Source organism: Triticum aestivum, chromosome 3D, assembly GCF_018294505.1.
Source record: "Triticum aestivum cultivar Chinese Spring chromosome 3D, IWGSC CS RefSeq v2.1, whole genome shotgun sequence".
Lineage (NCBI taxonomy): Eukaryota > Viridiplantae > Streptophyta > Magnoliopsida > Poales > Poaceae > Triticum > Triticum aestivum.
This window is the reverse complement of record NC_057802.1, coordinates 116,244,823-116,389,001: the sequence shown is the minus strand read 5'-3', so window position 1 is coordinate 116,389,001 and position 144,179 is coordinate 116,244,823. Positions and strand designations below refer to the sequence as shown.

The 144,179-nt window shown below is 46.2% G+C and overlaps 1 protein-coding gene and 1 long non-coding RNA gene across 2 annotated transcripts; one reads left to right on the top strand and one right to left on the bottom strand.

The window, feature by feature from the left end:
* The first annotated feature begins 39,707 nt into the window (after nucleotides 1-39,707).
* On the top strand, nucleotides 39,708-41,300 carry LOC123074311 (uncharacterized). Its single transcript, XR_006435924.1, has 4 exons — nucleotides 39,708-39,970; nucleotides 40,061-40,169; nucleotides 40,400-40,491; nucleotides 40,870-41,300. It is a non-coding gene; the product is annotated as an uncharacterized lncRNA (long non-coding RNA).
* Nucleotides 41,301-48,806: 7,506 nt separating this feature from the next.
* On the bottom strand, nucleotides 48,807-99,594 carry LOC123076185 (uncharacterized). Its single transcript, XM_044498570.1, has 5 exons — nucleotides 99,519-99,594; nucleotides 52,161-52,405; nucleotides 50,821-51,346; nucleotides 50,644-50,732; nucleotides 48,807-49,121 (listed from the first exon to the last, which is right to left on the bottom strand). Exons 1-5 carry the CDS (start codon nucleotides 99,592-99,594, stop codon nucleotides 49,083-49,085), a joined length of 975 nt encoding a protein of 324 aa, XP_044354505.1. The 3' UTR covers nucleotides 48,807-49,082.
* Nucleotides 99,595-144,179: the final 44,585 nt, after the last annotated feature.

Here is a 144,179-nt window from a genome sequence, read left to right as displayed (position 1 = left end):
GACTGGATCTTTTCTACCATGAATTACAATGTTTAGTCTCTACTTGAACTTTAGAGGTGCTCTGCATTTATGTTTTGCGGTCTCAAAAAGGGCTAGCGAGATACCACTATTGTCATATTATATCAAGGTTGTTTTGACAACGTGTTGCCGTTTGAGATATCTTATTATTGCTCGCTAGCTGATTATGTCATTGATATGAGTCGTTATAATCTTTAGGAGTTATTGTCGGCATGGTTAGTTATAATGTTGGCTGACCTGGGTGTTGTTTAAGCTTATTTATGCAAACAAGAGCAAAAGAGTTCGTAAATTTGTTCCTTTTTCACTTTCAGTTTATCAACTGAATTGCTTGAGGACAAGCAAAGGTTTATGCTTGGGGGAGTTGATACGTCTCCAACGTATCTACTTTTCCTAACGCTTTTCATCTTGTTTTGGACTCTAATTTGCATGATTTGAATGAAACTAACCTCGGACTGACACAGTTTTCAGCAGAACTACCATGGTGTTGTTTTTGTGCAGAAATAAAAGTTCTCGGAATGGAACGAAACTTTGTGAGGAATTTTTATATAATAAATAAGAATTTCTGGAGCCAAGACCTACTGGAGAGGGGCACCTGGGTGGGCAAAACCCACCAGGGCGCGCCCCCTCTCCTGGCGCACCCAGGTGGGTTGTCCCCACCTGGTGGCCCCGCAGACCCTAAAACCAACACTATAAAATCCTATTTTTCCAGAAAAAAAATCAGGGAGAAAGAATTATCGTGATCCACGAGAGGAGCCGCCATCACCTCCTGTTCTTCATCGGGAGGCCAGATCTGGAGTCTGTTTGGGCTCTGGAGAGGGGGATCTTCGTTCTTCGTCATCACCAACCCTTCTCCATCACCAATTCCATGATGCTCCCCATCGGGAGTGAGTAATTCCTTCGTAGGCTCGCTGTCGGTGAGAAGTTGGATGAGATTCATCATGTAATCGAGTTAGTTTTGTTAGGGCTTGATCCCTAGTATCCACTATGTTCTAAGATTAATGTTGCTATGACTTTGCCATGCTTAATGCTTGTCACTTTGGGCCCAGGTGCCATGATTTCAGATCTGAACCGTTTATGTTATCACCGTTATATCCATGTTCTAGATCCGATCTGGCAAGTTATAGTCACCTACTACGTGTTATGAACCGGTAACCCCGGAGTGACAGAAACCGGGACTTCTTCCGGTGATGACCGTAGTTTGAGGAGTTCATGTATTCACTATGTGTTAATGCTTTGTTCCGGTTCTATATTAAAAGGAGGCCTTAATATCCCTTAGTTTCCAATATGGACCCTGCTGCCACGGGAGGGTAGGGCAAAAGATGTCATGCAAGTTCTTTCCATAAGCACGTATGAATATTTATGGAACACATGCCTACATTATATTGACGAACTAGAGCTAGTGCCGTATCGCCCTAGGTTATAACTGTCTCATGATGAATATCATCCAACGGTCATCGATCCAATGCCTACGAATTTATCCTATATTGTTCTTCCTAAGTTACTACTACTATCATCAGTGTTACACTTGTTACAAAAATACTGCTATCACTGTTACCCGTTACCGTTGCTACTGTTACTATTATCAAAACTATCATACTACTTTGCTACTGATTACCTTGCTGCAGATAATTAATCTCCAGGTGTGGTTGAATTGACAACTCAGCTACTAATACCTTCAAATATTCTTTGGCTCCCCTTGTGTCGAATCTATAAATTTGGGTTGAATACTCTACCCTCGAAAACTGTTGTGATCCCCTATACTTGTGGGTTATCAGAGATGTGCAGAATAGGTGCCCTGAGGTAGCTTTTTTAGCTCCAAAATTCCAGCTGCCGGTATTCTCCCTCTTTGTGTGAACCTTGCATATTATGAGAGAAAAGACATTAGAATTACTCCATAAGGCATTAGTATGCATAAAAACATTATAAATAACATTAGGAAAACATGATGCAAAATGGACGTATCAACTCCCTGATACGTCTCCAACGTATCGATAATTTTTTATTGTTCCATGCTATTATATATTCTGTTTTGGATATTTAATGGGCTTTATTATACACTTTTATATTATTTTTGGGACTAACCTACTAACCCAAGGCCCAGTGCAAATTGTTGTTTTTTTGCCTATTTCAGTGTTCCGCAGAAAAGGAATATCAAACGGAATCCAAACGGAATGAAACCTTCGGGAGCGTGATTTTTGGAACAAACGTGATCCAGAGGACTTGGAGTGGACGTCAAGAAACACACGAGGAACCCACGAGGCAGGGAGGCGCGCCTGCCCCCTGGGCGCGTCCTCCCCCCTCGTGGGCCCCTCATGGCTCCCCTGACCGACTTCCTTCGCCTATATATACTCTTATACCCCAAAAACATCGAGGAGCACCGAAACCCTATTTCCACTGCTGCAACTCTCTGTACCCGTGAGATCCCATCTTGGGGCCTTTTTCGGCGCTCCACCGGAGGGGCCATCGATCATGGAGGGCTTCTACATCAACACCATAGCCTCTCCGATGATGTGTGAGTAGTTTACCTCAGACCTTCGGGTCCATAGTTATTAGCTAGATGGCTTCTTCTCTCTCTTTGGATCTCAATACAAAGTTCTCCTCGATCTTCTTGGAGATCTATTCGATGTAACTCTTTATGCGATGTGTTTGTCGAGATCCGATGAATTGTGGGTTTATGGTCAAGATTATCTATGAACAATATTTGAATCTCCTCTAAATTCTTTTATGTATGATTGGTTATCTTTGCAAGTCTCTTCGAATTATCAGTTTGGTTTGGCCTACCAGATTGATCTTTCTTGCAATGGGAGAAGTGCTTATGTCGGAGTAAATAACAACGGGTAGCCTAGCCGGCTCCCCCTGGCTCTTCAAAAATTGTTAGGCAGAACAAGCCCTCAAGCGTCCAAGACACATGACCGCCTTCCTATGGCCGGCTGGCCCACCGGCCGGCTTCCGGAAGGCGGCAAGGCTATGCTGGCCGTCGCGAAAAGGGCTGACTCCCAGTAGCCGGCTATGAGAAGGCCGACTCCTGGCAGGCAGCCAGGCGTCCCCCCCTCAAAGTCTGCACCCCCATATCGGCGATGAGACAGGGCGTGGCTACAGTAGAGCCTGCCACCCCCGAATCCCGGAGCACGCATGGCCACAGTGCGCCGTCTGGCGCAGCACTGTTGCCATGTTGACCATGACGCCACCCACGACAGGCTGTCAGTACGGCCCGTAGGTGGCGGGCCCCGCCAGCCAGAGAGACACCCGAAGGCGGCCAAGCCTCCCCCAGTAGGCCTGGGACGTACCTGCCCCCGTCAGCCGGCTACCTCCCTCCCTCGAAATATGTGCACCATTAAGGAGACAAGATGAGGTAAGGCTACAGTGAGAGCCCTCCAGGCGGCGGCACTGTAGCCATGCTTACCCCGGCAAAGCCCTCGTCATCATGGGCGACGCTACAGTGACCAGCCGCCGACAAGACCCCCAGGCGGTGGGGCCGGCCTGTCGGCCAAGAGGCCGGCAGCCGGCGGGACCCACCAGTCGGCGGGCCCCAGTGGCCGGCGGAGAAGCTGGCGGATACAGACACTGACGGCCTGGACCCGCATCCAGCCGGATTACCATTGTACCCCTGGGGGGTAGGCCTATATAAACCCCCCAGGGCACCCATGCAAAGGGTTGATCTCTTAGAGTTTTAGACACCACATAGAGAGAAAAGGAGAGCTAGCCTAGCCCTTCTTCTTGCTCTAGCCAAACAGCTCAAGGAGCCACTTGTAGCCACTTGTGTTGATCTAGTGATCATGCGGAGACCCCGCAGAGCAAGACTAGGGGTGTTATCTCCACGGAGAGCCCCGAACCTGGGTAAGATTCGCCGGCGTGCATGTCTTCGCCTTATCCCATTTCCAGGCACCGGCGATGTCTTACTGGCTCCCACAATGATAAGCCACCCATTGGCATATGTCGCACCTACCACCCGACATTTGGCGCCCACCGTGGGGCCAGGTGCACCGTTGTCCGGAGACCTGTTCTGGACGGGAACCCTTTTCCTTCCCAGCGAGCGTAGCCAGCCCGGCACGCCCGATGGCGCTTGCCCTGACGCGCTGCAAGGCATCGACGACGCCTGCGCGGCGAGCTGCCTCGCCGATCTTCTTGGCGAGGCTTGCATCTTCGACGAGCCTGCGTCCGTTGCGGGCACAGACTGCCCCGAGAGCCGCCTTGTTAGCCTCCTCGACCAGCTTCACGTCTCCAGCGAGCCTGCTGTGGATTTGGAGTCAGTCGGCTCCACCGACCCGATGCTTGTCGACTCCGACACGGCATCGCTTAACGCCTTCCCCACCAACACGGTGATCATCGACGACCCTCTTTCTCGAGCCAACAGTGGCGGCAGCACTGTCACTGAGGTGCTGGTCATCAGCCACGGCGCCGCCTCAGGCGAGAACGCCCACGACGCCCTACAAGTGGCGCTACATGACCTGTCCGCCCCCATCCTGGCCGACACCGACGCCGGGACACTGGAGGCATGCCGCCTCGCCCTCATCACGGAGGGCCAGAAGACAGCATCCATGAGACGCCTCACTGAGGCTCACCGGCGCGAAGTAGACCGCGCCGCCTTTGGTACACTGCCTCCTGGCGGGCCGAGCCGAGCCGGCATCGTTAAGAAGCGCGGCGCGGCCATCGCCAGCATGCTGGGAGCAGACCGCCCAGTCTACGCCACGCCACTCGAGAACCTGCATACCGCTTAGGCGGCCGTAGACGAGCTGAACGGGCTGGAGGCCGACGAGCTCCCCTACATGACTAGACGCGTCCAGCAGCTGATCGACGCGGCCGCAGAAAGTCCTCCCCCACGCCGAAAGCACGGCGCGACATCCCGGACGCCGACTGCAGGCGGCGCCCGCGCGAGAAAAGACAAGGAGTCGGCTGCTAGCCGCAGTCGGACTCGGCTCACCATCGAGCGTGACGCAGAAGGCCGCCCCTGAGCTGTGGAACGACGAGGCAATCCACCTCCTCCCCCGCCTCGTGGGGAGAGATATCCCACCCCGCCGCCTGTTACGCATCTGAATCTTGGCGGCCGACTAGGCCACCGCGAAGGAGTCGGCGAGAATGACGCCCGCCACCGGATCGACCGCCTAGCGCGATCCCTGGCGCTAGAAGAAGAAGATGATGTCGGCCCGCCTTGCTTTGGCCCCCGGATCCGCGATGAGCCCTTCCCAAAGGGTTCTCACCCCCAAGAGACATGCCAAAATACAACGGCTCCATGAAGCCAGAAGACTGGTTGATCGATTACTCCGCCGCAGTCCGCATAGCAAACGGCAACAGGCGCGTTGCCGTGAAGTACGTCCCGCTCATGCTTCAAGGCACGACACGTACCTGGTTGAACAGCCTCAAGCCCTACAGCGTCAACAGCTGGCTAGACTTCACGGAAGTCTTCATCTGCAATTTCACCAGCACATACAAGCGGCCTCCCAAGCCCCGCCAGCTCTCCTTGTGCATCCAAGGGCCCAGCGAATCAACTCGCGACTACCTCACGCGTTGGGCTGAGCTCCGCAACTCCTGCGAAGGGGTACACGAGGTTCAAGCCATAGAGTACTTCACCGCCGGGTCCCGAGAGGGCACCCTCCTGAAGCACCGGCTCCTCTACGACGAGCCGACTACCCTCGACGAGCTGCTGATCATAGCAGACAAGTACGCCACGGCCGACTCTTCAATGAAGACTGAGCTTCGAGTGGATGCCTCTAGAAAGGTGCTCTCTCCGGCTCCCAAGACGCCGGCTGGTGACTCCAATCGACGCCCATACCCAAACGACAACAAGCGCAAGGCCCCTATGCCGCCTTCCACCAGTCGGCAAGTAGCCACAGTCGAAGACGAACAACCTGAAGGGCGGCCCATGCCCAAGAAGCAGAAGGGTGGCAGGCCGGCTTGGCAGCCGGCTTTCTCCTACGAGCAAACCCTTGATGCCCCCTGCAAGTTCCACAGCGGCGCAAAGCCGTCCAACCACACGACTCGGAAGTGTCATTGGCTCACGCGAATCTCCAAAGGCGAAGGGCTGGTGCCGCCTCCACCTACTGGCCAGCCACCTCCAGCCCCTCAGCAGCCGGCTGCTTGACCAGCAGTAGGAGCCATTCAAGACGAGTTCCCGGACGAGCATGCCGCCTACGTCGTCTTTACAAGCCAAACTGAAGACAGGCGCAGTCGGCGCCGACAACACCAAGAAGTCAACGCGGTCGCCTCTAACAACCCAGAGTTTATGCATTGGTCTGAGAAGCCTATTAGCTGGAGTCGGGCCGATCACCCAGAGGTGATGCCGTCTCCCGGCTCTTATGCATTGGTGTTGGATGCCACCCTCGCGACAGAAAGGCGAGCTGCCCGTTTCTCCCGTGTACTGATTGACGGTGGGAGCAGCATCAACATACTGTACCGTGACACCATGGAGAAGCTGAACATCAAGACGAAGCAACTCATGCCAAGCCGGACTGTGTTCCATGGCATCGTACCCGGCCTGTCTTGCTCACCAATCGGCAAGATCAAGATAGATGTTCTCTTCGGAGACAAGGATCACTTCCGCCGAGAAGGAGTCTGGTTTGAAGTGGTGGATCTAGAGAGCCCTTACCACGCGTTGCTTGGCCGACCTGCCCTGGCCAAGTTCATGGCTGTGCCCCACTACACCTACCTCAAGATGAAGATGCCAAGTTCAAAGGGGATCATCACCATAGCCGGAGACTACAAGAAATCCTCTGAGTGTGCTGCAGCCAGCAGCCGGCTGGTCGAGTCCCTCATGATTGCCGAAGAAAAAAAGATGCTGGACCGAGTCGTGGCCATGGCCGGCAAGCAGCCGGCCCTGTCTCCTGACCCCAAGGAATATGATGCTCAAGGCTCCTTCCAGCCAGCCAAGGAAACAAAGAAGATACCTCTGGACCCAGAGAACCCGGAGAGGTTTGCCGTCATTGGAGTAAACCTGGACAGCAAATAGGAAGGCGAGCTCGTCGATTTCGTCCGTGAGAATCGGGACATCTTTGCATGGTCCCCAAAGGACATGCCGGGTGTTCCGAAGGATTTCGCCCAGAACAAGCTACACGTCCGAGCAGATGCAAAACCAGTCAAACAACCTCTCCGCCGACTGTCGGAGGAAAAGAGAAGGATTGTAGGAGAAGAGATAGCCCCGCTTCTGGCAGCCGGCTTCATTATGGAGGTGTTTTTTCCAGAATGGCTTGCCAACCCGGTCCTTGTATTGAAGAAAAACAATAAATGGCGCATGTGTATAGATTATACCAGCCTCAACAAAGCCTGCCCCAAAGATACGTTTGCCTTACCTCGAATCAATCAAGTGATAGACTCCACAGCCGGATGCGAGCTATTGAGTTTCTTGGATGCTTACTCAGGCTACCATCAGATTAAGTTGGATCCAGCCGACCACCTGAAGACCGCCTTCAGCACACCATTCGGAGCTTTCTGCTACCTGACTATGACATTCGGCTTGAGAAATGCTGGTGCCACTTTTCAGCGTTGCATGCAGAAATGCCTCCTCAAGCAACTCGGCAGAAATGCCCACGTCTATGTAGACAATATTGTGGTGAAGACGGGGAAGCGCGGCACCCTGCTGGAAGACCTCAGAGAAACATTTGACAACTTGCGCCGGTTTCAGATCAAGCTCAACCCTGAGAAATGCGTGTTCGGAGTACCAGCCGGCCAGCTTCTAGGCTTCTTGGTCTCCGAACGTGGCATCGAGTGCAACCCAGTGAAGATCAAGGCCATAGAGAGAATGGAGATTCCTACCAAGCTGCGAGACGTCCAAAAGTTTACCGGGTGCCTGGCCTCCCTGAACCGCTTCATCAGCCGGCTAGGAGAGAAGGCTCTCCCCCTGTACCGACTCATGAAAAAGTCCACCCACTTCGAGTGGAACGACCAAGCAGACCAAGCTTTTCACGAGTTGAAGAAGATGCTGACCACGGCACCTGTCTTGGCGGTGCCAACTGAGAAAGAGCCCATGCTCCTTTACATTGCCGCGACTAGCCGAGTGGTCAGCACAGTTATTGTGGTCCAACGCCCAGAAGAAGGCCGGGCTCAGTTAGTCAAGAGGCCGGTGTATTATTTGAGCGAAGTACTGTCCACCTCGAAGCAAAACTACCCGCACTACCAGAAGATGTGCTATGGAGTATACTTCGCCGCCAAGAAGCTGAAGCCCTAATTTCAAGAGCATCCCATCATGGTCGTATGTACTGCCCCGCTTGCCGAGATCATAGGCAGCCGGGATGCATCCGGCCGGGTGGCCAAGTGGGCCATTGCGCTGGCTCCTTACACGATCTTCTACCAGCCTCGCACCGCCATCAAGTCCTAAGCATTGGCCGACTTCCTTGTCGACTGGGCCGAGACCCAGTACCTACCGCCGGCTCCCGACTCCACTCATTGGCGGATGCACTTCGATGGATCCAAGATGCGCACCGGCTTGGGAGCCGGCATCGTCCTCACCTCTCCCAAGGGCGACAAACTCAGATACACATTGCAAATTCATTTTGCCACCTCCAACAACATGGCCGAGTACGAGGCGCTCATACATGGGCTCCGGCTAGCCAAAGAGCTCGGCATCCGCCGGATCCTGTGCTATAGCGACTCGGATTTGGTAGTCCAACAATCATCTGGCGACTGGGACGCCAAGGACGCAAACATGGCGAGCTACCGATTCCTCGTTCAGCAAATCAGCGGATACTTTGAAGGATGCGAGTTCCTTCACGTGCCATGGGCCGACAACGAGCAAGCAGATGCCCTGGCATGAATCGGCTCCACCCGACAAGCTATACCAACTGGCGTCTCTCTCCAACGCCTCCTCAAACCGTCTGTCAAGCCGTCTCCAGAATCAGACTCCATCTTCGTACCGCCTGACCCTGATGCAGTCGGATCCGACTTGGGGAACCCAGCAGGCGGCTCGGGGACTTTGACAGGCGGCCCGGGGACTGCCGTAGTCACACCCGGCTCGGGAACTTCAGAACCCGGCCCGGGGACTGCAGCAGTCGGCCCGGGGACTGCAACGACACAACAGGCGGTGGCCGACTCCAACTCTTCACCACCCAACCCACCCACCCTGGTCGCAGTAGCCGTATTGGCAATAGAAGAAGTCACAACTCCATCATGGGCCCAACCCATCCTCAACTTCCTGGTAAACAGAGAGCTGTCGACTGACGAGATCTCGGCAAGACAAGTTCAACGCCGAGCCGGAGCATACACAATAGTAAACAGAGAACTCGTTAGGCGCAGCGTCACTAGAGTCTTCCAGCGCTGCGTCGAGCCAGAGAAGGGCATAGCAATCCTCAAGGACATCCACCAAGGCGAATGCGGACACCACGCGGCCTCAAGATCACTTGTCGCCAAAGCTTTCCGCCATGGGTTCTTCTGGCCGACTGCTTTGGAAGACGCCAAGGAATTAGTCAAATACTGCAAAGGGTACCAAGTCTTTAGCTCCAAGCAACACCTGCCGGCTTCTGCACTCAAGACCATCCCCCTCACCTGGCACTTTGCCGTCTGGGGACTGGACATGGTGGGCCCATTCAAGACAGCGCGCGGCGGCATGACACATCTACTTGTCGCCATGGACAAATTCACCAAGTGGATTGAACCGAAGCCAATGAAGAAGCTGAACGGGCCGACTGCCGTGACATTCATCGCAGATATCACCACCCGGTATGGCATACCACACAGCATCATCACCGACAATGGCACGAATTTTGCCAAAGGAGCACTGGCATGTTTCTGTGCAACACAGAGCATCCGACTGGACTTAGCGTCTGTTGCCCACCCGCAGTCAAACGGCCAAGTCGAGCGAGCAAGGCCTCATCCTCTCCGGCATCAAGCCCTGACTGGTCGTACCACTGGAGCATTCGGCCGGCTGCTGGCTCGACGAGCTGTTGGCCGTCCTCTGGAGTCTGCATACTACCCCGAACAAGTCAACCGGCTTCACCCCTTTCTTCCTTGTATATGGTGTCGAGGCTGTCATCCCAACTGAGATTGAGTTCGACTCACCGTGGGTCACCATGTACACGGAGGCGGAGGCCAAGGAAGCGCGAGAAGATGACGTTGACCTGCTGGAAGAGGGCCGGCTGTTAGCACTCAGCCGGTCCGCCATCTACCAGCAGGGTTTGAGCCGTTACCACAACCGGAAGGTCAAGCCAAGATCCTTCCAAGAAGGCGATCTTGTGCTCCGGCTGATCCAGTGAACAGCCGGCCAACACAAGCTCTCGGCCCCTTGGGAAGGCCCCTTCGTCATCAGCAAGGCCCTAGGCAACGACTCCTACTACCTGATCGACGCACAGAAGCCGAAGGCACGCAAGAGAGATGATTCCGGCAAGGAGTCGGAACGACCATGGAACGCCAATCTCCTCCGAAGATTTTACAGTTAAATGCAGTACGTACCACACTACCTTTTGTATTAAGTACAAGACAACGGGCCCCCCGAGGAGCACTCGGGGACTACCCTCTTTTACCTATGTATGATGAGTGTCATACCTATGAATGTATTACTACATTTGTTTTCCTGTCCGGCACCGGGTTCGATCAGTTGGCCCGGGGACTTGCCGCCTTGAGTTATATTAAAGTTCTACCTGCAGTCAGACAAGTAGTGTGCCGGCACCCAAGCCCTCTCTTGTTGAAAGTCGCAGCTCGAAGAACCGACTATCTGACTGGCAAGAGTCAAAGGCAGGAAAGGATGCCCACACGAAAAACGGCTAAGGACTAACGAACTTATATAACACAAGCCGGCCTCCCATCCCGCCAACCGGCTGTCAGAACAGCCGGCTGGCCGGCTTCCCATTCACCTTGCTACAATCTAAGAAAGCTAGAGTACTTGCCCTCCCAAATGGCCAAGCCCTTCCCCAGCCACAGACTGCAGAGCAGCTGTCCGGCTGGGAAGGCGGCGACCAAGGGAGGGCAGCAAAGGAAACAGCCAAAAGGATGAAAAGCAAATACAATCGGAAGCCAAGCACATGCATGATTATATTTACACAAAAGGCCTTCGAAAGGCCGGCATTCAACATAGTTTGAATACACCCCCAGTGGGTGGAACTGCGCAAACTTAACAAAAATTGTTCAAAGAGTAATAAACAGGAAAGCAAAGGTGGCGGATCAGGCCAAAGGTGCAACAGGCGAGCCAGGCAGGTCAGTGGAGACGGCAGTGCTGGCTGGAGGAGTGGCCGGCTGGCGAGTCTCAGCTTGATCATCACCGGCTGCAGGCGGTGCGCTCGCACGCGCCTCGTTGCTGGAGGCACGATCAAGCTGAGGCTGGCCAGTTGCTCCACCGTCTGGCACGGCGTCTTCACCATCCTCTCCCTCCTCCTCTTCGCCCTTGTCACTGGAGTCGATTTCCTCCGCCGAGTTTCACCATCCGCTGGGTTCAGCCCAAACCACTCCTCCGGCTGAGCAACGCCGTCATCATTCACCTCAGGGGCAAAGGCAGTGGTGTCGGTGTAGTCGGCGGTCGCCGAGGCACGCTGCATGATAGCCGGCCGCACCGCCTCCAGCTCCTTGTTGGCCTCCTGCCACCAGGTGGTCAGCTGGGCCAAATCCAGCCCAGGATACCAAGCTCGAACGAACTCCAGCGCCCGCCTGGCGCCTGATCGAGCTGCAGAAGCCTTCCAGGCCTCGAAGCGGCCAACCGCTACCTCCAGCCAGTCGGCAATCCGACTGGGGGTACGGGGAACCACCTCGCCGCGCTAGAGGGCGGCTAGCACTTGCGCCCCAACGTGCTGAAGATGGCGGAGCATGCGGTGAGCCGGCTGGAGGCGGGCTTGGATCGCCAGAAGCTGCTCCTCAAGCGACTGGCAAGCATCCGGCGCGATCTCAGCTCCAGCCTGCCTTTGCGCGTCGTGGTGGGCCTCGATGACTTGGCTGGCGGCAATGGAGTAACCAGGGAAGTACTCTGCACAAGTAAGAAAGGAAGAGAAAAAACACAAAGTCAGAAAATGGACCAAATGGCAGGCGGCAAGCAAAGGGACGAAGAAGAAGGCGGCCTACCGTCAACCAAATCTTCGATCTGGCCGTAGCCGTCACTCAGCGCTTGCCTTGCCTCAGCCCAGCTTGCCGCCTCGGTCTCGTATTCGGCTTGGAGGGCGGACTCGCTGTCCTGCGCCGCCTTCAGGGCCGCCTTATGTCTCTCCTCCTGGTCGGCCAGCTTCTTGACCAAGCGGTCACGCTCCTGAGCCAAGGCGTTGTACTCGGCTTCCTTGGCGCGAAGGGCGGTCTGGGCCCCACCCAACTGCTCCCTCAGGTCGGCATTGGCCTCTGCAGATATGGTAAAGAAGAAAAAAGCAATAAGAAAGAAGTCACCAGGAAAGATCCGGCCCGACTGCTCAGCAGTCGGCCCGAATCTCGGGGACTACACCCAGTGGGTGCGCTGACGCGCCCCCACGTGAGATAAAAGATGAAGCACTTACTCCGGCTCTCAGTCAGATCAATGATCTTCTGGTTCAGCTCCCGGGCCTAGGAGTTGAAGGTAGCCGCGCGGAGGTTGTGATGGTCCTGCAAATAGGACAGAGGAGCGAATAAGAACAAGATAGCAATCGAAGTCTACTAAGAAGTTCCAAGCCGCCTGCTCAGCAGCCGACTCGGAACTCGGGGACTACACCCAGTGGGTGCGCTGACGCGCCCCCATGGAAGAAATCAAGAACAAGAAACAAAAAAGCGGGAAGACTCACCCGAATGGCTATCCGCGTCGCGAGGAACTCTTGAGATACTGCTTCAGCACGGTGGCCTGGGATTGAAGACGGTTCCTGACTTCTTGCGCCGCCACGTTCAGCAAGGCCGTCCCACCACCCGGCGTCCACCCCGGCAAGCTGGCGCTGGCCGTCTCCAGATCCTGGGCCGACGAGCTAGAGCCCGTGGCCTTCTACGGGTCCAGCGCCGAAGTCGCCTTCCCTGCGCGCTGGCGCGATGGCGACCGGACCACAAGGTCTGCCCTCGCAGCCGGCTCGCCTCCAGCCGGTTGGACAGGCGTCGCGCTAGGCCGGCTGCCTTGGTCCGCCCCAGTCGGCAATGGCGGTGCCGCCTCCCTCTCCAGGATGATGACGTCGCCCTCCTCCCTCTCCATCACCAGCTGGTCGCCACCGGCTTCCTCCGGCGGGGGCACCGGGATCTCGGGCGCCACAGCGCGAAGGGGGACGACAAGCTGCGGAGGCCGGTTACGCAGGGCCTCCGCCGCCCTCTCTGCGGCTGCAGCCTCCGCCTGAGCCTTGGCCGCTGCGTCGGCTTGTGCCTCCGTCGTCTCCTGCGCCGCCTTGGCAGCGGCCGCCCTCAGCTCCTCCGCCTCCCGCTCCTCCCGCGCCTCCCGCGCATTCCGCCCCGTCGCTGCTTGAAGCTCGGCACGGGGGTCCACGCGGCGGGCGCTTGCAGATCCTCCCGCCACTCCAACCACGGAGGCGGCAGCGGTCCACTCAAGAGAAAGCGGAGCCCTGTTTTTTAAGTCAAGACAAGGACTCAGAAGAATATCAACAAAAAAGAAGAAGGAATACGTGAGAGAATTAACACTTACGCCCAAACCATCTGCGGCTGCTTCAACACCTTGCAGAAGCGGGCGGCCTTGGCGGCCGCCTCGTCCCGCTTAGTCGCCGCCGCCGTACTCTTGGGCTTCTTCGGCCGACTGCCGAAAAGGATCGGCACGGCCCGGCGTTTCTGCACGCCGCCTCGAGCAGCCGGCGCAGCGGATGAACCCGCGCCCTGATGATCGGACGCCGGCTGACGGCGCGGGACGACTTCAGCCTCGTCGTCATCCGGCCAGTCCTCGAAGCTGGCTCCGAACCCGGAGCCACCTGCCTCGCCGCCTCCCCCCACGACGTCGTCGTCCAGAGCGGCCGCCCCCAAGTCGGGGTCGTCCAAGTCATCCGTTGCCCGGTCGGGGAGGTACTGGCGTTCCACCCCCGTGGCTCCGGCTGCCGGTCGAAGGAGGGGGCTCTGTCAAAAACAAGCCGACTGGTTAGAGTCGGCCAGGAAGAACTCGGCAACAGAGAAAATGAAGAGGAAAAGAGAAGAAAACTTACCGAAGGCGGGGGATTGGCGCGGGAGTACGGTTCCTTGCCAAACTGCCACTCGTCGGTGAGCTTGCAGTTAGCAAGGTAGTTCACCATATGAGCTACCTCCGCATGAGGCATCTCCTTGGTGCATAGCCGACTCGGATCGAGGTGGCCGCTCATTTGACAAATCATATGAGGGCGGCCTTGGAGCAGGAGCACCCGGCGCGCCACGAAGGCGGCCAGCAGGTTGGGCCCGGTCAGTCCCTCCGACTGGACCAGTACCCGGAGTCGGGTGACGGCGGCGGCTCCAGCAGGCGACAGTGTTTTGGCCCGATAGGACCATTGGGGCCGCCTCCTAGCCGGCGGGCCGGCTTCATAAGCTGCCAAGTTGACGTAGTCGCCTTGTGAAGCGACGCTCTTCACGTAGAAATAGGACTGCTGCCAGAGCTTCACCGACTGGATCAGCGTGATGGGAGGAAAGGGATTGTCGGCCACCGGCCTTCTCATCGCAATGAAGGCGCCGCTCTGAGCTGGCATGCCCCTCATGGCGGTGACGAGCTTGGACTGGAAGAATTCCCACTAGAGCTCGAGGGTGGGAAGGACGCCGAGGAAGCCCTCGCACAAACTGACAAAGGCAGACATTAGCACCACCGTGTTTGGGGTAAGGTGGTGCGGCTGGAGCTGGTAAAACTCGAGGAAGGAGCGAAAGAAGCCGCTCGCAAGCAGGCCGAGGCCGCGCAGGCAGTGCGAGCGGAAGATCACCCGCTCGTCGTCCTCCGGCGCCGGCGAGATCTCCTTCTCCGGTGCAAGACGGACCCGCACATAATCCCGGCCGGGCAACCGCCGCGTCTTGCAGAGGAAGTCGATGTGATCGTCGTGGACGTCGGAGCCGTCCCAGTCTCCGCCACACGACATGAGGGCGAGAGGCCGATGGAGATAGCACGGCGGCGGCGAAAGCACAGCCCCGCGGCGGAGAAGCTGCGGGGTAGTGCGATGACTGGAGGAGCGGCGCGGCGGCGAGTAGCTGCAGCGAGGGGCGAGCGTGCGAGCATCTGTTGCTCCTCCTACTCCCCCTATTTATAGCCTCGTACGGCGAAGCCGAGGAGGCGAGGCACATGGGGGACGTGGGATTAACTGCGCCCACTCCCCCATGTTTCGCGATTATTGCACCCTAACGGCATGCGGAAACTGTCGTTGGAAGACGAATGGCCCGTTCGGGCCATAGAAGATCCACCCATGGGCCGCGGCGCGGAAGTGGCGGACCCCGGCCTGCGGCGATGTCCCATCGCGCGCGTGGGCTGGCAGGCCCTTCCGGCCAAAGGATGCCACGTGGCGCGCAGGCGGAGAGCGGCCTGCCCGCAGCCTGGCATGTGTGCCAGCTGGTTCCCGCCTTCAAGCTTCAAAGCCTCACCTAGACGTCTCACCTGGTCAAAGCCGGCTCCTAGCTGCTGGCTCTTCAAGATAGGAAGCTGGTCGAGCTTCTCGTCCTCCTTTCAGCAGCTAAGCCCAACCAGCTTCGGGGACTACTGTCGGAGTAAATAACCACGGGTAGCCTAGCCGGCTCCCCCTGGCTCTTCAAAAATTGTTAGGCAGAACAAGCCCTCAAGCGTCCAAGACACATGACCGCCTTCCTATGGCCGGCTGGCCCACCGGCCGGCTTCCGGAAGGCGGCAAGGCTATGCTGGCCCTCGCGAAAAGGGCCTACTCCCAGTAGCCGGCTATGAGAAGGCCGGCTCCTGGCAGGCGGCCAGGCGCCCCCCCTCAAAGTCTGCACCCCCATAACGGCGATGAGACAGGGCGTGGCTATAGTAGAGCCTGCCACCCCCGAATCCCGGAGCACGCATGGCCACAGTGCGCCGTCCGGCGCAGCACTGTTGCCATGTTGACCATGACGCCACCCACGACAGGCTGTCAGTACGGCCCGTAGGTGGCGGGCCCCGCCAGCCAGAGAGACACCCGAAGGCGGCCAAGCCTCCCCCAGTCGGCCTGGGACGTAGCCGCCCCCCGTCAGCCGGCTACCTCCCTCCGTCAAAGTATGTGCACCATTAAGGAGACAAGACGATGTAAGGCTACAGTGAGAGCCCTCCAGGCAACGACACTGTAGCCATGCTTACCCCGGCAAAGCCCTCGTCATCAGGGGCGAGGCTACAGTGACCAGCCGCCGACAAGACCCCCAGGCGGTGGGGCCAGCCTGTCGACCAAGAGGCCGGCAGCCGGCGGAGAAGCCAGCGGATACAGACACTGACGGCCTGGACCCGCATCCAGCCGGATTACCATTGTACCCCTGGGGGGTAGGCCTATATAAACCCCCTAGGGCACCCATGCAAAGGGTTGATCTCTTAGAGTTTTAGACACCACATAGAGAGAAGAGGAGAGCTAGCCTTGCCCTTCTTCTTGCTCTAGCCAAACAGCCCAAGGAGCCACTTGTGTTGATCTAGTGATCATGCGGAGACCCCGCAGAGCAGGACTAGGGGTGTTATCTCCACGGAGAGCCCCGAACCTGGGTAAGATTCGTCGGCGTGCATGTCTTCGCCTTATCCCGTTTCCAGGCACCGGCGATGTCTTACTGGCTCCCAGAATGATAAGCCACCCATTGGCAAATGTCGCACCTACCACCCGACAGCTTAGCTTTGGGTTCAATCATTCGGTGCTCGATCCCAGTGATAGATGGGGAAACGACACGTATTGTATTGTTGACATCGAGGATAAAAAGATGGGGTTTATATCATATTGCTTGAGTTTATCCCTCTACATCATGTCATCTTGCCTAATGCGTTACTCTGTTCTTATGAACTTAATACTCTAGATGCATGCTGGATAGCGGTCGATGTGTGGAGTAATAGTAGTAGATGCAGAATCGTTTCGGTCTACTTGTCGCGGACGTGATGCCTATATACATGATCATGCCTAGATATTCTCATAAGTATGCTCAATTCTATCAATTGCTCGACAGTAATTTGTTCACCCACTGTAATACTTATGCTATCTTGAGAGAAGCCACTAGTGAAACCTATGGCCCCGGGTCTATTTTCCATCATATTAATCTCCCATCAACTAGCTATTTCTTTTGTCGTTTATTTTGCACTCTTTACTTTCAATCTTTATCATAAAAATACCAAAAATATTATCTTATCATCTCTATCAGATCTCACTTTTGCAAGTGGCCATGAAGGGATTGACAACCCCTTTATCTCGTTGGTTGCAAGGTTCTTATTTGTTTGTGTAGGTACGAGGGACTTGCATGTGGCCTCCTACTGGATTGATACCTTGGTTCTCAAAAACTGAGGGAAATACTTATGCTACTTTGCTGCATCACCCTTTCCTCTTCAAGGGAAAACCAACGCAGCGCTCAAGAGGTAGCAAGAAGGATTTCTGGCGCCGTTGCTAGGGAGTCTACGCACAAGTCAAGACATACCAAGTACCCATCACAAACTCTTATCCCTCGCATTACATTATTTGCCATTTGCCTCTCGTTTTCCTCTCCCCCACTTCACCCTTGTTGCTTTATTTGCCCTCTCTTTTCGTCCGCCGCTTTTTGCTTGCCTCTTGTTGCCTGTTGCCCTAATGGCCCTGCCTAGATTTGGTGATTTCACCTTAAAAGGTTGGAGGAAGTTGAAAGTAACGTCAGAAGTTTTATGACTTTACAATTTGAGCATAATAATTTCTTTAGAAACGAGCTTAAAGAACAAAAAGGCTTTATGGAATACATGAATAAAGAGCTTGATGATATGTCTAAGGAATTTTATGGGTTGAAATCTCAGTTTGCTCATCTTGAAAAATTAATAGCTGAAATTTTGGATAAGCAAGCCACCTTAGTTAATAAGATGGCCGCCAAACCGGAAGATTTAGATGATAATAATGATGAAGATCTAAAACTGATTGATGTATCTCCTACTAAATCTTTGTTTTCCAATATGAATCATGATAATGGTGGGACTGGAGATGAGTCAACTTTAGTTAAAAGGCGTCCCAATAATTCGAAGTTTTTAGATCTTGATGCAAAAATTGGTAAAAGTGGGATTGAAGAGGTCAAAACTTTAGATAGCCATGAACCCTCTATGTTGGATTTCAAGGAATTTAATTATGATAATTGTTCTTTAATAGATTGTATTTCCTTGTTGCAATCCGTGCTAAATTCTCCTCATGCTTATAGTCAAAATAAAGCTTTTACCAAACATATCGTTGATCCTTTGATGCAATCTTATGAAGAAAAACTTGAATTAGAAGTTTCTACCCCTAGAAAACTTTATGATGAGTGGGAACCTACTATTAAAATTAAAATTAAAAATCATGAATGCTATGCTTTGTGTGATTCGGGTGCTAGTATTTCCACGATTCCAAAAACTTTGTGTGATCTGTTAGGTTTCCGTGAATTTGATGATTGTTCCTTAAACTTGCATCTTGCGGATTCCACTATTAAGAAACCTATGGGAAGAATTAATGATGTTCTTATTGTTGCAAATAGGAATTATGTGCCCATAGATTTCACTGTTCTTGATATAGATTGCAATCCTTCATGTCCTATTATTCTTGGTAGACCTTTTCTTAGAACGATTGGTGCAATTATTGATATGAAGGAAGGGAATATTAGATTCCAATTTCCGTTAAGGAAAGGCATGGAACACTTCCCTAGAAAGAATATTAAATTACCTTATGAATCTATTATGAGAGCCACTTATGGATTGCATACCAAAGATGGCAATACCTAGATCTATCCTCGCTTTTATGCCTAGCTAGGGGCGTTAAATGATAGCGCTTGTTGGGAGGCAACCCAATTTTATTTTTGTTCCTTGATTTTTGTTCCTGTTTAGCAATAAATATTTGATATAGCCTCTGGTTAGATTTGTCTTTATGTTTTATTTAGTGTTTGTGCCAAGTAAAACCTATAGGATCTTCTTGGATGATAGTTATTTGATCTTGCTGAAAAAGTCAGAAACTTTCTGTTCACAAAAAAAATTGTTTAAAATCACCAGAACATGATAAAATACTGATTCCAATTGCAGTATATCAATAAACAAATTATTTAGGTTTTCCTATTTTGGTACAATTTTCTGAGTTACAGAAGTTTGCGTTAGATACAGATTACTACAAACTGTTCTGTTTTTGACAGATTCTTTTTTCGTGTGTTGTTTGCTCATTTTGATGAATCTATGGCTAGTAATGGAGCTTATGAACCATAGAGAAGTTGGAATACAGTAGGTCTAACACCAATATAAATAAATAAAGAGTTCATTACAGTACCTTGAAGTGGTGGTTTGTTTTATTTCGCTAACGGAGCTCATAAGATTTTCTGTTGAGTTTTGTGTTGTGAAGTTTTCAAGTTTTGGGTAAAGATTTGATGGATTATGGAACAAGGAGTGGCAAGAGCCTAATATTGGGGATGCCCAAGGCACCCCAAGGTAAAATCCAAGGACAACCAAAAGCCTAAGCTTGGAGATGCCCCGGAAGGCATCCCCTCTTTCGTCTTCGTCCATCGGTAATTTTACTTGATGCTATATTTTTATTCACCACATGATATGTGTTTTGCTTGGAGCGTCTTGTATGATTTGAGTCTTTGCTTTTTAGTTTACCCCAATCATCCTTGTTGTACACACCTTTTGGGAGAGACACACATGATTCGGAATTTATTAGAATACTCTTTGTGCTTCACTTATATCTTTTGAGCTAGATAATTTTGCTCTAGTGCTTCGCTTATATCTTTTTAGAGCACGGTGGTGGTTTTATTTTATAGAAATTATTGATCTCTCATGCTTCACTTATATTATTTTGAGAGTCCCTTAGAACATCATGGTAATTTTCTTTTGGTTATAAAATTAGTCCTAATATGATAGGCATCCAAGATTAGTATAATAAAAGCTTTCATATAAAGTGCATTGAATACTAAGAGAAGTTTGATACTTTATGATTGTTTTGAGATATGGAGGTAGTGATATTAAAGTTGTGCTAGTTGAGTAATTGTGAATTTGAGAAATACTTGTGTTGAAGTTTGCTAGTCCCATAGCATGCACGTATGGTAACCGTTGTGTAACAAATTTGAAACATGAGGTGTTCTTTGATTGTCATCCTTATGAGTGGCGGTCGGGGACGAGCGATGGTCTTTTCCTACCAATATCCCCCTAGGAGCATCACATAGTGCTTGGTTTTTGATGACTTGTAGATTTTTGCAATAAGTATGTGAGTTCTTTATGACTAATGTTGAGTCCATGGATTATACGCACTCTCACCCTCCATCATTGCTAGCCTCTTCGGTACCGTGCATTGCCCTTTCTCACCTTGAGAGTTGGTGCAAACTTCGCCGGTGCATCCAAACCCCGTGATACGATACGCTCTATCACACATAAAACTCCTTATATCTTCCTCAAAACAGCCACCATACCTACCTATTATGGTATTTCCATAGCCATTCCGAGATATATTGCCATGCAACTTTCCACCGTTCCGTTTATTATGACACGCTTCATCACTGTCATATTGCCTTTCATGATCATGTAGTTGACATCGTATTTGTGGCAAAGCCACCATGCATATTATTTCATACATGTCAATCTTGATTCATTGCCCATCCCGGTACACCGCCGGAGGCATTCATATAGAGTCATACTTTGTTCTAGTATTGAGTTGTAATCATTAAGTTGTAAATAAATAGAAGTGTGATGATCATCATTCATAGAGCATTGTCCCAAATAAAAAATAAGAAGAAATGCCATATAAAAAAATAAAGGCCCCAAAAAAGAGAAAAAAGAAGAACAGAATAAAATAAAAGGGGACATTGCTACTATCCTTTTTCCACACTTGTGCTTCAAAGTAGCACCATGATCTTTATGATAGAGAGTCTCTTGTTTTGTCACTTTCATATACTAGTGGGAATTTTTCATTATAGAACTTGGCTTGTATATTCCAACAATGGGCTTCCTCAAATGCCCTAGGTCTTCGTGACCAAGCAAGTTGGATGCACACCCACTTAGTTTCTTTTGTTGAGCTTTCATACATTTATAGCTCTAGTGCATTCGTTGCATGGCAATCCCTACTCCTTGCATTGACATCAATTGATGGGCATCTCCCTAGCCCGTTGATTAGCGGCGTCAATGTGAGACTTTCTCCTTTTTTGTCTTCTCCACATAACCCCCTTCATCATATTCTATTCCACCCCTAGTGCTATATCCATGGCTCACGCTCATGTATTGCGTGAAAGTTGAAAAAAGTTTGAGATTACTGAAGTATGAAACAATTGCTTGGCTTGTCATTGGGGTTGTGCATGATGAGAGCATTCTTGTGTGACGAAAATGGAGCATGACCAAACTATATGATTTTGTAGGGATGAACTTTCTTTGGCCATGTTATTTTGAGAAGACATAATTGCTTAGTCAGTATGCTTGAAGTATTATTATTTTTATGTCAATATTAAACTTTTATCTTGAATCTTTCGGATCTGAACATTCATGCCACACTAAAGAGAATTACATTGAAGAATATGCTAGCTAGCATTCCACATCAAAAATTCTGTTTTTATCATTTACCTACTCGAGGACGATCAGGAATTAAGCTTGGGGATGCTTGATACGTCTCCAATGTATCTATAATATTTGATTGTTCCATGCTATTATATATTCTGTTTCGGATATTTAATGGGCTTTATTATACACTTTTATATTATTTTTGGGACTAACCTACTAACCCAAGGCCCAGTGCAAATTGCTGTTTTTTTGCCTATTTCAGTGTTTCACAGAAAAGGAATATCAAACGGAGTCCAAACGGAATGAAACCTCCGGGAGCGTGATTTTTGGAACAAACGTGATCCAGAGGACTTGGAGTGGACGTCAAGAAACACACGAGGAAGCCACGAGCCTGCCCCCCTAGGCGTGCCCTCCCCCTCGTGGGCCCCTCGTGGCTCCCCTGACCGACTTCCTTCGCCTATATATACTCTTATACCCCAAAAACATCTAGGAGCATCACGAAACCCTATTTCCACCGCCGCAACTCTCTGTACCCGTGAGATCCCATCTTGGGGCCTTTTCCGGCGCTCTTCCAGAGGATCATGGAGGGCTTCTACATCAATACCATAGCCTCTCCGATGATTTGTGAGTAGTTTACCTCAGACCTTCGGGTCCATAGTTATTAACTTGATGGCTTCTTCTCTCTCTTTGGATCTCAATACAAAGTTCTCCTCGATCTTCTTGGAGATCTATTTGATGTAACTCTTTTTGCGGTGTGTTTGTCAAGATCCGATGAATTGTGGGTTTATGATCAAGATTATCTATGAACAATATTTGAATCTCCTCCGAATTCTTTTATGTATGATTGGTTATCTTTGCAAGTCTCTTTGAATTATCAGTTTGGTTTGGCCTACTATATTGATCTTTCTTGCAATGGGAGAAGTGCTTAGCTTTGGGTTCAATCATGCGGTGCTCGATCCCAGTGACAGAAGGGGAAACGACACGTATTGTATTGTTGCCATCGAGGATAAAAAGATGGGGTTTATATCATATTTCTTGAGTTTATCCCTCTACATCATGTCATCTTGCCTAATGTGTTACTCTATTCTTATGAACTTAATACTCTAGATGCATGCTGGATAGCGGTCGATGTGTGGAGTAATAGTAGTAGATGCAGAATCGTTTCGGTCTACTTGTCGCGGACGTGATGCCTATATACATGATCATGCCTAGATATTCTCATAGCTATGCTCAATTCTATCAATTGCTCGACAGTAATTTGTTCACCCACCATAATACTTATGCTATCTTGAGAGAAGCCACTAGTGAAACCTATGGCCCCCGGGTCTAATTTCCATCATATTAATCTCCCGTCAACTAGCTATTTCTTTTGTCGTTTATTTTGCACTCTTTACTTTCAATCTTTATCATAAAAATACCAAAAACATTATCTTATCATCTCTATCAGATCTCACTTTTGCAAGTGGCCGTGAAGGGATTGACAACCCCTTTATCACGTTGGTTGCAAGGTTCTTATTTGTTTGTATAGGTACGAGGGACTTGCATGAGGCCTCCTACTGGATTGATACCTTGGTTCTCAAAAACTGAGGGAAATACTTACGCTACTTTGCTCCATCACCCTTTCCTCTTCAAGGGAAAACCAACGCAGTGCTCAAGAGGTAGCACTCCCCCAAGCTTAGACCTCGCTTGTCCTCAAGCGAAAAACCGATATCGAAAAACATGCCCACATGCTTAGAGAGAGAGAGAGGTGTCGATAAAAACAAAATACGGACATAGTACCATCATGCTTATTATTATAACAACAACAAAATTTATCATAAAACTTTAACGCATAACTTTATCATATAACTTCTCATGAACAAGTAACAACTCATCACAACATCGAAGTAGAAGCATAAACTCTATTGAAAACTAACAAACAATATTCTCAGTCAACTTTGCAGTTATAATTCATCATATTTTCAGGAAGGGTATCGTATAGGAGCCTTTTGGCAAGTCCACATAGTGAACCATCATTTAATCTTCTATGGTCGCTAACACTCACCGTATACCTATGAGCAAAAAGTTCCAACCGGACACATAGAAAGATAGGGGCTGAAAGTTTCGCCTCCCACCCACATCCAACTGGATATATGTGCCTAGATCTTTCCTCACCACATGATGCTTGCAAAAAGAAAAAAAAAGAAAAAGGAAGAGGGAAGAATACTTGGACTCTTGCATGAAAGTAAATACATACAGTAAAAGATAGGCCCTTCGCAGAGGGAAGCAGAGGTTGCCATGCGCTTTTTGGTTTGTATGCTCAATCTCTTAGTGCAAAAGAACGCCACGTTATATTGCCCCTTATGATAGCAACCTTTATTATGCAGTCTGTCGCTTTTATTACTTTGCCATCACAAGTTCGTACAATGCTCAATTTTCTCTTACACTAAATGATCCAACACATTTAGAAGCAATTATTATTGCCTTTTTGCACCGATGACAACTTACTTGAAGGATCTTACTCATTCCATAGGTAGGTATGATGGAATCTCAAAACAAGATTTTGGGAGCCAAGGAAGTGCAGGAGGGGAGGCATGTGGGGCCCACAAGGCACCAGGGCGCGCCCAGGTGGCTAGTGGGGCCCACGGGTGTCATCTCCACCGCCTCTCAGCTCTATAAATACCCAAATATTCCAGAAACCCTAGGGGAGTCGACGAAAAATAATTCCAGCCACCGCAAGTTCAAGAACCACGAGATCTAATCTAGATCCCTATTCTGGCACCTTGCCGGAGGGGAACACGGTCACGGAGGGGTTCATTGATACGTCTCTGTCGTATCTATAATTTTTTATTGTTTCATGTCAATATTCTACAACTTTCATATACTTTTGGCAACTTTTTATACTATTTTTGGGTCTAACATATTGATCCAGTGCCCAGTGTCAGTTCATGTTTGTTGCATATTTTTTGTTTCGCAGAATATCCATACCAAACAAAGTCCAAATGCGATAAAAACTTACAGAGGTTTTTTTGGAATATATGTGATTTTTGGGAATTGGAATTAACGCGAGTCGATGCCCAAGGGGCCCACAAGCCCTAGAGGCGCGCCCCCTCCCCAAGGCGCAGCCAGGAGGCTTGTGGCCACCCCGTAAGGCGGTTGGTGCGCTTCTTCGGCCACAACTATTGACTATTCAGATCTGATAATGGCACTCGGGCCCTAGTGACAAGCATTAAGCATATCAAAGTCATAGCAACATCAATCTCAGAACATAGCGGATACTATGGATCAAGCCCTAACTAAACTAACTAGATTACATGATGAATCTCATCCAACCCATCACTATCCAGCAAGCCTACGAAGGAATTACTCACTCCCGGCCGTGAGCATCATGAAATTGATGATGGAGGATGGTTAATGATGATGAAGACGGAATATCCCCCTCTCCGGAGCCCCGAACGGACTCCAGATCTAGCCTCCCGATGAAGAACATGAGGTGGCGGCAGCTCCGTATCGTAAAATATGATGAAACTTCCTCTCCTATTTTTTTTCCGAAAATAGGATTTTATAGCGTTGGAATTAGGGCAGCGGAGCCTCGTGGGCCCCACTACCCACCAGGGCACGCTAGAGGGGGGAGGCGTGCCCTGGTGCCTAGTGGGCAGCTGGGGCCCCACTCCAGTGGGCCTTAGTTCCAGTAAATTTTTTTATTCCAAAATAATTCTCCAAAAAGTTTCATCCAATTCCAAGAACCTTTATTTCTGCACAAAAAAAAACATCATGGTAGTTGTGCTGAAAACAACGCCAGTTCGGGTTAGTTTCATTCAAATCATGCAAATTAGAGTCCAAAACAAGAGCAAAAGCGTTGGGAAAAGTAGATATGACGGAGACGTATCAACTCCCCCAAGCTTAACCCATTGCCTGTCCTCAAGCAATTCAGTTGACAAACTGAAAATGATAAAGAAAAACTTTTACAGACTCTTTTGTTCTTGTGTCCATATATATGCTTAAATAGTACCCAGGCTTTCAGCAAAGATCATGACTAACCATGCAAGCAATAACTTTTAGAAATTATATTCACTAATATCAATGGCATAATCAACTAGCGAGCAATAATAAAATATTTCAAATGCCAACACTTTGTCAAAACAATCATGATATAATATGACAATAATGGTATCTCGCTAGCCCTTTCTGAGACAACAAAACATAAATACAAAGCACCTCTAAAGTTCAAGCAGCGACTGGACATTGTAATTCATGGTAGAAGAGATTCAGTCATGATGCACACAACATTAACTATACACAATGCATGAGGATGAAAATAGTGCTCTCAGGACTGGTGCTTATTTGAGAAGGCGATGATTCAACCTAAAAGTAAATAGATAGGCCATTCGCAGAGAGAAGTAGGGATTTGCAGAGGTGCCAGAGCTCAAAGCTTAAATCAGATATAAATATAATTTTGGGAGGTATACCTTTCCCGTCAATGTTACGACCAAGAGTTATCAATATCTTCCATGCTAAACACATTAGCGGCGGTTCCCAAGTGGTAAAAGTAAAGTTTACTCCCCTCCACCAACAAACACAAGCCATGGCTAACCGAATCCACGGGTGCCTTCCATACCAACAATAGTCCCGGGGGAGTTTTGTTTAATTATTTGCAATTTTGATGATGGGACTGGGCATCCCGATTACCAGCCCCTCTCGTGCAAGGACGAGCGAATAAACACTCACCATGAGAATAACCCGCTTAGCATGGAAGATACTGACCACCCCCTGTCGCTCCATGAGCGGTACGAGCACACAAAATAGATGTTCATTTGAGTTTTTAGAGGTGACACATGCAAATTTACTTGAAATGGGAGGGTAATACCGCATATAGGTAGATACAGTGGACTCATCTGGAAAAACTTTAGTTTATGGGTTTGGATGCACAAGTAGTATTATCGCTTAGTACAGGTGAAGGATAGCAAATAGGTTGAGAAGCGACCAGCTAGAGAGCGAAAACGGTCATTATCATGCATTATGAATAATTAACATTGAATACTAGCATGAGTAGGATATAAACACCATGAACATAAATATTGTGGAGGCTATGTTGGTTTTGAATCAACCACATATGTGAACATGTGCCAAGTCAAGCCATAGCTACTTAGGCATGGCATGAGAAACTAGCTATAATCTCTAATTGTCATCATAAACATGTTTAATCATAATATGCTGAATCATGGATACTGAGTTAAACATATTTACAAAAACATAAACAAGTTGAGTTCATACCCGCCTTTCCTTACCACTGTCACTTCATCAAATATTGTCATTATTGCCTTTCACTTGCACAATTGAATGATATAAAAATAATAATAGTGCGAGAGTGCCATGGACTAAGCTGGAATCTGCAACATTTTATTCAAAGGAGAAGACAAAATAATATGGGCTCTTTGTCATATCAACAATAATGCATATGAGAGCCACTCAACATTTTCATCGTGGTCTTATCCTTAGTATGACTCGACGAAACAAAAGAAAATAATTTCAAAGAAACACACTGAAATATTTTTGGAGTTTTTTATTTTTCTTGAAGAAAGCAAATTAAAGAAAGAAAAACAAAAATGAGAAAAACTATTTACACGGGAAAACTCCCAACAAGCAAAGGAAGAAATGGGAATTATTTTTCGATTTTCTTTCAATACTACAACTAATTAAACTAGAAAGAAAAAGAGAAAAGAAGAGAGAAATATTTTGTATTTTCTTAAAGTTTTCCAAACACACAAGGAGGAAGCGAGAAAATAAAACTAACATGGATTATACAATGAAAAAGTATAAACACCGACAACTAGAATGAAGTGTGTGAACATGAATGTAATGTCGGTGGAAATACGTACTCCCCCAAGCTTAGGCTTTCGCCTAGCTTGGTAATCACCACCCGTAGCCTGAGTAATAATCGGAATGGTAGCTCGTGGAGGCTCTCGGTGCGGCCTCCTCAGCCAGGCGGGCAGCCTCCACTGCCACGTCGTACTCGCAGGCCTCTCTCTCACAGATGTAATATCTTCCTTTACTCTGATAATCAAAGAGAGCAAGTGCAGGCAAAATGACAGGTACAATGGGTTTTTTGTCGAACATCAAGTTATATTTATCATTAGTGGCTCCAAACTTAATGAACTTATGACGCTGCATGGCACTAAAGTCTAGGTGGGTAGGCAAAATAGGGTCATTGGGCCAAGGTGACACCCCTAGCTTTCTAGCTACACGGAAGGCATATATTCCTCCATCAAAATGACCACTATCAGCATTGCATTGCAACCTCCATGCAATGATTGCCCCAAGATTATAACATTTAATCCCCATTAGAGCAGTGTGTATGAAGCTCAACTCAGGGTCAAAGAGTGTACTGCAATCTTGTTTACCCATAATACATTTGCCATTAAAGAGCGCAAAGTAACAGATGGATGGAAATTGTATGCTTTTTATCCTAGCTTGTGCAACTCCTCTATCCTCACCACAACAGAGACTAGTTAAGAACATCTCATACTCAGATTTTGGTGGTTCGTCTAACAAACCCCAATATGGAATTTTGCACGCATCACATAATTCTTCTAGAGGAAGGAAAATTTACAAAGGAAGTTCATCCAAATATCTGGGAGTGATGGGTCTTGATAATCCTATGGTGAGGATTCTTCTCCACAAGAAGAGGAGTTGCTAATCCTATGGTGGGGATTCTACTCCACAAGAGGAGGTCTTGATAACCATTGAAGGTTCCACTCCAACAAGGAGGGGACAGACTCCACACAGGGGAGATACATGAGCAAAGCTATATTTTCTCTATAACCTTTGCCAACACGTAGAAATGAGGTGGGGGAGTGGTATTTATAGCCCAAGGGATGAAGGGGTAAGTGATGGGAGAAAGGGTAAAGTTACATGGCCTCTGGGCACACTCTGCATCTAGGCAGGCCGGGCGATCTAGGTAGTAAGACGGATTGTCCAGGCATTGGCAGGATGATCTGGGTTGCAAACCGGATGGTCCGACTCCATCGGTGGAGCTTCTGTTGGTGGTCCCGGACGTCCGACCATCTCCCGGATTGACCGAATTGGTGTGTGGATGTCCGACTTCAGGTCAACAGCCTCTCTGTCTTCTCCTTCCTTCTTCTGTTGCCGCTTCCAGGCTTTCCTCGTGGATGGTGTAGGCGTACTCTTGTGCTTGCACTCCTCCTCGTCGTCCATGAAGCTCCGCCTCAAACCTATACATGCACGATCGAGGTTCAAGTAGTATACCATCCTCGAAAGAGACAAGAGGACACGTGTAAAGAAGAAGATTCACCTTTATATGTTTGAAGTAGATGTTGCACGTGTCTCTTGACATGGTGGTGTCCATAGGGTGCTCCGCATTAGACTGGCTTGCCGGCAAGCTCTCTGGAGGGCAACATCACTGATGAGCCAACGGAAGAGGCGATCGATGATGAGCCGACGCTACCGCCCTTCCTGGTCCATGCCGACATCACCATGGGCAAGATGCGTGTGAACTTCACCGACATGATGGTGGAAGACCGGGAGGCGTCGTATCAACAAGCGCATGCCGACCAGAGGTACAACTTCCGACTCCTCAATGAGCATCGACTCACGGAGGAGCAAATTTCCCGTGACCAGGCGAACGACAATGTCGTCACGGAAATGATGGCAGATGTGGATGAGAAGAAGGTCCTGCTCATGTCCTACCGCATCACCCGCGACATCCGTCACGAGTGATGCCGGTTGCGCGTCCTGCATGCGAAGAAAGGCGTTTTGTTCGCGGACATCAACGCGGCGGCAGAGGAATTTTAGGGTGACACCGACGACGTCGCTGTTGGAAATATGCCCTAGAGGCAATAATAAATGGTTATTATTATATTTCTGTGTTCATGATAATAGTCTATTATTCATGCTATAATTGTATTGTCCGGAAATCGTAATACATGTGTGAATACATAGACCACAACCTGTCCCTAGTAAGCCTCTAGTTGACTAGCTCGTTGATCAACAGATAGTCATGGTTTCCTGACTATGGACATAGGATGTCATTGATAACGGGATCACATCATTAGGAGAATGATGTGATGGACAAGACCCAACTTAAGCATAGCATAAAAGATCGTGTAGTTTCGTTTGCTAGAGCTTTTCCAATGTCAAGTATCTTTTCCTTAGACCATGAGATCGTGCAACTCCCGGATACCGTAGGAGTGCTTTGGGTGTGCCAAACGTCACAACGTAACTGGGTGACTATAAAGGTGCATTACGGGTATCTCCGAAAGTGTCTGTTGGGTTGGCACGGATCGAGACTGGGATTTGTCACTCCGTGTAAACGGAGAGGTATCTCTGGGCCCACTCGGTAATGCATCATCATAATGAGCTCAATGTGACTAAGGCGTTAGTCACGGGATCATGCATTGCGGTACGAGTAAAGAGACTTGCCGGTAACGAGATTGAACAAGGTATTGGGATACCGACGATCGAATCTCGGGCTAGTAACATACCGATTGACAAAGGGAATTGCATACGGATTGATTGAATCCTCGACACCGTGGTTCACCCGATGATATCATCGTGGAACATGTGGGAGCCAACATGGGTATCCAGATCCCGCTGTTGGTTATTGACCGGAGAGGCGTTTCGGTCATGTCTGCATGTCTCCCGAACCCGTAGGGTCTACACACTTAAGGTCCGGTGACGCTAGGGTTGTAGAGATATATGTATGCGGAAACCCGAAAGTTGTTCGGAGTCCCGGATGAGATCCCGGACGTCACGAGAGGTTCCGGAATGGTCCGGAGGTGAAGAATTATATATAGGAAGTCCAGTTTTGGCCACCGGGAAAGTTTCGGGGGTTATCGGTATTGTACCGGGACCACCGGAAGGGTCCCGGGGGTCCACCGGGTGGGGCCACCTGTCCCGGAGGGCCCCGTGGGCTGATAGTGGAGGGGAACCAGCCCCTAATGGGCTGGGGCGCCACTTTGGGCCTCCCCCCCATGCGCCTAGGGTTGGGAACCCTAAGGGGGGGGGAGTTTCCCCTTGCCTTGGGGGGCAAGGCAACCCCTTCCCCCCTTGGCCGCCGCCCCCCCCTTGGAGATCCCATCTCCAAGGGCTGCGCACCCCCCCTTGGGGGCCTATATAAAGGGGGGGGAGGGAGGGCAGCACACCACAGCCTTTGGCGCCTCCCTCCTCCCCTGCAACACCTCTCTCTCGCGCGCAGAAGCTCGGCAAAGCCCTGCCGGAGAGCCGCTACATCCACCACCACGCCGTCGTGCTGTTGGATCTCCATCAACCTCTCCTCCCCCCTTGCTGGATCAAGAAAGGAGGAGACGTCGCTGCACCGTACGTGTGTTGAACGCGGAGGTGCCGTCCGTTCGGCACTCGGTCATCGGTGATTTGGATCACGGCGAGTACGACTCCGTCATCCACGTTCATTGGAACGCTTCCGCTCGCGATCTACAAGGGTATGTAGATCCACTCCTTTCCCCTCGTTGCTAGTAGACTCCATAGATGCATCTTGGTGAGCGTAGGAAAATTTTAAATTATGCTACGATTCCCAACAGTGGCATCATGAGCCAGGCCTATGCGTAGTTACTATGCACGAGTAGAACACAAAGAAGTTGTGGGCGTTGATGTTGCCAATTCTTCTTGCCGCTACTAGTCGTTTCTTGTTTCGGCGGCATTGTAGGATGAAGCGGCCCGGACCGACCTTACACGTACGCTTACGTGAGACAGGTTCCACCGACTGACATGCACTAGTTGCATAAGGTGGCTAGCGGGTGTCTGTCTCTCCTACTTTAGTCGGAACGGATTCGATGAAAAGGGTCCCTATGAAGGGTAAATAGAAATTGGCAAATCACGTTGTGGTCATACGTAGGTAAGAAATCGTTCTTGCTAGAAACCTACAAACCACGTAAAAACTTGCAACAACAATTAGAGGACGTCTAACTTGTTTTTGCAGCAAGTGATATATGTGATATGATATGGCCAGAAGATGTGATGAATGATATATGTGATGTATGAGATTGATCATATTCTTGTAATAGGAATCACGACTTGCATGTCGATGAGTATGACAACCGGCAGGAGCCATAGGAGTTGTCTTTATTATTTTGCATGACCTGCGTGTCATTGAATAACGCCATGTAATTTACTTTACTTTGTTGCTAAACGGTTAGCCATAGAAGTAGAAGTAATCGTTGGCGTGACAACTTCATGAAGACACAATGATGGAGATCATGATGATGGAGATCATGGTGTCATGCCGGTGACGAAGATGATCATGGTGCCCCGAAGATGGAGATCAAAGGAGCATGATGATATTGGCCATATCATGTCACTATTTGATTGCATGTGATGTTTATCATGTTTTTGCATCTTATTTGCTTAGTACGACGGTAGCAAGTAGGATGATCCCTTATAATAATTTCAAGAAAGTGTTCACCCTAACTGTGCACCGTTGCGAAGGTTCGTCGTTTCGAAGCACCACGTGATGATCGGGTGTGATAGATTCTTACGTTCGCATACAACGGGTGTTGACGAGCCTAGCATGTACAGACATGGCCTCGGAACACACGCAATACACTTAGGTTGACTTGACGAGCCTAGCATGTACAGACATGGCCTCGGAACACGGAGGACCGAAAGGTCGAGCATGATTCGTATAGAAGATACGATCAACATGGAGATGTTCACCGATCTTGACTAGTCCGTCTCACGTGATGATCGGACACGGCCTAGTTGAGTTCGGATCATGTTTCACTTAGATAACTAGAGGGATGTCTATCTGAGTGGGAGTTCATTAAATAATTAGATTATATGAACTTAATTATCATGAACTTAGTCTAAAATCTTTACACTATGTATTGTAGATCAAATGGCCCACGTTGTCCTCAATTTCAACGCGTTCCTAGAGAAAACCAAGCTGAAAGATGATGGCAGCAACTATACGGACTGGGTCCGGAACCTGAGGATCATCCTCATAGCAGCCAAGAAAGATTATGTCTTAGAAGCACCGCTAGGTGAAGCACCAATCCCTGAGAACCAAGACGTTATGAACGCTTGGCAGCAGCGTGCTGATGATTACTCCCTCGTTCAGTGCGGCATGCTTTACAGCTTAGAACCGGGTCTCCAAAAGCGTTTTGAGAAACATGGAGCATACGAGATGTTCGAGGAGCTGAAACTGGTTTTTCAAGCTCATGCCCGGGTCGAGAGATATGATGTCTCCGACAAGTTCTTTAGCTGTAAAATGGAGGAGAACAGTTCTGTTAGTGAGCACATACTCAGAATGTCTGGGTTGCACAACCGCTTGTCTCAGCTGGGAGTTAATCTCCCGGATGACGCGGTCATTGACAGAATCCTCCAGTCGCTTCCACCAAGCTACAAGAGCTTTGTGATGAACTACAATATGCAGGGGATGGAAAAGACCATTCCCGAGGTATATTCAATGCTAAAATCAGCGGAAGGGGAGATCAGAAAAGAACATCAAGTGTTGATGGTGAATAAAACCACTAAGTTCAAGAAGGGCAAGGGTAAGAAGAACTTCAAGAAGGACGGCAAGGGAGTTGCCGCGCCCGGTAAACCAGTTACCGGGAAGAAGTCAAAGAATGGACCCAAGCCCGAGACTGAGTGCTTTTATTGCAAGGGAAGTGGTCACTGGAAGCGGAACTGCCCCAAATATTTAGCGGACAAGAAGAAGGCCGGCAACACCCAAGGAACTACGGAATAAACGGAGACTGGCAAAAGACGAGGTGACGATGCGCGTCGGGAATGGTTCCAAGGTCGATGTGATCGCCGTCGGCACGCTACCTCTGCATCTACCCACGGGATTAGTTATAAACCTCAATAATTGTTATTTAGTGCCAGCTTTGAGCATGAACATTGTATCTGGATCTCGTTTAATTCGAGATGGCTACTCATTTAAATATGAGAATAATGGTTGTTCTATTTATTTGAGAGATATGTTTTATGGTCATGCCCCACTGGTCAATGGTTTATTCTTGATGAATCTCGAACGTGATGCTACACATGTTCATAGTGTGAATACCAAAAGATGTAAAGTTGATAACGATAGTCCCACATACTTGTGGCACTGCCGCCTTGGTCACATTGGTGTCAAGCGCATGAAGAAGCTCCATGCAGATGGACTTTTGGAGTCTCTTGATTACGAATCATTTGACACGTGCGAACCATGCCTCATGGGTAAGATGACCAAGACTCCGTTCTCCGGAACAATGGAGCGAGCAACCAACTTATTGGAAATCATACATACCGATGTGTGCGGTCCAATGAGTGTTGAGGCTCGCGGAGGATATCGTTATGTTCTCACTCTCACTGATGATTTAAGTAGATATGGGTATGTCTACCTAATGAAACACAAGTCTGAAACCTTTGAAAAGTTCAAGGAATTTCAGAGTGAAGTTGAGAATCAACGTGACAGGAAAATAAAATTCTTACGATCAGATCGTGGTGGAGAATATTTAAGTCACGAATTTGGTACACACTTAAGGAAATGTGGAATAGTTTCACAACTCACGCCGCCTGGAACACCTCAGAGAAATGGTGTGTCCGAACGTCGTAATCGCACTCTATTGGATATGGTGCGATCTATGATGTCTCTTACCGATTTACCGCTCTCATTTTGGGGTTATGCTTTAGAGACTGCCGCATTCACTTTAAATAGGGCACCGTCTAAATCCGTTGAGACGACACCGTATGAATTATGGTTTGGGAAGAAACCTAAGCTGTCGTTTCTAAAAGTTTGGGGATGCGATGCTTATGTCAAGAAACTTCAACCTGAAAAGCTCGAACCCAAATCGGAAAAATGCGTCTTCATAGGATACCCTAAGGAAACTATTGGGTACACCTTCTACCTCAGATCCGAAGGCAAGATCTTCGTTGCCAAGAACGGGTCCTTTCTAGAGAAGGAGTTTCTCTCGAAAGAATTGAGTGGGAGGAAAGTGGAACTTGATGAGGTGATAGTCACCCCTTCCGAGTCGGAAAATAGCGCAGCGCGGGAAAATGTTCCTGTGGTGCCTACACCGACGGGGGAGGAAGTTAATGATGATGATCATGAAGCTTCGGATCAAGTTGCCACTGAACTTCGTAGGTCCACAAGGACACGTTCCGCACCAGAGTGGTACGGCAACCCTGTCCTGGAAATCATGTTGTTAGACAACGGTGAACCTTCGAACTATGAAGAAGCGATGGCGGGCCCGGATTCCGACAAATGGCTAGAAGCCATGAAATCCGAGATAGAATCCATGTATGAAAACAAAGTATGGACTTTGACTGACTTGCCCGATGAGCGGCGAGCCATAGAAAACAAATGGATCTTTAAGAAGAAGACGGACGCAGATGGTAATGTGACCATCTACAAAGCTCGACTTGTCGCTAAGGGTTATCGACAAGTTCAAGGGGTTGACTACGATGAGACTTTCTCACCCGTAGCGAAGCTGAAGTCCGTCCGAATCATGTTAGCAATTGCCGCATACTATGATTATGAGATATGGCAGATGGACGTCAAAACGGCATTCCTTAACGGCTTCCTTAAGGAAGAGTTGTATATGATGCAGCCGGAAGGTTTTGTCGATCCTAAGAATGCTAACAAAGTATGCAAGCTCCAGCGCTCAATCTATGGGCTGGTGCAAGCATCTCGGAGTTGGAACATTCGCTTTGATGAGATGATCAAAGCGTTTGGGTTTACACAGACTTATGGAGAAGCCTGTGTTTACAAGAAAGTGAGTGGGAGCTCTGTAGCATTTCTCATATTATATGTGGATGACATATTATTGATGGGAAATGATATAGAATTCTTGGAAAGTATAAAGGCCTATTTGAATAAATGTTTTTCAATGAAGGACCTTGGAGAAGCTGCTTATATATTAGGCATCAAGATCTATAGAGATAGATCAAGACGCCTCATTGGTCTTTCACAGAGTACATACCTTGACAAGATATTGAAGAAGTTCAGTATGGATCAGTCCAAGAAGGGGTTCTTGCCTGTATTGCAAGGTGTGCAATTGAGCACGGCTCAATGCCCGACCACGGCAGAAGATATAGAAGAGATGAGTGTCATCCCCTATGCCTCGGCCATAGGGTCTATTATGTATGCCATGCTGTGTACCAGACCTGATGTAAACCTTGCCGTAAGTTTGGTAGGAAGGTACCAAAGTAATCCCGGCAAGGAACACTGGACAGCGGTCAAGAATATCCTGAAGTACCTGAAGAGGACTAAGGATATGTTTCTCGTTTATGGAGGTGACGAAGAGCTCGTCGTAAAGGGTTACGTCGACGCTAGCTTCGACACAGATCCGGATGACTCGAAGTCACAGACCGGATACGTGTATATTTTGAATAGAGGAGCAGTAAGCTGGTGCAGTTGCAAGCAAAGCGTCGTGGCGGGATCTACATGTGAAGCGGAATACATGGCAGCCTCGGAGGCAGCACAGGAAGCAGTCTGGATGAAGGAGTTCATTACCGACCTAGGGGTGATTCCCAATGCGTCGGGCCCAATGACTCTCTTATGTGACAACACTGGAGCTATTGCCCTTGCGAAGGAGCCCAGGTTTCACAGGAAGACCAGGCATATCAAGCGTCGCTTCAACTCCATTCGTGAAAGTGTTCAAAATGGAGACATAGATATTTGTAAAGTACACACGGACCTGAATGTAGCAGATCCGTTGACTAAACCTCTCCCTAGGGCAAAACATGATCAACACCAGGACGCAATGGGTGTTCGATTCATCACAATGTAACTAGATTATTGACTCTAGTGCAAGTGGGAGACTGTTGGAAATATGCCCTAGAGGCAATAATAAATGGTTATTATTATATTTCTGTGTTCATGATAATAGTCTATTATTCATGCTATAATTGTATTGTCCGGAAATCGTAATACATGTGTGAATACATAGACCACAACCTGTCCCTAGTAAGCCTCTAGTTGACTAGCTCGTTGATCAACAGATAGTCATGGTTTCCTGACTATGGACATAGGATGTCATTGATAACGGGATCACATCATTAGGAGAATGATGTGATGGACAAGACCCAACTTAAGCATAGCATAAAAGATCGTGTAGTTTCGTTTGCTAGAGCTTTTCCAATGTCAAGTATCTTTTCCTTAGACCATGAGATCGTGCAACTCCCGGATACCGTAGGAGTGCTTTGGGTGTGCCAAACGTCACAACGTAACTGGGTGACTATAAAGGTGCATTACGGGTATCTCCGAAAGTGTCTGTTGGGTTGGCACGGATCGAGACTGGGATTTGTCACTCCGTGTAAACGGAGAGGTATCTCTGGGCCCACTCGGTAATGCATCATCATAATGAGCTCAATGTGACTAAGGCGTTAGTCACGGGATCATGCATTGCGGTACGAGTAAAGAGACTTGCCGGTAACGAGATTGAACAAGGTATTGGGATACCGACGATCGAATCTCGGGCAAGTAACATACCGATTGACAAAGGGAATTGCATACGGATTGATTGAATCCTCGACACCGTGGTTCACCCGATGATATCATCGTGGAACATGTGGGAGCCAACATGGGTATCCAGATCCCGCTGTTGGTTATTGACCGGAGAGGCGTCTCGGTCATGTCTGCATGTCTCCCGAACCCGTAGGGTCTACACACTTAAGGTCCGGTGACGCTAGGGTTGTAGAGATATATGTATGCGGAAACCCGAAAGTTGTTCGGAGTCCCGGATGAGATCCCGGACGTCACGAGAGGTTCCGGAATGGTCCGGAGGTGAAGAATTATATATAGGAAGTCCAGTTTTGGCCACCGGGAAAGTTTCGGGGGTTATCGGTATTGTACCGGGACCACCGGAAGGGTCCCGGGGGTCCACCGGGTGGGGCCACCTGTCCCGGAGGGCCCCGTGGGCTGAAAGTGGAGGGGAACCAGCCCCTAATGGGCTGGGGCGCCACTTTGGGCCTCCCCCCATGCGCCTAGGGTTGGGAACCCTAAGGGGGGGAGTTTCCCCTTGCCTTGGGGGCAAGGCAACCCCTTCCCCCCTTGGCCGCCGCCCCCCCCCCCCTTGGAGATCCCATCTCCAAGGGCTGCGCACCCCCCCTTGGGGGCCTATATAAAGGGGGGGAGGGAGGGCAGCACACCACAGCCTTTGGCGCCTCCCTCTTCCCCTGCAACACCTCTCTCTCGCGCGCAGAAGCTCGGCAAAGCCCTGCCGGAGAGCCGCTACATCCACCACCACGCCGTCGTGCTGTTGGATCTCCATCAACCTCTCCTCCCCCCTTGCTGGATCAAGAAAGGAGGAGACGTCGCTGCACCGTACGTGTGTTGAACGCGGAGGTGCCGTCCGTTCGGCACTCGGTCATCGGTGATTTGGATCACGGCGAGTACGACTCCGTCATCCACGTTCATTGGAACGCTTCCGCTCGCGATCTACAAGGGTATGTAGATCCACTCCTTTCCCCTCGTTGCTAGTAGACTCCATAGATGCATCTTGGTGAGCGTAGGAAAATTTTAAATTATGCTACGATTCCCAACAGTCGCCAGCTCTGCGTGTGCCGCGCCACCACTGCCATTCGCGCCCGCCGCCATGACGACGAGGCCGAGACGTCCACGGTCGCCGCCAATAGCGAGGAAGAGTAGAACAAGGGAGGTCGCGGCCGCTTGGGTCCTAGGAAGGCCACCGCCACCATCTTGTCAGGCCTCATAGCCGGTGAGCTTGCCCGCTTCATGGAGACAGATGCCACTATTTTTTTCCTCCCACTGAAGCTTCATCTCCAAGGGCTCACAGTCGTCTGGTGAGCTTGCTGCCGGACATGAGAAGACATGTTGTGCGAAACAGACGCTGCGGCGGCCGGCGATCATTTATATTTGGTTAGAATAGTGTAGTCCGGTATAATTTAGTTGAAATATGTCGGAAATATAATGAATGTGCTCCCGTTGAAATCATCCTGTTTTATGTAGAAATTATTTAAGTTTGTCCAGGTTGTTAAAATTTGCATCGAATTTATTTCTTTTGGTTAAAGTTCGTTCGAAATGTGACCGGACGTTTACGGCTATCTTTGTACGTCCGGCTCCGTCCGGACACATGTCCACCCCGATCCGCAGACAAATTCCCAATTCTTTCGTGTTGTGCTTCGTAACCAATTAAGCTGTATTACAGATCGAATATGACCATCATTGTGCACCCTGACCAGGCATTGACTAACAAACTCTACTCCGTGTCTCATTGCTGTCAAAAGAAAAACCTCTACTCCATTTCTCATTGCTGTCAAAAAAAAATCTACTCCATGTCTCAGATAAATGCTTCGATTCTAGTGCTTTCGTTATACTACAGGAATTACAGGGGCAATGGGAGTACTCAGAGACTTGCTTGTAATGACATACGTGTTGATGCTTACAATGTAAGGTTCATAATATCGTACACATGATTCTCTCTCCAAAAAAATCGTACACATGAAGAAATAGCCGGACAAGTTCGATCAGAAAGAGAAGAAGCAGGATCGATCGAACTACTTTTCCTATTGTACGCTTCCGGAGCCGATGAACATTATCAAGCAGGCGAACAACATGAACCTCTGAAGTTTACATCTGTGCATTCTCCAATACTGGACTGCCCCGTTTCATCTTTTCGACATCTCTTCACTGCATAAACAAAAGAGGCGCTTTCAAGTTTCAACTAGTGTCGTATGCGCATAGCTCACGTGTTTGGACGGCTATTGTTCAAGTGCTTCACCCTGATCGAATTAAAAGAGAGATGAGAACATCACCTCTTCTAGCGACTTTCTTGCCAAAGACAGGTGCTTCAAGTCCCTCGAAATCTTCCTGAGCTGGGTAGGCTTCCCCTCTCCACTTGCAAGAAGATCAGAACGTTTCTTCAGGACTATCTCCAGAGCTTTATCGACGCCAATGGCTGAGTCTTCAAATACTACCTGTTTAGTAGAGCGAGCATTACACACAACAGAGACCAGGCGGTGAGCAAATGACAGAAGAAGACCCAAACTCGAGAACATGCATGTTCACCTACGTACCTCAGGGGGGATGTTAACTGCAGCTTCTCGCATAGAGAATGGATTTTTAGCACCCGGGTGCCTAGGCACCCAGCTATCACTACCGTCCATGCAGAATCTTCATGTGGAGATCTGCGCAACGTTCTGTACCACCAGTTTGATTAGCAGGCCTAGAGTTCACTAAGCGCGGTGCCTGAAAATATTTAAATGGAATCTGGGCCTAGACTCCTTCTGTTCCTGTTACTGGCCAGCCTACATCAGGATTGATATGTCGGCCTGCTGTCATGCTTTCAAGAAAAGGAATAGACCTGTCAGGGCGGTGTTTGAAACCAATGACAAGACATTGCTGCCTGCCCGCGTCCTCAACCCCACCCACCTACCCGCACAGAATAGACTCTGCCCAAACACCCGTCATAGCTGCCGATGGAGTCCACTGAGATCGGCGGAGATGATAAAAGGACGCGTCGAACTCCACCATCGCCATGCATCACCGCTGGAAGGAATAGAGGAGACTGTCGCCGCTCATGGTATCATCATCCCGGCGTCGATCGTCATCGATCTGGATTTTGAGGGAAGCTCCAGGTTAGTGTCCACATAGTTCATCGGATCCGGTGGAAATATACCTCGATTCTCACCTAAGTTCTGCTACCGACCTGATCCCCCCTTTTCCAGATCTGAAGTGGTAGATGGTAGCTCCTCCAATCCACTTTCGCGTGGCGTCCGAGCCGGCGATGCACGCGACTTCGGCTAGGACGACTCGAAGACTGGTTTGGAAACGCAGGTTTGTAGCTGAGGAGCCGTCCTCCATTCAAATCTGGGTTGGAGATTCCGAAAATTAGCTGATGATATTAGTTAGGATTGAAATTCAAGCTGTCAAGGCATATGTATGGTGCAGTACTATCACTGCTGTTCTAACTGGCGTCTGCGTGTTTGCAAGATTTCTTTTCTTTCTGAATCAATCCGTCACACTGCTCTAGTGAATGTTGTTCTTCTAATTGTTCGTTCAAATAGGAACCGAGCCAGTTCTGGACTTACGGCGAGGGCAACGCCGAGCAACTGAGCTCCATTGAAAGATGCCTTCTGAACTCCTAGCAAAAAGAATGGTTTGTGTCATATATGGACATGCTCACCAGCTTAATAGTATCTTTCTACAGTATTAAGGTCTCTCTTTCAATTACTGTTGGCTAAAGTGTTGGGCCAAGTCTTGAGTAATTGGCCTTTAGACAAGTGACAGTGCTTTACGCTGCTTAATAAAATGAGAGCCTGAAAAAAATGGACTAGTATACAGAAACAAACATCTTTATATGCCGCTTAATACGACTACTTGTTATGTACATTGTAGAAGGCCTCACTGGAGAAACATCTTTAATTCTTTATACACTACATGAGATCTTGCCATTAGTTTTCACACTGAAAACGAAATGCTTTTGTTATCTCTAACTTTTTTTTTGTTATCTCTATCTTGGTAATTGGTATACTAGGATTCACAAGTCTACAGAACCAGGGGAATAGCAGGTTCTTGTGCCGGCTCGGCAATTTGCACAGGAAACAGAAGCTCCTGCCTTGACCAGTATAAGGAAGGGGCGGGTCCTCACTTGGACGAGTTTGTGGAGCAGCTCAAGGGGAATTACTGGTGTCTTACTTTGGTTTGTGAAAGTGCATGTAAAACCTGGGATCGTCAGCTTATCATGCAATGTACTACTACATTTCAGTGTGTCACAATCTTTTAGTTCGCCCAAGTGCTCTCCAGAAACAAAACAGGATGTCAAACTAATTATTGATTTCACAATTGTTTCAAAGTGTTAATGTTGAAAATTAATAGTACTTGTTGCAGATATTCTTGAAGCCCTAAAATCTTGTTTTTCGTGGGCAGAACTTGAACCTGGTAAGGCATATAGGCTACACTAAAATCTTGTTTTTCGAGGACAGCACTTTAACTTGGTAAGGGTATTTGCTAGAAGCATATTACTTAATTTGGTATGCAAAGAAGCTATATTTAGTTTCCTGGACCGGACAAAACATGGACTTCTTAGCTTATCCAATTAAGACATGGCATATTGTCAGGCGTCCAACGAGGCGACGCTGTAGGAGCGATGCAACACAATCGCGTAATTTGACGCTCACTAAGTTCGACAAGGCGCCGCATGTCTGCGCAATCTGTCACCGACCAAGGCCCATAGGTCCGCATTGCGGCTCTGCCGCCTCGACAGAGCACTCATGAAGATCAACAACATTCTTCCTCAACTACATCGGTGCCTCCACCGGCGATGGTATAGAACAACGACTAGGGGTACTCATCATGTTGTCTGCCGGCCAGAAGGATCGGAAAGCTAGATCGGTGCCTTCACCGGCGATGGTAGATCCATGGTTATGACTGACGCACCATTTGTAACGTCATTGGCCGGCGCCAACCTATTTTGTGTTTTGGGTCCTTGTGGGAGAAATGTAGAAACGACGTCAAATTCATATATGAATGGAGCGGGGTATAGAAACACATAAAGCGAAATAGATAAACAAAAGGGGTAGTTGGCCGTCGAGTTTGAACGAATGTTTTGCAATTTATCCGGTTGTGTTTAGCGGACGCAACCATATTTGGATATGGTAATTAATCTGACACCGTCATACTTGGACATGGTACATTTAGCCAACGCAACCATACATGGATCTGATACATTCAGCCGACACAATCATACATGTATCTGGTATAGTCACCCGTCACAACTATACTTGGACCCGGTATGTTTAATGGACACATCCATACTTTAACCCGGTACATTCACCGGACTCGACCATACTTCGATCTGACACATTCAAAGGACACAACCATACTTGGACCTGATACATTTAATCGACGCAATCATACTTGTATTTGGTACATTTAGTCGGACGCAACCATACATGAACCTAGTACAATACTTGGACTTGTATATTCAGCTGGACGCAACTATATATGGACCTGGTACATTTAGCGGATACAATCATACTTTGACCCGGATACAACCATACTTGGACCTGTTACATTCAGCCGGTGCAACTATACTTGGACCTAGTACATTTTGCCGGCGCAACCATACTTGGACCTGGTACATTACCCGACAGAACCATACTTGGACCTGGTACATTTAGCGGACACATCCATACTTGGACCAGGTACATTCAGCGGATACAACCATACTTGGACATGTTACATTCAGCGGACACAACCATACTTGAACCTACTACATTCAGCCGACGCAACCATATTTGGATCTGGTAATTCACCCGATACAGCCATACTTGCACATGGTACATTCACCCGACACAACTATACTTGGGCCAAGTACATCCAGCGGACACAACCATACATGGACCTGGTACAACCACTAAGACTTGTACCAGTACATACGTCCAGTTAGGTGTTCCTAGTACAACATGATTAGAACGCGCAGTAGGTGTTCCGGGTATGAGTTGCGGGCATGTTATGCCTGAGCGTGTCCCCAGGCGTTTGAGGCCCCAAATTTGCTGTTCGTGGTTGTAGATGCTATTATCACTTGTATCACATACATATGACCGTTCATGTGCTCCTGGTACAATATGATTAGAACGCGCCAGTAGATGTCCCGGGTACGGGTTGCGGTCGTATTGTGCCCGGGCGCGTCTGCGAGCGTCTGACTGCCCGAATTTGCTTTATATGGTTGTAGATGCTATTAGCACTTGTATCAGGTACATATGCCCGGTCAGGTGTTCTTGGTACAACATGATTACCACGCGCCAGTAGGTGTTCCTGGTACGAGTTGTGGTCGTGTTGTGCCCGGGCTCGTCCGCGAGCGTTTGAGGGCCTGAAATTGTTGTCTATGGATGTTGATGCTATTGGCACTTGTACCAGGTACATATGCCTGGTCATATGTTCCTGGCACAACATGATTAGAACGCGTGCAGTAGGTGTTCTGGGTGCGAGTTGCGGCCGTGCTGTGGCCGGACGCGTCCGCGGGCGTTTGAGGGTCCGAATTTGCTCTCTGTCGCTATAGATGCTATTAGCACTTGTATCAGGTACATATGCCCGGTGGGGTGTTCCTGGTACAACACGATTAGAACGAGCTAGTAGGTGTTCCGAGTACGACTTGCGGTCGTGATTTTCCCGGGAGTGTCCGTGGGTGTTTGAGGGCCCGAATTTGATGTCTGTTGCTGTAGATGCTATAGGCACTTGTACCATGTCCATATCTGTGGTCAGGTGTTTCTGGTACAACATGATTAGAACGCTCTAGTAGGTGTTTCGGGTATGAGTTACGGCCATGTTGTGCCTGTGCACGAGCGCGAGCATTTGATGGCCCGAATTTGTTGTATGTGCCTGTTGATGCTATTAGCACTTGTACCAGGTATAATGGCTCGTCGGGTGGTACAACATAATTAGAACGCCTAGTAGGTGTTCCGGGTACGATTTGCGGACGTGCCGTGCCCTGGCGTGTCCACGTGGGTCTGAGGTCCCGAATTTGATGTCTGTGGCTGTTGATGCTATTAGCAACTTGTACGAGGTACATATATATGCTCGGTCATCTGTTCCTGGTACAACATGATTAAAACGCGCCAGTAGGTGTTCTGGGTACATGTAGCGGCCGTGTTGTGTCCGGACATGTCCGTGGGCGTTTGAGTGCCCAAATTTATTGTCTATGGTTTAGATGCTATTTGCACTTGTACCAGTTACATATGTGTGGTCAGGTATTTGTGTTACATAATGATTAGAACGCGCCAGTAGGTGTTACTGGTACAAGTTGCGGCTGTGCCTTGCCTGGACGCATCTGTGGGCGTTTGAGGGCCCGAATTTGCTATTTGTTGCTGTAGATGCTATGAGCACTTGTACAGTTGTGCCGGGTACATATGCCCGGGCAGGTGTTCCTAGTACAAGTGCTTATAGAACGTGTTAGTAGGTGTTCCGGGTACAAGTTGCGACTGTGTTGTGTTAGGGCACGTCCACCGGCGTTTGAGGGCCCAAATTTGGTGTCCATGGATGTAGGTGCTCTCACCACTTGTACCCGGTACATATGCCCGAGGCAGGTGTCCCTAGTACAACATGATTAGAATGTGCCAGTAGGTCTTCCGTGTACGAGTTGCGGCCGTGCTATGCCCGGGTGCGTCCACAGATGTTTGAGGGCCCGAATTTGCTGTTTGATGCTGTAGATGCTATTAGCACTTGTACCATATACAAATGTCTGGTCAGGATTTCCTACTATGACATAATTAGAACATGCTAGTAGGTGTTCCGGGTACAAGTAGCGGCTTTGATGCGCCTGGGCGCGTCCGCGAGCGTTTGAGGGCCCGAATTTGCTTTCCATGGCTGTAGATGCTATGAGCACTTGTATCAGGTACATATGCCCGTTCAAGTGTTCCTGGTACAAGATGATTAGAATGTACCAGTATGTTTTCCGAATACGAATTGGGGTCGTGTTGTGCCCGGGCGCGTCGACAGGCGTTTAAGGCTCGAATTTGCTGTTTGTGGTTGTAGATGCCATTAACACTTGTACCAGGTACATATGTTCGGTCAGTGTTGGTAGTACAACATGATTAGAATGTGCAGTAGTTGTCCGGATACAAATTGCGGCCAAGTTGTGCCTGAGCGTGTCCCCGGGCGTTTCAGGCCCCAAATTTTCTGTTTATGGCTGTAGATGCTATTATCACTTGTACCAGGTACATATGCCCGGTCATGTGTTCTTGGTACAACAAGATTAGAACACGCCACTAGGTGTCCCGGGTACTAGTTGCGGCCGTGCTGTGCCCGGCCCGTAGGCGAGCGTTTGAGGGCCTGATTTTGCTTTCTATGGTTGTAGGTGCTATTAGCACTTGTATCCGGTACATATATATGGCTGGTTAGGTGTTCCTGGTACAACATGATTAGAACGCGCCTGTAGGTGTTCTGGGAATGAGTTGCGGTCCTGCTATGCCCGGGCTCGTCTGCGGGCGTTTGAGGTCAAGATTTCGCTGTCTATGGCTGTTGATGCTATTTGCACTTGTACCGGGTACATATGCCCGGTCAGGTGTTCGTGGCACAACATGATTAGAACGTGCGCAATACGTGTTCTAGGTACGTCTTGCAGCCGTGCTGTGCTCAGACGCGTCTTAGTGCGTTTGAGGGTCTGAATTGTTGTTCGTGGCTGTTTATGCTATTAGCCCTTGTACAGGGACATATGCCCGGTGAGGTGTTCCTGGTACAACACGATTAGAACGCGCTAGTAGGTGTTCCGGGTACGAGTTGCGGTCGCGATGTGCATGGGAGTGTCCGCGGGCGTTTGAGGGCCCGAATTTGCTGTCTGGGGCTGTAGATGCTATTGGCACTTGTACTAGATACATATGTGCGGTCAGGTGTTACTGGTACAACACGATTAGAACACGACATTAGGTGTCCCAGGTACGAGTTGTGGCCGTGTTGTGTCCTGGCGCGTCAGCGGGCGTTTGAGGGCACCAAATTTTCTTTCTATGGCTGTAGATGCTATTAGCATTTGTATCAGGTAGATATGCACGGTCAGATGTTCCTAGTACAACATGATTACAACGTGACAGTAGGTGTTCCGGGTACGAGTTGCAGTCGTGTTGTGCCCGGGCTCGTCTGCGGGCGTTTGAGGGCCCAAATTTGATGTGTGTGGCGGTAGATGCTATTAACACTCTTACCAGGTACATATGCCTGGTCAGGTGTTCGTAGCACAAGATGATTAGAACGTGCACAGTAGGTGTTCTAGGTACGAGTTGCGGACGTGCTGTGCCCGGGCGCGTCCACGTGCGTTTGAGGGCCCAAATTTGTTGTCTGTGGCTGTTGATGCTATTAGCACTTTTACCATGTACATATATATGTCGAGTCATGTGTTCCTGGTACAACATGATTAAAACATGCCAGTAGGTGTTCCGGGTACAAGTAGCGGCCGTGGTGTGTCCGGGCACGTCCGCGGGCGTTTGAGTGCTCAAATTTGTTGTCCGTGGGTTATATGTTATTTGCATTTGTACCAGGTACATATGTGTGGTCAGGTGTTTCTGGTACATAATGATTAGAACGCGTCAGTAGGTGTTACTGTTACGAGTTGCAGCCGTGTTGTGCCCAGGCGCATCCGCGGGCGTTTGAGGCTACGAATTTGCTATCTATGGTGTAGTTGTTATATGCACTTGTACATTTGTTCTAGGTTTACGTATGTCCGGGCAGGTGTTCCTAGTACAAGTGCTAATAGAATGTGTTAATAGGTGTTTCGGGTACAAGTTGCAGCAGTGCTGTGCTCGGGCACGTCCGCGGGCGTTTTAGGGCCCAAATCTGGTGTCCGTGGCTATAGATGCTCTCAGCACTGGCACCAGGTACATAGGCCTGAGGCAGGTGTCCCTGATACAACATGATTATAATGCGCCAATAGGTCTTCCGTGTACGAGTTGCGGCCGTGCTGTGACCGGGCGCATCCGCAGGCGTTCGAGGGCCCGAATTTGCTGTTTATGGCTATAGATGCTATTAGCGCTTGTACAAGATACAAATGTCTGGTCAAGGTTTCTTGGTATGACATAATTAGAAGTCGCTAGTAGGTGTTACAGATACAAGTAGCGGCCTTGATGTGCCCGGACACGTCCGTGAGCGTTTGAGGGCCCGAATTTGCTTTCTATGGCTGTAAATGCTACGAGCACTTGTATCAGGTACATATGCATGTTCAAGTGTTCCTTGTACAAGATAACTAGAACGTACCGGTACGTTTTCCCGTTATGAATTGGGGCCGCGATGTGCCACGGCGCGTCCGCGGACATTTGAGGGCCCGAATTTGCTATCTATGGTTGTAGATGCCATTAACACTTGTAACATGTACATATGTCCGGTCGGGTGTTCCTACTACAACATGATTAGAACGCGCGGTAGGTGTTCCGGGTACGAGTTGTGGCCATGTTGTGCCTGAGCATGTTCCCGGGGGTTTGAGACCCCAAATTTTCTGTTTGTGGTTGTAGATGCTATTTTCACTTGTACCAAGTTACATATGCCCGGTCATGTGTTCCTGGTACAACATGATTAGAACACGACACTAGGTGTCCTAGTGCGTCAGCGAGCGTTTTGGGCCCTAAATTTGCTTTCTATGACTGTAGATGCTATTAGCACTTGTATCAGGTACATATGCACGGTCAGATGTTCCTATTACAACATGATTACAACGTGCTAGTAGGTATTCCGGGAACGAGTTGTGGTCGTGCTGTGCCCGGGCTCGTGCACGGGCGTTTGAGGGCCCGAATTTGCTGTGTGTGGTTGTTGATGCTATTAGCACTTGTATCAGGTACATATGCCCGGTCAGGTGTTCCTTGCACATGATGATTAGAACGCGCGCAGTAGATGTTCTAGGTATGAGTTGCGGATGCGCTGTGCCTGGACGCGTCCGCTGGCATTTGAGGGTCCTAATTTCCTGTCTGTGGCTGTAGATGCCATTAGCACTTGTATCAGGTACATATGCCATGTGGGGTGTTTCCTGGTATAACACGATTAGAGTACACTAGTAGTTGTTCCGGGTACGAGTTGCGGCCGTGATGTGCCCGGGAGCGTCCAACGGGCGTTTGAGGGCCGGAATTTGCTGTATGTGGATGTTGATGTTATTGGCAGTTGTACCAAGTACATATGTGCGGTCAGGTGTTCCTGATACAACATGATTAGAACGCGTTAGCAGGTGTTCCGGGTACATGTTACGGCCGTGCGGTGCATGTGCGCGTGTGCGGGCGTTTGACGGACCAAATTTGCTGTTGATGCTATTAGCACTTGTACCAGGCACATATGCCCGGTCAGGTTTCCTTGTACAACATGATTAGAGCACGCGAAGTATGTGTTACGGTACCAAGTTGCGGCCGTGCTGTGCTCAGACGCGTTCGCGGGCGTTAGAGGGCCCGAAACTAATGTGTGTGGCTGTTGTTGCTATTAGCACTTGTACCAGGTACGTATGCCCGGTCTGGTGTTTCTGGTACAACATGATTAAAACGCACAAAGTAGGTGTTCTGGACCAAGTTGCGGCCGTGCTGTGCCGGGGACGTCCGCGGGCGTTAGAGGGCCCAAATTTGATGTGTGTGGCAATAGATGCTATTAGCACTTGTACCAGGTACATATATATGTTCAGTCATGTGTTCCTGGTACAACATGATTAGAACACGCTAGTAGGGGTTTTTCCGGTACACGTAGCGGTCGTGGTGTGGCTGGGCGCGTCCGCGGGCGTTTGAGTGCACAAATTTGTTGTCCGTGGCTTAGATGCTATGTGCACTTGTACCAGGTACATATGCGTGATCAGGTGTTTCTAGTAAATAATGATTAGAACGCGCTGGTATGTGTTATTGATACGAATTGCGGCCGTGCTATGCCCAGGTGCGTCCGCGGGTGTTTGAGACCCCATAATTTCCAATCTGTGGTGTAGATGCTATGAGCACTTGTATATTTGTACCAGGTACATATGCCCGGGCATGTGTTCTTAGTACAAGTGCTAATAGAGTGCACCAGTAGGTGTTCCGGGTACAAGTTGCGGCCGTGCTGTGCCCGCACGTCCACGGGCATTTGAGGGCCCGAATTTGATGTCTGTGGTTGTAGATGCTGTCAGCACTTGTACCAGGTACATATGCCTGAGGTAGGTGTCCCTGATAAACCATGATTACAATGCGCCAGTAGGTGTTCCACGTACGAGTTGAGGCCGTGCTGTGCCCGGGCGCGCCCGCAGGGGAATCGAAGGATCTTCTGTACTTAGATACATGATATATCTGTCTTGTATAGGCTTGTTTTCTGCATGATATATATCAATGGACCGGGTCATGCATACACATATAAAGATCACTCCACAGAATATCTAGTAGTGGTGTGAGAAAAGTTCTGAGCATAGGGGAGCCATGGCCATCTTGCCCCTGCCAGCTCCATAACTGTACCGCCCTTGTCCTGTCCTTTCAACGATGGCCCGCCTGGCCTCCTAGCAGGTTTCTTTTGGGAGGAGCTATGCCAGGTTGCGCGTTGCCCATTCTCACACTAGACAACTCCCTCACTGACGGCGTGTCCGCTACAAGCACCGGTGAACTCACAGCTCTGCCGCGCCGACAGCTAAGAGAGTCGGACCAAGAAAGCTCAAAAGAGTGACAGCTGAAAAGGAGTGATGCGGGTGGGCGCAAGGGAATCTCATGTCATGCCGCTGGGCGCATGCAGCCCGTAGACCGCAAGACTCCTGCCATGCCTAGTCCTGTCACACCTATCTCTTCTCCCGTCTCTGTGCCAGGCCTATTCCTTCAAGACCTATCTCTCCTTCCATCACAGTTTGTCTCCCTAAATAAAGCCTTCCTAATTACCAAAGCGTCTGCACCTGTAAAGTAGGTAGCACGAATCTTGAATTCGGCGGACGAACAGGATAACCGGGTGCCGGGACACCCGGGTGTTGTCACACCTTTCCGATTCAAGATTCGTGCTACCTACTTTACAGGTGCAGACGCTTTGGTAATTAGGCAGGCTTTATTTAGGGAGACAAACTGTGATGGGAGGAGAGATAGGTCTGGAAGAAACTGTGATGAGCGGCGACAGTCTCCTCTATTCCTTCCAGCGGTGATGCATGGCGATGGTGGAGTTCGACGCGTCCTGTTATCATCTCCGCCGATCTCAGTGGACTCCATTGGCAGCTATGACAGGTGTTTGGGCAGAGTCTATTCTGTGCGGGTAGGTGGGCGCGGTTGAGGACGCCGGCAGGCAGCAAGGTCTTGTCATTGGTTTCAAACACCGCCCCGACAGGTCTATTCCTTTTCTTGAAAGCATGACAGCAGGCCGACATGTCAATCCTGATGTAGGCTGGCCAGTAACAGGAACAGAAGGAGTCTAGGCCCAGATTCCATTCAAATATTTTCAGGCACCGCGCTTAGCGAACTCTAGGCCTGCTAATCAAACTGGTGGTACAGAACGTTGCGCAGATCTCTACATGAAGATTCTGCATGGACGGTAGTGATAGCCGGGTGCCTAGGCACCCGGGTGCTAAAAATCCATTCTCATCTTGAATTCGACGGACGAACAGGATAACCGGGTGCCGGGACACCCGGGTGTTGTCACACTTTTCCGCATTCTCTCTGGCATATCTTCTCGAGCTTCAGGCCACGGAATCATCTTCCCTTTGAAAGAAGGCGGCTAGATAAAACATTGTTACACAATGTCAAACACCAATTGCAGGAAAATCACAGCGCCACGCGCTACCAAAGTGCAAGAAAAACATAGACCGGATCTCCACTGGCTAGCAAGTGCAAGAAAATTACACCATTGATCTCTATCGATAGCATACCTCGCGTTTCGGAGCAGCAACCCTATCGGGGCCGCGTCTTGAGACACAGGAACAGCTCGCCAAACTTTTGCCCTTGCCACCCATCTCGCCTGTAGCTACGTTAGTTGACAATGGCAAATCGCAACCGCACGCCCGCGGAGAGAGAGAGGGACGAAGGGAGGGAGAGAGCAACCGCACCAGCTGGCAAGTCGGAGCGGCCTCCATTGAAGAGCCCAGCGCCGTAGTCGTCGCCGTCCGCGTCCTTGCCGCGGGAGAGGTTGAGAGGGGCTGGGAGCTCGGCGTCCTCCTCGGGCGAGAGGCGCCTGGGGCCGTCCGAGCCATCCGTCGAGCAGCGGCGCTCGATGGCCGTCTTGGAAACTGCCATGGTGGTGGCGGCCATCCTCGGCGGCAGGAAGTGGCCGCCCTCCTCCTCGGTCGACTCCATCTCATGGTCTTGCGCGACCTGCGGCTCCTTCTCGCCTCCCCGCTGCGCCGCCTCCTTCTCGGCCCCCTGCAGCGCCGCCTCCCTCTTCCTCTCTTCATCCCACTTCTCCACCGCAACCGCTTCCTTCTCCGCCACCGCCACCCCCTGCTCCTCCGCCGGTTGTGTTCTTGGTTTCTTGCTGCGCGGCTTCAAAGAAGGCTGGTGATTGACGCTGCGGAGTTTGTTGGGGATTTGGGCACCGGATGGCCTATATATACATACTTTTTCGGGGGCAAATGTCTAGACGAAACACAACGAACTCACTGAAAATTAATTGGACATTTATCTCAAAATAAACAAATTAATTGGACATCATGCAAATTCGACCAATCAAAATGACACTTGTATGTATATACATATATGTGTCCATATTTTTGGAATTTGTCCACGCTCAATACTTATGCCAACGTTAAATGACTCCACACAAACAAACCTTAGGCCAACTCCTAGGACCCATTTTGTCGGGCCGTGTCCGTATTGGTCCAAAGGGTCATGAGAGATGGCCCAACGCGGGATCGCAACCTCAAAATGTGTTCGTTTGGCGTCCGGCTTGACCCATTTTCTGAGCAAACTTGTTTCTACTTTGCGTCCCAACGGACAGCGAACGAACGTCGCATGTCCTCTCCTCGTCCAACCTCAGGCATGCATGGTGTCCATCCACCTACTTCCTACCGGCCCCATTTAAGCCGCTAGCGTGGGCAGGCGCACTTGTCAGCCAACCCGCTGCCCCAGCCGCGTCCTTTTTAATGTGGAACTGTGGACTGACTAGATCAACACACTTCCAATCCCGTCGCCGCATGCCTCCTCGAACCCCAACATGCAACCCTAGCCGTCCGGCCACCGCTCCTCCACCTCCTTGCTGGCAGCCATGGTGTGGAAGTGGATCCCGGCAAGGGGAAGCACGACCGTGAGGCTGGTTCCTCATCCGTCCGCCGCCGCTCTAGCTCCTCGGCGATGCCAGCATTCACCATCTCCCCGCCGGTGACCCCGCCTCGTGTGCGGCCGTTCGTGAAGACCAAGATCTGCCAGCGGTAATGGGAGATGGGAACGTCACTGCCGTGGAGCGACGTGCACCTTCCCAACTAATGGCACCTCTCAGTAGATCGGTGTTGATTCGTCTGATCCCGATGAGCAGCCCCATTGCACCATACTTGCTCTGTTTTTCCTTCTTACCAGCCCTGCCGTTGGTGCCCATGAGTTTACTCTTCTTGATCGACGTGGCAAGATATTGCTCCGGCAAGTACTTGAATATTGATTCCCTGTTGTTGATGTTGTTGTCGGCAGCCTTTGGCCGATAACCTCCAGAACAAGAGTATATAGTTGAGTCACCATTTCAGGTGATTCCGTGTCTCTCTCTCTCTGCGCGCGCGTGCGCGCGCGTGCTATGTTTCCAGAAGGCGGCAAAAAATCAGTCAATGCGTGCGTCCGTGTATGTGTGTGAATCAATTCATGCCAAGATCAATATGAAGTTCGAAAAAATATTTTGCTCTCAATGGAAAGCTCCATGTCCACATGGCCCTCCAATTCATCCTTCAACTTGACATCGTGCAGGAATCGAGAGTGTTATCCATGGAGGAATGTGATTTGAGCAAGACACTTGAAAGGTGTGTTGTTAGCTTGGCAGTTATGGTTAGATCAAGAAAGCGGCAATGCGAGCATGTCAAGAATCTAAAAGAGGGGATGCAAATACCAAAATTTTCCACATGAAGATAAATGATCGTAGGTGGAATAATTTTATTCACACGCTCAGAAATGAAAATGGTTGGGTCACACAACATTAGGACAAAGACAACATCATCGATCACCATTTTGAGACCGCCATGAATAGAGGGGTGCTTAGGTCGCAAGGTTTACTATGGCAGAATATGAATTTCACCGGCTATGATCTTAGTTTCCTCAGGGAGCCGTTTGACAAGGAGGAGATCCATGCCGCCATCAAGTCATGCCAAGTGACAAGGCCCTAAACCGGATGGCTTTACCGGGAGTTTTGTATGGCTTGTTAGCATATTATCAAGCTAGAGCTTATGGCTATGATCTTTTTCTTCTTAGACCTCCATGCGGAAAACTTCTAAAAAACAAATTATGGTTATGTAAACTGTAGACACTAATTCTGAAAAAAAAACATTATGTTCCACGTGTGCAAAGGAAATGCAGCTGCACGTGGGCGGTAGGCATGCAACTATGGTAAAAATAACTAAGGGGAAATGGACCCGCTTCTCTATCGAACTAACGTAGTAAAAATGTTCTAAAGCATGACAAAAATGTATTTTAATTTTTCTTGTTGACCAAGATCTGACAAATTTTTGACTGAGAACTAGCATAACAGCTAAATAGTATGTTCAATATGAGCATTTTAGTGTGCAATTAATATAAAATTTAAATAAAAAAGCAATTAAATATTAATTTACCAACACAAGTTACACTAAAAAGAATGAATGTGTTCAAAAAGCCGGATGTACATTTGCGCAACTCAAGTTGTGCACAAAAAAATGTGCAAGTTTAGTGTTCTCTACCTGTACAACTAAATAATAAGAAAACCAAAATTGAAAAGTAAAATCAGGACAAACAGAAAACTTGACTGATAAAGAAGCATTGAATGGAAATGAAAAGTAAAAGAAATTTAAGGAGAAGACAAACAAGTGTTGCACAAAATATTACTCAAGGTCATAAAGCTTGTATACGGCAAAAACATTGTGTCAAAAAACAAGACTCGCATCATCCCAAACCGAAAAGAAAACCAAGAAGCCCATTAAAGCATTTACAATGCTAGACACTTATAGAGGAACAATTAAATATCATAAAATTAAACAATCAGGGTGTCAATTGCGGCAAAGTAATAAAAACAAGAGGCTGGTGCATGCCTTGTGCTCATGCCACACCTGATGCTGGGATTTGATAGCCCAACTATTAATCAGCCAGAAAACTAATCTTGATGCCTCCGAAGGGGATAGAAGGTCTAAATTTACTAGTTAAGGGGTACCCTTTTCAAAGATCATTTTTATCCTGGTGGTGATAAATAGCAGGGGACATGTGCGTCATTTGTCAAAACTGGAGAGTTTTGGGGGTTTTAATTTTAGGCAGGGGAGGCACGGGTAATTTTGTTTGGGCTTTTTCGTATATTTTATTTAATGTTTTATCTTTGAAATTGTGTGCTCAAATCGCGAACCGTTTTCACCATTGCGCTTTTCATGTCGAGATCTCCAAAACTAATCAAATGCTGATAGGTTTCGACAAACTTTTTCAGGCAAATTTGTGCTCCCAAATTTTACTTAGCCGTGCTTCCAAACTGTACTAATCCAGGCTACCAAGTAAACTAACTTGTGCTTCATTTTTGGAGGAAGTAGAAACAACAAAAATATACTTCACGTCAAAATCAAAAACCAAAAAAACCAGAGACAAAAAATGGGAACTTAAAAAACCATAGAAAAAACAAAAACTGAAAAAGAACACAAAAGTAATTCATTTTTTGGGGAAGCATAGAAGCACTTTGCTTTACTTTTTTAGAGAAGCACGCTGAGCTTCATGCGAACGCACACGCTCTTGCCGGGCATAAACAACAAGAGTGGAGAAACTGAATAATAGCTTTTTTAGAAAAAAAAACTATATAGTCTTAAAAATGTGCAATTTTAGAATAAAATGTTATGTACTGTTGAAAAATGTCAACGTAGATTCAAAAAATTTATAACAAGTATACTAAAAAAATCAAACATATATTTAAAAAAATACTCATGATGTATTTGAAAAATATTCAACGTGTATAGAAAAATGTTACACGGGTGATGAGGGCATGACTGCCTGCCAAGAATATTGCATACATGCATATTACTGAGGTGGTTTCTAATAAAAAATTATGTAATATATTATTTATATTATTAACAAACAATACATCATCTAATTTTTTTTCATGTCTAACTGCAGAATTATCAAAAACTTGTACAAACCACGTGTGAAGATAAAGGAAAATGAAATGATTACGTCACGTCAGAGAGCAAGTTTTGCGTGTTCTGGCTCTGATTTGGACTGCATATACATACTTGACTTTAAATGCTGACAACTTTCGCATCCGAACTCCGAAGTGGGTGAATCTTATTATTTTTGTGTCTAAAAGCTTATCTCGTGTACTTGTATTCACTTTCAAAGTCCTTCCGAGCTTGGAGATAAAGCAAAACAGCGTGACACTGCTACAAAATCCGAGTCAAAATGCAAGTCAAAAGGTGTTACGTCACCCCACTTGGGCCCATGGGCCTTGTATGACCTAGGGTTAGGTCCTGTCCGCCTTGGGATGTGCTTCCACCCCCTTGGCTGCCACCCCTTAGTTCTTTATAAGCAGATCAATCTAGTAGTGTTTTCTTTTTGTATTGTTTGTTAAAAATTGGCCATTGTAATTTCATGTACTTAGTTTCTACCCACCGACCAAGTCGGGACCACTTTTGAAACTCCACATTTATTAATACTTCATCTATATTCACAATTCAGATTGTTTTTATCATATTTTTGCTCGTTCTTTGATTTCTTGCATGAATAGACCTTCGCGGTCAAGCTGCTCGTGCTTTCGGCATCGTCAATAACCTCCAGGAAGGTTGGTTTAGCGATTGCTAAGGCGCAATGTGGTTGCAATTGTAGTCGGATCATCAAAGTCGTTCCCCACCAAATCGATTGTTATCCCCTTGGCTTTGTCAAGTGCTATCAGTTTTAGGTTGCTTGGTGATAATTTCCAATTATCTTTAGATTAGATTTATTGTTTTACCTTTTGTCCAAGAAAAAGCCACAAAAAATAGATTTGTTCATCCTTTGTCTAAGCCAGTCTGAATCTTTGTAATTTCTTTTCAGTCCATTGGATAGTTGATCTATCGGTTGCATCGTCATGTGGAGTTGCTGGTCTTATTGTCTTGTTTCTGTTGGAGTTTCGAGTTATGTTTGCATTTGTCAAACCGTCGTTGCACCATCACCCCTTCTGTTGTCGACCATCGCCATCCCCATGAATTTTCACCGGGCCTCCCCCACCGCCTTCCATCAAATTTCAATAACATACTTGAGGTTTTGCCATTTTAGCTTGAGTCAATTTGCATCTTATCTGGTTTGTTCAAAAAAGGAGAAAATAAGTTGAAAAGAGAGAGAGAAAAAAAGATTTTTTTTGATCTATCTAGATTCAAACTCATACATGAATTCTGGTTGGAATCTGTTTTGTCCGGTTTCAGTAAAACAGACATATCTCTCTCATTATGATGTCCGATTTAGCTCCACGAATTGTCAAATTAAAGCTATTGACAAGCCGCATCTTAATAGTTAAAACACCATGTTCAATATTGACTTCTCAAAATCGAGTTCTAAATAAAACTTTTACCCCGCAAAGTTCGTGAGCACATCTTGTAAAAGTTTTTCAGGTCGGTTCTCAATTTATTTGACTCGTGATCTGAACTCCGAGTTGAGTGGGGGGTTTTGCATTAGAAAGCTTAAGTCAATGGGATTCTTGAGAAATTACATAAAAAAATTGGCACAAATGTTTTTAGAGGAAAGTTGCATAAAGAGGTTTTAGAACATCCTACTTTGAGCTGATTTCTCATCATTATCTTTATTGCTTTGTGATCTTCACTTATATCTTGTTGTCTAGAGCTACTTAATATCATTTCTTGCTGCTAGTTGTGCAGCGTCGTGACCCCATTACTGTTCTAGATTCATGTTTGTAGCTTGGTCTAGCCTAAGACTAGCATAGTGTCATCGTTTAGTGTTTATTCAGCATTGCATCTCTAAATTTGTTATTGTTAATCTTTTGCGACCATATATTCAAGCCTTCGAAACTTCACATATTTTTACACTTTGTATACATACGTTCACCTGGGAATCGCTTTACTCAATCTCTATAGTGATTTGACACCGCTGGTTGCCAGCCACCACTTGCTCCATGGTAGGAACTTATAAGACATTGATATTGCTATATGAGCTTTTACCACCACATTCTAGTATTTCATAGGAACATTATTCTCGTGTTTTTTAAAGTACTAGTAATTATGATAGGTTCCATAGTTATAAGCCCTTTGACGAGGAGCACATCTTCACCACCACACAGGAGGTGCAACCACACAAACAAGCATATGAGCATGTTATCTCTTTACCCTCTTTTGAGGGTAGATATAACCCCACTATTTATCTTGATTGGGAGTTAGAAGTAGAACAATTTTACTAGCCATGATTTATCTGGACATGAGAAAGCAAAAGTCGTCACTCAAGAATTTACTGGTTTTGCTTCCATCTAGTGGAGTGTGTATCGCAAGGATAACATTGATAATCAATGACAACTAGAAAAAATTTGAAAGTTGTACTGAGACATTAATTTGTTTGTTCTTATTATCATCATGAATTGTTTCATAATTGCAACAGTTAAAACAAGGTAGTCACGCGGTTAATGCTTACTATAAATGCATCATTGGGACAAAGAAGAATCTGAGGATGATATAAAGAATATATATTTTCGTGGTTTGAACCACGACATTTGCGCAAGATTTCAGTACATTCCTCATTGCATTACTGATATGTATGTTCGTGCTTGCACCTTTGAGAGACAAATACAAGAAGAGACATTGGGCGACTGCGACAACTACTATTCCAATGACGCTCACCACCATCGGTTGTTTCCTGTACATTTGTACCTGCTAGAGCTAACACGCCTCATAGTGTTAGTGCGACATCACCTCAGGTCTATGGTACATTACCATCATCAATACCTACACCATCTGAGCCGCTGTGACAAGGTAATAACAAAGGTATTAATGGCATAACTCCGCATGTGAATGATGACTGCCTAGTTGAGTTAAATATAACATGTGTTGAGTTACCTACTGATTTAATCACACCACCTATTTCAGAGGACTATGTTGCTGATTTGAAATTGTCATGTGATCAAGTGACTGAAATCACAACAATTTTGTGTGAACCCAATCAAATAATTGTTTATGAGAAAGAACCACGTGAATTGGTCACTAAATCTTATTTTTGGTTCAGATACAATTGATTATACATGATGACGTGTCATCTAAAAAGTTGCATTATAGTTCTTTGTATTTAGTTGTGTTGAATCCACCCATGCCTCCATCACACGCGAGAAATAAAATAAATGAAATCACATGTTCGAAAACTTTGTTGTTTTGCCCCTATTTTTTCTTTAACTTCATTGGAGAGTTTGACATAGACAATGAATTTTGGGTGCATATTATTGTGTCACGAGTGATCATCATGCTAGTTTGAAAGAAAAGAAAATAATTGTGCCAATGCTTAGTCACTTTGATATGACCTCCAATTTTGATGATGATTCTGCGTCAAATGAGTTGTTGCATCTTTGCTTATTTAAGCATGTAATTCTAAAACCATTAAAGTTTATACATCAATGTTGGGATGGTTTAATGATAGGCATTGTCGATCGTTTCATATGAATATAAGAGCTTCGACTATATGTGCAAATTGGGTTGCAATAGTTTCATGTTTTTTACTTCTTGTTATAATATTTTGGATTTATATTTCACGACATATGAAAGTTACTCATGTATAATTGTGTCATAAGTGCAACAACTGAGAAAAATAAAAATGGATGACATGTACATATACAACATGTACACCTTGTCTCTTTTCTTAGCCATGTTTCAAATTAAGAAATGTCGAGAACCGCTTTGTTTTCAACAAGGGGAGGATGATGAGGACATAGCTATCTTGGATACGATCAAAAATATTGTGTACATACATATTTTTGAGGTTATTTCTAATAAATAATATGCAATAACTTATTTATGTTATGCAGGACAAAAATACTCCGCCTATTTTATTTCATGCTTAATTGCAGAAGTACCAGGCACATGTACAAAGAACATGCGAAGATAACGGAAATGAAATGATTACATTAAGTCCAAGTAGTCTTCTCACATCACTTTTGGCCCAGAAGAAGTTAGAGACTAAGTCCCAAATTATGGACTCTGATTCTTACTGCACAAACATACTTGACTTTAAATGCTTACAACTTTTGCATCTGGACTTTGTATTGGGTGAATCGGTTTTTAAAGCTTACCTCGTAACTTGCCAACCCAATTGGACTCACCTTCAATTTCCTTTCGGCCGCTAAGAAAAAGCAAAAATGGTGCAACACTACTGTAGAATCCGAGGCAAAATCTAAGTTCAAAGGTGTTGCGTCACCTCCACTTGGGCGCATGGGCCTTGTACAACGTAGAGTTAGGTTTTAGCTTCCTTGGGACATGCTTCACCCCTTTGGCCATCACCCCTTATTCATATGTAAGCAGATCAATCTAGTAGCATTTTCTATGGCGTTTGTTTAGTTAAAGGTTAGTCATAGCAACTTTGGGTACTTCATTTGTGTCCAACGACTATGCCAAGACCTCTTTCGGAACCCCACTTTTACCAATACTTCATCTATATTCACAATATTCAGATTGCATTTATCATATTTTTGCTTGTAGGAAACGAGCTTCATGCTCAGGTTGATTGTGCTTCCGGCATCATCAGTAACCACTAGGAGATTAGGTTAGAAATTGCTAAGACACAAAATGGTCGCACATTTTAGTCAGATCGTCAAAGTAGTTCTCCACCAAATTGATTGTTATCCAAAAGATCGAGACCCCTTGGCTCTATGAATGTGTAAAAGAAAAAACATTTAAAAGAAACCGATTAAAAACATAGAAATATCCCGAAAAAGGGGGAAACAATGAAAATCGTTAAGAAAACACAAGGGAAAAAAGCCTCGTGGAACCTTTCCAAACCAATGGAAGGTTCCACGTTATTGGGTCGGCCCATCCCGCCGTTAGCTTGAGGCGAGACGAAGCTCTGTCTCGCAAAGAGTGAGACAAAACCCTCAAACTCCCCAAGTGTGTGGCATTGGATATTGTTAGAGTAGTTATACGACTTCTAGTCCAAGTCAGTTTTGTACCCCTACCCCAAGTCGGTTTGTACCCTCTTATATACTCTTGTATACCGCACCAAATCATCAATAAGAAACAGTTTTATTCAGCTTTCATGGTATCAGATACCGGTCCCAGGGTTTAGGGTATGGCTCCGCCAACGCCACCGCCGCCGCCGCCGCCCGGCTACTTCGAGCGCCGGGCCGCACTCATCGCCAAGGCTGCCAACGCCGCGGCCGCTTCTCTCTCGGCCCTTACCATAGCTCCACAAAACTACCCTGCACCCATCCTCGCTGCACCAATATCTCTTGCTGACACAATCTCCGACGACAGCCCCTACATCCCCATAGTTCTTGATCTCGCCGCCCACAACTACTACCATTGGAGACATCTCTTCGATCTCCACCTCGGCCGCTGCAACCTGCGCTCGCATGTCGCCGCCAACTGTCTTCCCCGCCCCGACGATCCGCAATGGTTGAAAGACGATCTCGCGATCGTCCAGTGGTTCTACACCCGCATCACAACCGAAATCTTCAACATGCTCGATCACGATGGCGCCACCGCTGCCAACATCTGGCACTCCCTCCGTCAGCTCTTCCAAAGCAACACCGACGCTCGGAAAAACGCTCTCCACATCGAGCTTCGCAATATGGTGCAAGGAGACGCCCCGGTGAACCTGTTCTGCCAGCGCGTTAAGACCATTGGTGATGAGCTCCGCGAACTCGGCGATACAGTTAGCGACTCACAGCTAATCAATATCGTCGTCGTCGGCCTCAACGAAGACTTTGACAAGCAAGCCTCGTTCATACCGATGATACGGCCCCCTCCTACCTTCGCCGAAGTTCGTTCCTTGCTACAACTCACGGCGGAAACACAAGCTCGCAAGGACTCTCGCCCCAAGGTCTTTCATGCTGCGGCTCATCCTCCTCTGCCGTCTACACCAGCGCCGCCTTCCAGGCCGGCTCCTGCCGCCGGGCCGTCCGCATCGTCATCTATTCAACCGCCCCCAGGCTGGCGTCCTAGTCCGAACTACCGCGGCAAAAACCCTATCTACAGGCCGCCGTCAACTCGTTCGGTTCTGCCTACGACATCACCAGCACCGAGTCCTGCACCACCCACCAGTGCTCCATCTGTGGTTGCATGGCGGCCTCCTCATGATCCTTGGACGGGGCTTGTTCAAGCATGGCCCATGCCCTGGTCCGCTCCGTCCACCCTCGGTGCTCCGCCGGCATACTCAGGTGCCTGGCAACCCGGCCTTCGGCCGCCTACTGGTGCTCCCGGGGTTCTCAACCCCCGACAGCCGGCCAATGCCTATCACGCCGCCCCGACGTATGCTCGTTATGGTCATTACAGCACCGACGGCGGCGCCTACTACACACCTCAGCCGGCCGTGCTCCCGACGCCACCCCACCACAGTCGGCCAATGCCTACTACACTCCCCAGCCGGCCCTACTGCCTTCACCATCGTATCCGCCGGCACTGCTTCCGACGCCACCCTCACCTGCGACGCCGAGCTGGGATCAAGCTGCCTTTCTCCAGGCCATGAATAACTTTGCTGCACAAGGAAACTCAGGTACGGATTGGATCTTTGATTCAGGGGCCTCTAGTCATATGTCTGCATCTAGTAATTGGTTATCTTCTTGCACTAAATCTCCTTTCCCTTCCATTATCCTTGGAGATGGATCATCTATTCCTATATATTGTGTTGGTCAGGCTCAACTTCCCTCTTCCACCAAACCTCTTTTACTTCGCGATGTTCTAGTTGCACCCGCCCTCATTAAAAATCTTATCTCTGTTCGCCAATTTACTTGCGACAATCTAGTTTCGGCTGAATTTGACCCTTTTGGTTTATCTGTGAAGGATTACCTGACCAAGGCCGAGATCGCTCGCTTCAATAGCTCCGGTGATCTTTATTCTCTTAATGGAGTTCCTGCCGCCACCCCTCCAACATCCATGCTGGCCTCCGTCGATCTCTGGCATCGTCGCTTGGGCCATCCCAACCCACCGTCTTAGCTTCTATGCTTAGTGAATTTACCATACCATGTAATAGGGACTCTCATAAGTCTGTGTTTTGCGAGTCTTGTCAATTAGGCAAACATGTGCGTCTTCCCTTTAGTTCCTCTAGTTCTTGTAGCACTTATCCCTTTGAATTAATACATTGTGATTTATGGACCTCTCCCATTGCAAGTGTTTCGGGTTTTAAATACTACCTTGTTATCCTAGATGATTTCACCCACTTTGTCTGGACTTTTCCTCTACGCAACAAATCCGAGGTCCATTCTCTTTCCTTAATTTTCAACGCTATGTGTCTGTTCACTTCTTCCTCCCAATTTGCTTTATCCAATGTGACAATGGTCGCGAGTTTGATAACATTAAAAATCGTACTTTCTTCTTACAACATGGCATCCTGCTTAGGTTCTCATGTCCCTACACCTCCCCTCAAAATGGTAAAGCAGAACGCTCTCTTCGCACCCTCAATGATATAGTTCGCACTCTCCTCATTCAATCATCTATGCCTCCCAAGTTTTGGGCTGAAGCCCTACACATGGCCACCTTCCTTCTAAATATTCGACCTTCCAAAACTAAACCCAACACTACTCCCTATTATTCCCTCTTTCTTTCCCACCCCGACTACTCCGCGGTTCGTGTTTTCGGCTGTCTCTGTTTTCCCAATGCCTACGCCACTTCTGCAAATAAATTGTCACCACGCTCTATCCCATGTGCTTTTCTCGGCTTCTCTGACGAGCACAAAGGCTATCGCTGTCTCGACCTTCACACCGGACACGTTCATGTCTCTCGTCATGTCACGTTTACTGAGCACATTTTTCCTTTCTCACAACGCACTACTACACCATCCAACACGCCTAGCTCCGCAAACACCCCCTCTCCCCGTCCTTTCCAACTATATACTCCCCTACCTGCCGAACACAACTTATCACCACCACCATTAACACCCACCATAGCCAATCCCAACCATACACTCACCCCACCCGAGACGTCCCCAACACCCCCGACCCCTGCTCCCTCCCCAACACCCCCGGCTCCTACTCCCACTCCACCACCCAACCCTGCTCCCACTCCACTACCCAGCCCTACTCCTTCGTCCGACTCTTCCGCTGCGCCGGACTCACCAGTACCCACCTTACCCCCTCGTGCTATTCCTACAGCAGCCCCGATTAATGATCATCGCATGCGTACTAGGGCCAAATCAGGATTTCATCAACCCCAAGACCGCCTAAACCTTCATACCTCCGTATCTCTCACTTCTCTTCCAAAGAATTACAAAACTGCTCTACTTGATCCCAATTGGGCCGCTACCATGCAAGAAGAATATAATGCTTTACTTCAAAACAACACCTGGCAACTTGTTCCTCGTCCTCCCAATACAAATATTGTTTCTGGCAAATGGATTTTTCGCCAAAAGTTCCACTCCGATGGGAGCCTCTCACGATATAAAGCCAGGTGGGTTTGTCGTGGCTTTTCTCAGCAACAAGGAATTGATTACGAAGAAACCTTCTCTCCTGTTGTTAAACCTAGCACCATTCGCACCGTTCTTAGTGTTGTTGTCTCCTCTTCATGGCCCATTCACCAACTTGATGTTAAAAATGCTTTCCTCCATGGTTCCCTTCAAGAAACTGTCTACTGCCAGCAACCTCTGGGTTTTGAGAATCCATCCTTTCCAACTCATGTATGTCTTCTTCAGAAATCTCTCTACGGTCTTAAACAGGCCCCACGAGCTTGGTTTCAACGCTTCTCCACCTTCATTCAAACAATAGGCTTCACTCCATCTCTCTCCGACACCTCTCTTTTTGTGTATCATCAAACTTCTGACACTGCCTATTTACTTCTCTATGTAGATGATATCATTCTTACCGCCTCCTCTCAAAAGTTCTTAGATCATATTGTCTCTCTTCTTAGATCTGAATTCTCTATGACTGACCTAAGACTCCTTCATCATTTCTTAGGCATTGCTGTTGTTCGAGATTCCTCCAGCCTTTTTCTTTCCCAACGCCAGTATATTCTTGATCTTCTTAATCGTGCTGGTATGCTTGAGTGTCAATCATCTCGCACTCCTGTCGATACTAGTTTTAAACTTTCGGCTACCGGTGAACCCTTTTCTGATCCTACTCTCTATCGTAGCCTAACAGGTGCTCTCCAATATCTCACCATTACTCGTCCTGAAATCTCTTTTGCTGTTCAACAAGCATGTCTCTATATGCATGATCCCCGGGTTCCTCACTATAATCATGTTAAACGCATTCTTCGGTATTTAAAAGGAACTCTCAATCATGGTCTCCACCTCAATAATTCTTCTCCACACTCGCTTACCGCATACTCTGATGCAGACTGGGCTGGTTGTCCTGACACTCGAAGGTCCGCTTCCGGTTTTTGTGTTTTTCTTGGTAACAATTTGATTTCTTGGTCTTCGAAAAGACAGGTTACAGTCTCACGTTCGTCGGCCGAGGCTGAGTATCGCGCTGTGGCACATGCCGTTGCAGATACAATCTGGATTCGGCAGTTACTCTCCGAGCTACACATGCCTATTGAGCAGGCCACTATTGTCTACTGTGACAACATATCAGCAGTCTACATGACCAGAAATCCAGTTCAACACCGACGCACAAAGCATATTGAGATTGATATTCATTTTGTTCGTGAAAAGGTTGCTCTTGGTTAGGTTCGGGTGCTTCATGTTCCCTCTACGGCTCAGTTTGCTGACATTTTCACCAAGGCACTGCCTACTAAGCCGTTTCAAGATATCTGTTTCAGTCTCAACGTCGTCGAGCCTGCCGTTGATACTGCGGGGGGATGTTAGAGTAGTCATTATGGTATACGACTTCTAGTCCAAGTCAGTTTTGTACCCCTACCCCAAGTCGGTTTGTACCCTCTTATATACTCTTGTATGCCGCACCAAATCATCAATAAGAAACAGTTTTATTCAGCTTTCAGATATGACCTTAGTGTCTGAAGAAATGGGAAACCAAAGTAAGCTCAAAATATTGTAGACGGTAAAACATGTACGTCGCTTTGTATGAATCATAACACAGTGATCGGAAAATACTCATATGGACTGTGATATTTTTCTGATAAAGTGCATTTTTATTGACTCATAATTTCGCATCAAGGGGATTCAAAATACCGCAAGTACACACCTGCTCTATACACAGACTATAATGCATACATCTAACAAGGAATTAAAAAAAGAAAAAGGACTCGTAAAGGTTAAGAGGAGGTGAATGACCTACTGCAGCAAAACATAAGTACTACGACACCATTGACAACACTTGGACGGCGAGAAGGTTCCTCCATGGTGATACCTTTAGCAAGGAAATGGTGCATGAGCATTGTCGTCGTCGGATCCAACCGTAAAGCAAGATCATGAGATTTCAGTCAAAAGAGAAGATCCAAGCACACTCCAAACAAGTGTCTTCAACTAGGGGGTGAAAATGTCACTGCCAGATATAACCAGGAAAAGCTAGACGTAGTTTTTTACCTTGGAACTCAAGACCTAATACTCGAAGAGCACAACCATAGAGGAAGTTCTGTGTGTTTTCTCCACCAACTTGCCAGATAAATCTCGTGGAAATGCCTCGATCGACACCTGAATCGTGGATCGGGAAGAACTCCACAGATTTGGTAGTTGCAAAGATGAAAGACGTGCCATCATAGACAAACGAGCGTGCTAACACTTTTACCACCATCACACAAACATTTATTTTGAACATCCGGTCTATTCATATTCAATCATGACAGTACAATGAATACGAGAAATTATAAAAATTATGACCACCTAGCGACGACTACAAGCATTGAAGCAAGCAAAAGGCGTGTCACCGTCATCGCCTCTCCCTTGCTAGAGCTAGATAAAACTTGTTGTAGTAGATAGTCGGGAAGTCATCGTGCTACAGACTCATAGGACCAGCGCACTAGAATAACAACCACCACCGATGAAGACTAGCATACATCGGAAGGATCCAACCTAAAGATACACGAACGTAAACGAACGACGACTAGATCTGAGCATATTCAACAAAGACAGATCCGCTAGAGACACACCTTCACATGCCCACTGACTATGCTAAATCCACCACCGGGACGGAGGCTAGGCGGGAATAACCTTATTCCATATTCAGGGAGCCGCCACAGTCTCACCTTCCTGAGCAGGATATTAAAAATGGATCTAAAAATGGATCTCTCCTGTCGGCAAAGGCAAATATCCACCATGCCCCCATGGCCCTAAGGCCACAGGAGGCGAGGCAGATTGGCGGCACCGCCAACGGAAGGCAGGAAGCCTGGTCCACTGTTTGCAAGGAAGGAGAGACGAAGGGGTAAGACACGCCGCTTGTTTTTAAATATGGGCATGCTTTGAGAGCATCTTCAATAGATAATGTAAAATACATAATCAAATTGTGCTTTGGGTAATATTTACATCACCAAGTGATTTTATACATCATCAAAAGCCTCCAGCTCCAACAGATGATGTAAAATAGGCTTTGCAAAATACATCATGGTTTCCCTATTTTACATTAACTGTTGGAGCACTTGGTGATGTAAAAATAGCACTTGGTGATGCAAATTTTGCTCTAGCCGTGTGTGGTCCCATGGTGATGTAAAATTTTCTCAAGAGCATCAAGTCATGCAAATTTGCATCACTTGGTGGACTATTTTATATCACGCCCTGTCCCCTGAGTAAAAATATTTGCATCTACATCATTTATTGGAGAAGTGTTTTTCCCTTTATTAGTGATGTAAAAATGGTCCCAGCCTATTTTACAGCATCTATTGAAGATGATACACCATGACCCGTACAAAACGGATATTGATTGAGAATTAACTACCTCTAGTTAGGGATTGCGTGGAACTCAGCTGACTGAGATATAATTTGGTCTTAATCAGCTGATGTCAGGCTGACATGAGCCGGTGAACCGGCGGCTCATGCACTGGTGTTTTTTCTTGTTCGACAACTTTCATTTGTATGGGTCGGCTAATTGTGCACGGTTCAAATACTCACACGTATCAACAGGGACACAGTTATTATTATGAGTCCTAAGAAAAATTCATTATTACAAGTGACCCTTCCATAAAAAAAATATGAGTGACCCGTCCGTTTTCTTTTTTAGTTTATAATTTATAGACACTATTTAATCGCATATGTGTGACTTATAAAAAAATAAAAAGAAAAAAAATTTGGTCTACACTAATTACGTCAATGTTGTGACGGTTGAGCTTTCACACACGTGGAAAAAACGGACATGCAACTAACCTGCCTCCCCCGTCGGTTGCAGTCATATTGTGACCCATGAAGTTGTAATCAAGTAATAATGCTTGAAGTTGCATGTTTAGTGACGGACATGTAACTGGCCCAACGACTCCTCACCCGACCCTAGTTGTAGTCGCTTTTGTGCATGTGCAGTTGTAGTCGGGTTATAATACTTGCAGTTGCATGTCTAGTGATGGACATGCAAATGACCTAACAAACCTTCTCCCAAACCTAGTTGCAGTCGTTGTATGCACATGCAGTTGCAGTCGGGTAATAACGCTTGCAGTTGCATGTCTAATGGTGGACATGCAACTCGCCCCACAACACCTCACCGTCCCAGTCATAGTCGCTTTTGTGCACGTGCAGTTGCAGTTGGGCTGCAACGCTTGTAATTGCATGTCTGGTGATGGACATGCAACTGACCCTACAACCCCCTCTCAGAACCCAGTTGCAGTCACTTTGTGCTCGTGTAGTTGTAGTTGGATTAGTAGTTCTTGTCTATTTGTGGGCATGCTAGCACTGATCATTCTTCAACCAACCTCAGTTGCAGTCGTTTTGTGCATGTGCAGTTGCAGTCAAGTTACAACACTTGTAGTTACATGTTTAGTGATGTACACTCAACTAGCCCCGACACCTCCTCACTTGACCCCAATTGCAGTCGCTTTATGCACATGCAGTTGCAGCCGGCTACAACGCTTGTAGTTGCATCTCTAGTTATGGACATACAACCGGCCCTGACAACTTTCTACAGAAACCTAGTTGCAGTCGCTTATATTTGGATGTGATGACCCACAAGTATTGAAGGAAATATGCCCTAGAGGCAATAATAAAGTTGTTATTTATATTTCCTTATATCATGATAAATGTTTATTATTCATGCTAGAATTTTATTAACCGAAAACTTAGTACATGTGTGAATACATAGACAAAACAGAGTGTCCCTAGTATGCCTCTACTTGACTAGCTCGTTAATCAAAGATGGTAAAGTTTCCTGACCATAGACATGTGTTATCATTTGATGAACGGGATCACATCATTAGAAAATGATGTGATGGACAAGACCCATCCGTTAGCTTAGCATTATGATCGTTTAGTTTTATTGCTATTGCTTTCTTCATGACTTATACATATTCCTCTGACTATGAGATTGTGTGCTATCATTATGACCTTGTGTGCTATCAAACATCACAACGTAACTATGTGATTATAAAGATGCTCTACAGGTGTCTCCAAAGGTGTTTGTTTGGTTGGCATAGATCAAGATTAGGATTTGTCACTCCGTGTATCGGAGAGGTATCTCTGGGCCCTCTCGGTAATGCACATCACTATAAGCCTTGCAAGCAATGTGACTAACGAGTTAGTTGCGGGATGATGCATTACGGAACTACTAAAGAAACTTGCCGGTAAGGATATTGAACTAGGTATGAGGATACCGACGATCGGACTCGGGCAAGTAACATCCCGATGGCAAAGGGAATGGCGTATGTTGTTATACGGTTTGACCGATAAAGATCTTCATAGAATATGTAGGAACCAATATGAGCATCTAGGTTCCACTATTGGTTATTGACCAAAGATGTGTCTCGGTCATGTCTACATAGTTCTCGAACCCGTAGGGTCCGCACGCTTAACATTCGATGACAATTTGTATTATGAGTTATGTGTTTTGATGACCGAAGTTTGTTTGGAGTCCCGGATGAGATCAAGGACATGACTAGGAGTCTCGAAATGGTGGAGAGGTAAAGCTTCATATATTGGAAGGTTGTATTCGGACATCGGAATGGTTCCGAGTGATTCGGGTATTTTACCGGAATACCAAGGGGTTACCGGAACCCCCCGGGGAAGTGTTGGGCCAACATGGGCCTAAGGGAGAGAGAGGGAAGCCCGTGGGGGGGGGGGGGGTGGCGCGCGCCCCCCTCCTAGGGCGTCCGAATAGGACAAGGAGGAGGGGGCATGGCCCTCCTTTCCCTTTCCCTCTCCCTCTCCTTCCTTTTCCCTCCGGTGGAAGAAAGGAAAAAGGGGGGGGGGCGAATCCTACTCCTAGTAGGACTTCCCCCCATGGCGCGCGCCCCCCTGGCCGGCCTCCTCCTCCTCCCCTCCTTTATATACGGGGGCAGAGGGCACCCGAAAGGCACATCAATTGTTCTCTTAGCCATGTGCGGTGCCCCCTCCATAGTTTACTCCTCCGGTCATAGCGTCGTAGTGCTTAGGCGAAACCCTGCGCGGATCACATCACCATCACCGTCACCACGACGTCGTGCTGACGGAACTCTCCCTAGACCCTCTGCTGGATCAAGAGTTCGAGGGATGTCATCGAGATGAACGTGTGCTGAACACGGAGGTGCCGTACGTTCGGTACTTGGATCGGTTGGATCGTGAAGACGTTCGACTACATCAACTGCGTTAATCTAACGCTTCCACTTCCGGCCTACGAGGGTACGTGGACAGACTCTCCCCCTCTCGTTGCTATGCATCTCCTAGATAGATCTTGCATGAGCGTAGGAAATTTTTCTGAAATTGCAGGCTACGTTCCCCAACAGTGGCATCCGAGCTAGGTCTATGCGTAGATGATATGCATGAGTAGAACACAAAGAGTTGTGGGTGATAATAGTCATACTGCTTACCACCAACATCTTACTTTGATTCGGCGGTATTGTTGGATGAAGCGGCTCGGACCAACATTACATGACCACGTTCATGAGACCGGTTCTACTGACGTGCTTCACACACAGGTGGCTGGCGGGTGTCTGTTTCTCCAACTTTAGTTGAATCGAGTTTGACTACTGCCGGTCCTTGTTGAAGGTTAAAACAGCACACTTGACGAAAAATCGTTGTGGTTTTGATGCGTAGGTAAGAACGGTTCTTGCTAGAAGCCCGTAGCAGCCACGTAAAACTTGCAACAACAATGTAGAGGACATCTAACTTGTTTTTGCAGGGCTTGTTGTGATGTGATATGGTCAAGACATGATGCGATATAAGTTATTGTATGAGATGATCATGTTTTGTAAAAGTTATCGACAACTGGCAAGAGCCTTATGGTTGTCGCTTTATTGTATGAAATGCAATGCCCATGTAATTGCTTTACTTTATCACTAAGCGGTAGCGATAGTCATAGAATCAATAGTTGGCGAGACGACAACGACGCTACGATGGAGATCATGGTGTAGCATTATAAGATGATCCCTCACTAAATTTCAAGGTATAAGTGTTCTCCCTAAGTATGCACCGTTGCTACAGTTCGTCGTGCCGAGACACCACGTGATGATCGGGTGTGATAAGCTCTACGTTCACATACAATGGGTGCAAGCCAGTTTTGCACGTGCAGAATACTCAGGTTAAACTTGACGAGCCTAGCATATGCAGATATGGCCTCGGAACACTGAGACCGAAAGGTCGAATATGAATCATATAGTAGATATTGTTGGGGAACGCGGTATTTCAAAATTTTCCTACGATCATGCAAGATCTATCTAGGAGATGCATAGCAACGAGCGGGGAGAGTGTGTCCATGTACCCTCGTAGACCGAAAGTGGAAGCGTTATATCAACGCGGTTGATGTAGTCGTACATCTTCACGATCCGACCAATCCTAGCACCGAACGTACGGCACCTCCGTGTTCAGCACACGTTCAGCTCGATGACGTCCCTCGTACTCTTGATCCAGTTGAGGCTGAGGTAGAGTTCCGTCAGCACGATGGCGTGGCGACGGTGATGATGAAGTTACCGGCGCAGGGCTTCGCCTAAGCACTACGATGATATGACCGAGGTGTGTAACTGTGGAGGGGGGCACCGCACACGGCTAAGACAATTCTTGAGTGTCTTTGGGGTGCCCCTGGCCACGTATATTAAGGAGGGGAGGGAAGAGGTGGCCGGCCCAAGTGGGCACGCCAGGTGTGGGGAATCCTACTAGAACTCCCCAGTCCAAGTAGGATTCCCCTCCACATTCCTATTAGGAGTAGGAGAGAAGGAAAGAGAGGGAGAGGGAGAAGGAAAGGGGGGTCGCGCCCCCACCCCTTGTCCAATTCGTTTTGGGCAGGGGGTCGCGCCCCCACCCCTTGTCCAATTCGTTTTGGGCAGGGGGAGGCGCGCGCCACCTCTTGGCCCTTCTCCCCTCTCTCCACTAAAGCCCAATAAGGCCCATTACTTCTCCCGGCGAATTCCCGTAACTCTCCAGTACTCCGAAAAATACCCGAATCACTCCGAACATTTACGATGCCCGAATATAGCCTTCCAATATATCGATCTTTACGTCTTGACCATTTTGAGACTCCTCGTCATGTCCGTGAAATCATCCGGGACTCCTAACAACCTTCAATACATCAAATCACATAACTCATAATACAAATTGTCATCGAACGTTAAGCGTGCGGACCCTACGGGTTCGATAACTATGTAGACATGACCGAGACACATCTCCGGTCAATAACCAATACCAGAACCTGGATGCTCATATTGGCTCCTACATATTCTATAAAGATCTTTATCGGTCAAACCGCATAACAACATACGTTGTTCCCTTTGTCATCGGTATGCTACTTGCCCGAGATTCGATCGTCGGTATCCTCATACCTAGTTCAATCTCGTTACCGGCAAGTCTCTTTACTCGTTCCGTAATGCATCATCCCGCAACTAACTCATTATTCACAATTCTTGCAAGGCTTATAGTGATGTGCATTACCAAGAGGGCCCAGAGATACCTCTCCGATACACGGAGTGACAAATCCTAATCTCGATCTATGCCAACTCAACAGACACCTTCGGAGACACCTGTAGCGCATCTTTATAATCACCCAATTACGTTGTGACGTTTGATATCACACAAGGTGTTCCTCCGGTATTCGGGAGTTGCATAATCTCATAGTCAGAGGAACATGTATAAGTCATGAAGAAAGCAATAGCAATAAAACTAAATGATCACTATGCTAAGCTAACGGATGGGTCTTGTCCATCACATCATTCTCTAATGATGTGATCCCGTTCATCAAATGACAACACATGTCTATGGCTAGGAAACTTAATCATCTTTGATTAACGAGCTAGTCAAGTAGAGGTATACTAGGGACACTCTGTTTTGTCTATGTATTCACACATGTATCAAGTTTCTGGTTAATACAATTCTAGCATGAATAATAAACATTTATCATGAAATAAGAAAAATAAATAATAACTTTATTATTGCCTCTAGGGCATATTTCCTTCAGATATGATCAACATAGAGATGTTCACCATTGAAAACTACTCCATCTCATGTGATGATCGGACATGGTTTAGTTGATATGGATCACGTGATCGTTTAGATGACTGGAGGGATGTCTATCTAAGTGGGAGTTCTTAAGTAATATGATTAATTAAACTTTAATTTATCATGAACTTAGTACCTGATAGTTTTTGCATATCTATGCTGTTGTAGATCAATGGCACGTGCTACCGTTCCCTTGAATTTTAATGCGTTCCTAGAGAAAGCTAAGTTGAAAGATGATGGTAGCAACTACACGGACTGGGCCCGTAACTTGATGATTATCCTCATTGCTGCACAGAAGAATTATGTCCTGGGAGCACCGCTAGGTGCAAGGCCCGCTGCAGGAGCAACACCGGACGTTATGAACGTTTGGCAAGCTAAAGCTGATGACTACTCGATAGTTCAGTGTGCCATGCTTTACGGCTTAGAATCAGGAATTCAAAGACGTTTTGAACATCATGGAGCATATGAGATGTTCTAGGAGTTGAAGTTAATATTTCAAGCAAATTCCCGAGTTGGGAGATATGAAGTCTCCAACAAGTTCTATAGCTGCAAGATGGAGGAGAATAGTTCTCTCAGTGAACATATACTCAAAATGTCTGGGTACCATAACCACTTGACTCAGCTGGGAGTTAATCTTCCTAATGATAGTGTCATTGACAGAGTTCTTCAATCACTGCCATCAAGCTATAAAGGCTTCGTGATAAACTATAATATGCAAGGGATGGAAAATACAATTCCCGAGCTCTTCGCGATGCTAAAGGCTGCGGAGGTAGAAATCAAGAAGGAGCATCAAGTGTTGATGGTCAACAAGACTACTACTTTCAAGAAAAAGGCCAAAGGGAAGAAGGGGGACTTCAAGAAGAATAGCAAGTAAGTTGCTACTCCCGGGAAGAAGCCAAAGTCTGGACCTAAGCCTGAAACTGAGTGCTTCTACTGCAAAGGGACTGGTCACTGGAAGCGGAACTGCCCCAAGTATTTGGCGGATAAGAAGGATGGCAAAGTGAAAGGTATATTTGATATACATGTTATTGATGTGTACCTTACTAAGGCTCGTAGTAGCGCCTGGGTATTTGATACTGGTTTTGTTGCTCATATTTGCAACTCGAAATAGGGGCTACGGATTAAAGGAAGATTGGCTAAGGACGAGGTGACGATGCGCGTGGGAAATGGTTCCAAAGTCGATGTGATCGCTGTCGGCAAGCAACCTCTACATCTACCTTCGGGATTAGTTTTAGACCTAAATAATTGTTATTTGGTGCCAGCATTGAGCATGAACATTATATCTGGATCTTATTTGATGTGAGACGGTTATTCATTTAAATCAGAGAATAATGGTTGTTCTACTTATATGAGTAATATCTTTTATGGTCATGCACCCTTGATGAGTGGTCTATTTTTGTTGAATCTCGATTGTAGTGATACACATATTCATAATATTGAAGCCAAAAGATGCAAAATTAATAATGATAGTGCAACTTATTTGTGGCACTACCGTTTAGGTCATATTCGTGTAAAGCGCATGAAGAAACTTCATGCTTATGGGCTTTTGGAATCACTTGATGCTTGCGAACCATGCCTCATGGGCAAGATGAATAAGACTCCGTTCTCTGGAACAATGGAGCGAGCAACTGACTTATTGTAAATAATAGATACTGATGTATGCGATCCGATGAGTGTTGAGGCTCGCGGCAGGCATCGTTATTTTCTGACCTTCACAGATGATTCAAGCAGATATGGGTATATCTACTTAATGAAACATAATTCTGAAACATTTGAAAAGTTCAAAGAATTTCAGAGTGAAGTGGAAAATCATCGTAACAAGAAAATAAAATTTCTACGATCTGATCGTGGAGGTGAATATCTGAGTTATGAGTTTGGTCTTCATTTGAAACAATGTGGAATAGTTTTGCAACTCACGCCACCTGGAACACCACAGCGTAATGGTGTGTCCGAACGTCGTAACCGTACTTTATTAGATATGGTGTGATCTATGATGTCTCTTACCAATTTACCACTATCGTTTTGGGGTTATGCTTTAGAGACGGCTGCATTCACATTAATTAGGGCACCATCTAAATCCGTTGAGATGACACCATATGAACTGTGGTTTGGCAAGAAACCTAAGCTGTTGTTTCTTAAAGTTTGGGGCTGCAATGCTTATGTGAAAAAGCTTCAACCTGATAAGCTCGAATCCAAATCGAAGAAATGCGTCTTCATAGGATACCCAAAGGAGACTTTTGGGTACACCTTCTATCACAGATCCGAAGGCAAGATATTCGTTGCTAAATGGATCCTTTCTAGAGAAGGAGTTTCTCTCAAAAGAAGTGAGTGGGAGGAAAGTAGAACTTGATGAGGTAATTGTACCTTCTCCGGAATTGGAAAGTAGTTCATCATAGAATCAGTTCCAGTGATTCCTACACCAATTAGTGAGGAAGCTAATGATGATGATCATGAAACTTCAGATCAAGTTACTACCGAACCTCGTAGGTCAACCAGAGTACGGTCCGCACCAAAGTGGTACGGTAATCCTGTTCTGGAAGTCATGTTACTAGACCATGACGAACCTATGAACTATGAGGATGCGATGATGAGCCCAGATTCCGCAAAATGGCTTGAGGCCATGAAATCTGAGATGGGATCCATGTATGAGAACAAAGTGTGGACTTTGGTTGACTTGCCCGATGATCGACAAGCCATAGAAAATAAATTGATCTTCAAGAAGAAGACTGACGCTGACGGTAATGTTACTGTCTACAAAGCTCGACTTGTTGTGAAAGGTTTTCGACAAGTTCAAGGAGTTGACTACGATCACCTTCTCATCCGTGGCGATGCTTAAGTCTGTCCGAATCATGTTAGCAATTGCCGCATTTTATGATGATCAAATTTGGCAAATGGATGTCAAAACTGCATTCCTTAATGGATTTCTTAAAGAAGAGTTGTATATGATGCAACCAGAAGGTTTTGTCGATCCTAAAGGTGCTAACAAAGTGTGCAAGCTCCAGCGATCCATTTATGGACTGGTGCAAGCCTCTCGGAGTTGGAATATACGCTTTGATAGTGCGATCAAAGCATATGGTTTTATACAGACTTTTGGAGAAGCCTGTATTTACAAGAAAGTGAGCGGGAGCTCTGTTGCATTTCTAATATTATATGTAGATGACATATTGTTGATTGGAAATGATACAAAATTTCTATATAGCATAAAAGGATACTTGAATAAGAATTTTTCAATGAAAGACCTCAGTGAAGCTGCTTATATATTGGGCATCAAGATCTATAGAGATAGATCAAGACGCTTAATTGGACTTTCACAAAGCACATACCTTGATAAAGTTTTGAAGAAGTTCAAAATGGATCAGTCAAAGAAAGGGTTCTTGCCTGTGTTACAATGTGTGAAGTTGAGTCAGACTCATGTAACGCCCACGATGCGGTTATATCTCTCACGTGTCGAGGCACGACTTAGAGGCATAACCGCACTGTAGGTTTTGTTGCAAGAAGGGTCATCTTCACACAATCCCATGTAATGAACAAGAATGGGATAAAGAGAGTTGGCTTACAATCGCCACTTGACACAATACATAAATTAAACATACATCATTCAGAGTACAATCAAGGTCCGACTACGGAACCGAAATAAAAGAAGACAACCCCAAATGCAAGATCCCCGATCGTCCCAACTGGGCTCCACTACTGATCATCAGGAAACGAAACATAGTAACGACCAAGGTCCTCGTCGAACTCCCACTTGAGCTCGGTTGCATCACCTGCACTGGTATCGTCGGCACCTGCAACTGTTTGGAAGTATCTGGTGAGTCACGAGGACTCAGCAATCTCACGCCCGCGAGATCAAGACTATTTAAGCTTATGGGTAGGAAAGAGTAGTGAGGTGGAGCTGCAGCAAGCACTAGCATGTATGGTAGCTAACATACGCAAATAAGAGCGCAAAGAGAAGCAACGCAACGGTCGTGAAGCTAGAAGTGATCAAGAAGTGATCCTGAAACTACTTACGCACAACCATAACACAAGAACCGTGTTCACTTCCCAGACTCTGCCGAGAAGAGACCATCACGGCTACACATGCGGTTGATGTATTTTAATTAAGTCAAGTGTCAAGTTCTCTACAACCGGACATTAACAAATTCCTATCTGCCACATAACCTCAGGCACGGCTCTCGAAAGATAATACCCTGCAGGGGTGTCCCAACTTAGCCCATTATAAGCTCTCATGGTCAACGAAGGATATTCCTTCTCTCGGGAAGACCCGATCAGTCTCGGAATCCCGGTTTACAAGACATTTCGACAATGGTAAAACAAGACCAGCAAAGCCACCCGATGTGTCGACAATCCCGATAGGAGTCGCACGTACCTCGTTCTCAGGACACACCGGATGAACACTACGTACAACTAAAACCAGCCCTCAAGTTTCCCCGAGGTGGCGCAGCAAGTGGCTCTAGTTTGGACCAACACTCCGAGGAGCACTGGCCCGGGGGGGGGGGGGGTAAAATAAGATGACCCTTGAGTCTGCAGAACCCAAGGGAAAAAAGGCTTAGGTGGCAAATGTTAAAACCAAGGTTGGGCCTTGCTGGAGGAGTTTTATTCAAAGCGAACTGTCAAGGGGGTCCCATAAGTCACCCAACTGCGTAAGGAACGCAAAATCAAGGAACATAACAACGGTATGACAGAAACTAGGGCGGCAAGAGTGGAACAAAACACCAGGCATAAGGCCGAGCCTTCCACCCTTTACCAAGTATATAGATGCATTAATTAAATAAGAGATATTGTGATATCCCAACATAAACATGTTCCAACATGGAACAATCTTCAACTTCACCTGCAACTAACCACGCTATAAGAGGGGCTGAACAAAAGCGGTAAACATAGCCAAACAACGGTTTGCTGGGAAAGGTGGGTTAGAGGCTTGACATGGCAATATGGGAGGCATGATATAGCAAGTGGTAGGTAGCGCGACATAGAAATAGAGCGAACAACTAGCAAGAAAAGATAGAAGTGATTTCGATGGTACGGTCATCTTGCCTGAAATCCCGCTAGGAAGAAGAACGAGTCCATGAAGAAGACAAACGGACGTAGTCGAACGAATCCTCACAACTCCGGAACGAAACCGAAGCTAACGAGAGACGTAAACCGGAAAGAAGCAAACAACATGGTAAACAACCAACACATAAGCATGGCATGATGCACAATCAAGTATGATGCATGTCCAGTTTAATGAGGCATGGCATGGCAAGGTGCACAAACAATACTACAAATTAAGTGGAGCTCAATATGCAACGACTTGCGTATTGACGAAACACCACATCAAATATTTTGTTCTCTCTCGTTTATGTACCCAACAATATTAAATGTTGATTAACATGGCAAGAGGTGAAGCATAAGTAAACTAACTATTTAGGCAAGTTTAAATGAGTCCGGAACAACAAACAACAATTCCAGAAAATCCCCACATGCATATTTTGGATATGGTACTGTTCTGCCTAAAACCATATTTTATTGTTGTTAAACAGTAAAACAAGGTGCACCAAGTTAATCTATGCATTTTTCTACCCCATTTACATATAAAGTTTATTAAATTTGGAGCTACGGTTATTTAGTTATGAAATAAATGATTTTAGCATGGCATTTATGCAAAATTAAACAAACAGCAAGTTTAAACATTTTAAACATGGATGAGAGTGGCAGATTATGAAACTAGATGAAAAACTAAGCATTTTTCATATATTTACATATGATGCACGGTTCTGAAGTTATTATATGCATGAACATGGAGGGTTTTTCTGTAAAACGGCACTCTCTGGAAAAAATAGCTAAATCGCAGCAGCATGAAAAAATACACAACGGGCTGAATCTGGTTGGCCCAATCGGCGGAAAAAACAGAGGGGCGCTGGGGTGTGGCCTCACCCATGGGCTTCGGCCCGGTTCGGTGGAGAGGGAGGCTGGAAGGGGCGCTGGGCCTTGGAGACCGCTAGAGGCGCGGTCAACGCTCGGGACGAGCCTCCTGCTGCTCGAATGACTTGAGGGAGAGGCAGGGGCGTCCTCCTCCTGCTCGATGCAGAAGCAGAGGAAGAAGGCACGGCGGCGCAGAGGCTTGGCGGACGGAGGCCAGCGGCGCTGGGCGTCAGGAGGTGCGGGGAAGGCCGGGACGGTCCCAATCTGGGAGGACCCGAGGCGGACGAGCGGTTCCTGGTGGTTGCATCCTGATACAGAGAGAACGGGAGAGAGAGAGATGAGATACAGAGAGGAGGAAAATAGGGGAAGGGGCGCGACGGGGCTCATCTGCTGGTCGGCGAGGTGGAGGGGCTGGACGAGGAGGAGGGCGCAGCCTCAGACGCTCACGGGCATAGGGGCGCGCGAAGCAGTTCCTACTGGAGCTTGACATCAAGGTTGCCGGGGCGGACGGCGCTGGTGTCGGAGACGAGCGGGACGAGGGCCTCGGCCAGGAGGCAGGCGGACGCGCGAGATGAAGGGGAGCAGGGGCGATGGAGCCCTACGGCAGGGGGAAGCAGAAGGCCATGGACCTAGTGGTCACGACAGCGGCGGGGACGAGGAGGCGAGGCCGAGCGCTCCTGCTCGGGCACGAGCGTAGAGGGAGACACGGGGAGGCGCTGCCTCATGTGGCTGCTGGAGCTGCTGGTTGGATGGATGGATAGACGAAGAGCAGTGGCTGGGCGCGGAAGGAGAGGAGCAGGTGGATCAGGAGGAGATCCCGAGGTGGGAGGCGAAGTGTGGCGGCGGCGAGGAGGAAGGATGAGACAGCTCTCCTAGATTTTAGGGTTGCCCCGTTTATATAGTAGGTTGATTTTGGGTAGGGGTTAATCTCGTCCCTACGATCATAATCGGACGGCTGGGAAAAAATAGGTAGGAAGTCCAAATAATAAAACAGAGATGTCTTATAGATGTTTGGGGATGATCCGAATCCAACGGTCATGACTGCCCGGGTCGGGTTCAAAGAAGTTTCGGACACGCACGCGAGGGGTTTGAGTATTGTACAAAGAGACTCCGGTTTAGACATGAGGGAAAACAAAGAACACGGGATTTGATGAGCTCAGAAAAGAGAGAGAAGAGAGCGGTCTGGTTGATCTGAGAGAAGGTCAACCGAGACACGGAAGAAGCGGCAACTACTAGCGGATGCAAGTTTTAAAAACAATGACGACAACGAGTGTCGATGCAATGCGGATGATGCAATGATGAATGCAACAAACAAATAAAACACACAACGATAACAAAAAATATGGAAGGCGTCTCGAGCGTCAGTCTTGGGGCGTTACAACTCAATACCCAACCACTACAAAAGATAGAGAGAAAATGAAAGTCATTCCTTATGCCTCAGCCGTAGGTTCTATCATGTATGCAATGCTGTGTACCAGACCTGATGTGTGCCTTGCTATAAGTTTAGCAGGGAGGTACCAAAGTAATCCAGGAGTGGATCACTGGACAGCGGTCAAGAACATACTGAAATACCTGAAAAAGACTAAGGATATGTGTCTCGTTTATGGAGGTGACAAAGAGCTTGTCGTAAATGGTTACGTCGATGCAAGCTCTGACACTGATCCGGATGACTCTAAGTCACAAACCGGATACGTATTTATATAGAATGGTGGAGCTGTAAGTTGGTGCAGTTCCAAGCAGAGCGTCGTGGCGGGATCTACGTGTGAAGCGGAGTACATAGCTACTTCGGAAGCAGCAAATGAAGGAGTCTGGATGATGGAGTTCATATCTGATCTAGGCATGATACCTAGTGCATCGAGTCCAATGAAAATCTTTTGTGACAATACTGGAGCAATAGCCTAGGCGAAGGAATCCAGATTTCACAAGCGAACCAAACACATCAAGAGACGCTTCAATTCCATCCGCAATCAAGTCAAGGAGGGAGACATAGAGATTTGCAAAATACATATGGATCTGAATGTTGCAGATCCGTTGACTAAGCCTCTTCCACGAGCAAAACATGATCAACACCAAGACTCCATGGGTGTTAGAATCATTACTATGTAATCTAGATTATTGACTCTAGTGCAAGTGGGAGACTAAAGGAAATATGCCCTTGAGGCAATAATAAAGTTGTTATTTATGGTTCCTTATATCATGATAAATGTTTATTATTCATGCTAGAATTGTATTAACCGGAAACTTAGTACATGTGTGAATACATAGACAAAATAGAGTGTCCCTAGTATGCCTCTACTTGACTAGCTCGTTAATCAAAGATGGTTAAGTTTCCTGACCATAGACATGTGTTGTCATTTGATGAACGGGGTCACATCATTAGAGAATGATGTGATGGACAAGACCCGTCCGTTAGCTTAGCAATATGATCGTTTAGTTTTACTGATATTGCTTTCTTCATGACTTATACATATTCCTCTGACTATGAGATTATGCAACTCCCGAATACCGGAGGAACACCTTGTGTGCTATCAAACGTCACAACATAACTGGGTGATTATAAAGATGCTCTACAGGTGTCTCCAAAGGTGTTTGTTGGGTTGGAATAGATCAAGATTAGGATTTGTCACTCCGTGTATCGGAGAGGTATCTCTGGGCCCTCTAGGTAATGCACATCACTATAAGCCTTGCAACCAATGTGACTAATGAGTTAGTTGTAGGATAGAATGCTATAGGATTTTTTTCCTATGTAATCATCTTTTAATTGGCAATCTAGCATCCACTCCAACTTTTGTTTCACTTCCTTTGTTCCTACGAAGAGAGTACTTGCTCTAAATGATGTGCCGTTGCAAGAGCCGCCTATATTTATTAACCATGCTCTAAAAAGGTGGACCAGCTTTGGCTATAGTAGTACTATACTAGGTTAGTAGGTGACCTTGTGCTTGGCTCTTCTCCTCTTCCGGAAGTCAAACAATAATGATGGTACTACAGTAGTACTTCTGGCAATCTGACACCAAATGAACTGCTGCACGTCCACCGCTTGTAAGCAAAAGTTTCTCCTCGTGCTGCGAGCCACCGCGCACGCGTTGGCGAGGGAGAAGGGGTAGTAAGCAAGCTTCTCGTCGTTATGCGAGTTGACGGGACACATCAAAGTTATTTATTAGTACTCTCTTGAAAAAGGGCCGACCATGTCCATGGCTACCATCCCGTGCTGTGTCATTGAGTACGTGCACTATTCACATATCTTTTTTTCATCATTGATTTTTTCGTACATGGAAATACATCATCAAAATTTTGACTAGAAAAGCAAGACCAAAGAAAACAAGAACCACAAGAATACATATTAGAAGATATCCAACTTCCATAACTGCTCATGTAAGTTCGATTAGTGCCTTCTCGATGCATTCATTGTTGATCTGCGGAGGCTCGATCTTGCGTGCTTCTTTCTTCTTCGAGTGTAAAGAAGTAGACGTGTCTAGCCTCTATTCTATCAACAAGTGCACTAGTCTCATCTCTAGCCTCTATGCTAGCTAAAAGTGCTAGAACATCTACTAAATTGTGCTCTATCAATATATCATTGTACTCTTCTTCCCAATACCAAAACTTGCATCCATTCTACACAATAAAATTTTAAGTTAGCACAACTAGTCTAATCCGAGAGCACAACCGAAGATTTGGCCGAGTTCTTCCTCCTTTTGCCGACACGTGGGACATCTAGCATCCAGGTCGTGTCATGCAAGAAAATAGAGTGGTAGGTGAAGCCACGTGATGTGCATCTTGGGTTAAACTGTAAATAGAATCTTACTACTCTTGAGTAACTCCAAAAGCGGCCACCGAAGATCTTTATTGGATTTGTTTTTCATCACCAGCACGTCGAGGTGAAAGATGTGCAGGTTCAGTGGGTCCTCTTGCGTTTTCACTGACATGTGGGACCGCATATGAGCAAACAGACGATGGGCTCTGCGCGTCTGCTGGCTGGCTGAGAAGAGAGATAGAGGAGGGCCGAGCACGGACTCCAGGAAATTTGTTCTACGTACTCGATATAGTGGAGTAACCAGCACCTCGATATAGTGGGGTGGCATGGGCCATAACTAGCATTCACGTCTAGCAGTACGGCACACGCCACCCACACGAGTCCCATCCGACACCAATTTTCTTGGAGTCCGTGCTAGCTACAGCCATCTCTTCTCCCTCCTGTTTTCTCAGCCATCACGCGGCGGGCAGGGTGGGGTTTGCCGATAGTCGGTTTGCTCAACTGCGGTCCCACTTGTAAGTGAAAATGCAACACAGCACGCATTCCCCCTTGAGCGGCATGCCGGACAAACCGTGTGGGGGTGCGACGCGAACACGGCAGGCTTTTCCTTTTGAACTTGTAACTTGTAAAATTTGGTTCTGCTCCATGGGGCGACTGATAGATAGAAATAACGATTTTCCCTAGAGTAATGAGAAGTTTGGTTCTGGCACGGTTCATGCATGGAGTACGTAGGAAAATTATGAAGTTGATGCGAAAGGTAAGATAATTACTAGTAGTACCATATACTACTACATGGATTTGACGGAAAGATAAAGATACATACGGATCCATCAATGACATCCTCACGCCCTAGTGCACCGGGTCACCAACCGACGTGTGAGGAGCAGCGGCGTTGGCGGCAAGCTCAACGTGCTTCTAAACAATGTCGTCCAAGGTTGCCCTGCGGTCCAAGAAGGCCAGCGTCCTATCGTCCTCCGCTTGCATGTAGTAGTCCTTGTGGACGATTTACACGTAGACGTGGGTGATTATGTCGATGGTGTCTTGCTGCGCCAGGCGCTGCGCGGCGAGAGCGACCTCGAGGCGGACATTCTCCGGCGCGACGGCGGGCAGTCGCAGGGCCACCAGTGCGTCGAAGAGGTTGTCACCATAGAGGCTGTTGAGGGTGGCAGGCATCGCAGAGCCTGGGCGCGTGGGCTGGAGGCGTACGTCAAGGTCGTCCACGAGCTTCTTGACGATGGTGAACTTGTCGAGGAAGCCGACGAGGACCTCATCGAACAAGGAGACGAAGCTGTCGTCCAAGCGGCCCCTCGCCCTGGCGGCCTCAAGCACTACCTGGAGACATTCCTCGGTGCCAGGATGCAGGCCGGCGTCGTGGACCATCTGGCACGGCCGGTTGATGCTCGCGCTCATCGCCTCACATAGCAATTTTGTCTCATGCAAGAGCCTGGCTATATGCGTGCTCCAATGTTCGCAACTGCAACGTTCGGTTTGCGCTTGGCTCTTCGCCTCTTCGAGAAGACGAACAATGATGTTACTACTACTGCTTCTATAGTGTCGAATCCACTGCTGCATGTCCGTCCACCACGAGCGGGACGGATAGCTTGTTGTAGAAGTACTACTAAGCAAAAGCCTGTCCTCGTTTGCGAGCAACCGCGCGCATGGGTGAGGGAGAAGGCGTGTAGTAAAATCAAGCTTCTCCTCGTTGTACGAGTTGACGCGACACATCATAGCACTGGCCCCACATGCTTGCCTCTAAACTTGGCTGAAAGACCCGCAGTGTACAATATATTTGCTGCAACCTCTAACATTTACCCACCACAAATTAAAATATATGTGGCCGTATGCATCGTTCTGATGCAGAGGCCGGGGAGTCCCCCCTTTTCGAAAAAAAACAAATTAAAATATATATTCCTGTCTTGACCAGATGAGCGTGCAAACTACAATCACCAGGGTGTCAGGTAGGGCCAGAAGACTTTTTTTTAAACTTCGAGACGGCCACATAGCATGGAGCCGACCCCAACGATTTTAAGCTTACAGGCACGGTACACGCTATCCTAGACTACTCTACACATGAAACTGCCACACGAGCGTCCGGGCTGCGCTTGGCTCTTCGCCTCTTCGGGAAGTCGAACAATGATGGAGTACTACTGCACTGGAGGAGTACTACAGTACGCTTCTGGCCATCTGACACCGATTGAACTGCTGCATGTCCACCGCGTGCGGGAGGGAGAGCGTGTAGCGAAAGCTTCTCCTAGTCTTGCCAGCCACCACGCTCATGGGCGAGGGAGGGACGCTCCTGCCTTTGCGTGTATGACAGGTGGGCCCGACAGGTGTGTGGCCAACCTGTCATACAGCCAAAGGCAGGTGCAGTTAAGTCCGCGAGGGAGAGGATAATCAAACTTCTCGTTGATGTACGAGTTGACGCGACACATCAAAGCACTGCACTCGATATATTTCAATAATTTGCGTTTACCGATGCATTAATTACAACGCATGCATGCATGCCGTGACTCTCCTTTTGATACTTGCATGTGTTGATTTAATGCACCTTGAAGTAGTATAAAATATGTGACGGTAAAGCTTTGTAATACCCCGGCCCAAGTCGAGAGATGGTTGTGCACGAGGAGGGCGAGATCATGCAGACCGAACAGGACCCGACGATGGAGCTCTCTAAGGTCTCGATGGACCTCACCGTGCTCCACTGCCCCTTGTGCCTCCGCCCCTTGACGCCTCCAGTGTATGAGGTTCGAATACACCTCGTCCGTTCGGCTGATTGAGCAAGGTGCAGGTTTCTTGATTGATGTGCTGTTCGATTGATTTCTGCAGTGCAAGGGAGGGCACCTGGCCTGCGCGGACTGCCGCGTCCTTATATATTCATCAGTCTTGCTATAAGTCGCAGTAGATGCTATATAGGTCCGTCGGATCTTACATCAAGATCCGTGCTTTCAGATTTTCTTTTTTCTCTCTTAAATCTCAGTCGAGTGAGACATAGCCACGCCATTAAACAGAGGCTCGGGCGCCATTAATGGAGACCTTGGGAGAGAGGTGGACGGCAGATGGAGGTCAAAGGGCTCTCCTCCCGATAAGCACGCGCAGGGGTCTGATCGCACGCCTCTCGTACTCAAATAGCTACCCTGCACGGCGCCTCCTAGCTAATAAAAAATGGGGACGCGTGGCGGCACGTAAATGGTACTAGTAAGTAGAACGCCCACGGTTTCAATAATACTTGTGTTTCCGATTGTAACGTGACAGCACTTGTTCCAAAATGACTTTGTTGATTGTTAATGTGTGCGCCTTCCCAAATCGGACTGCAAATTTACCACAGCATGTTGGTGCCATGTCATGGCACCAAGCCAAGTTTCATTATTTTCATGCGTGTTTTGGATTTACAGGAATTAAAAAACTAAGTTTCTCAATGTTTCCAACCCAGCCACGACGCCCAGAATTTTGAATTTCATTCCCATTTCTTGCATGGAACCTAGAAATTTACCCGAGGACACACATGTGATTTTTCAACCAACTTTGGTGCACTGGAACATGTGCTTGTATTTCAAATTTGAATTATGCACACAAAGGTGACACGTTCCCTCCCAGAACCACGAGCCTTCTTGAGAGAAGCTCCGATTTGCAAGAAGCTTATACCAAAATTTGTTCCTATTCGGCCAATTTTTTTACCACGGCATGGTACTACCATGACATGACACCATGCCAAGTTTCATGATTTTAAAACCAAGTTTCTCAATGTTCTCGACCGAGCCACGATGCCCAGATGTTTGAATTTTATTCTCATTTTTTGCATGGGACCTACTCCCTCCTTCCATCTATATAGGGCCTAATGTGTTTTTCAAGACAGCCTTTGACTATTGACAAGATTAATAGCACATGAGATGTATACTATGAAAATTATATTATTGGAAGCTCCTTTGACATACAAATTTGAAGGTATGCTTTGTGTAAGTTGCATGTCATATATTATTGCTCTAACGTTTGGTCAAAGTTAGCCTCGAAAAACGCATTAGGACCTATATAGATGGAAGGAGGGAGTAGAAATTCACCCGAGGACACAAATGTGATTTTTCAACCAACTTTGGTGCACGGGAGCATGTGCTTGTAGTTCAAATTTGAATTATGCACATTAAATGACCAAAAACTCAATTAATGTGTAAATAAGGCCAAACGAAGCCGGAATAATTCCAAAATTTAACAGGGCACTCATGTAGTTCTATGTTGCCTTTGTAAATAAACTCAAGGGGGACAACGTATATCGTTTCGCACTCAAAGGTGGCACGTTCCCTCTCAGAACCACGAGCCTTCTTGAGAGAAGCTTCGGTTTGCAAGAAGCTTATACCAAAATCTGTTCCTATTCGGCCAATTTTTTTACCACAACATGGTAGTACCATGACATGACATCCATGCCAAGTTTCATGATTTTCAGACGTGTTTTGGATTTACAAGAATTTTAAAACCAAGTTTCTCAATGTTCTCGGCCGAGCCACGATGCCCAGATGTTTTAATTTTATTCTCATTTCTTGCATGGGACCTAGAAATTCACCCGAGGACACAAATGTGATTTTTCAACCAACTTTGGTGCACGAGAGCATGTGCTTGTAGTTCAAATTTGACTTATGCACATTAAATGACCAGAAACTCAATTAATGTATAAAAAACGACAAACGAACCCGGAATAATTCCAAAATTTAACAGGGCACTAATGTAGTTCTATGTTGCCTTTGTTAAGAAACTCAAGGGGGGGCAGCGTATATCGTTTCACACTCAAAGGTGGCACGTTCCCTCTTAGAACCACGAGCTTCCAAATCGGCCCAATTTTTTACCACAACATGTTAGTGCCATGACATGACACCATGCCAAGTTTCATGATTTCCAGGCGAGTTTTGGATTTACATGAATTTAAAATCAAAGTTTCTCGATGTTCTCGGCCGAGTCATGACGCCCAGATGTTTGAATTTCATTCTCATTTCTTCCATGGGACCTAGAAATTCAACCAAGGACACACATGTGATTTTTCAACCCACTTTGGTGCACCGGAGCATGTGCATGCAATTCATATTTAGATTATGCACATTAAAAGTCCAGAAACTCAATTAATGTATTAAGGAGATCGATCGGCATCCATGCATATGTGCAGGAGAGGAATAAGGTTGGGAGAGAGACAGAGCTAGAGTGTTGGAGGGGGTGGTAGTGGAGTTGCTTCTAACAAATGGTGGGATAGGCTTGCTAGACAAACGGAGGGCACGCCCGCAATATCAATAAGAGAGGAGATGGCTGCTTGTTGTCTGTGCACGTGCGTGTGAGAGACGGGTCAGGAGGCATGCACGAATGATGAGGGGGGACGATGTGGCTGTGGTAAGCAGACGTAACTACATAGGAAGATCAATCGCCCTTTGTTAGAGAAAGGAGAGACATAACTTGTGAGGTACGTCGATCGATGGGGGGGTAGTTAAAGTCGATCTAGGTATATGTTGGGAGATCGATCGGTATACATGCATGTGTGTGTTAGAAGCAAATGAGGCACGAGGAGAAGGATAGAGAGAGAGGGATGCATGTAGGAGGTGGTACGAGAGGCATACTATATCGAGGGGGAGGAGTGTGCGAGTACGAGAACGATGAAAAGAGTGGTGGGAGTGAGGCATGGACGGTGACAAGAGAAGAGGGGAAGCTTGTGTTTGTGCTAGGCACACCTGGCTAGAGAGGCATATCGATCGATGTGTGCCGTAAAGAAGGAGCTGGGGGGCCTACACACACCGTGGGTGAACGACCTAAAGTGAAAAGACGAATTTGCGCGATGGAGCTAGAGAATGCTGAGGGAGGGTGAGAGGGATGCGGGCGTGTGCATGCACAAGAGAAAGTTAGCGCTAGCTACAAAGATAAGAGGGTTGTGTGGGTGTAAAAGACGAATAGAGATCATATATACTTCATTATAAAAAGCGAATTCGGATATTTGAAGAATTTATCATAGTGTTTCAAACCGACGCATGTGTGAATATATATAACGGTGATACACATGGTGTGGTTATGAACATGTTATACTACATTTAATATATTTTATCTCTACTCTTATAAAAAACGGAGTTGTTGATGATGGTGTGCCTGCCATCCTGCATTATAGGCCGTCCGATTTATATCTGGCGGATAGCAAGGAAACTATGATGGTTGAAGTTGGCAACAATCATGATTGTAGATTCTTATTGAAATAGAGAAACGAATTCAAATTTAGTTCGAATTGCAGCGGTAGTATAGACATTTGGAATGCACTAAAATGTTGGTATGAGTAGGTTACATGCATTATACAGCAAGCGAAAAAATTTAATCGGACATAACATGGACTCATACTCCCTCCTTCCATCTATATAGGGCGTAATGAGATTTTTAAGACCGCCTTTGACTATTGACAAGATTAATAGTACATGACATGCACAATGTGAAAATTATATCATTGAAAGAACCTTTCACAGACGAATTTAACGGTGTGCTTTGTGTAAGTTGCATGTCATATATCATTGCTCTAATATTTGGTCAAAGTTAGCATCGAAAAACGCATTAGGCCCTATATAGATGGAAGGAGGGAGTAGCTTTGAATAGCATTTGTATAGTAAAACGGGGCAAGACTCTCTCTTTGTGTGGTGTGAATAGTTTTATTTTTTTCGTTTTCTTTTTGGTTGAGGGAAGTGCGAATTGATTTGGTACGTACAAGTACAATATTACTACACGTTAGGCTTGTCCCTAAAATTCAACCCGCGTCTTGTTATATCCCGAAAATTCAGATATCGTGCTCCCAAAACTGGCGCCTTCACAACCCGCGCCTTGCTATCCCGAAATTACAACGCGCGCGAAAACTCCCTCCAGCTGCCAAATCCCGACACGCGAAATCCCCCTTCTAACCCTGAGCCGAAAGGGCCGCTAGTTCAAATCGGTGGGGGGTACTTTTGTAACACACCCTACATTTTGGACAAGCGCGTCCCTAAGTCATGCTTCACCCCCTCCCATCGCCCCCTTTTCGCCATTCGAAATCCCAGGCCGCCATAACCTCTCCGCTCCAGCCGCGAAACCCCACCCTCCTCCGTCCGCCACGTCACCGCTGCCCAGCCGGAGCCTCTTCCCCGACGACGTCGTCCACCGCAACAGCTCGACGTCCCTCGTCCACCTCCCCGGATGAGGATCCGTCGTCCATCTCGCCGTCCCGCCGGTTCAGCCGCCCCGTCCTCCACCTCCAAGGAGCTGCTCCGACGATCGCCTCGTCTATCGCGGCTGCTCCATCCCCACAGCGCCGCCTTAACCTGCTCCACCGGAACCGCAGCATCCTCACCGACTCCTCGGACGAAGCCGAGGCCTACTCGGCGCCACCAAAGAGGTTGTACACTCATCGCATCGCACCTTCTCCTTAACTCGACCTCCCGGCGCCGACGGTGCTCCATCCCGCACCCCCATGGAGCGGCTACCTTGAAGCCGGCGCCGCGGGCGACATCTCCACGGCGGCTCTCCCCCAGTGCGAGGCCCCTTCGGCGGCGGCGTCCATACCAGCCGGATCTGCTGCTGCTGCTCCGGCTCTCGCTCGCTCGCTCGCGCTGCTGCTCCGGCTCTCGCTCGATCGCTCGCTCGCCCAGCTGCTGCTGCTGCTCTCCCCCTCGCTCGTGCTGCTGCTCTGCTCCGATTAAGCCACACTTCAGTCGACTGAATCGACTTTTGGGTCAGTCGATTTTCAGGGGTTGGGGGGCTCGCCGGAGTTAAGGAAGAACAACCCGCAGCGGGGACGGGGGCTCGCCGGAGAGGTACCCCACTATCTATCTTAGGGTTCAGGGTGGGGGCGGGGGGCCTAGAGGGCTGGCCGGGGCGGCGGTGGCGAGTTGTTTCGGGGCGGCGAGGCGGCGCTGGGGCCGGCGGTTCGGCCGGTGGTGGCTGGCGGCTCAGGGGGGTGCAGGTTGAAGATGAACTGCAGGCCCTCCCTAAACTACATGTCAAGTGCCTCTCTGCTACCATTGCGTTCAGTTTCGACAGTAGCATTCAGATTCCACAGTAAATTTCAGTTTCGACAGTTAAGTTCAGAGTCAACAGTTTTTACCTCATCTGTTGTAGTCAGGTGGTTTTTGGTGATGTTAATTTTACATCCATTTTACATCATCTATTGGAGATGCTATTAGAATCCCACTTGAGATTGACGATGTCTGTCTTGTGCTGCTTCAGCCTTGACGTCTTACGGCTCACCGGAGCTGCTCCAACGACAGAACGATCCATCACAACAGAGCAGTGCCCTGGACGCCGTCTACAGATTCCTCAGATCTTCCTCCACACCTCCGACAGCCACCTCTGCCTCAACTGCTTCAGCGACCAACCCAATGATGCTGAGGTCGACACGGCTACGGCAAAGAGGTTGTACACTTGTTGCATCACTTATTACTATACATTCACGTCGATCCATTAGGGCTATTTTGGTTCAACGGAAAAACGTCGATCCACTGGTTGTTACCATCACTCTAAATTTCTGCATGCTCTCCTTACATAATCTCACCATATTTTTTTCGTATGCATGTCAGATATTGTACACAGTCATGCTGAACATGTAGAGAAAAAGAGAAGAGTTTTGCGCGGCAATACAATGTCATGCAGACATCGCTCCATGGTGGGTTCAATGGCAAACCCTCCCCACCCCTCTCCAGATTGTAATCCAGAGGAAGATATCTGTTCTGAGGCGGATTCAGACGCCGCTGACCACTCCTATTTACCCCCCAAGGTGTTTGCTCTACCTTGGCATGATGATGTTAGTCATATCATGCATATGTTGCCTTGCAGTGCCTACTTTTGACATCATATATGTCATCTGCTTAGTTTAGACATGTTCTGTAATGCCACCTGTTTAGTTTCTATATCATATATGGGAATTATGCAGTCTCATGTCTTTTAGCCAGCCATAATATATGTGAAATGTGCAATGCCATCCTGTTTAACCAGGCATCATATATTTGAATGATATCTTGCCCATCCTTTTCTTCATTACATTTCCATTTGTCGACAATGTTTGTACATTAAACTACTCTTCCTGTGAATCAGCCATTTGGGTGGGAGATGGAAAAATCTGGAGTGAAAACAAGGCCTTCAGAGCAGACAGTGCTACCTGTCGAAGCAGATCTCTTGTTGGGTCCCGATAGCTCCTCAGAGATGGATTCAGAGACAGATGACCAGTCCTATTCCCCCACTGAGGTGTATGCTCTAACTTGGCACGGTTATACTGCTCATATCATGCATACGGTGTCTTGCATTGCATAGTTTAGACATCATATACACAATATTCAACACCATGTTCTTAGTTCAGACATCATATCGAATGCCCTCTGTTTAGCATATAAATCACATATGTGAATTAAATGATGCGATCCTGATTACTTAGATAACATGTAGGTGAATTATGTCATGCGATCCTGTTTAGTTATTCATCATATCTTTGAATTATGTTATGCTATGCTATCCAGTTTAGATAGACATCATATATGTGAAATTATGTCATGCTATCCGTTTTAGTTAAACAATATACATGTCAACTATTTCATGCCCTCTTTTTTCCACACTATCTATTGCATCTGTCTCTCATACAATGTCTGTACATTCAACTATGTTTCCTGTTTATCAGCCATTTGAATTGGAGCGGGTGATGCCAGTATCTAGCGGACTAAAAACACGGTCTTCAAATAAAACAGTGCTACCTCTTGGTGGAGATAGCACCCCGGTTGTACATGCACAAGAACCAGCCCTACCACACATAACCCAAACTCTCGCAGATTGTACCCCTACTGCGATGGACAGAGAACCAGCTTCACCCAATCTAACCCCAACCCCAGCCGATAGTAACCCAGTTCCTGTTGACACAGCACCATCTCCACCACAGAGCTCCCAAACAAGAGCAGTTAGTAAGGCAGCTCCAGTGCCCAAAGGGCCAGTACTATCACGGCGAACCCCAACTCCACCAGTTAGTACGCCTATTCCTGTGGAGGAAGCACAACCAGCTAGTCGTAGTTTAGCATCTATCGCATTTGATGTTGTTAAATCGTATGTGCGTATCTTCCCATCTTGGAAATATTATACTGAAGATGAAGGAAAATGCCAGTTGCAGGTGTTTGTCCAGGAGTTATGTGTAAGTAATGTTATTCATGGCAATTACTTTGCTTCGTCCCATACATCCTACCTCCATGATGGTTATAATACAGCAAATTTTCCCATTTTTCTCTATAGAGAAGGACCGATTTGGAAACTCAGGATGAGGTAACCTGTGCTAATACCTCTGCTATCTTCAAGAATGCTTGGTGGCAGTATCGGAATTACCTGAAGAAAACGTACTTCACCGGCAAAGAAACTCATCAAATTCCCTTACGTTCTCCTGAGACACATTTACTGGACGATGACTGGGAACGCCTTGTTCTGTACTGGTCCCGAACCAAGAATGTGGTAAGGTCTATGAGCTCATTTTCTATTTTTAAGTATTATATTCTTGCGTCTTACTGTACTCTGTTCATGTAGAACAAGTGCCTAAACCTGAAGAACAACTGTTCTAATTTAAGATTCCATTGCTATCATAGTTCAAAAAAGCGCTAGGCGTTAATTGTGCGTTTTGCCACCGCCTTGCGCTTTACTGACCAAAGCGCATGCTTATGCGCAGTTATGCACAGATTATGCGTAGTTATGCGCAATGCGTTTTGCCAACGCCTAGAGCCTAGGCGCGCTTAAGCGCTCGCTTAGGCGCGCCTTTTTTAACTATGATTGCTTTGCTCTTGTATCACTGTATTTACTCATACAAACTTATTTTTAAATTGAAGGATCCAATCGAAACTCCAATGGCACAGCAGGTATGTTCACGCATGTTTCTTTAACAGGTTTGCTCTTATCAATAGCTCTGTTGATTTCAATTTCAATTGTGTATACAGTTGACTTTCATATCATGCACATTACTAGCATCACAACAGAGCCAATAGTGTTGTTGTACATGTAGACCCGTGGTACCCATCTGAAATCTTGTTGTGCCGTGTAGTTTCCCACGCTTTGTATTCTTTCACTGCTGCTTTGTCTTGAACTGATATGATTTGAACCGTGTCTCTATTTTGATTTGGCAAGACAATGCAGTGACCATAGGACATAGATATATGTTTGTTTGATGCTTTTATTATGTACTAGTACTTGGCAATAGAAGACTTGGTAGTTTAATCCTGTCCACCTTACTAATGAACTGGTTCACCGAAATGAGTTTCATATACTAGTACATGCTAAACTTGTTATGTGTCTGCTTGTTTCTTCTTTTAGAATGCTGACAGAATATTGGGGAAGAGTGCCTTATTAAGCAATGGTAAAGGAAGTAATGCAGATAAGGTTCAGGATAGTGACACATCCTTGTTGGTCTCCAACAAAGCTGATAAAACAGCTAAGGAAGACTATCTTGAAGACAGCGAGACAACCCCAAAGTCCTGTCTTGGTTTAGTGTTCGAGTTACTGGCCACTACCGCTTGCACAAGCTATTCAAACTCACTGTCTGAATCAGTTCGGTTTCTTGAGTCTCAACTACAAGCTGAAAGACATCGATCAGCTGTGCTGCGACAAGAAGCGGAAGGACTGCGGAAGTCCCTGGAGCATTCAGATGCATACTTTCTGGTGCAACAGCAAGCGTTGGAGGATTTTAGCGCCAAACAGGACAAAGCTAATCAGCTTGCTAAGCTTATTGCCAGCATGGTGGATACCCAGGATAACGTTTCTTGAGCTCTTCTGAAGTTGTTTCAGTTATGCTCTTGTTTTGCTGCCGCGTTTATTTGCACTGGTGGCCAATTTTGACGGCCAGTGTATGTAATGTGCTGCTTTGTTCCCTATATTTGCACTGGTGGCGAACTTTGATGCCCAGTGGATGTAATATGTGTAATAGCGGTAATAGGCTAGCGTTAATTGCTTGCTTATTTATTTCCTTATTGTCTTGTTTAGTTGTTTGCTTGTAGTCACTGCAGTTCTTTTTCTGTTTTTTTCTAGTGGCCACAATAGCCTATTTTTGGTAACTAGGCCAAAATAATCGTGGCAACACACGGACTGTTGTAACCATGGGCCTCCTGCAGGCCGTATGATCCATGGGCCTTCGTCCGGCCGTAGGATCCATCGGCCTTCTATACGGGCCTTAGGGTCCATGGGCCTTCTACGGGCCGTAGGGTCCATGGGCCTTCTACGGGCCGTACGATCCATGGGCCTTCTACGGGCCGTACTATCCATGGGCCTCATACGGGCCGTAGGATCCATGGGCCTTCTACGGGGCGTATCATCATTTCGCCAATCATGGGCCGTACTATTCGTGGACCATAACGGGCCGTTAATAGGCCGTATTTGATAACTCTATGAAAACAGCCCAACGGGTTTTTTTGACATGAAAACGGCCCAACGTATTAACGGTCCGCAAACGGGCCGACTGTAACGACGGGCTGAATTTGGCCCACAAGCAGAAAATGACAGTAACGGGCCGTATGTAACCGAATGCTGCAAATGAGCCCAAGAATCAATGGGCCCTGAGAAGGCCGAAAGATAACTTGGGCTGGAAACGGCCCAATGGAATAACGGGCCGTTAATGGGTATAAAGTGATACACTGTTCATTACGGGCCAGTTTCACCACGGGCCGTTAATGGGCCAAGAGTTACAAAGGTCCTCATATGGGCCGAAAGAAGTCATGGGCCACACATGGGCCGGAAGTTAAAACGGGCTGAATCATATTGGACGGCCCAGATGACGCTACTGGGCCTAATTCGGATAGGGCGTAACGGGCCCTGGGTTAGCGGGCTGTAAATGGGCTATATGCGAACAGGCCGTTAACAGGCTTTCCGTGGGCCGGCCCGCCACCTTTTGACCAAGTCAAACGGGCCGGCCTTTTCACAGGAATGGGCCTCTGTTGGGCCGTGCCACGTGTCGCCGTATCATAGGCGCCTTCGGTCCAATGAGCGGATGACATCTGTCCCAACGGTGAGCCGACACGTGTTTCCTCCAGCCAATGATGATTTTACACGTGGAAAATCCCCATTGGTCGGGGCTGTTAACGGGTTATCGGATCCAAAACCCGACCCGATAGCTTAACGACGTTCCGTTACGGTGGATGCCACGTGTCGGTCACCCTTGACGAAAGCACTTCTATGACGCGCGATTTACCGTCATGGAAGTGGACACTTCCGTGATGATAATTTTGGTAATGTCATGGAACACTTCTACGACAGCACAGGTATGACTATCTTGATTCTATCATAAATTTGTCATGGATGTACATGCATGACAAAAAACGCAACCTACTGTGACAAACACGTATCACCACGGAAGTGTATTTTTTTGTAGTGATAAAAGTAAAAGATAGGCCCTTCGCTGAGGGAAGCAGAGGTTTCCATGCGCTTATTTGTTTGTATGCTCAACCCCTTAGTGCAAAAGAATGTCACGTTGCATTGCCCCTTGTGATAGCGACCTTTATTATGCAGTATGTCGCTTTTATTCTTCACCATCACAAGTTCGTGCAACGCTCAATTTTCTCTTACACTAAATGATCTCACACATTTAGAAGCAACTTTTATTTCCTTTTTGCACCGATGACAACTTACTTGAGGGGTCTTGCTCAATCCCTAGGTAGGTATGGTGGACTCTTGAAAATAAGATTTGGGTTTAAGGGTTTTTGGATGCACAAGTAGTATCTCTACTTAGTGCGGAATTTTTGGCTAGCAAAGTAGGGGCAAGCACCACATGTTAAAGTATCTATGACAATATGACTTCTATGTGAATATGAACAAACATAAATCATTATGTTGTCTTTTCTACTTATACTTTTCCTTATGTGGTGCCATCACCTACCATAAGATTAGCATATGATCTTTTCTTTTATTTCCTTTCTTTTTATTTATATCCTTTCTTTTTATTGCAACATTAAAGTAAAGAAAGCAAAAACTCAAACTAAACTTATTATATATCTTGCACACGATTACAAGGATAGATCACTAAGCAAGCTATTGAAAAGAAAGGATCAAACTAAACTTTTATTCATTCTAAAGCAAAAGATCGAACTAAAAATAGTAAAGGCAAAAAGATAGTGGGGATGATACGATACCGGGGCACCTCCCCCAAGCTTGGCGGAAGCCAAGGGGAGTGCCCATACCCGAAACTCAATTCTCTTTTGGTGGTAAAGAAGATGGTGGTGGTGATGATCTAGAGGGTTTGTCCTTTTTCCTTAGCTTATGCTTGAGGATGGAATTTTCCTCCTTCAATTCACCGACCTCCTGTTCAAGCTCTAGTACCTTTTTTGCATAGATCTTGCTTATTCTCCTGCAAAAGACGGTGAGGTATGAACTGAATCTTAGGCCTCTTTGGTTTCTTTGGGAGGCTTGACTTCTTGAATTCCACATGCATGTCCCCAGGTTCAGGTAATGGAGGTTCATCCTCATCTGAGCTCATCTCCTCCCTTTCCCTAGGATAATAGTCTTCCTCTTCCTCCGTGGTCCAGCCATAGTGCTCTACATCCCCATAGGACTTGGGGTTCGAGATGAAATCAGCAGCATAGCTTTCACCCTCGGAGTCTTGGGATGACATGATTTCCGATCTGACAGGAAAACAGTAAGAATGGAGGATTTCTCCTCGATACGGTGGTCAACAGGTTTGGGGAGTATATAAAGATTTTTTTATCTTGGAGGACAAGCAAACGGAAGAAAAACGGAGTCCGGAAGGTGCCCCAGGTGGGCACAACCCACCTGGGCGCCCCTGGCTACTAAGCGCGCCCAGGTGTCTTGTGCCCACCAGGGTACGCTTCCTGGAAGTTTATTATTTTCCTAATTTTCTAAATATTCCAAAACTGACAAGAAATATTTTTGCGGATTTTTCGGAGTCCGTTTACTTACCGTATCACGTACCTCCTTATTTTCACGATTCTGGAGTGTTCTGAAAGGACTCTTATGTGTTCTTCCGGTGTCAAAGTTTGGATAATATTGCTTTCAACATTAATGGGCATACCTGAGATATAGTGCTTTATTCGTTGCCCATTAACAACCTTCGGGTTAGTACCTTCGGCATTATTTATTTTGATAGCTCCAGACCGATAAACCTCCTCGATAACATAGGGTCCTTCCCATTTCGAGAGCAGTTTTCCTGCACAGAAACGGGAACGAGAGTTGTACAAAAGAACATATTCTCCAACTTTAAACTCACGCTTTTGGATTCTTTTATCATGACATCTTTTAACCTTTTCTGTAAATAATTTGGCATTTTCATAAGCTTGGGTTCTCCATTCATCTAATGAGCTAATATCAAATAACCTCGTTTCACCGGCAAGTTTGAAATCATAGTTGAGTTCTTTGATTGCCCAATATGCTTTATGTTCTAATTCAAGAGGCAAATGACAAGCTTTTCCATAAACCATTTAATAGGGAGACATACACATAGGATTTTTATATGCTATTCTATAAGCCCAAAGTGCATCATCTAATTTCTTAGACCAATTCTTCCTGGACCTATTAACAGTCTTTTGCAAAATTAATTTTATTTCTCTATTACTAAGCTCAACTTGACCACTAGACTGAGAATGATAGGGTGATGCAATTCTATGGTTAACATCATACTTGGCAAGCATTTTACAGTAAGCACCATGAATAAAGTGTGAACCACCATCAGTCATTAAATATCTAGGAACTCCAAACCTTGGGAAAATAACTTCCTTAAGCATTTTAATAGAGGTTTTGTGATCAACACTATTGGTTGGAATAGCTTCTACCCATTTAGTAACATAATCAACAGCAACCAAAATATGTGTATACCCATTAGAGGAAGGAAAAGGTACCATGTAAACAAATCCCCAAACATCAAATGGTTCAACAACAAGTGAATAATTCATAGGCATTTCTTGACGCTTACCGATATTACCTATTCTTTGAAATTCATCACAAGATAAGACGAACTTACGGGCATCCTTGAAGAGAGTAGGCCAATAAAATCCAGATTGCAATACCTTGTGAGCAGTTCTATCTCCAGCATGATGCCCTCCATATGCTTTGGAGTGACATTTCCGAAGGATTTGTCCCTGTTCATGCTCAGGTACACAGTGTCTAATAATACCATCTACTCCTTATTTATAAAGATGTGGGTCATCCCAAAAGTAGTGTCTTAAATCCTAGAAGAATTTTTTATTTTGTTGATATGTAAAGCTAGGTGGTAAATATTTAACCACAATATAATTAACATAGTCAGCATAACAAGGAGTATTATGAGTAACATTTATTGCAGCTAACTATTGATCAGGAAAATTATCATTAATAGGTAGTGGGTCATCCACATTTTCAAGCCTAGACAAGTTATCAGCTACGGGGTTCTCAACTCCTTTTCTATCGGTGATATGCAAATCAAATTCTTGTAGCAAGAGAACCCATCGAATAAATCTAGGTTTAGCATCTTTCTTTTCCATAAGATATTTAATAGCAGCATGATCGATGTGAACGATAAAGTTAGAATCAACAATGTAAGATCTAAATCTATCACAAGCAAACACCACTGCTAAGAATTCTTTTTTCAGTAGTAGCATAATTCTTTTGAGCACTGCCTAGAGTTTTACTAGCATAATAAATGACATTCAGTTTCTTATCAACTCTTTGTCCTAGAACAACATTGTGACGCCCGGATAATTTAGCTACAATGATCCCCCGCTAATGATGCCACGTCGCCTCGATTACTGTTGATAAACTCGCGTTGATTCGAAACCGATTCAAAGTCAAATTCAAAATCAAGCAAACAATAAAAAATTTCAAGTATTAAAACTAAAATGTTCGGAGTGAACCAAATGTTGCATAGGTAATTATGGTGGAGAAACCACACCTTTATAAAATGCCTAAATACTATAAGATGAATAAAACAGCAGTAGAAACAATTATTTAAATACCTTTTATTATTATTAATAAATTGTCAAACTAATTTATTTGAGGACTAGACTTTTTGTGACTATGGACTAAGTTCAAATACTAATTTAGATGCTACGTGTATAGTTTAGTAAAACTAAAATAATAGGAAACAAAACTAAAACAGTAAAGAAAATAAATAAATAAAAGGATAATACAAAACAAAAGAGAGAATGATCACCCCTGTGGGCCAACCAGCCCAACTGGCCTCCCGCCAGGCTAGCCCATGGCCCACCCCACTCTCTCCGGCCTACAAGGCCACTCCCCCTGACCCCAAACCCTAAATAACCCCCACTTCCCCATGATCCCCTCGTCTCCCTCACCCGCCGCCACCACACAACACACACACACGCACGCACGCATTGTGCCGGGGAGATGAGCTCCCCGCGCCCGATCCCCTCGCCTGCATCGGTGCCCCGCCTTAACCTCGCCGTTCGTCGCCGCCCTTCCCGTCGCCGGACCTCGCAGCTCCGTCCTCGACCTCCTCCTCGATGGCCCGCATCAAGCCATGCCGCCCTGACCTCACCGCCGCCCCGCCTGGACCTCGTCGAAGCACTCCCTGACCGGACTACCTCCTCGTCCCTGTCATCGCTCGCCGTCGTCCCCGTCCTCCTCCCCAAGCCCCGCTGCCCATTCCCTACGGCCCCAGTGAGCCCCGCTTCTCTTCCTCTCTGCTCCTCGCGTCGTCCCGCACAAGCACGCCGCCGCACAGGCCGCGCCTGGCCCACTCCCAGTCGTGTGGCTCCTCCCTTCGCCTCCCTCGCTCGCGCCCCGCTTGGCCCGCGCCCGCGCATGAACCCCCCTCCCGCTCACCGTCCCGCTGCACTGCCGCTCGCACCCAAGGCTCTGCCCCCTCGCCCGGCCACGCCCCGAGCGCCTGCACGCGCATGGCCGCGCCTTCTCCTGCTACTGCTGCCCGCCACTACCTCGGGTGCATCCCACTGTTGTCATTGCCGCCTTTTGCTGCCGCGGCCGCGCTCACCGCTGCTAGCCATGGCCGCCTCATCGCCATGCTCCCGCATGCCCCCGGCTCGCGTGGCCGCCGCCCACGCCTTAGCCGCCTTCGCCTCAGCCGCCCCGCTGCTGCCTCCGCTCGCCGCGCGTGCTGGCACCCACGCCCGCTCCGGCCGCCGCTCACCTCGACGCCAGCACCGCAACAGACCGTCCCCGCACCTACCGCGACCACCATCCGCTGCGCCACAACGAGGGATTTCAGGCACCCCTAGTCACGCGTCCGGCCGATGCCGTAGTTGGCCGGATGGTCGTCGCCGCTGTCCCCTGTTAACCCAGGCGGTTAGACGGCTTAACATGCCGATGAGGCATCATTAGCCACTAACTAAAAACCCCTAAAATGCCACTGAACCATGGGCCATTAACTTAGTTTAAATATAAACTAATTTAAGTACCCCCCTAACACTTACAGGTAGACCCACCTCTAAATATCTTTTAAAAAAGAAAATCTTAAAACTGTGAGAATGACACCTGGGCCCCACTACCCAGGTTTGACCAGTCAACAGTTGACTAGTCAACTGCTGACTGGGTCAACCCAGCCCCTGGCCCCACATGTCAGTTTGACCCCAGTCAACACCTCTGTTGACTGCTGACGTCATGCTGATGTCATGCTGATGCAGTAATGCTAATTTCGAATTAAATTAATAATAATAATTTAGAAATGATTTAAAACTTTAGAAATTAATATAAAATAAATCGTAGCTCGGATGGAAAAACTTTGTACATGAAAGTTGCTCAGAACGACGAGACGAATCCGGATACGCAGCCCGTTCGTCCGCCACACATCCGTAGGATAGCAAACACGCAACTTTCCCCCTCCGGTTCATCTATCCGAAAACGTGAAACACCAGGGATACTTTCTCGGATGTTTCCCCCCTTCGTCGGTATCACCTCCTACCGCGTTAGGGCACACCTAGCACCGCGCATTGTCATGTCATGCATCGCGATGCTTATGTTTGAATTATATTTATTGTTTCTTCCCCCTCTTCTCTCGTTAGACACCGAGACTGACGCTGCTGCTACCCAGTACGACTACGGTGTTGACGACCCCTCCTTCTCGGCTAAGCTTCCAGGCAAGCCCCCCCTGATCACCAGATATTGCCTATTCTCTCTCTACTGCTTGCATTAGAGTAGTGTAGCATGTTACTACTTTCGATTAATCCTATTCTGCTGCATAGCCTGTCATTGTTGCTACAGTTGTTACCCTTACCTGCAATCCTAAATGCTTAGTATAGGATGCTAGTATTCCATCAGTGGCCCTACACTCTTGTCCGTCCGCCATGCTATACTACTGGGCCGTGATCACTTCGGGAGGTGATCACGGGCATATGCTATATACTTGATACTGTTACATTACTTATGATACTGTTTGGAGATGGGGGCTGAAGGGGAAGGTGGCTCCATCCCGGTAGAGGTGGGCCTGGGTTCCCGACGGCCCCCGACTGTTACATTGTGGCGGAGCGACAGGGCAAGTTGAGACCACCTAGGAGAGAGGTGGGCCTGGCCCTGGTCGGCGTCCGCGGTTACTTCATAATAACACGCTTAACGAGATCTTGGTATTTGATCTGAGTTGGGTCATTGACCCTATACACACCAACCGCCACGTGGGACAAGATATGGGCAAGTGGCATCGTGGTATCAGCCAAAGCCCTCGTGACGTCAGCGACTGAGCAGCGCGCGCCAGATTAGACCGTAAGCCTGCTCTTGTATTAAGGGGGCTAGGTCTGCTTCCAGACGCCCTCGCAACGTGTAGGTGTACAATGGGCGATGGGCCCAGACCCCTGCATCATAGGATTTAGACCGGCGTGCTGACCTCTCTGTTGTGCCTAGGTGGGGCTGCGATGTGTTGATCTTCCGAGGCCGGGCATGACCCAGGAAAGTGTGTCCGGCCAAAGGGCATCGAGCGTGTTGGGTAATGTGGTGCACCCCTGCAGGGAAGTTAATCTATTCGAATAGCCGTGATCTTCGGTAATAGGACGACCCGGAGTTGTACCTTGACCTTATGACAACTAGAAACAGATACTTAATAAAACACACCCTTCCAAGTGCCAGATATAACCCGGCGATCGCTCTCACATAGGGCGACGAGGAGAGGATCGCCGGGTAGGTTTATGCTATACGATGCTACTTGGTGAACTTACGATCTACTCTCTTCTACATGCTGCAAGATGGGGGCTGCCAGAAGCGTAGTCTTCGACAGGACTAGCTATCCCCCTCTTATTCTCGCATTCTGCCATACAGTCCACCGATATCGGCCCTTTACACAGATACCCATGCATATGTAGTGTAGATCCTTGCTTGCGAGTACTTTGGATGAGTACTCACGGTTGCTTTTCTCCCCCTTTCCCCCCTTTCCCCCCTTTCCTTTCTTCCTGGTTGTCGCAACCACATGCTGGAGCCCAAGAGCCAGACGCCACCGTCGACGACGACTCCTACTACACCGGAGGTGCCTACTACTACGTCCAGGCCGCTGACGACGACCAGGAGTAGTTTAGGAGGATCCCAGGCAGGAGGCCTGCACCTCTTTCGATCTGTATCTCAGTCCGTGCTAGCCATCTTATGGCAACTTGTTTAACTTATGTCTGTACTCGGATATTGTTGCTTCCACTGACTCGTCTATGATCGAGCACTTGTATTCGAGCCCTCGAGGCCCCTGGCTTGTATTATGATGCTTGTATGACTTATTTTATTTTTAGAGTTGTGTTGTGATATCTTTCCGTTAGTCGCTGATCTTGATCGTACACGTTTGCGTGTATGATTAGTGTACGATTGAATCGGGGGAGTCACAAGCACCAACAGCATAATCACTAGCATCACATATAATTTCAAAAGGCAAGTTCCAATCAGGTGGTTGAACAATAGGTGTAGAAATTAAGGCTTTCTTAAGTGTTTCAAAGGCTTCGAAACAATCATCATCAAAAACAAAACAGATATCCTTTTGCAAAAGATTTGTAAGAGGCCTATAAATTTTAGAGAAGTCTTCGATAAGTCTCCTATAGAAACCAGCCTTAATTGCATCAACCTTAGCTTAGTCCATTTCAATACCCTTTTTAGAAATTTTATGACCCAAGACAGTACCTTCAATAACCATAAAGTGGCACTTCTCCCAATTCAAGACAAGATTTGTTTGTTCACATCTCTGCAAAACTTGATCAAGATTGCTTAAACAATCATCAAAAGACTTCCCATGAACAGAGAAGTTATCCATGAAAACTTCAACAATATTTTCACAAAAGTCAGAGAATATAGCAGTCATACATCTTTGAAAGGTAGCAGGTGTCGGTATCAAAACCGATGGATCTTGGGTAGGGGGTCCCGAACTGTGCGTCTAAGGCGGATGGTAACAGGAGGCGGGGGACACAATGTTTACCCAGGCTCGGTCTCTCTCGATGGAGGTAATACCCTACTTCCTGCTTGATTGATCTTGATGATATGAGTATTACAAGAGTTGATCTACCACGAGATCGTAGAGGCTAAACCCTAGAAGCTAGCCTATGGTATGATTGTTGTTGTCCTACGGACTAACCCCTTCGGTTTATATAGACACCGGAGGGGCTAGGGTTACACAGAGTCGGTTACAAGGGAGGAGATCCACATATCCGTATTGCCAAGCTTGCCTTCCACGCCAAGGAGAGTCCCATCCGGACACGGGTCGAAGTCTTCAATCTTGTATCTTCATAGTCCAACAGTCCGGCCAAAGGATATAATCCGGCTGTCCGAGGACCCCCTAATCCAGGACTCCCTCAGTAGCCCCCGAACCAGGCTTCAATGGCGATGATTCCGGCGCGCAGATCGTCTTCGGCATTGCAAGGCGGGTTCTTCTCCAAATTCTGAATACTTGTTTGAGTAGTGTCCGGCTTCCCATAAATGTTGCACTCCTTGGCTTCCGTGCCTAATAATGGATATTCCCCACGCATCGAGCGAATGCGAGAAGTCGGGGTATTTTTACAATTGCCACCCTAGCCATGTGGGTAAATCGTCTATTAAAGAGACGGGGATTCTCAGATCCAGATCACACCATCCTCCCACAGCGAGTATCCATCGGAGCGCGCCCGGAAAAAATCCATTCCAACATGGCCGGTCGTCGCAGCTCCTCCTCTCGCTCCCGTAGTCCTAAGCCTGGCAATTGGAAGAAGTGTTCCGTCCCCCATAGCCAATTAGTAGAGTTGCAGACCCAGGGATTTCTCCCCCCAGCGTATATGGTCCCCGTTCGAGCCGGGCTCGCCACCTATAACGGCGGGGAGCAAGCGGAGATCTTTCCCAGCCCATCCATGGGGGAGCGGGTATGCCTCTTCCCTTACTTATTAAGAGGGCTTGGATTTCCAATTCATCCGTTCCTCCGCGGGCTCCTGGAGTTCTATGGCCTCCAGCTGCATAATTTCACTCCCGCCTCCATATTGCACATTGCTAGCTATGTCGCCCTCTGCGAGCTGTTTCTGGGCTGCGAAGCTCATTTCGAGCTATGGAAGAGGCTATTCTGCCTCGTACCCCGTACATAGGAGGGGTCACTGTACCAAGTTGGCGGAGCCGAAATATGGCGCATCGCCGGGACCGGATACCTGTCCGGTACTCCGAAGAAGACATCCGAGGACTGGCCTTCGGAGTGGTTTTATATGGAGGACGTCCCCCTTCTGGACCCTATTCGGATGGGCCTCCCTGAGTTCGACAATGCTCCCCTGAAGAAGCGCCGCAGCTGGCGCCCTCGGATCCCTCGGGAGGAAGATAACGGAGAAGTCCTTTACCTGATGGGCCGGTTAAAAATGCTGGCTCAATCAAGACTGACAATAATCGAGGTTATGTCAATATGTATAATGCAGGGGGTATAGCCACTTCAATATCGAGGGCACCCCATGTGGCACTTTAACGGGGAAGATGATGCCACCCGCTGCGGGCGTAAGGGAGCGGACTCAGTTGCTGCTCTAGCTAAAATTCTGTCCGATTTGTACAAGTGAGAGGAAGAGGAGTTCATCCGCATTAAGCCACGGGATGGATTCTCCATGTACAACCCTCCAAGCTAGGTGAGCTATCATGTTTTACTCCCAGCCTTCCCGCATTCTTCGTCATAAGTACTTACCTTGTCGTTTCATGGCAGGAACTGCGAAAAGCTGTAAGGGAGGTCAACAGCCCGCCTGCACAACCGGAGGACCCTGACCAGGCCCTCGATCCTAGACTCGAAGAGGATCCGGACATATTTGTGGAGCTGATCAACACGACATTCTATCAATTGAGCTGCGATGATGCCATGGTGGCCATCATAGCCGACTATCCTGGGCTACTCCCTGCATCGCATGTAAGTAAAACCGGAGTCCCAACTTCCAAGAAGGATCCCCTTTTTTGCACTTCACCTACCGTACACATATGGTGTCTTACAGGAAAGGCCCTCGGGACGCCATGCGGAACCCGCAGTGACTCGCCAACAAGGGGCACCGAAGCCGGGTAGGCTAAAAAGGAAGGCGGTCAGGACTGAGACGCTGTCGCAGAGGTATGATACAGAACCTCACTCCGTGGTTGTCGTCTTCTAAAATATAATAACGTCCACGTTTCCTAGTAGGAAAAACGCTCGCTGGACTATATCCGGAGAGGTTGCCGATCACGCCTCCACCAGTCGGGCTCCAGGGCCGGACATAGAGGCGGAAGCTAACACGGGGCAAACGCCGGATGCTCCTCCTACAAAGGATGCGGATAGGCTATCCGCTACTAATTCCGAAGTGGAGAGCGCCATGAATCACCGGCGCCGCCGCACCGTACTCCGTGACGCTTGTTTCTCCCAAGAGGCGTTCAATGCCTTCAACTCAGGAGAAGCGTACATCCGTGCTGCTCAAAATGGTCTTGCCAGAGCCACGGATCAGTATGTAAAGGATATACGGGTAAGAAAATCTGATGATTATATATATCAGTGGCCCCTGAGACTTGAAACAGTTGACACAACTGATTTAAGGATCATTATTTGTGCAGGTTCTTACAGAGAAGAATACCCAATTGTCTCAAGAGCTGGAAGAGTGCAAAGCCCAGCTACGGGCTGCAGTTGCCGCGTTGAAGGAGTCCGAAAAGGCCCCCTCTGGTAACACTTGTTTCCATTGCAAAGAATGACAGGTACCAGATAGTATGCGGCATACATGCAAATCTAACAATAGATGTTGCAGATGACTCCGGAGTGAATCCGGAGGCTGTGCCGGGGGATGCGCAACATGCTAATCGACAGCTAAATGCTGGCGAGCGCGTGCTTACGCGGGTTAGGCGGGAGAAAAATGATCTCCAAGACGCCAATGTCCAGCTGGGCGTGGATCTGAAAGATGTTCGAGCCCAACTTGCAGACTCCGTGAAGGAGAATAAGCGGCTTCGACGCGGCATTTTCAGTAAGTGCTTGAACGAACTTTTGAAAGAGTTCGGCGAAGAAGCCGGCTAACAGAGTTATGTCTGCAGGTATGCTGACGGGTTGTCCCGCGGAGGAGATGCCCGGGTCTGTGGGTGATCTTCTACCAGAGCTCTCACAACTGCACGAACAAGTTCGGCAAGTGATGTAGGGTATTGCCCAAGCCTTGTGGCCATCCGTCTCCCCGCCAGGAGGCATGGGGGAGCTTATAGAGAAGCTCAAGGGAGCGCGGCGGCGCTTCCGATTATGGAAGATATCAGCCTGCCGACAAGGGGCAATGGAAGCCTGGGCCATGGTGACGATGCGATATACCAAAGCTGACCCAAACCACATGGTCGAGGTCGGACCTCTGGGGCCTGATTGGAAAGAGATCCCCGTCAGTTTGGTGTATGACCAAGTAGAATTAGCCGCAAAGTATTCCCAACAGGATTGTAGGCTAGATAGCCTGTTGGATGGTATAGAAGAAGAATTTAGTCAGTCTAAGTGACTGTGTACTTCAAGTGACATATATTGTCCCTAGCCGGATTGTAAATCATTTGTCATGGCGGACCTTTTCGCTTCTACCTCTGGACCCGATAGTCCGGAGTGTATCCGAATACCCGCTCAGTTATGTAAAAACTGGAGTACGCGTGGAAACCAGGCGTAGGGGTCATAAGTGCTTGAACAGACAAGTACCCAACTAGCTATGTTATATTACATGGATAGTAAGAAACATCTTCCAGGGAGAATAGTTCCGTTAAGGGTTCCTTTCCCTGGGTACGCATGCCCTAATGTGCATGTCCGAACTGCGAAAAGAGACGCAGGCTATAAACATCTGGGGGCATGTATTAAAATAAATAAAAAGTCATCTTTTGTTCACCGACCGAGTATTCCCTTAAGAACGCTAGCTTTTGGCTTCACCCAGTCTGAGGTACACATCCGGCTGAACCGGCAGTAACAATCGCAGAGGTGCTGCCCTTATGCCCTAGCCGAATTAACGAGAACGTAGTGCATAAACACAAGAGCCAGGCAACCCAGCTTGGCCAAAACTTAAGTCATATCGATGCATATAATGGCGAAAAAAGGTACATGTGGAAGAATAACACATGTGTGGGGTGTAAAGCCCGGAGAATAGTTATATTAAGCTTCTGTATAAGAAGCCCCCAGGTATAATGAGTGCGGTTAGCGCGTCAAGATTGTGTAGTCAAGACACAATTCCTTTTAAGGCCTTGAAGAAAAGGAAAAAAAGAAGAGGGAAAGAGAGAAAAGACAGATAGCGGATATGTAAAAAATTGATGGAGGTAAGGAGATGAACATAGAGTCCGGCACTAGGCGTAGAAACTTCGGAGTCTGGCTGTGTTCCATGGGTTTGGCTCGAGTCGATTATCCGATGCATCCCGCAGACGGTACGCTCCATCGGCCAGAACCTGGTCAATAATGAAGGGACCTTCCCATTTGGGCTTGAGCTTGTTCTTTTTCTTCTCCGGTAGGCGTAAAATGAGTTCGCCAACGTTATAAGCTTTGGCCCGTACTTCTCTGCTTTGATACCTTCGAGCCTGTTGCTGATAGAATGCGGAACAGGCTTTTTCCACGTCATGCCCTCCTCCAGGGCGTCCAAACTGTCCTGCCGATCGAGCTCGGCCTCTTGTTCTTCATACATGCGCACTCGAGGTGAATCATGAATTATGTCGCAGGGCAGTAACGCCTCTGCGCCGTACACCATAAAAACCAGTGTGTATCCGGTAGTGCGATTCGGCGTGGTCTGCAGCCCCCATAGTACAGAGTCGAGCTCCTCTACCCAATGCGTGTTTGATTCCTTTAAGGACCGCACTAATCTGGGTTTCATGCCGCTCATTATAAGACCATTTGCTAGCTCGACTTGACCGTTAGTTTGCGGGTGATAGACAGACGCATAATCGAGCTTGATGCCCATGTTGCTGCACCAAAGCTTTACCTCGTCGGCTGTGAAGTTCGAGCCGTTATCGGTGATGATGTTGTGGGGGACGCCATAATGGTGTACCAACCCGGATATGAAGTCTATCACTGGTCCGGATTCGGTCATTTTGACAGGTTTGGCTTCTATCCATTTGGTGAATTTATCCACCATGACCAGTAAGTATTTTTTTCTTATGGCTTCCCCCTTTGAGGGGTCCGACCATATCAAGGCCCCAGACCGCAAAGGGCCAAGTAATGGGGATTGTTTGGAGAGCGGTAGGCGGCATATGGCTTTGGTTTGCAAAAAGCTGGCAACCGATGCAGCGTTGAACCAGATCCTGTGCATCTGCTCAGGCCGTCGGCCAATAGAAACTTGTACGGAAGGCCTTGCTTACAAGGGCCCGGGCTGCGGCGTGGTGGCCACCGAGTCCAGCATGGATTTCTGCCAAAAGCTTCCGCCCTTCCTTGGAGATGCACCTTTGAAGGACTCCGGTAGTGCTTTTCTTATAAAGCTCTCCCTCGTGGACCTTGTAGGCTTTAGACTGCCGCACTATGCAGCGTGCCTCATTTTGGTCCTCGGGTAGTTCCTACCTGGTTAGGTAGGACAGGAATGGTTCTGTCCCCGGGGCGATGACGGCCATTATCACGTGGGCTGAAGGTGTTATTTCGATGGCAGAACCTCTGATTGTGTCAGAGTGTTCGGTATCTGTTGTTGTGGCCGGGTCCGGACTATTGTTACCGGTGTCCCCTTCCCGTACCACGGATGGCTTAAACAGCCTTTCCAAGAAGATGTTAGGTGGGACAGGGTCGCGCTTAGCGCCGATACGGGCGAGGATATCTGCCGCCTGATTGTTTTCCCGAGCCACATGGTGGAATTCAAGCCCCTCGAACCAAGCTGACATTTTGAGGACGGCATTGCGATAAGCCGCCATTTTCGGATCCTTGGCGTCGAAGTCTCCATTTATTTGAGGTATTGCGAGGTTCGAGTCCCCACGCACCTCCAGGCATTGAATGCCCATGGAAACTGCCATCCGGAGACCATGTAACAGGGCCTCGTATTCGGCGGCGTTGTTGGAGTCTGTGTATAGTATTTGGAGTACGTATTGGACTGTATCTCCGATGGGGGACGTCAGAACGACGCCAGTCCCCAGACCAGCCAGCATTTTAGAGCCGTTGAAGTGCATGATCCAGTTGGAGTACGCGCCGTATTCTTTAGGGAGTTCGGCTTCTGTCCACTCGGCGACAAAATCGGCCAGTACTTGCGACTTAATGGCTCGCCGTGGTCTATATGTTATGTCGAACGGGAGGAGCTCGATAGCCCATTTGGCAATCCAGCCCGTGGCATCGCGGTTATTTATTATGTCGTTGAGTGGTACTTCCGAGGCCACCGTAATTGAACCCTCGTGAAAGTAGTGTCATAATTTCCGGGATGCCATAAATACCGCGTACGCTATCTTTTGATAATGTGGGTACCGTGATTTGCATGGAGTGAGGACAATGGATACATAATATACCAGCTTTTGAAGTGGGAATTTATGTCTGTCCGTCTCTTGTTCGACGACGAGCACTGCGCTTACAACTTGGTGAGTTGCCGCTATATATAACAGCATTGGTTCGCCGACATTTGGCGCGGCCAAGATTAGGTTGGTAGCCAGGATGGCCTTTATTTCTTCCAATCCGGCCGTGGCCGCGTCCGTCCACTCGAAGTGTTCGGTGCACCGAAGAAGGCGATCAAGGGGTAGTGCCTTTTCTCCTAATCGGGAGATAAAGCGGCTTAAGGCCGCCACGCATCCAGTTAACTTCTGGATTTGTTTGAGGTCAGTTGGGATAGCCAACTGTGACAGAGCTCGGATTTTAGCCGGATTTGCTTCAATTCCTCTACTGGAGACGATGAAGCCCAGGAGTTTTCCGGCGGGCACGCCGAAAACGCATTTTTCTGGATTGAGCTTGATGTCGTATGTTCGGAGATTGTCGAACGTGAGCCTCAAGTCGTCTATTAAGGATTCGACGTGTCTGGTTTTGACGACCAAATCGTCGATGTATGCCTCCACTGTATTGCCGATCTGTTTTTGCAGGCATGTCTGAATCATGCGTTGATACGTTGCACCGGCGTTTTTGAGCCCGAGGGGCATTGTGTGTAAACAGAAGGGGCCGTATGGAGTGATAAATGCCGTTGCGGCTTGATCGGACTCCGCCATCTTAATTTGGTGGTAACCGGAATATGCGTCGAGGAAGCACAGTGAGTCGTGTCCTGCGGTAGCGTCGATAATTTAATCGATGCGAGGGAGGGGGAAGGGATCCTTTGGGCAAGCCTTATTAAGGTCCTTGAAGTCGACGCATAGGCACCAGGATTTGTCCTTCTTTGGTACCATCGCCAGGTTTGCTACTCAATCCAGATGTTTCATTTCTCTAATGAACCCGGCCTCCAATAACTTGGCTAGCTCCTCTCCCATGGCTTGTCGCTTAGGTTCAGAGAAACGCCGAAGAGTCTGCTTGACCGGCTTAAATCCCTTTAGAATGTTAAGGCTATGCTCGGCCAGCCTGCGTGGGATTCCTGGCATGTCTAAAGGATGCCAGGCGAATATGTCCCAATTCTCGCGCAGGAACTCCCGTAGTGTGGCGTCTACAGCGGGGTTTAACTGTGCCCCGATGGATGCTGTTTTTGTAGGGTCCGTTGGATGGACTTGGAATTTGACTATTTCATCCGCTGGTTTAAAAGAGGTGGACTTGGATCTTTTGTCGAGTATCATGTCGTCCCTGTCCACTGTGGAGCGCAACGCAGTTAATTCCTCGACCGCGAGGGCTTCAGATAATGCCTCGAGGGCCAGTGCGGCTGTTTTGTTTTCGACGCGGAGTGCTATGTCCGGATCACTAGCTAGAGTGATGATTCCAGTGGGCCCGGGCATTTTGAGCTTCATGTACCCATAATGGGGTATGGCTTGGAAGATCGTGAATGCCTCCCGCCCTAGAAGGGTGTGGTATCCGCTACTGAACGGGGCCACTTTGAATGTAATTTCTCCGGACCTATAATTCTCCGGCGTGCCGAATACCACATCTAGTGTGATTTTCCCAGCGCATCGTGCCTCCCGACTAGGGATGATTCCTCTGAAGGTCGTGCTGCTTTGCTCAATTCGGTTTGTCTATTTCCATTTTTTGAAGAGTTTCCTCATAAATGAGGTTTAATCCGCTGCCGCCGTCCATGAGCACTTTAGTAAGCCGCAAGCCATCCACAATTGGATTAAGGACGAAGGCAGCTGGTGCTCGGGCTGTTCGGAATTTAGGTTCGTCACTAGCATTGAAGGTGATAGCCGTGTCGCTCCATGTATTTATTTCTGCCACGTGGCAGACTTCGGCAAGGCTGCGGAGTGCTCGCTTGCGCCTATTATTTGAGGCGAAGGTTTCGAAGACTGTCAATACTGTATTGTTGTTATCCACAGGGTGGTGCTCTGCGGTATTATTAACGAGGAGATCCTCACCGCTCTTGGCCACCTGCCGGAGTACCCAACATGCTCTAAGGCTGTGTGTTGGTATGGTATCCGCTGTACTGTGAATTTTGCATGGCCCATTAAGCCATCCCTCCAATACGGTTCCACGGCCTGCAGTGGGCTTTTGCTTCTTTGTAATTGAGTCGGGCGACTTATGAGAGTGCACCCTTTTAGTTCGGACTGGGGGTTTTGTCAGAGCCGGATTATCCCAAAATTTTGTTTGGGTTTTCCAGGCGCTTTCCATGGCACAGTACTTCCGTACTATCGCTGCCAAGTCAGCGAAGTGTGCTATGTCACGGCGACTTATGGCGTTGAGGATTCCCTTGTCCGTGCAATTATTGCAAAAGAATGAAATTGCGTCTTCCTCGCGACAGTCCTTGACCTTGTTCATTACAAGGAGGAATCTGGCCCAATAGTGACGTACTGTCTCCTGGGGCTCTTGCCTAATGTGGGAAAGATCGTTTATATCTGGGTGGGTGGGTGGATCTAAGTCCGGACCTTGACCCGATCTGAGACCCAGGGGCGGAGGATTTTCCGATCTTGGAAGTTCGGGCTCCGGGATGTTGCCCAGTAGGTCCGGCCCGCTGCCTGATTCTAGGTTCAGGGTTTGGGCAATGTCCTCCCGTAGACGGGTATCCGGCTCGGAGAGCTCGGGAATCCGGACATAGTTTGTCCTCAAGATAGAGGAAGAATCTCCGCATTGCTCCTCCACCACCGCTATCAGATGGGTGACCGACGGGGAGTTAATCTCCCTTTGGTCGGGTTTAAGCCCAATCCGATCATAGTCCGTAGCGACTCCCAAAGCGGCGATGCGATCCAAGAGCTCGTTCAAAGAGGAGAGATCCATTGGATCCATCCGCTCGGTAAGTTCCGAGCCGATGTGGAGGCTGTTTCCGATGACCCGAGAAGTCATCATCGGCGCAGCGGCCGAACGGGCGGTCATGACGAAGCCCCCTAGTCGGAGAGTTTGGCCTACAGCCAGGGCTCCCCCAGAGGTGATGTTGTCCCTGACAACGAGACGAGCCATCCTTCCTTATGATGACGGCACAGTGGAACTCTCAATGAAAGCACCAATGTCGGTGTCAAAACCGGCGGATCTCGGGTAGGGGGTCCCGAACTGTGCGTCTAAGGCGGATGGTAACAGGAGGCGGGGGACACAATGTTTACCCAGGTTTGGGCCCTCACGATGGAGGTAATACCCTACTTCCTGCTTGATTGATCTTGATGATATGAGTATTACAAGAGTTGATCTACCACGAGATCATAGAGGCTAAACCCTAGAAGCTAGCCTATGGTATGATTGTTGTTGTCCTACGGACTAACCCCTCCGGTTTATATAGACACCAGAGGGGGCTAGGGTTACACAGAGTCGGTTACAAGGGAGGAGATCCACATATCCGTATTGCCAAGCTTGCCTTCCACGCCAAGGAGAGTCCCATCCGGACACGGGTCGAAGTCTTGAATCTTGTATCTTCATAGTCCAACAGTCCGGCCAAAGGATATAGTCCGGCTGTCTGAGGACCCCCTAATCCAGGACTCCCTCAGCAGGTGCATTACATAAACCAAAGGCGTACGTCTATAAGCATACGTTCCAAATGGACAAGTAAAAGTGGTCTTTTCTTGATCAGGTTGAGAAACAGGTATTTGTGAAAAGTGTGTGTGCTTAGATAATCTTTCTAACATTTGATCAATAAAAGGCAGAGGGTAATGATCTTTTCTAGTTGCTTTATTTAATTTTCTAAAGTCAATTACCATTTTATAGCCTGTAACAATTCTTTGTGGAATAAGTTCATTCTTATCATTAGGAACAACTGTAATACCTCCTTTCTTAGAAACACAATGAACATGACTTGCCCATGTACTATCAGCTATAGGATAAATTATACTTGCCTCCAGAAGTTTCAATATTTCTGTTCTTACCACCTCTTTCATCTTCGGATTTAACCGACGTTGGTGATCAACAACAGGTTTAGCATCAGGTTCCATATTAATCTTGTGCTGACATCGAGTGGGACTAATGCCCTTCAAGTCATCAAAAAGTATACCCAATAGCAGCTCAGTGCTTCCCTAGAACTTTCAATAATCTTCCTTCTTCATATTCTGAAAGGTTAGCACTAATAATAACATGATATATCTTCTTTTCATCAAGATAAGCATTGATACATCTCCAACGTATCTATAATTTATGAAGTATTCATGCTGTTATTTTATCATTCATGGATGTTTTACAATCATTTTATAGCAACTTTATATCATTTTTTGGGACTAACCTATTGATCCAGTGCCCAGTGCCAGTTGCTATTTTTTGCTTGCTTTTTACATCGCAGGAAATCAATACCAAACGGAGTCCAAATGCAACAAAACTCCACGATGATTTTTTATGGACCAGGAAACATCCTTTGGGCCAAAGCAGCACCTGGGGGTGCCCCGAGGGGGGCACAACCCACCAGGGCGCGCCTGGGCCCCCAGGCGCGCCCAGGTGGGTTGTGCCCACCTCGGTGGCCTCCCGCACCCCTTCTTTGCACTATCAATTCCCAAATATTCCGAAACCCTTCGGGGTTAACCTAGATCAGAAGTTCCGCCACCGCAAGGCTCTGTAGCCACTGAAAACAAATCTAGACCCTTTCTGGCACCCTGCCGGAGGGGGGGAGTCATCATCGGTGGCCATCTTCATCATCTCGACAGCCACCAAGATGAGGAGGGAGTAGTCCACAGAAACCTCTAGAAAATAACCTAGCTCGGGAGTTCCGCCGTGATACGTCTCCATCGTATCTACTTTTCCAAACACTTTTGCCCTTGTTTTGGACTCTAACTTGCATGATTTGAATGGAACTAACCCGGACTGGCGTTGTTTTCAACAGACTTTCCATGGTGTTATTTATGTGCAGAAACAAAAGTTCTCGGAATGACCTGAAACTCCACGGAACATATTTTTGGAAAATATTAAAAATACTGGAAGAAGAATCCACGTCAGGGGGCCCACACCCTGTCCACGAGGGTGGGGGCGTGCCTGCCCCCTGGGCGTGCCCCAGCCTCGTGGGCCCCCTTACACTCCACCGACCTCAACTCCAACTCCATATATTCACTTTCGGGGAGAAAAAAACCAGAGAGAAGGATTCATCGCGTTTTATGATATGGAAACGCCGCCAAGCCCTAAAACCTCTCGGGAGGGCTGATCTAGAGTCCGTTCGAGGCTCCAGAGAGGGGGATTCATCGTCGTCGTCATCATCAACCATCCTCCATCACCAATTTCATGATGCTCACCGCCATGCGTGAGTAATTCCATCGTAGGCTTGCTGGACGGTGATGGGTTGGATGAGGTTTATCATGTAATCGAGTTAGTTTTGTTAGGGTTTGATCCCTAGTATCCACTATGTTCTGAGATTGATGTTGCTATGACTTTGCTATGCTTAATGCTTGTCACTAGGGCCCGAGTGCCATGATTTCAGATCTGAACCTATGATGTTTTCATGAATATATGTGAGTTCTTGATCCTATCTTGCAAGTCTATAGTCACCTACTATGTGTTATGATCCGGCAACCCCGAAGTGACAATAATCGGGACCACTCCCGGTGATGACCATAGTTTGAGGAGTTCATGTATTCACTATGTGCTAATGCTTTGTTCCGGTACTCTATTAAAAGGAGGCCTTAATATCCCTTAGTTTCCATTAGGACCCCGCTGCCACGGGAGGGTAGGACAAAAGATGTCATGCAAGTTCTTTTCCATAAGCACGTATGACTATATTCGGAATACATGCCTACATTACATTGATGAATTGGAGCTAGTTCTGTGTCACCCTATGTTATGACTGTTACATGATGATCCGCATCCGGCATAATTCTCCATCACCGATCCAATGCCTATGAACTTTTCACATATTGTTCTTCGCTTATTTACTTTTCCGTTGCTACTGTTACAATCACTACAAAACCCAAAAATATTACTTTTGCTACTGTTACCGTTACTTCCATATTACTTTGCTACTAAATACTTTGCTGCAGATATTAAGTTATCCAGGTGTGGCTGAATTGACAACTCAGTTGCTAATACTTGAGAATATTCTTTGGCTCCCCTTGTGTCGAATCAATAAATTTGGGCTGAATACTCTACCCTCGAAAACTGTTGCGATCCCCTATACTTGTGGGTTATCAAGACTATTTTCTGGCGCCGTTGCCGGGGAGCATAGCTCTATTCTTTGAGTCACTTGAGATTTATATCTGCTGGTCACTATGAGGAACATGAAAGACGAGAAAACAAAAATTATCCCTCAACTACGAGGGGAGGTAAGGAACTGCCATCTAGCTCTGCACTTGATTCACCTTCTGTTTTGAGTAAGCTTGCGACACCTAAACCTGCTTCTGCTATTCATTCTGATATGTCGCATGTTATTGATGATGCCACTTCTGCTATGCATGAAACTTATGATGAAACTACTTCTATGCTTGATACTACTGTGCCACTTGGGAATTTCTTGATGAACAACTTGCTAGGGCTAGAGAGAATGAAATTATTGATACTGATAATATTGATGATAGTGATGATGAAGACTCTCCCCCTAATAAATATGAATTGACTGTTGTTCCTGAGGGTTATGTTCTGGAAGAAGGAGCTACTAGAGCTATTTTAGCTTGCAATGATAGATATGATCTCAAGAGGTTATTAGCTAAATGGAAGCAGCAATCTCTTAATGCTAGAATGAAATCTGACCCTGTTTTTCCTACTTCACCTATCTGTGTTACTGATAAGGATTATGAATTCTCTGTTGATCCTGATATAATTACTTTGGTTGAATCTGATCCTTTTTATGGCTATGAATCTGAAACTGTTGTGGCACATCTTACTAAATTAAATGATATAGCCACCCTGTTCACTAATGATGAGAAATCTCGCTACCTTTATATCCTTAAAATATTTCCGTTCTCATTAAAGGGTGATGCTAAGATATGGTTTAATTCTCTTGATCATGGTTGTGTGCGTAGTCCCCAGGATATGATTTATTACTTCTCTGCTAAATATTTCCCTGCTCATAAGAAACAAGCTGCTTTAAGGGATATATATAATTTTGTGCAAATTGAAGAAGAGAGTCTCCCACAAGCTTGGGGGAGGCTTCTCCAATTACTTAATGCTTTGCCTGATCATCCTCTTAAGAAAAATGAAGTACTTGATATCTTTTATAATGGACTAACCGATGCTTCCAGAGATTACCTGGATAGTTGTGCTGGTTCTGTTTTCAGGGAAAGAACACCGGATGAAGCTGAAATTCTATTGAATAATATGTTGACAAATGAAAATAATTGGACACTTCCTGAGCCAGCTCCTGAGCCAATTCCTAAACCAACTCCGAAGAAAAGAGGTGTTCTATTTCTCAGTCCTGAAGATATGCAAGAGGCAAAGAAATCTATGAAAGAAAAACATATTAAAGCTGAAGATGTTAAGAATTTACCTCCTATTGAAGAAATACATGGTCTTGATTTACCGCCTGTTGAAGAAATATATGATCCGAATCCATTACCTATTGAACAAACTCATGGTCTTGATAACCCGACACAGGTAGTAAAGGTAAATTCTCTCTATAGATTTGATGAAGGTGATATTCCTCACTATAAGTCTGCTAGACAATGCTTAGAAGAGTTTGATAATTTTATTGTCAAACAAGAAAACTTCAATGCTTATTTTGGTAGACAATTGAAATACAATTCTGATACGCTTGAACACTTGGGTGATTATATGTCTAGAGTTAAAGGTGAACTTAAACTCATTAGTAAACATGCTTCTATGGTTACCACTCAAGTAGAACAAGTACTTAAAGCTCAAAATGATTTGCTCAATGAATTGAATAGTAAGAATAATGATTATGCTGTTAGAGTGGCTACTAGAACTGGTAAAATGACTCAGGAACCTTTGTATCCTGAAGGCCACCCTAAGAGAATTGAGCAAGATTCTCAGAGAAATAATATTGATGCACCTAGTCCTTCTAAAAAGAAGAAAAAGAAAAATGGTAGGACTTTGCATGCTTCTAGTGAACCTATTGCTGAACCACCTGAGAATCCAAATGATATTTCTATTTCTGATGCTGAAACACAATCTGGTAATGAACATGAACCTAATGGAAATGTTAATGCTAATGTTCATGATGATGCTCAACCTAGCAATGATAATGATGTAGAAATTGAACCTGCTGTTGATCTTGATAACCCACGATCAAAGAATCAACGTTATGATAAGAGAGACTTTGTTGCTAGGAAACATGGTAAAGAAAGAGAACCATGGGTTCAGAAACCCATGCCTTTTCCTCCCAAACCATCCAAGAAAAAGGATGATGAGGATTTTGAGCGCTTTGCTGAAATGATTAGACCTATCTTTTTGCGTACGCGATTAACTGATATGCTCAAAATGAATCCTTATGCTAAGTACATGAAAGATATTGTTACAAATAAAAGAAGATACCAGAAGTTGAAATTTCCACCATGCTTGCTAATTATACTTTTAAGGGTGGAATACCAAAGAAACTTGGAGATCCAGGAGTACCTACTATACCATGCTCCATTAAAAGAAACTATGTTAAAACTGCTTTATGTGGTCTTGCAGCCGGTGTTAGTGTTATGCCTCTCTCTTTATATCGTAGACTTGACTTGAATAAGTTGACACCTACTGAAATATCTTTGGAAATGGCTGGTAAATCAACTGCTATACCTGTCGGTATTTGTGAGGATGTGCCTGTTGTAGTTGCAAACGTTACTATTTTAACGGACTTTGTTATTCTTGATATTCCCGAGGACGATAGTATGCCTATTATTCTTGGAAGACCCTTTTTGAATACTGCAGGGGCTGTTATTGATTGCAACAAAGGCAATGTCACCTTTCATGTTAATGGCAATGAGCATACGGTACACTTTCCGAGGAAACAACCTCAAGTTCATAGTATCAATTCTATTGGAAAAATTCCATCGATTATTTTTGGAGGTTTTGAATTTCCTCTACCTACTGTCAAGAAGAAATATGATATTCTTATTATTGGGGATGTGCATATCCCCGTTGAGGTATTCGGAATTTCTCCGGTTCCATGTTATTCAGAATGAGTTTGTTAACAAGACTTGATCAACCTTGTTAGTGGATTCCTTTTGATCAACATGAGATGGATGAAACTAGAAGGCACAACCTTCTGTACCCTCCTTTTACTTTTTGTTATTTAGTTGAAATAAAGTAAAAATAGTATTTTTTTCTGTCTGTTTTCTGATTTATCCGTGCAATATAAAAATACCCCGAAAATAAAAGTTCTCCAAATGCCCTGAAAATGGAATGTGATTTTTTCTAAAATATTTGAGAATATCTGGCACTGAGAACACAGCAGGGGGAGCAACCACCAGGCCACGCGGGTCCATGGTGCGCCCACCCCTACAGGGCGCGCCCCCTGCCTCGTGGGCCCATGGTGGCTCCCCTCCACTTATTCCTGCACCCACACACTTCTTCCTCCCAAAAAAATCACCATCCAGCTCAAGCACGAGTTCTAGCTCATTTTGCTGCGATTTTAGATCTCCTTGCTCAAAGCACCTCTCACAAAACTGCTTGGGGGGATTGTTCCTTGGTATGTGACTCCTCCATTGGTCCAATTAGTTTTTGTTCTAGTGTTTTATTCATTGCAAATTTGTGCTGTCTAGGTGACCATGTTCTTGAGCTTGCATGTCAAATTTATATGGTTCCAAGTAGTTCTAATGCATGATATAGTCTCTAGGCCCTTGTAGGAGTAGTTGCTATCAATTTTGTTGAGCTTGGTTCACTTTTGTTTGAAGTTACTAAAAATTTCAGAATTTTTTAGAAAATAATGAAGAGATTTTTGAGGGACTCGTCGAGCCGAAGCTCGAAGGAGAAGCAGAGTGAAGAAGCACAGAGGCCCAAATATAATTTGTCTCGCACCGCGGAGGTTCGGCCGTGGGAATGGCCTTCCGATGATTTCTTGAGAGAAGCCGGGATTTATGATGGTTTTTATGAATTGGCTGAGAATGCAGGCCTCACCGACTTCCTCCGCGACCAACGCGAATAGTATCTCTTACTCACCAATACTTTTGTGCCAAACTTCTACTATTATCCTAAGGAATCACCTCCTTCAGTAGAGTTTCATTTATATGATGTGGTTAAGAAGATGTCATTAGATGAATTTTGCAAGGTTTGCAAAATACCTTTCGAGGGTAGTTTAGAGGACCCCATCGTAAAGATGTGGGCGGGTTCATTGACACTATTACTGTAGGAGAAACTAGGAAGGTTTCCGATGCAAGAATCACTAGCATACATTTTCCTGTTTTACACTACTTTGCCATATTTGCTAGTCGTTGCTTAATTGGTCGCGGAAACTGTAGAAACCTTAGTGTTCCTGATATCATCATTTTGTTCCATGGTTCATTCTGCGATAACACTGTTAGTATGGGCGATATTATCGCTAAACGGTTAAGTTTGAACCGTACGAAGGGCCCCATCTTTGGAGGTATTTAAGCTTCACGCCTTGCTGCATATTATAACATACCTATTAGGCACTATGAAAAAGAAGAAAAATTGCTGCCCACTTCTTATTTAGATTATAAGAGTATGGTAGCGCATGACTTTATTGTTAAGAATAGGGAAGGGGCGCTTAAATACAAATTGTTCTTTGATAAACATCATCCTGAGACTATTACCTTGCCTGCTCCTTCCTTGTTTGATTTATCTGCAGGCCAGTATCTCATTCCGTTGGCGGCCATTCACGCCTACCGGAACCCTACACCAGCCACGGAGCCGGAACCACAATTTGAGCCTCCACGACAGTCTAATTACCAGTGGGACCCGGAGACGATTGCCAACCAGTGGCAATCAGGGTCTTCTTCATCTTAGTACGACCCCGGCTACAACTATGGATATCCGCCAGGCCATCCGTGGCAATAAACCAACTTGGGCCAAAAGCCTAAGCTTGGGAGAGTACGTATTTCCCACCGACATTACATTTATGTTCACACACACTCATTGCTAGATGTCGGTGCTCATACTTTTTCACTGTAATATCCATGCTAGTTTATTTTCCTTTTTCTTGCTTTCTTCTTGTGTGTTTAATAAACCTTAAGAAAAACCAAAAAAAATAGTAATAGCTTTAGCTAGTGTACTTTTCTTGTTGTAGTAGTAATAATTAAAAAAGAAAACCCAAAAAGATTTCCCGTTCTTCTTTTGCTTGTTGGGAGCTTTCCCATGTAAATAGTTTTATTTCTTTTATTTTCTTTGGGGTCGATAGGAGAAGACCATAATGAAATTGTTGATGTGGCCCTTATATGCATTATTGTTGATTTAACCAAGAGCCCATATTGCCTTATCTTCTCCTGTTTATTGAATGCTCGCAGATTCCAGCTTAGTCCAATGCACGTTCACTCTTATTATTTTCACATCGTTCGGTCGTGCAAGTGAAAAGCAATTATGACGATATATGATGGACTGACTGAGATGAGAGAAGCTGGTATGAACTCGACCTCTCTTGTTTTTGTAAATGATTAGTTCATCGTTCCTGATTCAGCCTATTATGAATAAACATGTTTGCAATGACAATTAGAGATCATAGTTGCTTGTGCCATGCTTGATTAGCTATGAGTTATAATGGTTTACCTTGCGTGCCAACATGCTATTAAAATGGTTCTGATATGGTATAGTGGGGTGGTATCCTCCTTTGAATGATTTAAGTGACTCGACTTGGCACATGTTCACACATGTAGTTGAAACAAATCAACATAGCCTTCACGATATTTATGTTCATGATGGATTATATCCTACTCATGCTTGTACTCAATGTTTATTAATTTTAATGCATGTTCATGACTGTTGTCGCTCTCTAGTTGGTCGCTTCCCAGTCTTTTGCTAGCCTTCACTTGCACTAAGCGGGAATACTGCTTGTGCATCCAATCCCTTAAACCCCAAAGTTATTCCATATGAGTCCACTATACCTTCCTATATGTGGTATCTACCTGCCGTTCCAAGTAAATTTGTATGTGCCAAACTCTAAACCTTCAAATGAAATTCTGTTTTGTATGCTCGAATAGCTCATGTATCAACTAGGGCTGTATGTATCTTCCATGCTAGGCGGGTTATTCTCAAGAGGAGTGGACTCCGCTCCTCACTCACGAGAAAATGGCTGGTCACCGGGATGCCCAGTCCCATGCTTTATGCAAACTAAATCAAAATAATTGCAAAGAAAACTCCCTTTGGGGCTGTTGTTAGTTGGAGGCACTCGTTTCGAGCAAGCCATGGATTGATGCTTGTTGGTGGAGGGGGAGTATAAAATTTACCATTCTGTTTGGCAACCGCCTATAATGTGTGTAGCATGGAAGATATCGCCATCTCTTGGTTGTTATGTTGACAATGAAAGTATGCCGCTCAAAATATTATTTATCTCTGCTTTAAAATCGAGCTCTGGCACCTCTACAAATCCCTGCTTCCCTCTGCGAAGGTCCTATCTATTTACTTTCATGTTGAGTCATCACCCTCTTATTAAAAAGCACTAGCTGGAGAGCACCGCTGTCTTTTGCATCCATGACTATTAATTTATATTGGGTATGACTATGACTGGATCTCTTTTACCATGAGTTACAATGTTTAGTCAGTCCTTGATCTTTAAAGGTGCTCTGCATTTATGTTTTGCGGTCTCAGAAAGGGCTAGCGAGATACCATCTTGTTATATCATATTATGATTGTTTTGAGAAAGTGTTGTCATCCGAGATTTATTATTATTGCTCGCTAGTTGATTATGCCATTGATATGAGTAAACATGAGACCTAAGAGTTATTGTGAGTGTGGTTAGTCATAATCTTTGCTGAAAACTTGAATGCTGGCTTTACATATTTACAACAACAAGAGCAAACAGAGTTTGTAAAAGTTTTTCTTTATCACTTTCAGTTTGTCAACTGAATTGCTTGAGGACAAGCAAAGGTTTAAGATTGGGGGAGTTGATACGTCTCCGTCGTATCTACTTTTCCAAACACTTTTGCCCTTGTTTTGGACTCTAACTTGCATGATTTGAATGGAACTAACCCGGACTGACGCTGTTTTCAGCACACTTTCCATGGTGTTATTTATGTGCAGAAACAAAAGTTCTCGGAATGACCTGAAACTCCACGGAACGTATTTTTGGAAAATATTAAAAATACTAGAAGAAGAATCCACATTAGGGCGCGCCCCCCACCCTCGTGGCCAGGGTGTGGGCCCCTCTGGTTGATTCTTTCGCTAGTATTTTTTATTAATTCCAAAAGGTGCTCCTGTGAAGTTTCAGGACTTTTGGATCTATGCAAAATAGGTCTCTAATATTTGCTCATTTTCCAGCCCAGAATTTCAGCTGCCGGCATTCTCCCTCTTCATACAAACCTTATAAAATAAGAGATAATAGGCATAAGTATTATGACATAATGTGTAATAACAACCCATAATGCAATAAATAATGATATAAAAGCATGATGCAAAATGGACGTATCAACTCCCCAAAGCTTAGACCTCGCTTGTCCTCAAGCGGAAGCCGATAACGAAAAATATGTCCACATGTTTAGAGATAGAGATGCCGAGAAAATAAAATACGGACATGAGGGCATCATGATCATTCTTATAACAGCAACACATATATATATTGTCATATGATTTCTTATGCTAAAGTAACAATCTATTCACAATGTCAAGTATGAATTAGAAACTTCATTGGAAACTAACAAACTATGATCTCGGTCATTGAAGCAATTCAATTTATCATAACGTCTGAAAGAGTCAATATAAGAGCTTTTCAGCAAGTCCACATACTCAACTATCATTTAGTCTTTCACAATTGCTTACACTCACGCAATACCTATGGGTATGGAGTTTTAATCGGACACAGAGAAAGATAGGGGCTTATAGTGTTGCCTCCCAACCTTTTACCTCAAGGGTAATGTCAACAATAATAGTTCATGACAACTTACATCCAATTGGATATATATATATATATATATATATATCAGGATCTTTCCAACACAATGTGCTTGCCAAAGGATAAAATGTAAAAAGGAAAGGTGAAGATCACCATGACTCTTGCATAAGACATAAGACAAAATAAAATATAGGCCCTTCGCAGAGGGAAGCAGAGGTTGTCATGTGCTTTTATGGTTGGATGCACAAAATCTTAATGCGAAAGAACGTCACTTTATATTGCCACTTGTGATATGGACCTTTATTATGCAGTCCGTCACTTTTATTTCTTCCACATCACAAGATCGTATAAAGCTTTTTTTCTCCACACTAATAAATCATACATATTTAGAGAGCAATTTTTATTGCATGCAACAATGACAACTTACTTGAAGGATCTTACTCAATCCATAGGTAGATATAGTGGACTCTCATGGCAAAACTGGGTTTAAGGGTATTTGGAAGCACAAGTAGTATCTCTACTTGGTGCAAAGAGTTTGGCTAGCATGAGGGGGAAAGGCAAGCTCAACATGTTGGATGATCCACGACAATATACTTTATTTCGGATATAAGAAAACATAACCCATTACGTTGTCTTCCTTGTCCAACATCAACTTTTAGCATGTCATATTTTAATGAGTGCTCACAATCATAAAAGATGTCCAAGATAGTATATTTATATGTGAAAACCTCTCTTTCTTTATTACTTCCTATTAATTGCAACGATGACCAAAACTATGTTTGTCAACTCTCAACAACTTTTATTCATCATACTCTTTTATATGTAGCGACCTCACCCGAATGGATCCAGTCTCTGTGCTTAAGTGCCATCCCTGGATCGGTATGCTGACGCACACAGTACTCGAGGATTTATAACAGAGGTAAATCACATGTATAAAGTAACGTAAATACTATTACCTCAATCCGAATAGCGGAAGTAACAAGGTTGTGGATTCCCATCAACACCAACGGCAAAGTTGAGTGTAGAAATCGTAACCCTAACGTATCACTTACTCGTCGTAAAATTCCTGCAACATGAGACATTGCAGCCACAAAGGGTCAGTACATTGAATGTACTGGCAAATTCACACTTTAGAGCAATGCTGAATAATGGCTATCACTACACGCATATTTGGCTGGTGGAAAGCTCTAAGTTTATTTTTGCATAAAGCCAATTTTTTCCTACAACACAGGAATATATTTTATTTAACTACAAAGTTGGTTGCAAAATTATTGAGAAGGTTCCTCCAACTCAATACCATAACAATAATCATTAACCCAATCAAATTAATTAAATAAAGTGTTGAGATCAACATGATAATCCAAATACCAGACACTCAAGATGTCCATAACTGGGGACATGGCTAATCATGATTAGTTTGTACACTCTGCAGAGGTTTGCGCACTTTTCCCCACAATACTCGATCTCCTCCGTTGGATTTCTCGCACTACATGGTGTTTGAGAAACGGATGACCGAGACACAGTCTTTCAGAAACATTAACTCTTTACTCTGGGTGGACAGTTACACCTACTTTCCCCTACATCTGCTAGCCCACCACTGAAAGAGGTCATGCAACTTACTCAACTATGCTAGAGCCCATAATAGCTTGTGGCTGCACACGGAAGTTTCTAGCATGAATAATCTTATGATCCCTTTGAGCCTGGGTGGCATTCCATAGGGTGATCACACGGGTCCTCCGGGATCCCCTTGGGCAAGCACTGGGTTCTCCAGGTGCCCGGGCAGACCACTGGGTGCTCCAGGGTGCCCCTACCATTCCATCCAGATGTGTATTAAAGTAGCCACCTTAAGTTAACCATTAATGATAACTCTCACATCTGTCATGAATACACTCAACCAATCCATGTCTACGAGCATAGCAGAGCAGTATAAGCATAACGTAAAAGTAACTCCCAAGGTTTGAATGCAGGACAATAGGTTCCTACCTCATCAACTATTTCCCAATACCCACATGTTATCAATCCTACTCATGCCATGTTTGAGGGTTGAAACTAATGCATAAAAACTGGGTATGAAAGGGATATGATCAAAGTGTGAACTTGCCTTGTACTGTTCATGAAGATGATTCGCACTCATAACTCCTAATAGGTCTATTCGTCACACTCCGATCAATCTGTCGTAAGCAAGCAATAGTAACCACACATAAGCAATCATGCGAAAGAATCGAAGAAAAGATCTCGAAAAACTTCGAAAACAGGCAAATAACTCTTGCAACAGAAAACATTTTTGAACAGTACCAAAATTAAGTGAATTTGGCCTTATCAGAAAGTTTAGGTCAAGAGCTTCGTTATGCAAAAAGAATCAACTCAAACGGAGCTACGAAACTCAAGTTACGATCAAAAGAAGATTCAAATTCAAATCTGTTTGAAACCAAATTTTAAACTTTCAAAAATATGTTTAAGTTGTTTTACTGGATAGAGGGGATCATAACGAAGAAGTGGGCGTTGGTTTCGTTGGATTTGGACAAATGAGTAAAAAGATGTGGTCGTTTGAAAATTAGGGACTAACCTGTAAGAAAAGAATTCACAGATAGGTCCCTGGCCGAAATTAAAAAGAAAAAGCAAAATTTATCGAGCGAACGCTCGCTACAGAAGCTAATCTAGCGAATTTGTTCACAAATAAAACCTAAACGAACGAGCGTTCGTTAATTAGCCGAAACGAGAAAAAAAAACAGTAACAAATCGAGATCGTCGGATCTCGATCCGACGGCGGGGATCGGGGCTAGGGTTTACCCAACTCCGGCGAGACGGAACGGCTGCGTGGCGGCTCCGGTGAGGTGCGGGCGGTGGCTGCGCGGGGCGGCAGCGAGGAGCGGTGCGGGGGTGGAGCAGCTGCGGCGGCGCAGCTGCGGCGGCGCAGCTGCGGCGGCGCAGCCGCGGCAGAAGTGCGGCGGTGGCGCGAGGGCGGCGTGCGGCAGATCTCGTCAGCGGTGGCGGTTGTGCCGAGTGCGGCAGGTCGAGGAGCGGCGGCGGCGGCGAAAACGGGATCCCGGGGTCCCGGGCGCGCTATATAAAGGCGGAGGGAGCAAGGTGGCGTGGGGGAGGGGGCACGGCGGCGAGGCGGGTGTCTGGGCGAGGTACGGCGCGGCGGTGCAGTCCGGCACGCTCACGCGAGGTAGGCGGCGGCGTCCTGGGCCGGCTGGGCCTTCGGCCCAGTTCTGTCCGCGAGGAAAGGTTTTTTTAAAACATTCTCAGACAAAGAAAAATAATAAAAACAAAAATAAATAAGAAATATTACATAGGCATATAATATATCAAAATTTTCAGAAAAACATTTTCTACGACATGAACATGTTTCTAGAGTTAAATAAAATCAAAAAAATTCAAATAATTCAAACAGTGCTACTGCTACAATAAAACCCAATAAAAATCATTTTAAAAATACCAAAATAAATTCAAATTTATTTCTCTCTAATTTTTTAATGTAGGGAATCATTTTACCCTAATTTCCATATATTTCATTTTTGGAGAAAAATAATTTGAATAAAACCCAAATAACTCCAAATTGAAAATACTTCCAACGGGACTTTAAATCTAATTCTTTTAAAACTTCCAACTCATATTTCATATGTTTTGAAGAAGTCATTTTATCTTCTCTCATGAAAATCATTGAGTTGCTTAAAGTTTCTGAATTTTAAAATAGTTCCAAATGAAATTCAAATATTTTCGAATACCCTTTTCATTTAATTAAATGGAAGAAGTCATATCATCTTCACTCAAGGGTTTTGTATTTGAAAAGTATTTGAATTCACGGAGATCATAAATTCAAAATGAAAGTTCTGGGAAAGTCATTTTATTCCCTCTCATTTAACTTTCAAAAAGTTTCAAATTTCACTCAATTTCACACAAGCAACCACATCACAATCAAACAAACAATCGAAGCTATTTATTTATTATAACATTCCAAAATTTAGAATTTTGGGATGTTACATTATGTGTGAAGTCATTACTCTCCATAAGATCAATATGATCTCTTTATTTCTTTTTATTCTTTCTTTTTCTTATTTTCCCCTCAAGATCATAGCAAGATAATCAAGCCCTTGACTCAAAACTAATCTTTATTATATATAGCTCACGGACTCGATTACATAGAAGGATCATAAAGCAAAGCTCAAAACTAGATCATACTAAAACTTTATTCTACTAGATCAAGATATTACCAAAACGATCAAACTAAGAAAACGGTAAAGATAGAGTGTGATGGTGATACGATACCGGGGCACCTCCCCCAAGCTTGGCAGTTGCCAAGGGGAGTGCCCATACCCATGTGATTATGTCTCTTTCCTCGAGGGTGGTGATGGAGTTGTTGATGATGTAGGCTTGTCGTCCATCTTCCAAGGCATAGGCTCACCATCGTAGAAGGATGATCGAGTCTCCGGGATCCTCAAATCTGCAGCCAAACTCATCCTCTTGAATCCATATTCATACTCACAGTTTTGGTTTTGCAGGTCATAGATCTGGGCTTGGAGGTGCTCGATTTTCCTGTGAAGCTTGAAGATGGTCTCCCCAATGTCCTTGACATCTAGCTTGTGGTTGTTGGTGAACTCCATGATCATTATGTGGTTGGCGTCGAGTCCACGTTCCACCATCTCCTGGCACTTGAAAACTTGTTGCTCCATTGCTTCGAGCCTTGTCTCCGCGCTTCCGGTCCTCCTTGGTCCCTCAACATCGCGGATGTGCAGCAACCCCTCACGCATATCAATGGTTTGAGGATGTTGTAGTACTTCCGCGAGGTAGGGGTTGATGACCTTCTCGAAGAACTTGTCCTTGGGGGTGCTTGGAGACGTCATGGTGATCTAGATCTGTTAGTAAAATAGCTCGAAGCAAAAACAGGAGATATTTGCGTGATACGGTGGTCAAAACCTTCGGGAGATTATATAATGAATTTTTACCGACCAAAAGAAGTATCGTGCAAGAAAACGGAGTCCGGAGAGCACACGAGGTGGCCACGAGGCAGGGGCGCGCCCTCCACCCTCGTGGAAGCCTCGTGTCCCTTTCGGACTACTTCTTACTTTCCTATTTTCTTAAATATTCCAAAACGGAGAAAAAATGCTATTAGGACTGTTTTGGAGTCGGTTTACTTACTATACCACATACCTATTCCTTTTCGGAGTCTGAAACGTTCTGGAAAGTGTCTCTTATATACTCCTCGTGGGTTACGGTTTCAATAACATTAGTTTCAACATTATGGGATTACCTGAGATATAATGTTTGATTCTTTGACCGTTCACCACCTTCGGATTTGTGCCTTCGAAGTTGTTGATTTTTATGGCACCGGAATGATAGACCTCCTCGACAACGTAAGGACCTTCTCATTTAGAGAGAAGTTTTCCTGCAAAAAATCTTAAACGAGAGTTGAATAGCAACACATAATCACCTACATTAAACTCACGCTTTTGTATCCTCTTGTCATGCCATCTTTTAACTTTTTCTTTAAACAGTTTGGCATTCTCATAGGCTTGGATTCTCCACTCATCAAGTGAGCTAATGTCAAATAGCCTCTTCTCATCGGCAAGTTTGAAATCATAATTGAGATCTTTAATGGCCCAATATGCCTTATGCTCTAGTTCGAGAGGTAAGTGACATGTTTTTCCATAAACCATTTTATATGGAGACATCCCCATAGGATTTTTATATGCAGTTCTATAGGCCCATAATGCATCATCAAGTTTCTTGGACCAATTCTTCCTAGATTTATTAACAGTCTTTTGCAAAATTAATTTAATCTCTCTATTACTCAGTTCTACTTGACCACTAGACTGTGGGTGGTATGGAGATGCAATTCTATGATTACCATCATACTTAGCAAGCATTTTACGAAAAGCACCATGAATAAAATGTGAACCACCATCAGTCATTAAGTATCTAGGGACTCCAAACGTCGGAAAAATAACTTCTTTAAGCATCTTAATAGAGGTGTTATGATCAGCACTACTAGTTGGAATAGCTTCTACCCACTTAGTAACGTAATCAACAGCAACTAAAATATGTGTATAGCCATTAGAGGAAGGAAACGGTCCCATATAATCAAAGCCCCAAACATCAAATGGTTCAATAACAAGTGAATAATTCATAGGCATTTCTTGATGTCTACTGATATTACCAATTCTTTGACATTCATCACAAGACAAAACAAACTTACGGGCATCTTTGAAGAGAGTAGGCCAATAAAAACCGGATTGCAATACCTTATGTGCAATTCTATCTCCAGCGTGGTGTCCTCCATAAGCCTCGGAATGACACTTGCGTAGGATGTGTTCCTGTTCGTGCTCAGGTACACAACGTCTAATAACACCATCTACTCCTTCTTTATAAAGGTGTGGGTCATCCCAGAAGTAATGTCTTAAATCATAGAAAAACTTTTTCTCTTGCTGGTATGTGAAACTAGGTGGTATAAATTTAGCAACAATGTAATTAGCATAATCAGCATACCATGGAGCAGTATGAGAAGCATTTATGATAGCTAATTGTTCATCAAGAAAGCTATCATCAATAGGTAGTGGGTCATCAAGAACGTTCTCTAACCGAGGCAAGTTGTCTGCACCGGGGTTCTCAGCTCCCTTTGTATCAATAATATGCAAATCAAATTCTTGTAGTAGGAGAACCCATCTAATAAGTCTAGGTTTAGCATCTTTCTTTTCCATAAGATATTTAATAGCAGCATGATCAGTGTGAACAGTTACTTTGGAATCAACAATGTAAGGTCTGAACTTATCACAAGAAAATACAACTACTAAAAATTCTTTTTCAGTAGTAGCATAATTTCTCTGGGCACTGTCTAGAGTTTTACTAGCATATTGGATAACATTTAATTTCTTATCGACTCTTTGTCCTAGAACAGCACCTACAGCATAATCACTAGCATCACACATAATTTCAAAGCATAAATTCCAATCAGGTGGCTGAACAATAGGTGCAGAAATCGAAGCTTTTTTAAGTGTTTCAAATGCTTCTACACAATCATCATCAAAGACAAAAGTAACAGCTTCTTGTAGGAGATTAGTCAGAGGCCTAGAAATTTTTGAGAAGTATTTAATGAACCTCCTATAAAATCCGACATGACCAAGGAAACTTCTTATACCTTTGATGTCCTTGGGACACTGCATCTTTTCAATAGCATCAACTTTAGCTTTATCAACTTCAATACCTCTTTCAAAAAATTTATGCCCCAAGACAATACCTTCATTAACCATAAAGTGGCACTCTCCCAATTCAAGACAAGATTAGTTTCTTCACATCTCTACAAAACTCGATCAAGATTGCTCAAGCAATCATCAAAAGAAGTTCCATACACGGAGAAATCATCCATGAAAACCTCAACAATCTTTTCACAAAGATCAGAGAATATAGCCATCATGCATCTTTGAAAGGTAGCAGGTGCATTACATAAACCACAAGGCATACATCTATATGCAAAGGTACCAAACGGGCAAGTAAAAGTGGTCTTATTTTGATCCTCCTTAGACACTGGTATTTGAGAAAAACCAGAATAACCATCCAGAAAGCAAAAATGTGTATGTTTGGATAATCTTTCTAGCATTTGATCAATAAAAGGTAAAGTGTAATTATCTTTTCTAGTAGCTTTATTTAATTTGCGGAAATCAATTACCATTATATAACTTGTAACAATTCTTTGTGGAATCAATTCATCTTTATCATTAGGAACAACAGTAATACGTCCCTTCTTAGGGACACAATGAACAGGACTTACCCACTGACTATCAACAACGAGATAAATTATACCTGCCTCCAGAAGCTTTAGTATTTCTTTTCTTACCACTTCTTTCATCTTAGGATTTAACCGTCGTTGGTGATCAACAACCGGTTAAGCGTCTTTCTCCAATTTTATTTTCTTCTGACATAGAGTGGGACTAATGCCCTTAAGATCATCCAGAGTATATCCAATAGCAGCATGGTGCTTCTACAGAGTTTTCAATAATTTCTCTTCTTCCTGCTCTGAAAGGTTAGCACTAATAATGACAGGATATATCTTCTTTTCATCGAGATAAGCATATTTAAGAGTATCAGGTAATGGTTTAAGCTCAAACACGAGATCACCCTTGGGTGGACGAGGATCCCCTAGAATTTCAACAGGCAAGTTGTGTTTCAAAATAGGTCCCTGTTTAAAGAATACTTCATCTATTTCCCTTCTTTGATTCATGAACATATCATTTTCATGGTCAAGCAAATATTGTTCTAAAGGATCATTAGGAGGCACGACAATAGAAGCAAGACCAATAATTTCATCTTTACTAGGCAATTCTTTATCATGGGGTTGTCTACGATATTTAGCAAAATTAAATTCATGAGACATATCCCCTAAACCAATAGTAACAACATCCTTCTTGCAATCTATCTTAGCATTAACAGTATTCAAGAAGGGTCTACCAAATATAATGGGACAAAAATTATCTTGTGGGGAACCAAGAACAAGAAAATCAGCAGGATATTTAACTTTCCCACACAAGACTTCAACATCTCTAACAATCCCAACTGGTGAAATAGTATCTCTATTGGCAAGCTTAATTGTAACATCAATACCTTCTAACTCAGCAGGTGCAATATCATGCATAATTTCTTTGTATAAGGAATGAGGTATTGCACTAACACTAGCACCCATATCACATAAGCCATGATAGCAATTATCTCCTATTTTAACAGAAATAACAGGCATGCCTACAACAGGTCTATGTTTATTTTTAGTATCGGGTCTAGCAATTCTAGCAGCTTCATCACAGAAGTAAATGACATGCCCATCAATATTATCAGCCAAGAGATCTTTAACAATAGCAATACTAGGTTCAACTTTAATTTGCTCAGAAGGTGTAGGTGTTCTAGTGTTACTCTTACGAACCAAAGTTGAAGCTTTAGCATGATCCTTTATTCTAGTAGGGAAGGGTGGTTTCTCAATATAAGCGGTAGGAACAATAGGATCAACATTATAAGCGATAGTCTTTTCTTCAACTTTAATAGGTTCAACTACTTTTACTTCAATGGGAGGATGATATTCAAACCACTTCTCCTTAGGGAGATCAACATGAGTAGCAAATGATTCACAGAAAGAAGCTACTATCTCAGAGTCAAGTCCATATTTAGTGCTAAATTCACGGAAAACATCGGTATCCATAAAAGATTTAACACAATCAAACTTAGGTGTTATACCTGACTCCTTACCTTTGTCGAGATCTCAATCTTCAGAGTTGCATTTAATTCTTTCCAATAGATCCCATTTGAATTCAATAGTCTTCATCATAAAGAACCAGTACAAGAAGTATCGAGCATGGAGCGATTATTGAGAGAAAGCCGAGCATAAAAATTTTGAATAATAATTTCTCTTGAGAGCTCATGATTGGGGCATGAATATAGCATTGACTTAAGCCTCCCCCAAGCTTGAGCGATGCTTTCTCCTTCGCGAGGCCAAAAATTATATATATAATTACGATCACGGTGAACAAGATGCATAGGATAAAACTTCTGATGAAATTCCAATTTCAATCGGTTGTAGTTCCATGATCCCATATCATCACATAGACTAAACCATGTCAATGCCTTTCCCTTCAAAGATAAAGGGAAGACCTTCTTCTTGATAACATCCTCGGGCATACCTACAAGCTTAAATAATCCACAAACTTCATCCACATATATTAGGTGCAAATTGGGATGCAATGTTCCATCTCCTGTAAAAGGATTAGCTAGCAGTTTCTCTATCATACCCAAAGGAATTTCAAAGTAAACATTTTCAGAAGGTTCATTAGGTTGAGGAGCAACTCTTTGCTCTACTGGTCGGGGTGAAGATACCCCGAACAAGCCCCTAAAAGGATTACTTTCCATAGTAACAAGTGACAGTAAATTTCAGCACACTATATAAATTTTTCCTTACCAAAGGCGCTTCACTCCCCGGCAATGGCGCCAGAAAAGAGTCTTGATGACCCACAAGTATAGGGGATCTATCGTAGTCCTTTAAATAAGTAAGAGTGTCAAACCCAACAAGGAGCAGAAGGAAATGACAAGCGGTTTTCAGTGAGGTATTCTCTGCATGCAGTGAAATTATCGGTAACGGATAGTTTTGTGATAAGGTAATTTGTAACGGGTAACAAGTAACAAGAGTAAATAAAGTGCAGCAAGGTGGCCCAATCCTTATTGTAGCAAAGGACAAGCCTGGACAAACTCTTATATAAAGGAAAACGCTCCCGAGGACACATGGGAATTATCGTCAAGCTAGTTTTCATCACGCTCATGTGATTCGCGTTCGTTACTTTGATAATTTGTTATGTGGGTGGACCGGTGCTTGGGTGCTGCCCTTCCTTGGACAAGCACCCCACATATGATTAACCCCTCTCGCAAGCATCCGCAACTACGAAAGAAGTATTAAGGTAAACCTAACCATAGCATGAAACATATGGGTCCAAATCAGCCCCTTACCAAGCAACGCATAAACTAGGGTTTAAGCTTCTGTCACTCTAGCAACCCATCATCTACTTATTTCCTCCCAATGCCTTCCCCTAGGCCCAAACAATGGTGAAGTGTCATGTAGTCGACGTTCACATAACACCACTAGAGGAAAGACAACATACATCTCATCAAAATATCGAACGAATACCGAATTCACATGACTACTTATAGCAAGACTTCTCCCATGTCCTCAGGAGCAAACGTGACTACTCACAAATCATATTCATGTTCATAATCAGAGGGGTATTAAAATGCATAAAGGATCTCAAAATATGATCTTCCACCGAATAAACCAACTAGCATCAACTACAAGGAGTAATCAACACTACTAGCAACCCACAGGTACCAATCTGAGGCTTTGAGACAAAGATTGGATACAAGAGATGAACTAGGGTTTGAGATGAGATGGTGCTGGTGAAGATGTTGATGGAGATTGACCCCCTCCCGCTGAGAGGATCGATGGTGATGACGATGGTGATGATTTCCCCCTCCCGGAGGGATGTTTCCCTGGCAGAACAGCTCCGCCGGAGCCCTAGATTGGTTCCGCCAAGGTTCCGCCTCAAGACGGCGGCGCTTTGTCCCGAAAGCTTCCTTATGATTTTTTCCAGGACGAAAGACTTCGTATAGAAGAAGATGGGCATCGGAGGCCTGCCAGGTGGCCCACGAGACAGGGGGGCGCCCGGGGGGTAGGGCGCGCCCCCCACCCTCGTGGCCAGGGTGTGGGCCCCTCTGGTTGATTCTTTCGCCTGTATTTTTTATTAATTCCAAAAAGTGCTCCCATGAAGTTTCAGGACTTTTGGAGCTGTGCAGAATAGGTCTCTAATATTTGCTCCTTTTCCAGCCGAGAATTTTAGCTGCCGGCATTCTCCCTCTTCATGTAAACCTTGTAAAATAAGAGAGAATAGGCATAAGTATTGTGACATAATGTGTAATAACAGCCCATAATGCAATAAATATTGATATAAAAGCATGATGCAAAATGGACGTATCATGTACCAGTAGCTATGTGTTTGATCTCTCTCTCTCTCTCGTGTTCTTGGTTTGGCACGATCTTGATGTACCGCATGCTTTGCTATTATAGTTGGATCTTATGATGTTTCTCCCCCTCTACTCTCTTGTAATGTATTGAATTTTCCCTTTGAAGTTATCTTATCGGATTGAGTCTTTAAGGATTTGAGAACACTTGATGTATGTCTTGCGTGGGATACCCGTGGTGACAATGGGGTATTCTATTGATTCACTTGATGTATGTTTTGGTGATCAACTTGCGGGTTCCGTGACCTTGGGAATCTATGCATAGGGTTTGGCACACGTTTTCGTCTTGACTCTCCGGTAGAAACTTTGGGGCACTCTTTGAAGTTCTTTGTGTTGGTTGAATAGATGAATCTGAGATTGTGTGATGCATATCGCATAATCATACCCACGGATACTTGAGGTGACATTGGAGTATCTAGGTGACATTAGGGTTTTGGTTGATTTGTATCTTAAGGTGTTATTCTAGTACGAACTCTATGATAGATCGAACGGAAAGAATAGCTTCGTGTTATTTTACTACGGACTCTTGAATAGATTGATCAGAAAGGATAACTTTGAGGTGGTTTCGTACCCTACAATAATCTCTTCGTTTGTTCTCCGCTATTAGTGACTTTGGAGTGACTCTTTGTTGCATGTTGAGGGATAGTTATATGATCCAATTATGTTATTATTGCTGAGAGAACTTGCACTAGTGAAAGTATGAACCCTAGGCCTTGTTTCAATGCATTGCAATATCGTTTGTGCTCACTTTTATCATTAGTTACCTTGCTATTTTTATATTTTCAGATTACAAAAACCTATATCTACCATCCATATTGCACTTGTATCACCATCTCTTCACCGAACTAGTGCACCTATACAATTTACCATTGTATTGGGTGTGTTGGGGACACAAGAGACTCTTTGTTATTTGGTTGCAGGGTTGTTTGAGAGAGACCATCTTCATCCTACGCCTCCCACGGATTGATAAACCTTAGGTCATCCACTTGAGGGAAATTTGCCACTGTCCTACAAACCTCTACACTTGGAGGCCCAACAACGTCTACAAGAAGAAGGTTGTGTAGTAGACATCAGTTGCAGAAAGGTTTTTGACAATTTCAAGGTGTTGACTGCGATGAGATTTTCTCACTCGTAGCGACGCTTAAGTCTGTCTGAATCATGTTAGCAATTGCCGCATTTTATGACATCTGGCAAATGGATGTCAAAACTACATTCCTTCATGGATTTATTAGAGAAGAGTTGTATCTGATGCAACCAGAAGGTTTTGTCAATCTTAAAGGTGCTAACAAAATGAGCAAGCTCCAGCGATCCATCTATGGACTGGTGCAAGCATCTCGGAGTTGGAATATACGCCTTGATGAGTTGATCAAAGCATATAATTTTATACAGACTTGCGGTGAAGCCTGTATTTACAAGAAACTGAGTGGGAGCACTACAGCCTTTCTGATAAGTATATGTGAATGACATATTGTTGATCGGAAATGATGTAGAATTTTCTGGAAAGCATAATGGAGTACTTGAAAAAAGTTTTTTCAAAGAAAGACCTTAGTGAAGCTGCTTACATATTGAGCATCAAGATCTATAGAGATAGATCAAGATGCTTGATAAAAAATTTCAATGAGTACATACCTTGACAAGATTTTGAAGTAGTTCAAAATGGAACAGTCAAAGAAGGAGTTCTTGCCTGTGCTGCAAGGTGTGAAGTTGAGTAAAGACTCAACGCGACCACGGCAGAAAATATAAAGAGAATGAAAAGTCATTCCCTATGCCTTAGTCATAGGTTCTATAAAGTATGCTATGTTGTGTACCAGATCTATTGTGTACCTCACCATGTGTTTGGCAAGAGGGTACAATAGTGATCCAGGAGTGGATCACTGGCCAGCGGTCAAAATTATCCTTAGTGGAATAAGGAAATATATCTCGGTTATGGAGGTGACAAAGAGTTCATCGTAAAGAGTTACGTAGATGCAAGCTTTGACACCAATCTAGATGACTCTTAGTCTCGATCTAGATACATATTGAAAGTGGGAGCAATTAGCTAGAGTAGCTCCATGCAGAGTATTGTAGACATAGAAAATTTGCAAATACATACGGCTCTGAATGTGGCAGGCCCGTTGACTAAATTTCTCTCACAAACAAAACAAGATCACACCTTATTACTCTTGGGTGTTAATCACATAGCGATGTGAACTAGATTATTGACTCTAGTAAACCTTTTGAGTGTTGGTCACATGGCGATGTGAGCTATGGGTATTAATCACATAAAGATGTGAACTGTTGGTGTTAAATCACATGGCGATGTGAACTAGATTATTGACTCTAGTGCAAGTGGGAGACTGAAGGAAATATGCCCTAGAGGCAATAATAAAGTTGTTATTTATATTTCCTTATATCATGATAAATGTTTATTATTCATGCTAGAATTGTATTAACCGGAAACTTAGTTGTGAATACATAGACAAAACAGAGTGTCCCTAGTATGCCTCTACTTGACTAGCTCGTTAATCAAAGATGGGTAAGTTTCCTGGCCATGGACATGTGTTGTCATTTGATGAACGGAATCACATCATTAGAGAATGATGTGATAGACAAGACCCATTCATTAGCTTAGCATATTGATCGTTCAGTTTTATTGCTACTGCTTTCTTCATGACTTATACATGTTCCTCTGACTATGAGATTATGCAACTCCCGAATACCGGAGGAACACCTTGTGTGCTATCAAACATCACAACGTAACCGGGTGATTATAAAGATGCTCTACAGGTGTCTCCGAAGGTGTTTGTTGGGTTGGCATAGATCGAGATCAGGATTTGTCACTCCGAGTTTCGGAGAGGTATCTCTGGGCCCTCTTGGTAATGCACATCACTATAAGCCTTGCAAGCAATGTGACTAATGAGTTAGTTGCAGGATTATGCATTACAGAATGAGTAAAGAGACTTACCGGTAACGAGATTGAACTAGGTATGATGATACCGACGATCAAATCTCGGGCAAATAACGTACCGATGATACAGGGAACAACGTATGTTGTTATGCGTTTGACCGATAAAGATCTTCGTAGAATATGTAGGAGCCAATATGAGCATCTAGGTTTCGCTATTGGTTATTGACCGGTGATGTGTATCGGTCATGTCTACATAGTTCTCGAACCCATAGGGTCCACACGCTTAACGTTTGATGACGATTTGTATTATGAGTTATGTGATTTGATGAACCGAAGTTTGTTCGAAGTCCTGGATGAGATCACGGACATGACGAGAGTCTCGAAATGGTCGAGAGGTAAAGATTCATATATTGGAAGGATATATTCGTACATTGGAATGGTTCCGAGTGATTTGGGAATTTTTCTGAGAACCGGGGAGTTACGGGAATTCATCGGGGGAAGTATTGGGCCTTATTGGGCTTTACTGGAAAGGAGAGAAGGGCCACAAGGGGAGGCATCGTGCTCCCCATGGGCTGGTCCGAATTGGACTAGGAGGGGGCGGCACCCCCCCTCTTTCCTTCTCCCTCTCCTCCTCCTTCCCTCTCTCCACCTCTTGGAAAGGAAGGGGACTCCAACTAGGATTGGGAATCCTAGTTGGACTCCCCCTATAGGCGCGCCCCTCCTAGGCCGTCCTCCTCCTCCTCCCACCTTTATATACGGGGGAAGGGGGCACCCCAAAGACACACAAGTTGATCTTTAGCTGTGTGCGGTGCCCCCCTCCACAGTTACACACCTCGGTCATATCGTCGTAGTGCTTAGGTGAAGCCCTGCGCCGGTAACTTCATCATCACCGTCGCCACGCCGTCATGCTGACGGAACTCTCCCTCGACCTCAACTGGATCAAGAGTTCGAGGGACATCATCGAGCTGAACGTGTGCTGATCGCGGAGGTGCCGTACGTTCGGTACTTGGATCGGTTGGATCGCGAAGACATTCGACTACATCAACCGCGTTACTAAACGCTTCCGCTTTCGGTCTACGAGGGTACGTAGACATACTCTCCCCGCTCGTTGCTATGCATCTCCTAGATATGTAAGTGCATCTAGTGCCCCTTAGTGATTTTGGTGTATTGAAGACTTATAGGTTAAGGGACTAATGTGTTTATAAGTGTACACAGGTCTATATGTCTATGAGGAGTTTGATATTTACAGAGAAAGTCGACCCCTAAAAATGAAGTTCTTCGACTGAAGACTTTGGATTTCTGAAGACTTTCTGAAGACTTTGAAAGTGAAGAAATTGGTGTGACCTTGAAGACTTGGTATTCATTTGAGGAACATGAAGCGTGAAGACTTTTGTTTTCGTAGTTTCATTTTCTCTTTCTTGAGTCATAGGAAACACCGTACTGTTAAAGGGGGTCGAGGAAATACTAAGGAAAAATTTCCATGTGATGCAAAACTCAAAATCCTACACCTACCAATCCCTTCGAGTGAAGCCTTTGGAAATCTCACACATTTCAGTCCTATTCTTCAGTGACAGAGACGAAGTTCTTCTGGTCTCTGAGGAATTTGTTCTGACTGAGGAGTTAGGAATTCGCTAGTGCGGATTGCCTACACAGTGAGGAACATGATAGCCCTGAGGAATTTGATACTCAAATTTCCGACCGTTGTTGTGCTATGCGCCAGCTGTCCCAAAATATCAACCCACCTAACGGTCATATCATTGAAGGGCATTTATGTCTTATCATGTCGGGCTGCTCCCTAGGCTATAAATAGCTGCCCCCTACAACCACTAGCTGGTTGGCTGCTCCGAGAGAAACTGACACTTGTCATTTGAGAGCATCCCATCCTCCGAGGACTTTGAGCGAAAATCATCAAGTGAGGAAAACCCAAACCCAAACACCTACAAACCCAAAGTGATTGAGCATCACTGAAGAGATTGATCCTGCGTGGATCCGACGCCTGTTACCTTTGAAGACTGTGCTTCTTCCAGACGGTTAGGCGTCATGGTCTAGAGCATCCAAGAGGAATTGTGGATCGCCGAGCGACCAAGTTTGTGAAGGTTCGGAAGTCACCTGAAGACTTACCACGAGTGATTGGGCGAGGTCTGTGTGACCTTAGCTCAAGGAGAATACGGTGAGGACTGCGTGTCCGGGACTGCGTGTCCTCAGGATTAAATACCTAGCCGCTCCAACCAGATGTACAACTGAGACAGCAGTTGGAACTGGTCTACCAAATCATTGTCTTCACCAAGCCTACTGGTTCTATTTCCTCAACTCTTTCATTTCCTCATAACTGTGTTGTGCACTTATTCATATATGTGTTTGAAGACTTTGACTGAAGACTTTCTCAATTTACTCAGTTCAATTTCTTTAGTCTGTTTGTCTTCATCCTGTGTTATCCTGTGTTTACGCTTTCTATACTCTGTGCTTGTCTTCATTTCATCGTGATGACCATGCTTGTGTTCTGCTATGCATACTTTTGAGTACTTATTCCGCTGCAAGTGGTTCTTCGCTAAGGAATTTCCTCACTGGCAAATTCCTCAGTGAAGAATTCATAAAAATCTCCTATTCACCCCCCCTCTAGTCGATTTAACGCACTTTCAAGATAGATCTTGCGTGATCGTAGGTAAATTTTTTGAAATACTGCGTTCCCCAACAATTTGACCTTTTAAAGACATTTAAGTTATTTTCTAGCCATTTAATGACCATAATTCAAATTTGAACTACATCTACATGCAATGCCTAACCATAACGGTTTCAAAAATCATATTTGTGTACTTGTGTGCGAGTTAATTCCATGTGCAGTAAATTAGAAAGAATTTTCAAACATATTTGTCTCACGACATGGACACATGCATATGTGTGCATGGAGTGACATGGCATTTTAATTCCAGAAAATTAAAAAATGATCAGAAACACATGAAATCTTGGTTGATGTAATGTCATGCCACCAAGATGATGTGGTAAAAAATTTGGCATGTTTGACGAAAGTTTGGACACACACCCCTCACAAAACTGGAGCAACTCACTAGAATGCTCGTGGTTCCGAGAGGGAAGAATGCATGTTTGATGACGAACGGGAGATAGCTTCCTCTTACGGCCTTCAAATTTTTTTCTACGTTTAACATGAACTAATACAACTGTCATGTGAAAATTTGGAAAATTTCAGGGGTCATTTGACCTTTTAAAGACATTTAAGTGATTTTCTAGCCATTTAATGACCATAATTCAAATTTGAACTACATCTACATGCAACACCTAACCATAACGGTTTGAAAAATAATATTTGTGTGTACTTGTGTGCGAGTTAAAAAATCATCAGATGGTGTAAATATCTGGTGTTCAAAAAAGAAACTATAAAGATCTGGCAAGACAACCGGCCCCCACACGATTGGCACTCTATCTCGTGGCTCGAGGTTTGGTAGGTGAGTGGCAGGGATCATTAATCAGATACGGTTCTGTATTGGAAACCATCAGCTATTATGTTCACACACGGATTTTGCTGCCGGAATCGTGTGTCATCCAAACTACAGTACTCGTAAACTCCGGCGACAGGCATGTGTACTATGCCCGTCGATCTAGATTCCGGCCGCCAATAAATACTACCTTGCTCATGTCGTACCGCCTGCATTCTCATCTACATCCTCCTCTTTCTCTCTCTCTCTCTCTCAAATCTCTGTCATGGCGCCGTCGGTCTGCCCATGCGCCGACGAGGAGTCGCCGCCCCTCGAGGACGCTCACTCGAATAGCTGCGGCGAGGACCCCTACGCGCCGGCGAACGAGGTTGCGCCAGACCCCCCAACTTTGGATTGGTTTTGGGGCCAGTACAATCTTTGTCTCTAGAAGTCGCTGCCGCCGGCTGACAAAGCCAGGCAAGTGGCGTTCAAGAAGGAGATGGCGGAGGAGCAAGCCAGGCACCAGGCGGCCTGTGAAGCCCGTGATGCTGCCTGGAAAAAGGAGGCGGAGGAAATTTAGGGGCGGGCGCGTCGTCGTGCCGAGGAGGTGTACGAAGACGGGTACTTCGCGAGGGAAGTCATAGGCGTTGGGCGCCTCGTCGCTGCATGGAGGTGGGCCAATAAGCTCCAGCGTGCCACCGACGAGGAGCTCCGGTGAGCGCCCATCGAAATGGGAAAGTGAAGGAAATATGTCCTAGAGGCAATAAAGTTATTATTTATTTCCTTATATCATGATAAATGTTTATTATTCTTGCTAGAATTGTATATATTAACCGGAAACATGATACATGTGTGAATACATAGACAAATAGAGTGTCACTAGTATGCCTCTACTTGACTAGCTCGTTGATCAAAGATGGTTATGTTTGTTGGGGATCGTTGCAAAATTTTAAAATTTTCTACGCATCACCAAGATCCATCTATGGAGTTTACTAGCAACGAGAAGGAAGGAGTGCATCTACATACCCTTGTAGATCGCGAGCGGAAGCGTTCAAGTGAACGGGGTTGATGGAGTCGTACTCGTTGTGATCCAAATCACCGATGACCGAGCGCCGAACGGACGTCTCCTCCTTCTTGATCCAGCAAGGGGGGAAGGAGAGGTTGATGGAGATCCAGCAGCACGACGGCGTGGTGGTGGAAGTAGCGGGGATCCCGGCAGGGCTTCGCCAAGCGCAAATGGGAGGGAGAGGTGTTCCAGGAGGGAGAGGGAGGTGCCAGGGGCTGTGGTACGGCTGCCGTCCCTCCCCCCCACTATTTATAGGGGCCCTGGGGGGCTCCGGCCCCTGGAGATCCCATCTGAGGGGGGGGGCGGCGGCCAAGGGGTTGGCTTGCCCCCCAAGCCAAGTGGGGCGCCCCCCCCCACCCCCAGGGTTTCCAACCCTAGGCGCAGGGGAGGCCCATGGGGGGCGCACCAGCCCACCAGTGGCTGGTTCCCCTCCCCACTTCAGCCCATAGGGCCCTCCGAGATAGGTGGCCCCACCCGGTGGACCCTCGGGACCCTTCCGGTGGTCCCGGTACAATCCCGATAACCCCCGAAACTTTCCCGGTGGCCAAAACTGGACTTCCTATATATAATTCTTCACCTCTGGACCATTCCGGAACTCCTCATGACGTCCGGGATCTCATCCAGGACTCCAAACAACTTTCGGGTTTCCGCATACTAATATCTCTACAACCCTAGCGTCACCGAACCTGAAGTGTGTAGACCCTACGGGTTCGGGAGACATGCAGACATGACCGAGACGACTCTCCGGTCAATAACCAACAGCGGGATCTGGATACCCATGTTGGCTCCAACATGTTCCATGATGATCTCATCGGATGAACCACGATGTCGAGGATTCAATCAATCCCGTATACAATTCCCTTTGTCAATCGGTACGTTACTTGCCCGAGATTCGATCGTCGGTATCTCAATACCTTGTTCAATCTTGTTACCGGCAAGTCACTTTACTCGTACCGTAATGCATGATCCCGAGGCTAACTCCTTAGTCACATTGAGCTCATTATGATGATGCATTACCGAGTGGGCCCAGAGATACCTCTCCGTCATACGGAGTGACAAATCCCAGTCTCGATCCGTGCCAACTCAACAGACACTTTCGGAGATACCCGTAGTGCACCTTTATAGTTACCCAGTTACGTTGTGACGTTTAGTACACCCAAAGCACTCCTACGGCATCCGAGAGTTGCACGATCTCATGGTCTAAGGAAATGATACTTGACATTGGAAAAGCTCTAGCAAACGAACTACACGATCTTTGTGCTATGCTTAGGATTGGGTCTTGTCCATCACATCATTCTCCTAATGATGTGATCCCGTTATCAATGACATCCAATGTCCATAGTCAGGAAACCATGACTATCTGTTGATCAACGAGCTAGTCAACTAGAGGCTTACTAGGGACACGTTGTGGTCTATGTATTCACACATGTATTACGATTTCCGGATAACACAATTATAGCATGAACAATAGACAAT

Bases quoted from the DNA above. Each gene is read 5' to 3' on its own strand.
- LOC123076185 (XM_044498570.1), bottom strand. From the start codon at position 99,594: ATGCGGGCCATCGAGGAGGAGGTCGAGGACGGAGCTGCGAGGTCCGGC. The intron at 52,406-99,518 runs GTTAAGGCGGGG...CTTGTTCTGGAG, and splicing joins GGGCGGCGACGAACGGCGAG to GTTATCGGCCAAAGGCTGCC. The intron at 49,122-50,643 runs GTATGCTATCGA...TATATCATGCAG, and splicing joins TTGCTGCTCCGAAACGCGAG to AAAACAAGCCTATACAAGAC.